At 41.5% G+C, this 144,179-nt stretch overlaps 1 protein-coding gene and 1 pseudogene across 5 annotated transcripts; one reads left to right on the top strand and one right to left on the bottom strand.

Moving 5' to 3' along the window:
* Positions 1 to 69,285: 69,285 nt before the first annotated feature.
* Positions 69,286 to 126,069, bottom strand: LOC147422904 (thioredoxin-like 3-1, chloroplastic). 5 transcript variants are annotated; one of them, XM_086501619.1, is made up of 5 exons: positions 125,582 to 126,066; positions 125,240 to 125,314; positions 125,102 to 125,168; positions 69,640 to 69,654; positions 69,286 to 69,553 (listed from the first exon to the last, which is right to left on the bottom strand). In XM_086501619.1, exons 1-5 carry the CDS (start codon positions 125,875 to 125,877, stop codon positions 69,443 to 69,445), a joined length of 564 nt encoding a protein of 187 aa, XP_086357745.1. In that variant the 5' UTR covers positions 125,878 to 126,066; the 3' UTR covers positions 69,286 to 69,442. The 5 variants fall into 5 exon arrangements, with proteins under 5 accessions (XP_086357745.1, XP_086357744.1, XP_086357743.1 ...); XM_086501618.1 differs by having other exon boundaries at positions 69,640 to 69,657; positions 125,582 to 126,061; XM_086501617.1 differs by having other exon boundaries at positions 69,286 to 69,654; positions 125,582 to 126,068.
* A 16,348-nt stretch (positions 126,070 to 142,417) lies between these two features.
* On the top strand, positions 142,418 to 143,432 carry LOC147422903 (uncharacterized; annotated as a pseudogene).
* Positions 143,433 to 144,179: the final 747 nt, after the last annotated feature.

Raw genomic sequence — 144,179 nt, 5'->3', positions numbered from 1 at the left:
ATGAAACATCATTGATCACAATAGAGATTTTGAATGGGCCGTAAAAAAAAGGAGCAAGTTTAAGAAGAACATTAGTACAACACTTTTGATCCTTCATTTTTCATTTGCGAAGCATAACATAATCTCCTCCTTTGAATTGGTGTGCCTTGCAGTGCTTGTTAGCTTGTTTAGTAATGTTCTTGTATTTAATGGTAGAATGCACACTTGTATAAATATCATAAAAATTAGCAGTAAAATCGTCAGCGGAACATGCACAATATTGAAAAGACGTGAAGCAAGAGTAGGTAGAGAATGACCATACACAATTTCAAATGGAGATTCACTTGTGGCAGTGTGAGTGGTGTTGTTATATGCAAACTGTAGAATATGCAGGTAATCATCCCATTTCTTGGGTTGAGAAGAAACATAAGCTTTTAATAAGTCAATGATAGTCACAATTGGTGACTTCGGTTTGACCATTAGACTCATGTTGGAATGAAGAAGTAAAAAAGTGTGGTTCCAAGATTTTCAAAAACAGTAGTCCTTTGAAGCACTACAAAATTTGGAATCTCGATCAGATATTATAACTTTAGGCAAACCAGGATGTGGGAAGACAACTTTAAGAAATAGAATTGCAACTTGATGTGCTGTGAGTTTTTCTTACAAGGAATGAAGTATGTTTGTTTAGAAAAATGGTCAATGACAATCCAAATCATATCATGCTTGTGAATAGTGAGTGGAAATACAGTAACAAAATCCATTGAAATATGTTCCCAAGCTTTTTCAGGAATAGCAAGAGGGTGTAAAAGTCCCAATTTCTTACATGTTGCTGCTTTGACCTTTTGACAAATCAAACAAGTTGAAAATTACAGTTTAACATCAATTTTCATAGTAGGCCAATAGAAATCACGACATAAGTTTTGAAAAGCAACAATAAATCCTCTATGTCCAGCATAGGGTGGTTTTGTGCAATTTTTCAATGATCAATGTACAAAAAGATTTAGCTACGCACAATTTTTGTTTGAAATAAAGAAAGTTTTCTTGAATAGTGTACTCCCAAAATGTGTACACAGAGTTCTCAATCATATGCAACCATGTGGTTTTGAAATTGTCATCATGTGCATAAGTATCACGCATTGAATTAAATGAAGCACCTGTAATGGTTGATAGGCTATTAAGAGAGGGTCTTCGACTCAAAGCATCAGCTACAACATTCTCCTTACCAGGTTGGTATTGAATATTGGATTGAAAACTTTGAATGAAGGCAGCCCACTTAATATGTCTATCGTCTACTAAGGGTTGAGACATCAAATACTTGATATCTTGTTGATCAGTTTTGATGATTAAATTAGGACCCGTTAAATAGTGTTTTCAAATTTTCAAACCATGTACAACAGCAGTCAACTCTTCGTCATAAATACTAAATTTTGCTTCAGACAATTTAAACTTACGACTTTCAAATGCAAGTGGATGGTTATCTTACATAAGGATTGCACCAATACCTTTTCCACTAGCATCAGTGACTACGACAAAGAATGGTCTATCAAAGTCAGGCAATTGCAGTAGTGGTGCATTTATCAAAGCAATCTTGAGTACATTAAAGGAACTTTCTTACAAATCAAACCATTCATAAGGATAATTTTTCTTTAACAGGAGAGTGAGGTAATGAGATTTGTAAGCAAAGTTAAATACAAACTTCTCGTAGTAACTGCATAGACCAATAAAAGAACGAAGTTCGTGCAAATTTTTGGGTCTAGGCCATGACTGAATGGCTCAACTTTCTTGGGGTCTACATGTATTCCCTTACCCGATACAATGTGTCCCAAATATTCATTTTCGAATTGGAAAAATGAACTCTTTTCAGGATTCAGATACAAGTGGTTGTATGCAAGTATTTCAAATACGTGTATTAAGTGCTCTTTATGTTCTTGTTCTGATTTACTGAATACAAGAATGTCATCAGAGAATACAATCACAAAATCTTGATGGTCAATGAAAATTCTATTCATCATGCGTGCGAATGTGGTTGGTACATTTGTTAGACCAAATGGCATGACAAGAAATTCATAATGTTCCGTTTGTGTTCTGAAAGCAGTTTTGTAGACATCTTGATCAAACATTTTGACTTGGTGATACCCTAATTTGAGGTCAATTTTGCTAAAGATGTTTGCCCCTTTCAATTTGCCTAATAAATCATCACTCTAGAAATAGGGAACCTATTTTGATGGTGATCTTGTTTAAAGCCCTGTAGTCAATACATATACAAAAAGTTCTATTTTTCTTCTTAACAAGAAGTACTGAAGCTTCGTATGGTGAACTACTAGGTCTTATAAGTCATTGCTCAAGCAAGTCAGTGATTTGAGTTTGTCTTTCTATGTCTGCAGTTGGATTTACACGATATGGTGCTCAACAAGGGGTTTCACTACCCGATATAATATCTATTATGTGATCTTTTGAGCGTGAGGGTGGAATTCCAGGTGGTAGATCATGCATGAAACAATTCTAAAATTGTGAAAGTGAAGAGTTATGTGAGGTTTCAGTTTCAACAAAAAATTGATTTACCAGCATCAGATATGTTTTCCCTTGTTTTTGAATTGCTCTTTTGGCTTGAGTGTGTGAGAGAAGTGGAAATTTTTGATGTGCTAGTGTTGCTTGGATAGAGAAATTTTGATTATTATGAGTGAGAGACATGGTATGTGTTTTATAATTAATCAACGGATCAAATTCATGACAAAATGGCATTCTCAAAATCATATCAAAACCATGCAATGGTGCCACCAGAAATGTCCGTGCTTGTGAAAATTCACCAATGCAAACTGCAACTGTGACTTGGGTTTTGCAAATAAAACATTGATTATTAAAAAAAAATTAACTTGTGAGGTGAAGAAATTTCAGAGAGAGAGAGTTGTTGTGCCAACCCTACAGAAATGAAATCATGGCTATCGCCATCATCTAAAAGAATGGTTGTGCCTTGCACTTTAAACAAAGCGTGAGGAGATATAGGAGTACATGAACATGGGTTGTCATCGTGATCATACTCAAGATCATATGCCTCATTGTAATTAGCTTCCACGTCATTGTCGTCGGGAGTTAGCATCTTCAATGAGGTTAATAGTAGCACCGTTGGGGCGGTTGTTGTTGAAGGGTCTTTGGTTTGGATTTTGGGTGACTCTATTAGATTGGCCATTCGGTTGGCCATTGCTCTTAGCAGAACCTTTTGGGCACTTATCTGCATAGTGACCATATTGAAAACATTTGAAACACTTTACCTTTTTATTACCATTAGAATTTTGATTAGTACGTTGGTTGGAAGAATTTTGGTTGCCTCGTTGCTGCGTGTTGTTGTTATAAGGTTGAGAAGTTGTCGCAGAATTGTCAAATCGGCATCTCTTAAAAAAGGTACGGCTTTGATGTTGTTCCTATCAAAATTACAAGAGAAAGAAGCTCTCTTGTTACGGTTAATGTTAGCAGTTTGTTCGGTGTGAGAGGGTTGTCCAGCTTTCTTCTTCTCCGCATTAAGGGCCAAATTAATAGCCTTTGATAGTGAATTTGGTTCAAACATATCTACCTCAACACCAATTTGTAGTGCTAAGCCAGATATATATTTACATTTTAATTTCTTGCGACGACTGACATGTTCAATAGCTTGAAAATTGAATTAAAAATTCCAAAAATGATCAGTATAACCCTGTACTTCTTCATTTCGACCCTTTCGGATTAAATCCCACTGGCATTGTGCTTTAGCTTTATAGTGTGTGGGCAAGAATTGAGGTAAAAACAACTTTTTGAATGCATGCCAGGTACGTGGTCTTTTACCATGCTGTTTGGTGGCGTTCCACCAAAATGCAGCGCTACCAATGAGATGATTTGATGCTGCACACTTTACCATTTCACGTTTGAGAAATTCCTCATCATGAAAATAATCATCTAATTGACTAACCCATGCTAGGATCGGGCTAGCATCTTTAGTGCCATCAAAATCCTTGAAAGTGAAGGCTTTTTGATAAAAAAAATTTCTTGGGTGGCAGTGCAGATTCTATGTGTGCAGAATGCAATAATTTATCTTCAAGCTCTTGTCTTTGCATATGTTCATACGTAAGAGATTGTTGTTGCAGATTGGCAAGCTGCTCAACCACTGTGGGTGCCTGTGGAAGGTGTGCCATGATTGCGTGTTCTTTTTATTTCTTTTTTAAATTTAAAATAAATAAGTAAAAAGGCTATGAGTGTATATGTATATGATGATATGTAGAGTAACGCTTAAGAATTAAACATAACAAAATAAGCAAAAATAAATGGGTACTTAGCTCGTAGATACCGTCCACTCCAAGTTGTGGAGTACAATGGCAAGTTCAAAAGTGGTGATCGGTTGATAATTCACATGCAAGTTGATTGGAATTTTTTTTTCCAGCATACGATCTCCCTCATCTCAAGTTAATCAGCCAGTTGGACATTGGTTGGAATTTGGTGTGGCTTGAGGATTCTCGGATAAAGCAAGGTTAAGAGAGCTTCAATCAAAGTGATATGTATACATATATATATAAATTTGTATATAATATATATATATATATATATATATCACCAAGTAATAGCCTTGTCTGTGAATCTATATGGAGATCGCGAGTGATAGGCGACCGGATTTTCTCTTGGAACAACAATTTCTTTTTTGACGTTGGGCGGCCAAAGGGGTTCGGGATTAGCTGCTGCCCTACTTGTGTCATCAGCCCTCCAAAATCTTAAATAGGGTGAGTACCCTCTTAAGAGAAGATTTTTTTTTGGGGGTAAATCTATGGGTGGCCGGCCTTGCTTTTAGTGTAAACACTCACGTTTTGTAGTTGAAAAGGTGTGAAAAGCTAAGGTGAGTAGCGTGCTGTAGTCGGTCGACATTGCTAGAGGGAGAAGGACGACGAGGGCGATCGCCAACGCCATTTTTAGCTCGCGAGGAAGAATACAAAATTGACCAGTGAATTAGGGTGCTCCTTTTGATGCAAAGCCTCGACAATTTGGTGGTCATCAGACGGCTTGGTTTGGTGTGTGTAGGTGGGCCTTCTCATGGCAAGGTAATGGATTGGTTTGGTGTGTGTAGACGGGCCTTCTTGCGGCAGGTTTGAGCCAAAAAAACTCAATTTGGTTGGCTTTTGGTTGATTTCCTTTGCATGGGAAACCTCTACCATCTTGAGTCGGCTTTGATTGCTTCTTGTTGGCTTCCTTCTAGTCTTCGGGGTTCAATTCCGCCTCTAATCAATATCTGATTTCATAACAAGTCTTTGAGTTCAACTCTCCTCGTCGCATAGATATTTAATCCTCTTCTTCTTCTACGTCCCCTCTTCTCTTCTTTCTTTAACTTTAATGATGTCAAATACATCCCTTCTAAACCTTCTTCAAAACTTTCCGATGTCAAATCGAATTCACCAAATCTCTCAAAGCTCTTCAATAAAACTTCGTTCTCGGTTGCTCACCCGCATGTCTTCACAAATCCGACAGCTTTAGCAATTTAGTATGAATTAAGTTCTACACATACCCAATTATGTTGTCGATCAGTAAAATTTGTGGAAGAATTCGCCGATTAATCTGGCAATTTGAGGATTCTCTCAAAATTGAAAATTTCGTGTCGATAACTCTAACCAAAGCTCTGATACCACTGTTGGAAGGGGAGACGGGGAGAACGGTTGCTTCAAATTCTCAAGTTTGCTTGCACACTTCTCTGTCAACCTTTCACCATCCCTTTCAATTACCAAGTACTCACACACACCTAGACTATCTCTCTCTCTCTCTCTCTCTCTCTCTCACACACACACACACACACACAAGAGAACAAATTGACAAGGGAAGAGTGTAAGAGGGGTGTAAGAGATGTAGACATAATCATGGAGTACACAATGTAACACATCATAGCATAAGAGAGAGGAAAAGGAAAATTTAGAGAATCTACACAAGAAAGGCCTAAAGATTGTAGCCCCAAACTCCATGGCACCTCTTGTGGAGTTTGGTATTTGATATTATTGTTGGTGCCAAAAATTGGAGGCTCCTCTTTTACACTTTAGTCCCACTTTAGTTATGAGTGGAACACCTTACTTATTGCATGAGCCTCTTAGGGTGAGTTCTCACACTGTCCTATTTTCAAAGCAGCCATAGTGTCTTATTGATAAAAGATCTACAATACTGTGTTAGAATAAAATAATCGAGAGGATTAGTATTTTTCGGCGCCTCCTCGTCAACTCCTAGAATTCCAATCTACAAATCATCATGTACTCACTGTTAGTAAAATCAAATAGAGAGCACATAATTAACCATTAAGCCAACTATCCCAATTGCAGCTAACCACATGCAACAGGAGGGTGCCCAGTCTCGTAAACAGTCTTGGACAAACAGGCCATTCACCTGAGAGGGAAGCAAGAGCGTGGAAAGAGGCAAGTGATTGATTGGGACAAGATGACTGAAGGAGCATGCATGGCCTCAAAGCCAAGTATTGTAGAGCTAGAGCCACCCGGCCATTGAATATAATAAATTTTTGTACTTGAGTGCACCCATATTTGACCCTTGGAATTCTTGTATCCCCATTTGGGCAGCTGTGAAATTGAATTAAGAGTGTCTTGAAAGATTGCTTCTAATTGTTAGAATTTTTTGAATTTAGTTAAATTGGGAGAGAGAGAGAGAGAGAGAGAGAGAGAGAGAGAGAGAGAGAGAGAGAGAGAAGTAGATTGATTTAGCAATGCACCATGGATTGTTTAAGTTGTGAAAGAAATAGAGATAGATGTACAGGAGCATAGTGCTAGAGAGAGAGTGACAAAAATTGAAGATAATAATATGAGAGAGAGAGAGAGAGAGAGAGAGAGAGAGAGAGAGATTAGTGTATTATTTTGGCAATGCACTATGCAAGAAATATAGATTGATGTACAAGAGCATAGAGCTAGAGAGAGAGTGTGTGAAAGAAATTGGAGATAAAAATATGGAAGAGAACATAGTAAGCTTGTTCATAGAGCTACTTTGAGCGAGCTTTTTTTGAGATACCATTGAGATAGCTTTTTTCCAATTGTTGTCAGGCGAGGGTGTTTATGAAAAAAGCTTCCTCTCAAGCTCACTCCAAACCTCAACTCGTCTAGCATGTTCACCAATGTGGTGTAGCATCTATACGCATGCATAAAAAGATACATTCTTTTAAAATTGGATCCTAATGTCATAGACAAGCTTCACAAGTTCCAACAAGCATTCATAGTTTTGATGATATCCTTTGGATTAACATCAAAGACCCTAACTTCTTCATCAAAGACACCCTATTTATCCCTCATGCTTACTTATTGATGATAGTCCTACCACTTACGGTGACAACATTGGCCAAGAGACCACATTCCTCTCAAGAACCTCTTCGTTAATAATGGAACCTTAATTCAGGCAATGTCCTCCAAGGATCACACACTCCCAATACCTACCATTAAATACATCCACAACAGGAAAATAAACCATTGAGATAGTCACATAAGACCATTCTCTCACATCAATGCAATTCTCTTTTGTAACTAATCCTTTTATAGCAATTAAAGATATCAAGCATCTTGTAAACAACTTCTGCTAGATTGAATACGAAAAAATTGAGCTTTGGAGGATCGTCAAGAAATACCTCCACAAATGTAACTGTACCCCCAAGTTTGTACCTTGGAACTATTGTAAACCTCTTGTCTAATGGGCATTAAGGAACTCTTTGAGGACATCGTGCCTCTAGTTAGTCTTAATTGGGACATCACTAGTTGTAGGTAAGGAAGGAGGTCCACACTCATATCATGAGAGAACTACTTTGAAACAACTTAAAACCCAATGGAAAAACTAGCTATTAAGTTACATTATTTCCAACTCAACACCCTAAAAAATCTATCACTTACCAAAAAGTGACATAGGTCAACACACTGCATGGCCTAAGGAGGATGATAAGGGATGAGTAGGGGGTGCTCCTACATGCAAAGCCTGCATTTCCACCTCACCTAATCAAAAGACCTCATGGGTGCAAAAACTACCCAAAGGCCAACACCTCCACCTATGCACCACCTTTGTTAAGAGCAAAATCAGCCATATCCATTGCAACTCCTCTTCTATATGATATAAGGGTTGTGAGGTTGCAAGAATAGACTAGAGAGGCTTGTGAAGACTTGTTGGAAAACTATATTCTACAACTTCCTGGGGAAAAGATCTAATGGAAAATCAGGTTTAACTTAGTGATTAAGGACGTTCCGAATTGATGTAAAGTGCATTTTCTATTGGCACTTGCATTCCACAAATTAGATACACTAACATTGGTCATTTTTTGTGTGTTATGGTTGGAGTAGGAAAAGGATGCTTGCAAAAATTTTCTCTCTAGCCACCCAAAAGCTCCAAAAGCCACAAATGTTAAGCCTTTTTTTAAAGTTGATCCATAAACTACACAAGGAAAAGAAATTTAGTAAGGCCCTATTCTCACCAATTTTTTCTTGGTGCTTTCAAAGTTCCACCAAAAACCCACAAAGCTCCTCGACAAAGTATCCGATGCCAAAAGAAAATCAACAATCGTTGAAAATTTTAGAATTCTAAAATATTTTGCAGCAATTACCTATATCATCGTTGCCGATTCTCTACCCCTGTAAATTTTCATCGTTCGAAATTGAAAGAGGAAAAAGTTACGGATGTCATAGGCTCAAAAGCAATTCAACATTGAAATTGATAAAGAACTCTTATTTGTTTGGTGTCAATGTGCTCTAATGCACCTACGGGCATCAATTTCTCAGCAGGTAAGTGACTTTTTTCTATTTTGTTCTTTAGATTTGTACTATACCTATTATTATTTGCATTATGGTGCACTTACCACTACTACCTACTATTTCTGAGCAAATATTGCATCTGCAATTCTTTTTGGGACATATGAGTGCATTAAACACATCGATTTTCTTCCATGGCACTAAAGAAGGTGGCACAATACCTGCATGGATTAGCCAATCAAACGACTATTTTCAAGATGAGCACTTTTTTGAGTGTGACATGGTTAAGTGTGCTACTATTCATCTTATAATAGTGCTACTTTATGGTGGAATACCATGAAACAATATCACACATGTCCTCACACATGGCATGCATTTCGAATGCTATTTAAATGCCAATTTCTACCTACACAATGCAAATATAAAGCGTGCAGACAATGGGTTCTTATTAAAATCAAATCAAAATGAAAATGTGCAAATTGGTTTTGGAGTTGTCTAATTTACTGGAAATAATTCAATATGTTAGCACATGAGCAACCAAAACTCGACAATTCACTGCCCATACAAGCCATAAGCCCAAACCCAATGGCAATGCTTTCAAGAATGTTAACTTTTATAAATGTCACCCCTTTGATCATTTTGCATATTATTATCCAAATTCAAAGGACAATAACAACAACCAGAAGCTTAACAACAACAATAACCATCGGGCTCATAATTAACAATCTACTACAATCAAACATGATAGAGCAAGGACCACCTTATGAAGATACTATGGACGTAGAAGCTTGCTTCAAAAAAGCATATGATCCAAATTACTATCGTTATCAAAGCAGATCCATGTATTCCTATTCTCCTCATGCATTATTAAGGTCAAGGGTAACAAGGCACATAGATCACTATTTTGCTTGATCATGGGAGTAGTCATGATTTTATTTCTTCACATCTAGCAAATTAACTCTCTCTCTCAAATGAAATCTAAGCATAAAGTGAAAAGTGTGTTAGATAATTAAAAGTTCAATTTTATCATCAATTGGAGAATTTAATGATTATCATGAAAATTTTTGATCAATAAAGAACATTTCTTGTTGCACCTATACACATGATCCTTGGTATGCCATTTCATCACGAGTTGTTTGATCACCCTACATGTTCTCTTTCATTTACACACAATGTTGAATCAAGTCATTTAAAAGAAATAATTGAAACACCAAAAATTGTACTTTAATCTCACACCTAAACCAAGAGAGTAATCTGCAAACAAGAAAAACCACACTTAGTGATTGTGACCAAAGTAACTACCAATGAAACAACCATATGTGTTGAGTTGCACAAGACATTTCTCACACAGTTGCAAGATTGTTTTATGAATGAATTACCACCATCTAGACCATCAAACCATAAAAATGACATCATTCCTGAAAGCGAACTACCATATCATGCACCTTATCATATAAATCCACTTACCCCCCCCCCCCCCCCCCCCCCCCCCAAAGTTCAAGACATGTTCTTCTTGTCAGGAAGAAGAATGGTACCTTCCTTTTGTGCATAGACTATTGAGATTTGATAAGATCACAATTAAAAACAAATTCCCTATTCCTCTAATAGATGGCTTGTTAGACAAATCGAAACCATCTTTAGTAAACTTGACCTGAAATTGGGATATCACCAAGTCAAAATGGTATAAGAAGACATTTACAACAGCACTTAGAACTCCAACAGGACACTATGAGTTTCTTGTTATGCCATTCAGGTTTGCTAATGCACGTCATATTTTCATACATATGATCAATGGCATTTTCAGTGACCACTAAGATTTTTTCTTTGATGACATCTTGGTTTTTAATAAGTCCGTCCATGAACACAAAGAGCATCTTACACATATTTTTGATTTGCTACAAAAAAATTTCATGTATTTAAATCCTAAAAAGAGATCTTTCTTTCAATTTAACATTGAGTATTTGTGACATGTAATGGAAATGGCCTATGAACTTTGAGAGTAGCGGAATTAGGAAATTAGGTGAAGCGCTATTGAGAGATTACTTTGTGAGCTTAGCGGGTGAACTTAATTGATGGTAGCAACATAAACATGGTACTTAGTTAACTTGGCATGAACAATACTTTTGCAAGAGAGAGAGTTTAGAGAACATGACAACAGTCGAGGACCGGATTCATATGGAGCCGGTCCCCCCTCCAATAGGCATTTGTATTATAGTTTCTCCCATCAAGAGACTTGGTACAATACAATCTTTGTGTTCCTTGTGACCTATGTGATGCAATGAAGATGGAAAGCTTCATGCATCACAAGCATAACATAAACTTGTAGAAAGAATTAACTATCCCAAGCCTCAGTCCCAAGGCCTCAAACACCTTCAAAGGTGGAGAGAGCTAGCGGGGAATGAGGGTAGGAAAGAGGAAGAAGAAACATTCCATGGGAGAAAGAAATAGTTCCTCACTTATCATTACTCTTCTTGCTAGCATACATAATAACATAGTAATGGAGATGGATAAGATGGCAAGCTTAAGCATTGAAGCATGGCTCTTGGTTGGATTTGCATTCCATAGCCAAGAGTGTTGATGTAGGCTCTCACTCCTCACAAGCTTGGAGAAGAAGGTGGTGTTCCTCAACTTTTACCAAGTGAGAATGCCCTTCGAAATGAGTGAGTGTGTGGAGTATATCCCCCTAGCACCCCCCTTCCTTGCTTTGGGCAAAATTTTTACATGCTGCAAGCTCATTGGACCCCTCTCCCCTTAGCCAATCCATGCAACATGCAGTCAAGTACATGGGTAGTCTTTTGACAAGTGTCCTCCTTACCCCTTAGAGAGAGAGCTTGAAAATATCTAGATATTTGTTGGGACCCCTCTTTAGCCCAACCGATAGCATTCAAGCACACCATGGGTTAAACTTAGTGAGATTCTGACATGTGTCCCATGTGTTCTTTTAAAAAAGGGGTGCCCCTTGGGTGAGTGGAAGGTTAGGTTAAATATTCCCCTAACTTTGGGACTTTTATGCATAGGAAGCTTCTCAAGCAACTTCCTCATTAAGTGTGTAGGGTCTCTTTTTGACTTAAGCATCTTACCCCCCATGCATAGGAAGCTTCTCAAGAAACTTCCTCATTAAGTGTGTAGGGTCTCTTTTTGACTCAAGCATCTTACCCCCCATGCATAGGAAGCTTCTCAAGAAACTTTCTCATTAAGTATGACAAGTACCTCAAGTACCTTAGTCATCAAGCATGACAAGCACCTTAGGTGGAGTTCCCACCTCAAGCTCAGCCCTAGCTTGCCTAAGGTCAAAGGCAAGTTTAGGTCGGGTTCCCACCTCAAGCTCAGTCCTAGCTTGCTTAAGGTCAAAGGACTTTTAACACTAACCATTGGAGGTCTTTAATGAAGCTAACCCTAAGGTATTTTAAGCTCCATTAGTTAACCTTTCTCTTTGACAGACCATCTCTCATTTGGGCCCCTTTACCATTGGCCCCGTGTTGAGATAGATCCGTAAGCACATGTCTATATTCTAACCCTTGTTCCCGTTTATTATCCCACATTAAATGATCAGTTTAATATGAGAAAATCATTTGGGTTGGTTAGATATTAAATATTTAATGACATTACCTCTCTCTTGAAATCATAGTCGTCCTCGACTATGAGGTCAAAGAGATAAAGTCATAGTCATTAGTCAATTTGTCTTAGTGGGTAGAGGATCCCTTTTTACCCTACGACGTCATTCCAAGATGGGTGACTAATCCATTTGGTGCTTGGGAGACATAGCTACCGCAAGCATGTCTGCTCTTTAGTCCATATCATACTTCCAAAGTAGAGTGACAAGTTCTACTTGGTGTTTGGGAGACGTTGTCACCACAAACATGATTTTAAGCATGTATACTTCTTAAACTTGTGCACAATAAAAAGAGAACTAGTCTTATAAGACAAAACATTTTTCATTTAAAATGCATTTTCATATGCTTACTCTAGTGCAACATTGTAAGCATTGACAATGTTCATATTATCTTTAAGCTAGGTTCTTTGCATCCATCTAGCATCTTTAAAAGAATAATTCTTAAACTTAATAAGATATCGTCAGATAATCTTATCATTTTTTAATACCTTGTCTTCATGTCATAGGATGGACTCAGGTTGAAGTACTTCTCCTTGATCTTCGATTTTTGGAGGGTCTGCAACAATTATTGCTTCTTTTGATGGCGCTCCTTTGTAAAGCTTACGTAGGCTCTCATGGAAAACATGGTGCACGAGCCAATGGTTGGGAAACTTTTATTGATAAGCCATCTCATTGATTAGCTTAAGAATTTAAAAAGGACTATAATATCTTTTTGCTAGTTTAGCATCATATTCTTGGTGGTCCATAGGACTCTTGCCTGTAGTATGCCTTAGATGAGCCTTGAGGAACTTTAGGCAAGACCCAATCATTTTCCTTAAAGGCTAAGGCTCTTTTGTGCTTATTAGCAGCAACCCTTTTTGCCTTTCCTATGAGATGGATATAACCCCTTTAATATTTGGAAAAGATTCTTGTAGGTCTCGGCTATATTCATCAGCAGCGAAGATCTTCCCATGTACTTTAAGTAGTAAGGGACTTTTGGATCTTCCTTCTTTAGCCTATATCATTGTACGCATACTCCATAAGAGGTAGGTACTTCTCTCATTGAGAACGTTGATTCAATTCCATGACATAGGCTTTTAGTAGAATCAAGAATCGGTAGATTAGTTATTTCACTTTGGTAATCCGTTTGTGGATGATAGACCAAAAGAGAAATTTAATCTACTTCCTAGATTCTCAAAGAGACCCTTAATGAAAGTACTGCTCATTCTAGGATCTTTGTCCGACACTATGGATGTTGGAAAGCCATGATACTTGAAAATTTGAGATCTAAAGAGGGTTTCTGTTCGATGTGACGTCTTTTTGACAGGCATAGAGTGTGTTTTCTTGCTAATCTTGTCGACTGAAACAATCCAAGTTGCTTCCCTCGATCAAATTTCAACTTTTGGTATACCACGCATTTGGAACATACTCTTGTATGTTTACTTTTCATGGTAGACCAACAAAAATACATTTCTACTCCTTGAAGAGTAGATCATGGATTCCCTCTTTGCCCGACATAAGGAGAAGTATGGGATTCATACATGACTTTCTTATTGTATGGATGAGTAACACATAGCCTATTGCCGTTTGGAAGATAACCATCCTTCAAGGTGAATGGCTCTTTTTTCTTCCCTAATGCAAAAGTTTTAATTACATACTTAAAGTCTCAATCAATAGCATACTCATCTATCATAAAAAGATAGATCATTGTGAGTTGCTATAAACACCATATTTACCCGGTCGTTGTGAAAGTGCATCGACCACTTGATTGTGCTTGCCAACAATGTGAGCAATATGAAATTTAAATTGTAAAAGAAAATTTTTCCACCTCATTTTTTTGTTGGAGAGATTGGTTTGCATCATGAAGTTATTGAGGCTTTGTGATCCATTCGTAGGATGAATGGAGTCCCCAAGAGATAGTGTTTCCATGTGTTCAGGGCATATAGAATAGCTAGTAGCTCTTTTTCGTATTTTCCCAATACTCACTTATCGAAGTTGAGTCTTTGAATCTCATATGCTATGGCAAGCCCTTCTTGAAGCAAAATAGATCCAAGGCAATTACCACAAGCATCACATTGGACCTCAAATGGCTTTGAGAGATTTAGTAGTGTGAGCACACATTGAGAGATAAGATTCTCCTTAAGCTTCTTCAAAAGCTTCTTGCACTTCTTCAGTCCATGAATACTTAAACGTTATTTTTATGTTAAGTCATGTAATAGACCTGCTATTAGCGAGATTTTTTAATTTATGAAGCATCTATAGTATGCACGCATACCTATAAAGCTTTGTACCTCCTGTATATTCCTTGGATTAGGCCATCCTCTTATTATCTCTAACTTTGTTGGATCCATATGGATGCCATCCTTAGAGATAACATGACCTAACTATTGAATCTCTTGTAGGAAAAATACACTTTTCTTTTGATTAATTAAAAGCTTATTCTCTCTCACAGCTTGAAAGATTACCTGGAGGTGTCGCTCGTACTCCTCAAGAGAATTTGAGTGGCCTGAAGATTTTTGTCCATCATGAGTTTGAATGTGTCTGGAGCATTTTTCAGGCTAGAACTTTGTAAATTATCAAATAGATCTTCTATGCACGGCACGAAAAATTTATTTTTCATAGTAATCTTATTTAGTGCTCTATAGTCGACAGACAAGTGATATGTGTCGTCTTTCTTTTGCACTAAAAGATATGGTGAAAAAAATGGAGAGGAGCTAGACCTCACCATCCCTTTTTCCACCAATTCATGCACTTGCCTCATGATCTCGTCTTGTTGAGCTTGTGAAACTCGATAAGGAGGCTTGTTAGGCAGTGAGCTCCCTGGTGGGAGCTCAATTGCATGGTCATCATCCTCATTTTAGAGGTAGCTCACTAGGGATGTCATCAAGGAAAACATCTTGGGATCCATTAAGGAAATTAGACAACTCTAATTCCTCTTCATTCCCTTTATTGCAGGGATATGGTGTTTCTCAACTCATAAACATCTATGTGCATGCTCTTTTCCCTGTAGAGGTGAACTAGATTCTCCTTTCAAGGAGCTTCATGTTGGAAGCCATGCGGTTAAATCATGGTGCCCCAATGATAAAATTCTCATGTTTGAGAGGGGAGATGAAGAAATCCTCTTTGTCCAAATAGCTTTGGACATGAAGCCTTAATTTTCCAATGAAATAAGTAACCGAGACATCTTGTCCCTTGATAGCTCCATTTGCTTTCAATGCATCTCCCATCTTGTGTGCTTGTATGCCTAGCTTAGTGGTCAACTCCGTGGATATGAAGTTGTGAGTTGAACTAGGGTCAAACAAAATAAAGGCATCATGCTCTTGCATCTTTCCCCAAGCATAGGAAAGGAGAAATCCTTGGCAATGAGCATCCTCTTTTGGAGCTTCAAACATAGATACTCTAGGAGTCTCATTGCGGGCAATTCTCTTGGAGCAAGGACGATAACCATGGCCTTGCTCCCCACACTTAAAACATTTGTGGTCCTTACAAAAAAAAAAAAACTTCTAGCTCTTTAGGAGGGAGTTTATATTTACCTTTGTAAACTCCCTTCTCCTTGGACCGATTATTGTTGTTGTTGGAATAGCCTTGGTAAGAATTTGGGCATTGGTTTTCCTCTCGGCATCACTTTTGTCTTTATTTTCCATGGGCTTGATATTCTGTCTAGTACCTTGTTGGAAATTGATGCGTGAAGAAACCATGGTTCGGTGGATGTTTTCGGTGATAGAACCAGGCCATTGAGAGTTGACATACTTGGCCATCTCTTTGGGTAATCCCACACAAAATTGTTGCTTTTTCTCGGCGGAGTCTATCTTTTGAAAGACAATAGCCTTGAGATATAAATCCCAAAAATTGTCCACATATTTGTGGATAGACTCATGAGAGAGAAGCTTTAAACTTCACCATTTGGTAAGCACATTCTTCTTTGCATCACTTGCAAGGGATTGCTTCATGATGGAAACTCGTAGAGTTTTCCATGTCTTTGGGGTGTCGCCGTTGCCACGAAGGCTTGCCCACTATCGACGAGCCGATTTTTGGAAGTGCTTAGCTACATGGTGTAGCTTGGAGGACTCCGTGAAGTCCTCGTCTTCAAAGGCCGTATCAAATTGTTGGATGAAGGTCAATACTTTGTCGGTAGCACCAAAGGTGCCATCATAGGTGGGAAAAGAGATACTCTTTCCTCTATCTTTGAACTTCTTTAGCTTTTGTGACCTTCGCCATGCAGGGTAAGATTTGCGATGTCCTCCCCTCTTGTATTCTCTAGGAGAATAGCCAGAGCTTTCATCGGAAGAGGAGGAAGGTGAAGAAGAAGGAGAAGAGGGTGACCTCTTTCTTGCCCTTTTCTTCCTTGGTTTCCTCTCTTCCCTTTTGGAGTGACGAGGAGAAGGACAATGGGTTAACCGTTTCCTCTTGGAAAGAGTTGGCGATCTTTTAGTCTGCCATCTTCGTGGAGCTACATCTTTGGAGGAACTTAGGGATTCATTACTTTCTTGTTCTTTGGATTCCTCCTCTTGTATGGGAGAGAGTATTCTTTTGGGGGTCTCATCAAGAGGCCTCCTAAGCTCTTTCTCCTCTTGGAGAGGAAAGGAAGTACCATAAGCACGAAGTTGTTGAGTAACTTCGGCTTGCAAAGCGCGGTTGCCCATAGCTTGTTGCAACCTAGTGACAAGATAATCAACAAACATGGGGGCATCATCATTAACACCTTCATGTGCAAAATCAAAGTTATCAATGTTCATTCTACTCTCTTGGTTATTGTCAGCCATGTTAATTAAACCTAGGTGTTTACTTAGTTTATGCTTTGGAAATTCAAAACCTTAGTTGCTACTTCTCTTAGACTTTGAAAATAAGCACTTAATTATCTACACCCACGGCTCAAATTGGTTAATTATAGAGAGTAGTGGAGTGAGTCTAACATAGCGAAGTTGCCGAGGGATACCTCCTTTCGGACTTCTTATGGCTCAATAATGGTAAAGCCGTAGGCAAATCTAAAAAGACTCCATTATTAAGACCAAAGCTCCCGAGGTGTGCACCATATCCCACATAGTGGGCTCAACAAAGCCAATAATAGATCCCAGTCCCACTTACCCTAATATAATTAACAAAATCAACCATTAATAGGCTACTTAAGGACCTCTCTTCTTAAGCAAGAAAAGAGAAACTAAATTCTCTGATACCAATGTAATGGAAATGGCCTATGAACTTTGAGAGTAGCGGAATTAGGAAATTAGGTGAAGCACTTTTGAGAGATTACTTTGTGAGCTTAGCGGGTGAACTTAATTGATGGTAGCAACATAAACATGGTACTTAGTTAACTTGGCATGAACAATACTTTTGCAAGAGAGAGAGTTTAGAGAACATGACAATAGTTGAGGACCGGATTCATATGGAGCTGGTTCCCCCTCCAATAGGCATTTGTATTATAGTTTCTCCCATCAATAGAGACTTGGTACAATACAATCTTTGTGTTCTTTGTGACCTACGTGATGCAGTACAAATGGAAAGCTTCATGCATCACAAGCATAACATAAACTTGTAGAAAGCATTAACTATCCCAAGCCTCAGTCCCAAGGCCTCAAATACCTTCAAAGGTGGAGAGAGCTAGCGGGGAATGAGGGTAGGGAAGAGGAAGAAGAAACATTCCATAGGAGAAAGAAATAGTTCCTCACTTATCATTACTCTTCTTGCTAGCATACATAATAACATAGTAATGGAGATGGAGAAGATGGCAAGCTTAAGCATTGAAGCATGGCTCTTGGTTGGATTTGCATTCCATAGCCAAGAGTGTTGATGTAGGCTCTCACTTCTCACAAGCTTTGAGAAGGAGGTGGTGTTCCTCAACTTTTACCAAGTGAGAATGCCCTTCCAAATGAGTGAGTGTGTAGAGTATATTCCCCTAATGCAGCATGCAGTCAAGTACATGGGTAGTCTTTTGACAAGTGTTCTCCTTACCCCTTAGAGAGAGAGCTTGAAAATATCTAGATATATTGTTGGATGGAAGTAGAAGCTCATTGGACCCCTCTTTAGCCCAACCAATAGCATTCAAGCACACCATGTGGTTAAGCTTAGTGAGAGTCTGACATGTGTCCCATGTGCCCTTTTAGAAAAGGGGTTCCCCTTGGTGAGTGGAAGGTTAGCTCAAAGATTCCCCTAACTTTGGGACTTTTATGCATAGGAAGCTTCTCAAGCAACTTCCTCATTAAGTGTGTAGGGTCTCTTTTTGACTCAAGCATCTTACCCCCCATGCATAGGAAGCTTCTCAAGCAACTTCCTCATTAAGTGTGTAGGGTCTCTTTTTGACTCAAGCATCTTACCCCCCATGCGTAGCAAGCTTCTTACCCCCCCCTACCTTTGGGAATTTTATGCATAGGAAGCTTCTCAAGCAACTTCCTCATTAAGTATGACAAGTACCTCAAGTACCTTAATCATCAAGCATGACAAGCACCTTAGGTGGAGTTCAGACCTCAAGCTCAGCCCTAGCTTGCCTAAGGTCAAAGGCAAGTTTAGGTCGGGTTCCCACCTCAAGCACAACTCTAGCTTGCTTAAGGTCAAAGACAAGTTTAGGTCGGGTTCCCACCTCAAGCTCAGCCCTAGCTTGCTTAAGGTCAAAGGACTTTTACACTAACCATTGGAGGTCTTTAATGAAACTAACCCTAAGGTCTTTTAAGCTCCATTAGTTAACCTTGCTCTTTGATAGACCATCTCTCATTTGGGCCCCTTTACCATTGGCCCCGTGTTGAGATAGATCCGTAAGCACATGTCTATATTCTAACCCTTGTTCCCATTTATTATCCCACATTAAATGATCAGTTTAATATGAGAAAATTGTTTGGGTTGGTTAGATATTAGATATTCAATGACATGACAGATAGTCTTTAAAGATGGTATTCATGTAGATCCTAAGGAAGTTGAAGCTATCAAATCATGGACAATTCTTAGAAATTTGCATGAGTTGAGATTGTTTTCTTTGGCTTATGTAGTTATTATAGCTCAAGAATTTTATGTACAAGGTATCTTATCTCACGTTGGTTTTGAAAAAAACCACACCTTATGTTTGGATTCATTTGCATGATTGATCAATCATTTGCATGATTGATCTTTTTAAGCTTTGAAAGAGTCGTTGATCAATGTAACTATTTTAGCACTGCTTGATTTTTCTCATCCATTCTTTGTTGTTGTAATGGAAGCTAATGGAAGAGGTATATGTACCACACTTATTCAAGATACTGACCCAATTTCTTTTGAAAGACGAAAGTTTAAACCTTCTAAAACAAAGTACAACACATATGAAAAAGAACTCACAATTATCATACATGCACTTAAAATTTGGAAATGTTATTTAATGGATTCTGATTTTGTCATTAAATGGATCCAAATATCTGATCTCTCAGTTGTCAATTTTTTATAGATACATTATGTGGTTCTTTTTCATTCAATTTTTCATCCTACTATTTAGTATCAATGTGGGAAAGAAACATTGTGACTGATGCTTTGAGTAGAAGATCATCTCTTAATAATCTCAATATCATTGAAAGTATATTATTTGTATAAGATAATGATTTTAAGTCCACATGGTTGCACATGAATGAGCATGCTACACATTCATTTTTGGAGTACACAATTCAAAATCAATTCCGTATTTCTTGTGCTACACAACCATTTTGTCTCATGATCATTAAAGAATTGCATAATCTTCTAGATATTGGTCATCAAGGTTTTGCTGCTACTCATAAGAATTTGTGTTGTGGTTTCTTTTGTCCTACTATGCACATTGATAAGAAGAATGCTGAATTTTATTTGGATTGTCAAAAGATTAAGTTTGCCATAGGTAAGAGATTAGGTCTTTTGCATCATGCCCCATTCCTGAAATACCTTGGGAACATGTTTCAATAGATTTCATTACTAGTTTTCTTCTTACTACACATAAGCATGATATGATTTGAACAATGATTGATCATTTAAGTAAACAAGCATATTTCATTCCATGTAACAAAACTGTTACTACACATCAAGTTACACTCAAGAAAAATCTAGGGAATAGACCTTTACCATTGACAATGGCTTGGGACTATAGCCCTAGAAAGAAAACCTAGTCATGTCTTGCAAGCGGAAACGAGACAAAAACTTAAAAGTTGAAAAAACTTTTTCGACCCTAATACTTCTGCAAATGGGCTAAGATATCCTCAACCAACACTTTCCCCCCCTACATAAGTGAGGACACTACCGCTGATGGACTCCTCTTCCAATGAAGAAGTCTTCTAACATTTTTAGTACACAGGGAAGAGTGTTATCTGAATAATAAGGTCCACCCGTCCACCTTAGTCAATCCCCACTTACCACCTCACACTCACACATGCTCCTTTGTTGTTTAATTAGTACCATCTTCTTTCAATATTTAAAATAATAGTTCATTTTATCTTTCCAGCACAATGATTCATTAGAACGAATATTGAATCAAAAAACATTCTTTAACAAACAAGCATCTTTAAACTTAAGACATGGTATGATCGACCAAAACATTCAACGTAATAACCATGACCCGTACTCTTCTTGTCTCAAGTCTACCTAAGGGTGAAAAATGACACCCATTCCTTATTCATAATTCGGGATGAATATATCACCAAAAGATCGGGGCTCCCATACACCAAACAAGTTGCCCATACAATCGGGCAGCTCCCCTAGGATAAGAAAATGGTATCCTAGCTTATGTAGAAACATCAAGACATGACGGAGTAGAGACTCATCATTCATGGGGGTAACCAACTTATTAGTGGCCTTATAGCCATCATTATTCATCAAAATATACTAAAGAATCGGAGGTGTCTTGAGACAAGCTGTCTTAAGGATGATCAATCATATCTTTTCTAATTCAACTATATTAACCAAAAACATTTATTTTCTGGCTTAACAAGAATTGCATGATGGTTTCTTGAAAGATACCTTTTCGATTTTTGATCAATTTTATCTTTTCCTAACGTATGCAATGTTATTACTTAAAAGATTTGAATTACTTAAAACTTAACTTATAATGAAGACCCATATGAGACTGGTCAGGTATCAAGCTTTGGGACCCAAACGCTCTCGTCCGTCAGCCTACTACTACTGGGTCCGGCCTCGTGATCGTGGGAGGCACTGGCCCTCTTTGGAATACTATCATCTTCCTCAATCTGTTGGTTTGCCCGGGTCCTCTTGGGAGCCATGACTTCTTATCCTTATAAAATGACATCTACTTATTATGTAAAATATCAAACTTGATTTTTACCCTAGTGATTTACTTAATTTCTCTTTTCACCAAACGCTTTGGCTATTTGTAGCCACAACTCGTAATATTTTTGACATAGTAATTTTTTGATTGTTTATATATGTAAGATATTTTTATCCTAGCTTCTTTTAAGTATTTTTAAGCTCCACTCATTATCTCAAAAAAATTTGAATCTTTTTCTTGATTTTTGTCTTTTTAATAAGTCCAAAAATAGCTTACTTTTGACTTAATATTTATTAAAATAGTTATCTCCTAAAGGTATAATTATCTCAACTCCCTAATAGTATATTATATCTCCAATAATTTTTTCAAAAACTTCTAAATAGATTTTTTATTTATCCTAATTGCTTTTTAATAAAAAACAAAGTTCTTGAACTTAGATAAATACTTAATCTAATTAAATAATTATAAACTAATTATCAAGGGTTATTAGCACTTAAATCAAACTCTAATAAATATCTCATTAACATTTTGAATCATTTTTAATAATTATCTTCATTAAACAATAAAAAACAAGATTTATGGATTATGATAATTACTTAAAGTAATTAAGTAATTATAAGCTAATTATCTCGGATTGCTAACAACGTTTTCTAGCTCTGATAGTTATCATGTAATATTTAAGCTAATTAACTAATTTTCCCCTTCAATTTACAGCTAGAATCAAACAATCTTAGTTTAACTAATTAGCTAAACTAATTTTTTTGTGTCTATGAGCTGATTAATTTGGCTTGCCAATAATGTTTTCTATCTTTAATAATTACCATGTATTTATCTCAGCTAATTAACTAATTTTTCTCTTTAATTTACAACTAAAATCAGATAATTTTAATTTAAATAATTAGCTAAACTAACTTTTTTTGTCTATTAGTTAATTATTTAAGTTGGATAATTGTGTTTTTTATCTTTGATATTACCATGTAGTTATTTAAGCTAATTAATTAATTTTTCTCTTCAATTTATAAAGAAAATTAAGTTTTTTAGCTTAATTAATTAGCCAAATTATTTCTTTTATGAGCTAATCATCCTAGCTTGCTAATTTTTTATATCTCTATTTACCATGTAAATATCTAAGCTAATTATTTATTTTTTCTCTTTTATTTATATTTAAATCAAATTTTAAAAGCTTAATTAATTAGCTAAACTAGTTTTTTTTGGTCTATGATCTAATTATCCTAGCTTACTAATGTTATTTTTATCTATGATAATTACCATGTACTTATCAAAGCTAATTAACTAATTTTCTTCTTCAATTTGCAGCTAAAATCAAATATTTTTAGCTTAATTAATCAGCTAAACTAATTTTTGATTATTAAGTAATTATCCCTACTTGTTAATGGTCTTTTTTATCTCTAATAAATATTTCGTTACCTTTTAATCATGTTTACTAATTATCTTTATTGATATTCAGCCAACACCTAGATTTTTGGTTTAGGATAATTAGTAGAATTAATTAACTAACAAAAATGCTATTTTTCACTAATTATGCACAATTAGAACTATTATTGATAATTATCTTGTGATTTTTAAAGCTAATTTACTAAATTTACCATTAATTTTAAGACTAAAAATAGTTAATTTCTATTTAAATAATTACTTTAATTAATATAAAAATTAAAACATAAAATTTTCAACTTTTTAACATTATAAACAAGCTTTGAGAATTATGTAAACTTAAATAATATAATTTTGTGTAATTAAGGCCAAAATTGATTAAAAATTAATTAAATTATAAATTATAAATATAATTTGAATAATTAGTAGTGTATTAATATTAAGAATATAATATATAATAGAGAGAGATTTAATCTTCTTAATTAATTATATTAATTAAGAAAATTAGATATATATTAGTATATTTCTACTAATTAACAAGGTGTAGCATTAATTACGTTTGTTAATCAAGTAGACAATTAATTAAATTGATAATCATGATTATAATTTGAATAATCAATAGTGTATTGATATTAAAAATGTAATTTATAATGGAGAGAGGTTTAATCTTCTTAATTAATTAGATTAATTAGAAAATTAGATATACATTAGTATATTTCTACTAATCAACAAGGGTTATCATTAATTACCTTCATTAATCAACTAGATTTTTTGCTCTTTAATGATTTTTGGAGAGAGTCTCTCTATGCTAGAGAGATTTGGTGAGGTCTTTGAGTCTGAGTGAATTTGTAAAGCCTAGGGGGTCTATTTATAGTTGAAGGCTCAAATTAGCAACCTCGGGAAGCCCCTCATCTTTCGGAAGCACCTTTCATTGCTAAATATGTCTTTGGCAGGTCCATGATGGCCTCTCCTAGCACCTGTCCACTTTAATTTTCAACCCTGCTAATTTTCAAGCCCATTTTTTGCTTAATTGGTAAATATCTAGAAAATATATGGGAGGTTATAAAAAGTCTTGTGCTTCAATGATTACTAAATGTTTCAATTATTTTATCAAATTAAAGTAGCTATGAAAACTTTCAGAGGCCATAGAGGGGTCGATTTTCCCCTGAATTCAGTTTTGAAAATTCCTAGATACAGGTTTCTCGTGCTTAAGATTCCAAAAATATCAATTTTGGCTACCTCTGAGATAGTGGTTTACCAATTTGTTGGTCTGATGCTCTCAATTAAAGCTTTAGGGTTTATTTTTTCGCTTCTAGAAAGGTGGAAACCTTACAAAAAGTGGAATGGTTGCTTACACATTTTGCAATTTGTGTATAACAAGATCACACATTTTGCCACTTGAAAATCACCTTTTGAATTTGCGTAAAGATATTTAAGAGGAGTGTGAGTGTTGATGCGTGTGTGTGCTGAGGAAGAGGAGTACATAGTGTATGGTGGAGTTTGTATTGAGATAACACTCACTGATTCCATATTCATATATCATAAAATAGTTAGCCCCCCCTAGAGACTTGGTTGGCATAGGACCACATACGGTGGTATGTACAAGTTCTTGTGGCTCAAAGCACTTTCTACCCAATTGGAAGTGTACAAATCTAGTTTGTTTGCGATAAATGCAATGCTCACATACAAAAGAATCAATGCAACTCAACATAGGTAAGTAACCAAAGCTTGCTAGATTCTTCATTGTCTTTGGGATCATCTAGCCGGCTATGCCACAACTCAATAGACAATAGCTTGGCTATAGAGACAAAATCATCTTTTACATAAGACACTTGCATGGACTAAAGAGTAACATGCTTATGATCTTTGAGAACCACAAGACTACATAAGACACTTGCATGGAGTAAAGAGTAACATGCTTATGATCTTTGAGAACCACTTCTTGATAATCCAAGATCTGTTCTCAAAGACTATAGTATACCCCAAATCATCTAGCTGTCTATCCGATATCAAGCTCTTTGCTAGCTCGCTGACATTGTGTAGTATATACTCTATGCCATTATTCCACACTAACTTAATGTCTCCAACATCAATTATATCAAGCACATAAGAGTCTCCAAGCTTCACTATGCCTTGATTCTTCACATAAGTAGAGAACCAATCTCAATGTGGTGTAACGTGGAAGTTTGCACCAAAATCAATGACTCAGTTATGTGCAAAAGTGACATCCTATGTGACAAGAGCATCCATTCTAAAATCTATTGAAAAATATCAAAATATATGAAACATTGATCTCAACCACATTGATCTTCTCAAGTTTAAATTTTCTCTTTGTGTCATTGTCAAACTTCTTCCCATCGTGAGACTTCTTCTTGTCTCTTTGCCATGATCTACAATTCTTCTTTAGATGCTCTTTCTTATGGAAATAATAGCATTCTACATTGCATATGGAACCACGAGATTTGATTCGGGAATTCTTACAATCCTTAGACTTGGCATGATTGTAAGTGCAACCTCACTGCTTCTGTGAGCTAACAACATATGCATCACCACCTTTGCTAGGCTCAATGGATTTCTTGCAAATCTCTTCAATGAGTATACTACTGACTACATCATTTTAGACCAACTTTGCCTTCGATGTAGAGTTATTTATGGTTGTGAAAAAAGTGTCCCATGGGGAAGGTAGAGAGCATAACAAGAAGATAGACTGCACCTCTTTGTCAAAATCGAGTACCTTTGACGTCAACTGACTCAAGGCTAAGTTGAACTCATTTAAGTGTCCAAAAATTACACCATCTTCTTTCATACAAAGCTCAAATAGCTTCTTCATCAAGTAAACTTAATTACTTGCTCTCTCTCTCTCTCTCTCTACCTCTCTCTTTATATATACGTATCTCTCTCTTTCTATCACCCAAGTGTGGTAGATTGGTTATTTCCCATTTCCCTCTTGAATAATTGGTCTTGAGTTCAACTCTCCTCGTCGGATAGATCTTTAAGGTCTCTTGGGATAGTTTCCTATGACGTTAAAGTACTCTTCTTCTCCCTCTCTCTCTCTCTCTCTCACACACACACACACACACACACACACACACACACACACACACACACACACACACACACACACACACAGAGAGAGAGAGAGAGAGAGAGAGAGAGAGAGAGAGAGAGAGAGAGAGAGAGAGAGAGAGAGAGAGAGAGAGAGATGAGAGATGTTGGCTATTCAAGCCCGGGTTCAACGTGTCAAGCCCCTGGGAATTACCTCCTAGGGCATGCAATACAACTTCAGTTTAATAGAGTCTTTTTGCATGGCAGGTTTTCTATAATCACCATGTAAAGCTTTTCATAATTCAATACAATAGCATGTCTTCATACTGTGTCATTCTACTCTTGCTCTTTCATTACCTCCTCCTTGCCTTGCACACCTACACACCATGGCTGCTTCTCCTCAATGGCACGCTTCTTAGCCGTTGAAGCCCATAGCGAGAGAGAGAGAGAGAGAGAGAGAGAGAGAGAGAGGAGAGCAAGAAAGAGAGATTGAAGGAGTGGAAGATAGAGAGAAATAGAGATAGGGAGTCATAGCGGGAGAGGAGATAGAGGGAAAGGAGAGGGAGAGAGAAAGAGAGAGAGAGGAAGAGAAAAGAAAACGTTTGCTCCGAAAACTCTTTTTGGGGCGAGCTTTCAAAGCGAGCTTTTTTTTTAAAGATTTAGTCATTTGAGCAATATTTGGAAAAAGCTCACTCCAACCAAAGCTCAACTTGTTTTAATTATTCACCTTATCAACATCATTCTAATTATTCTTTTCCTAATATGATGTCATAATTGATTGATTGTGTGTGTGTAAGTTTATGTTTGGCATGTCTACATTTGACTTGAAAGCTTGAAAGTGATGCTTGATTGTGTGCAGAATTTCCATGGTTTTAGTCTAGCAACATTTCTCCCCGCCAATCACACAATACACAGACAAACAAACAAATATATTGTGGCATTATTTCTCAGGTTGTGCAGTTATTTGTTAAACAACGAGTTGATAATCATACTTCAATGAAGAAATCTATGAGCAATGAGCAAGGTCATTAGATACATAATGTAATCAAGTGTGAATAATTTGACCAAGATACATTGAAATAATAATGGTCTTCAATATCTTAATGTAATGATTAGGAGTGGGTAGTTCTATCTCGATCATGGTCTATCTTAGCATGTTGTTGGCTTAGCGGCTATCTTAGTCCATGTGCACACTCCCTCTTTACCCTCTTGCCCTACTCCTCATGCCTAATGACCTCCAACAAACCTTTCTCTTCATAAGCCTCTTGTATTACAAGAAATCACTTTTGTGCAACCTCTTGTTTTGTTTTTGGAAAGAAAACCATCAAAGGTTTTTTAGACTTGAATGTGCTCTTCATAAACTTGTGTGAAAAGAGTTGTGTATCTTTCAATGTTAGGGTATGCCCAAGCAAAATGTATGGTTGTTCATCTTTTCAAGGTTTCTAAATGGACCATAAAATATAGGGCCAACTTAACTTTAGGGTGCTTTCCTACACTTTTTAATCTTTGTTCCTCCATCTAAGCTAAACAAACTTATTATCCTTAAAAGGGGTGGGTCTTCTTTTCTTATTTGCCTATGTTATGTACCTTTGACCGTAGGCATAGCTGCCTACGATAGCAAACAAAGTCTTTTTGCAAGATATAAAAAATGTTGCTTGCTAAAACGCTCTACTATGGTCCAAATCATGTAACTTGAGAGGAAATGGTAGGTATCCTATGATAAAATCCATGGAAATTTTCTCCTAAGGACCATTAGGTATCATAAGAGGCATTAAAAGGCTATACAACTTACCATATTGTCTTCACTCTTTGACAAATCGAACATTTAGAAACATTTGATATATCATGGTTCATTTCAGGCCAAAAGAAATGATCTTTACATGCAAAGAGAGGGGATTGTATTCCTTGATGACTCTTGTATGGTGGAGCATGCATTTCATTAATTTCCCAACTCTCTAAATGGTTCTATAATGTAAAGTTTTCTCTTGAAAATAGAGGAAACCATTTGCAAAGTGTAATGTCCCAAGGGTAGACAATTGCTTTTATGAATATCAAATCATGCATACACAGATAGTGAGGATCTCTAGAATAGGTGTCAAGCATGGTAACAAATGATTGAACTTGAGCTATAGAAATATGATTCAAATAAACATCTTCAATTTTGTCAAAAGCACAAGAACGAGTCAGAGATATTTGATTCACATCGGTTTATGACTTAAAGCATCTACCATCACTTGGATTTACCAGGTTGATATTGAATCATACAATGAAAATTTTGAATGAAACCATCCCATTTAATAAAATGCTTTCAAATGCTAGATTGAGAACAATTATTTCATTGCTTGTTGATCTGTTTTAATGTACACTTCATGTCTGATAAGATAATGTTTCCAAATGTCTTTATCATATGTACTATATTGGTTCCAGTTTTCTACTCTCAAAGGTAAATAGGATGGTCATTTTTCATTAAAAAAACTTATGTATGAGCCACTAGTGTTGGTGAAAATCACAAAGAATCGTTATGAGGAATCAGATAGTTGAAGGATAGGGATAGGAGACAAGAGCTATTTAAGGGTGTCAAAAGGTTTTTGTTGGTCATTTCCACATCAAAAATTTACTTGCTAGAAAACTAGGATGAGAAATGTAGAATATTTTAAATAAAAATTAGGTCATTGGTAGAGCAATGCGGGATTTTTCAAATTAAACATACAATAAAATCCAACAAATCCTAGAAAAGACTGTATGTGATGCACATACTTGGGTGTGGGCTGCTTGAGATTGGTATCTACCTTCCTAGGATCATATATATACCCATTTCAAACTCTATGCGGCCTAAATACTACTTTTATCAATGTTTGTGTATACATAATTTCTACGTGGTAACTCAAATACAATCAAATACAATCTGCACGTGATACTCGTGTTTGTCTTCATTTTGACTAAAATCTAGAATGTTATCAACCCAAAAAAGATCACAGTCTTGATAATAAAGACAAATCTTAATCATCATGCATGCAAATGTAGTAGATGAATTAGTGAGACCAAATGGATAAAATGATGAACTCATAGTACCCACACTGTGTGCAAAAAGCAATCTTAAAGATGTCACTAGGATGCATGCAAATTTGCTATTAGCCAAATTTGAGTTCAATTTCACCCCTCAATTTATCAAGCAAGACATTAACACCACGTGATAAGGAGTAACAATTTTTGATGGTCACTTTGTTCAAAGCCTTATGATTAAAGGTCATACATTTGTTTTCTTTTGCACTAACAGAACAAGGGCACCAAACAAAAGGAGAGGAGATAGGACAAATTAGTACCTTTTGAATGATTTGTCTTTGTATTTCATGTTGGTGTAATGGAGTATGTCTATATGGGACTCTATGTGCGAATCGAGAACTTAATTTTTTTTTTCTATCCTATGGTTTACGTCACCAAAGAAGGTGGGAGATAGAGGGGATAACCATGAGCAAAGCAATTAAAATACTGTGAGATTAAAGATTGGTGCTCCTAAAGAAGATGCAACAATTGGACCATCTTCCCTTTTCATAACAAAGATTGAGCTAAGTTCTTCCCTATAGATGCTCAATTAAAGAACTTATTTTCCCAAATTCATGAACAAATTAGTTTGTGCCAGGTTGTTTTTGGGTATATTGAGGTTCTTGCTTGTGAAGGAGAGTAGGACTCTTTTCAAATTGAAGTTGATGAGGAGGAGGAGGACTTTTAATGTTGCGGAAAGTAACTCTAAGAGGCTTCATAGGAAATAATTTCCAAGACCTTGAAAGAAAAGGGGGGTGATTGTATTAGCATACCCTATAGTGTCTTGCCAAAAAATAGGCAGCTACCCTCTAATAGTAGTCAACAATAGTGGTAGCTATGCGGCAATTACCTATTGTTGTCTGACAACCACTTGATGATAGGATCTGATGTTGATTAACAAAGCTTGCCAACTCAATGAAGCATTGACCCTTTGCCGTGCAACATGGAGCCAATAGCAACGGCCATCCGATAGGTGTATTACCAATGTTGGCATCTGTGATGTTGCTTAATAAAGCAAACATGAGCATCACACTCAACTTGACTTAGACTATGCAATGCAAGTACTTCCCCCTCAAGATAGAGTCCTTGAGGCCTCACTCGCTTTATAAAACCTCACACTTACCCCTCCAAAAATAATAGAAATTGAGCCCCCCCTAAAAATAAAATAGTTTTTGGATGATCACCTTTTTTTGGACGAGAAAAAACAAAAGATTGGTCCTTTCTTATTAATGTGGGAGCCATAACAAGAAATATAAGTGGATTTGGCAAAACCTCTCTCTCGCTTGCGTGCTTACTCTCTTGTCGACTTTGCTTTTTTCTCTCTCTCACTCACAAACAAATCGCTCTTTCTTGCTCACTTGATCTCTTGCATTCAGGTGTAACCATTCTTGCTCTCCAATCTCTTTCACTGCCTTACTTTGGGGTGGATCCGCAAGCCTTTGCTACACACACTTTCCTTATCTACCACCCCCTTGGGGCACTAGCCACCCAATATACCTCCCAACATACCCCTCTTCCTTGAGGCGTGAGGCTCCCCACCATGGGCTGTCCGTGTACCCCTCTTCCTTAATATAACCCCCCAATATATCCAAATACACCTCCACCTTGGGGTGCTAGGCACCTAGTATACCTCACGAGTGTCAACAATTGTAGGATTTCAACAACAAATCATTTCACTATGCTAGGAAAAAGAATGAAATTAGCTTACTTTGTTACTAGAGATTTCTCTAGCTTTCTTTTACTAGGTTGGGAAGCTCTTCTCATGACCTTTTCCTTCAATCACACCTATAAGAATGACTCAGATTTTGAGTTGACCAAGGTAAAACATAAATGACTTGTGTCATAAACCCCCTAAAGTTTGATGTAGCTACCATCAATGTCAATTAAACGGAAAGCTAGTGCCCATCACATTAACCCCTGCATAAAGTACAAAAACAATAGTCCGCCCTCAGCACTAAATAACACCCAAATTTAAGAGGCGGAGGCAATGGGATCAAAGGCGGAGAAGCTCACGTGCGAAAATTGAGAAAATCACTATCGCAAAAATCAAATCAAAAACTAAACCTGGACAGCCTGGGTAATGCATTTAACTTATAATATAATGTTGTAAAAGCGGATGTGGGTACACAATGCATGCACGGGTGAGGTGGTTAGCTTATGTGACCCTAAACTCAGATGACCATGTTTAATACGCCTCACTTTTTTGGCAACACGTCTCATTTCTCTTGCTGGCCAAGTTTAGTGCGCCTTCTGATCCCGCCCCTCAGCCCCGACCGTTGATCCCATTACCCCTCCTTGCATTAAATATAGGTGTCACTTAGTGCCAAGGATAGCCCTCCTCCTACGTATGATAAAAGATGCTACTTTATAAAAGTTCTAGTAGTCATTTACTTGACCGTAATAAACTTTTGTGTCATTTGATTTGTGATTTGCTTTAGGGGGAACAGTTGATGGGACGACGCTCAAATGCACATGCAACTATGACACTTCTGCATCCTTTCATATATTTTTCTCTTTAGCAAAGAATAGACAATCTATTATGTTTATGGACTAGTGAGTTGGTCTATTATTGTTGGTAATAACCAACCATTTTTCTATAAATATAGCAACAATTGCACAGAATTATAAAGGTTATTCATCACATTAGTCTTATGGTTGATTCATGTGTATTGTTCTTAGTCGCCAATCTCTTGCATTGTCTTAACTTGGTGGAACCGCAAGCCTTTTCTACACACACTTGTATATCATTTCATTGCATGAACTCGGGCGGGCTTGTGCAAAATCCACAATCAACCCCTTTGTTGATTTGTTGACCTTTTCATCTCCAACAACCAAGCTACCATTCACATAAATACACGAAGAACAACACCTTAGCGCTTGAAGATTGAGAGATCTGCATTAAGTCGATGTGGGTAGATCTCCTTTTCTAGTCAGATAGATGATGTAGTGATATTTTTTGTGAAATTTATCCTCCACATTGCTTCTACCCCAAAACATGACTTGCATCACATAAATGCATATTTAAACTTCTTACCTTGCCACCTAGGTTATAACAGTGGAGGTGAGGTTAAATCCCTTGCAATTTGCATTGATGCCTACATTGAAAAACATGATTGTAAAATTTTCTTATTACAATTCACAAACATCATCTTGGGTATGATGTTTAGACTCCAATACAAACCACAAATTAATTACAATACACACACAATGAACCACATTTAAGGATCAAAATATCTCTCTTTTTGGAATGATGCATCTTTTGAAATGTGTTCTCTCATGAGCCTTTCATCCATATTCATTGAACCAATTGATACATCCTTGAAAGAAAAAAGTAATTTTGTAGGAGACATATATGAGCATGCAAGTCAAAAACTGGTGGGCCCAAAAATGTTACTGCCATTGTCATAGAGAATGCATCTAACTACAAAGGTGTAGGGCATGCAATTGAAAAAAAGTATCCTGAGCTTACCTAGGTTCTGTGTGCTATCCACATTTTGAATTTGTTTCTCAAAGACTTTGGGAAAGTGTCGTCAATGAGATAGACTTAAATAGATGCTAATCATGTCCTCAAGTTCATTAGAGAGAATGCTTTTACTTATTCTCTATTTAGAACCAACCAACAAGAATATGCAAAGCTTTTGTGAGACGTGGTTTGCAACTACATACTACATTCTTGAAATGTTGTAGCACGTGAAGCCAACCCTTTGTGAAACATTCATAGAACAAAGATGGGATAATTGGATTGACAAGTATCCCTGCTATGAGCCCACAACCACCAAGTACTTTCAACTTGTGAGCTTTTTAGTGTTCTTGAGAAATGTGTAAGAAATCATCAATGTTGTAGAGCCTTTCATGCATCTAGTGCGCTTGGGTCGATAAAGATATATTCATATTTGGACAAGTCTATTGGTACATGCATGAAGCTATTCGCAAGCTAAAGCAAAGTACGTCCTTTGCAACACACGAGAGCAAAACATGATGGTGTCCTTTGCTAAGAAACATTGGGATCAATTACACACCCCTTTACATGGAGCAAGATTTGTGTTGGATCCAAAGTTTCAAATGCACAATCAATCTGCTAATAATGAGGTCATCAATAATTTTTGAAAAGTGTGTGCACAATTATTAGGTGATGTAGATGGAAAGGTAGCTTACACATAGAAGACAACCTACACCAACAAAGTAGGAATGTTTGGGGATCCATGGCACATAGATGCGATCAAGACATTGAGTGCACCTGTGTGGTGGAAGGAATATGGAGGGGCGAAAGTGGAGCTACAATAGATGGATGTCAGGGTCTTGTTAGTGGCCACCTCTAATGGAACCTGTGAGTAAAATTGGTCATCTTTTGCTTTTGCGCACACTAAGAAAAGTAGCTGATTGACTCCTACATGGGCTACAGATTTAGTGTACATATTTTGCAATATGCAACTAATGCATAAGCCGGCAACGATAGCTACACGAGCTACATAACAAAGGTTCAAATGTTTTCAAACCCTTGTAATGATTGCAGAGCTATTTGTGGGTGAAAAAGACAATATACCTTTAATAAAGTAAATCCCTTGGGTGTCACACACCTCTCTCTCTCTCTCTCTCACACACACACACACACACACACACACACACACACACACACACACACATCGAGTTATTTCATTAATTTGGTTTATTACAAAAAGCAAGATTTTACAAAAAGAGTAATTACAAAAAGGTGGCCTTTGCATTAAAAATATCTAGCTTAGATCTTGGGTGTAATCTCCCATGATCTCTGTTAGGCAAAACTCGTCTATTTCCATTGACCCACTTGTCCTTGCTTCCAATATATACTCTTACAAGGGACCAGACTTTGCCTCGTATCTTACTAGTTTTTGTTTCAATCCAATATTCTTAGCTTCTAGCACCTTGCAATGAGCGTGCAATCTCTCCATGGTTGGCCAATTCTATGCCTTGAGTAGTCAGTTTTGTTGGAGATAGGTGAAGCCCTTCTTACACAGAGGATCTCCCACATTTGCCTCTTGAGTGTGAACTCGTTCTTTTGGGTGCCCCTTGCCAACCCCTCCCATGCTAGGCCAATAATTCTAATCTACTTTGCACCCCAAAACATAATAACAATAGCAGTGTTGCACAAAATAAATGGCTATCTGGTTGTTGTTTCGGTTTTGCTTGTACACTTGTAAGAATCTGTCGTGCATATGCTGCACACATATCATGTCTGTTAGTTACATATCTTTAAAGGAGGGGATCCTTTTGTGCTGCCAATGGCTCTGAAAAGTGTGTGCCACATAAAATGGTTTAGAAACAAGTTTTTTCATTCCTTATAGATCAATAGATCTCCATCGTGGTCTGACTCATCCTGTTGAGACCTTGCCAAACCTCTTAAATCACCTTTAGTAACACAAATCTCCTCCTCATTGTAGAGTTGTTGCGCTAGTTCATGGTTGAGATAGGGATCTTCATTAGCATTTTGATCGTGCTGAGGTGGTTTGTCATCATGCTCAAGTGGTATGTCGTTGTAGTCAAGTACGTTTTTCATATGTACATAGCAAGAAGCACATGTTAGCAACATAAAATATGCATGCCCATTAAATCTTTGAATTTTTCTTTGAAAATTAAAGTGATAAATCCCATGCCTTAGGCCTAATCAAGGGATTCCTCTCTTTTTCTTGGGTGATATGTTGCAGCACATTGCACAAAAAAGCTTGTTTCTCACGTTTAGAAGGCTATGGAATACACAAAATCAAGAATCTAAGAATCCAACACAGGCTATATACATTAGAGGCTTTAGTGAAAGGAGGGGGGTTTGTGCTAATGTTTTCAAGAGCTATCCATGGATAGTCTCTCTCTTGTAGTGCTCTTGCTTCTAGGGATAACTGTAATAGGAGAGGAAATGTCTGTTTGGTGCCAAAGTGTATCAATATGTTGAGAGCATGCAGATCATTGTGTAAATTTGTGGCTGTGCAAAAACTTAGCATCTATAAGAGGGAATTTGTAATTGGCAAGATGTTCTCAATAAACTGCTCCAAAGTTCCAGAGGTGTATTGGAACTCTCTTGGTTTGCTTCCATCATGGTGGCAAGCTTGTATCCACTACTCCAGGTGGTCACCATTCCACATTGTGAAGATAAGCATTGGGTTAACAATATGACGTACAAGGCCTTTGACAACAAGGATCATGCCACGATGCTGAATAGTCATGGCAATACCCTCTTCTAGTGCCATATGTATGGGGGATTTGTCGTGCGGCATGAGCTTGTAATTCTTGGCTACATACACTACATCCTTGAGATCTAGATGCATCATTCTAACTGCTTCACAATAGCAAAGCAGCCTTCACCAAGTTAACGAGCCTATAGGTGAAAAAATGAAATTTCACCAAGCAAGTGAAGGACTGGGGGGTTAGGCTTTCATCCAAAGCCATTGCCTTTGTGTTAGGGGGACATATAAAAGATGCTATTAATACTATTGAACAATTGCTTCTTGAACAATTGGTCCTTCCTCTTCAGTCCTTGGATGATGTTTGGAGGAGTCTTTTTGTTTTTTTTTGCACTTGAACTCTGAAGGTAGCTATGAAATAAGATGTATTCAGTTTAGAATCCTTGGAGTAGTCTTGATCTCAAGACATTGGATGCTCTTAAACATCCTAACAATCTACCGTAAGAGCTGCTTGATCACTATATGCATGACTCCATTTGTTAGCATGATTGGGTCAAATTGCATCAAAGAAAATGAAGCTTCTAGCTTGTTGAAACACTTTGTAATGAAGTCCTTAAACTTTGATGCAAGCAGATTAAAATGCTCGTCGTACATGATCCTCTATAACATGATGTAGGTAGAGTGCTTTTACGATAAGCACGTGATAGCTTTGTATCTACCATGGCTAGAATTTCAATAATAAAATTAGAGAAGCAAATCTAAACGTTAATTCATGAAAATGTCATATTAATTGTTAGTGAATACGAAAATTTAAGACATCAAACATAAACATAAAAGGATCTAAATTGATGCAAGTAATTCAAAACAAAAAACTTAAAGACATGACAACCCTCCCTACAATGTGACACAGAGGTCTACACAATCAAGGACAAGGTGTCTATTAAATCACGGTCCTCCTTGCAATGCAATGTGGTGCTCTACACAGTCAGGGAGAAGACGAACATATACAATTATTTGGACTCTGAAGTAATGTATGTGATCTTGTCCAAAACAATAGATTACGAACTTAGTCAGAAATAGAAGATGTGCACAATTGGCATATTTGTCAATTGTACACACTTATCATAATTGAAAATGCACACAAATCTAGTTAAAGTGATGCACAAATGGTTATGCAACCCTTTAAGCAAGCTTGTATGTGTATCTAAATATGATAGATGTGCACAACGCGTACACCTTTTATTTCTCACCGATTTGATAATGAATTGTTTTGGATGAGTAATCAGTTACTTCACTGCAAGTAAGTAGGTGTGTATCACTCTTGAAAACCTCTCTGTAGTGCGACATAGTGGTTTGCATAGTCAAAGACAGAGTGTTTGGTTGTCTTTAAGCCGTCTGTACAATGCGACACGGTAGTCCAAATAGTCAGGGACAAGGTGTTTTCTTATCTAAACTCTAGAGTACAACCACTTGTTCAAAATGAATGATCCCAAATTCAATGAGAAATAGAAAGCATGCACAATTGGCACATCTATCATATTTGAACATAGACACAAACATGCCTAAAAGGTTGCACAACTTATGCAACTTCTTCAATAGATGTGTTGTACGTAAACATGGTAGATGTGACGATAGTGAAGCTCTCCTATTTCTTATTGAATTTGTAATGAGCTGTATTGAACAAGTGATCAATTACTTCACTGCACATAAGTGTATCATTTTTTAAGCTCTCTCTCTACAATGCAACACAGTGGTCTGCACATCCAAAGACATAGAAATTATTCAAACCTAAACCCTCCTTGTTGTATGACACAATGGTCTGCATAGCTATAGATTAGGAATCTAACACTCCCTATACTCTCCTTGCAATGCAACACAATGGTCTCCATAGCCAGGGACAAACTGTGTAATTTTCTAAACCACCTGTAGTGTTACATGAAGGTCTACACAACCAGGAAAAGGTACCTAAGCTAAACCCTCCCTGCAGTGTGATGCTTTGGTCTACACAATAGTACAAGCCTGCAAACTAACCCCAAAGTGTGAGTCTATGCTCTACAAAAATAGGGCTAGCAAAAAATAATAAATAAAATAAATAATAAACAATTAAAAAAAGTTTAATGATCACCTCAAGCATGAGAAAAAGTTTAATGGTCCATGGAATCAACTTACTTGCTATGTCTATAACATGAGCACCATTGGATTGTGTCTCAATGTAGTATCCCTTTCAGATAGACGTTTTACTCATGGGAAGGGACAAAGATTTTATGGCATCAACTTACTTGCTATGTCTATAACATGAGCACCATTGGATTGTGTCTCAATGCAGTATCCCTTTCAGATAGAGGTTTTACTCATGGGAAGGGACAAAGATTTTATGTTGATAGTAGACCATACTCACAAGGAATCCACGATGACTGGCAAGACCAAACTTACAACAAGGGCTGTAATTGATGCTAAAAAGGCCTAAGCAGAGGCTCAAAAGAGGCCCAAGTTAAATCAAGAAGAGGCCCACTCAATTAAATCCATGACAAATTTGAGAAAGCAAGAAAGAGTAGAAACTCAAAGATGATGGATGTAGATATTCTGGAAGGATGAAGAAGAGGTCTTGAGGACCATTTTTTAACAAAGAGCTAAAAAGCACTAGCACAATAAGCTAAATTTGAAGCTAAAGTAAGGGCTTGGAAAGCTTTTGAAGAATTGGAAATAATGCAAACCAAGACAGACAATGAGGAAAGAAGAAAAGAGGAAGAGGAAGGCCATCAAGTAATTATCCCACCCCGACAACCATCTCCACTTCCCATTGAAGAAATCCCACCACTTTACTTTCTCAAAGAGAAGAGGAAAGGGAAGAATATGAGGAAACCAAGGTCATCAAGAGGGAGAATATATTCTTTGATAGAGAAAGAACATAAGATTATATCAATATATGTATGGCCTTGTGGATAACACAATTTACATTTATGCAGTCTATGGTTGATGGAAGTGATTGTGATTATGGTTGAAACCTATGCATGGTGGTTGTGATTGTGCAGTCTTTTGATAGTCAACGCAAGATTTGAGCTTTATAGCCTCAAGACAAAACACATGGGCAAAGCTTGGATTTTGACCATACATTGTGCCATCTCCACAATTGACTCGTTTTTCCTCTCTGCCATTTTGCTAAGGGGACTACATCTAAGAGGAAAAGGAAGAATAGGTCCTCTTAGATGTAGTCCCCTTAGCAAAATGTATGGTGTTGTGGTCAGATTTGGGGCTTTTGCATCACTGTTTTGAAAAGTGTGTGTACGTGGATGCGTGAGGATGCGGTGTGGTGTGTGCATGTGAGAAGGGGAAAGGGAGAGAGTAGACGTTGTGTGGGTGGAGTATGGATCTAAATGAGCTACTCCTTATTGTTGTACATTTGTATACACAATAAGGTGAGCACTGGCGGGCGCCCATAGCCTGGGTGATCGAGCAAGGCACATATGTCCCACTTAAAGGCGAATGTGCCTATAAGTGGGTCCTACTAGCTAAACTACTAGTATGTACAAGAAAACAGGTGAGAGACTCTCTCAACCTGTGTCCATTGTCTTGCTCAGTTGATCTACATTTAGCCGTACTCGCTCTAGTGATAGGCAAGCATGTGTATCCATGCTAGAGCCTGCATGTAACTTCCGCAGACAACTCAATATGGTTTACAAAACTACTATGCATCATGCTAGTGTTAGTCATTGTACGACTGACAATCCCTGTTGCAAATGCTCCACTGCAGCTGCTAGCTCAAGCATCGACACTAGTAGGTTGTACATGAGACGCTTGAATACTGACAAAATCTACGTAAATATGGATGTAACAACTCATCATCCTCTAACATGAGCATATCAAAGAACTCCATGTCTGTCATCTCTGTCTGTGTCTCTAGGGAGAAGACCCCCTCTACCTCTACTTGCACAGACTCTGACAACACCTGATGTGTCTCAATAGAGCAATGTTGCTCTACCTCTGTCTCTATAGAGTCTACTAGTACGTCCTGCATAGCTAAATGCTATGTTTTGTGAGCATGGTGGAGCTCACCCATGAAGGAGACACGTTTCATCTCTCGATCAAAGCATGCCAATAACAAAACCGAGGCCGTGCCGTCTCGAACCTCATACACATACATAGGATATACCAAGCCATTGTGGGCTCCTCTGGCAATCACTATTGAACTATAATGCATCTAAAAAGATTGATCTCTAAGTAATTTCTAACACCCAGAATCTGCTAACTGTCTCACTGAGATCAAACTCTATCTCAACTGAGGAACATAGTGTACATTTCGTAGCATAATGATGCACCAATGGGCAATGACAAGCAAACATCTCCTACACCCTCTATGTCAAACGCAGAAACATCAGCCAAGTGCACACAACCAAAGCTCTCAATAGAGAAGGTGCTAAACCAATCACAATGTGGTGTGACATGGAAAACTATATCCTCATCTAACAACCAATGGGGAGAAGTGTCACCTCTAAGAGACATGTAAGCAGGAGGAACTCTAAAGACGAACGTGAAATCACCGTCATTGGCATATGAAGCCACCGCTCTAGCATGTGTCAAAACCTCATCTACACCACACATAGATCTCCGTTGCTGTGTCATACATCTGAAACAGCGACGCCTAATGTGCCCAATGTGACCACAATGCCAACATCGCATGTATCGCCAACTACGAGACCTCCGTCTCTCACGAGTCATCATTGTAGATTCTAAACCGTCACACACGTCTGCTAACTGGATGCCAAGAAACCAAATCTATGGCAAGAAATCCTGGGTGCAATTTGATAGAGTCTCCCCTATAAACTGAGCAAAAAAACTCAAGAACAAGCTCTACCATAAACCATGCCAAATTGACGAAAGTGGGAGATAACTCGACCACTACACAATCATGCAAATCATGATCAATCGCATCAAAAGTGATGCTCACATATGCATAAAATCAGCTCCACAATTTTCTATATTTGCAAGCATACAATTTGGGGCAACCAACTCAATTGAACGTAAAGCACATAACCATATACGCAAGTAGTGAACAAACTAGCTCAAAATGCATCCCACAAGAGAAATTGCTTGCAAAAATATGCAAAAGACCTTTGAAACCTATGACTGTCTGTCTATAGCCAATGTCAATAGCCACACAAGCATATGCAATCCTCACTCTTGCGAGAGTGGGTACAAAAACACTAAATTGTGTCCAAGGTGACAAAACTTGTCAAAGTGAGAGTGAGCACTCGATCACTGTCAAAGTGGGAGTCAAACTTGAGCACTAAACCATCAGAGAGCATAACCGCAGATACACATGGAACATGGCAAGAATCTGGGAAAAAACCAACAAAGTTTTCCCTAAAAATTGAGTGAAAACTCAAAAAATCTCACCAATATCGCATAAGGCATACAGACACTCAGTGTCTCAGAAAGAAATCCACAAATGGTATACATAAAATGCCAAAATCCTGGCAAACAAGCTCACTCTTGAATGAGCGGCTCTACAGACCTGTACCTCTCCAAAAATGCTGTAAACTTATGAATCTAATACCTGCGAGCTATACCTAGCTCAAGTTGTATCCACAAAGGCATACATAGCATAAGCTGCACAAAACCGTGCTAAAAACTGCTCTTTGGAATGCCCCACACAGTCATACATAGTCAACACTGCAAGAAAGCACAAATTGTGAGCAAAATGTTAAAAATATGGCGCACTACCTTATCGATTAAAAAAACACGTCAATCAAAAACCAAGTGCAAAGCATAATCAACCAACTATGTGAGGTCGAAATTGCCGTCCGAGAGCGGCACTTGTGGGAAAAACTGCTTTGGAAAGGACCGTCGGAGTCACTATGTATCGGTTCTCTATGCGACGATATGTGCCGTCAAAGCTGGAAACTGGGAGTATCATCAAAGCCGCAATGCTAGATCGAGATTGGGATGTCGGGGGATGTTTGTCGGAGCAAATCCACTCCAAAATGGGGCGTAGGAGGAAATTCGTTGGTGAAGATACGCTCGAGGAGAGCCCAACTGCTCTCTCTCGCTCTTGCTATGTTGAAGCCAAGAAAAGAAGGTCGATGTCACTTTTTGTCGCCGAACGGAAGCGGTCACCAATGCCGTAGCCGCCGCAAATCGCCAAGAAGAACGTTGAATCGCCTAATCACTACCGAGGCGTAGAGGAGAATGCCAAAAAGTTGACGCCCAAAGCCGATGCCAAGTCGTAGAAAGCTGAAGAATCGATAGTCAATGCTGAGCCATCGATGCTCAAAGTCAAGAAGAAACCGTTGCCAAAAAACGCCGCCGGGGAGGATCTGATGCCGGAGAGCACCTGGATTTACTTGCCATGCATGCGGCAAGAGCACACGTGTGCCCGCTCTCCTTTCATGCAACCAAGAGAGCTCTCAAACTCGCTCTCTTTTCTTTCTTTCCGCCTTTGATGCTGGCTCTCTAATCTCTCTTCACACTCTCTCTCGGTTTCGAGAGTCGTGTGTGTGTGTGTGTGAAAACCCTTAGAGAGATTAAAGAATTTTTTATTTATTTTTTATTTGCTTTTAATTTACTACCTTCTCTGCCAAAATTGCAAAAATCTGCAACCCCTCTCTCCAACACTATCTATTGTGACTGCAGACGCTGCCGATTTTGACGAGCGATGTTTATTGCCAAGAAGTGTCTTACACACAAGCAAGTGACCATTGGTTGCCCGATTGTGAGCAATTCCAATTCGTAGCGCTGTTCAATTTCCTCCCCTTGTTGTACTTTCGAGCTCCCACTTGGATGCTCTGCTTTGCAATCGATTCCTGCCCTTTAATTCTACAGAACCTACACTCGCTGCTGCTAATGACTTTGCTTGCACTTCAATTTAGATATGCAATTTGACACAGCTGTATCTTCCCTTGCTATGCATTGTTGCCCAACTTCTTCAAGCTTTGCACACCCTGCACCCTACTTCATTCTCCTCAAATCTCACTGTTGAGTCACCAAGTTGCTCAATTGCACACAAAATTTCCCTCTTCTTGACTGCTCTACTCGATGTTCGGTTGGCTTCCCTTTGCTCATGAGCTTACAATGCTCTGCAATCTCTGTAATATGCCATTTGTGGAGAGATTCCCCTATTCTCTCACAAGATTCCCTCTCCTCGAGAGGGGTTGCACATGCGGTAGGAACACCAAGGTCCAAGATCCATCGATCTCCTTTGAGCCAATTTTGCCTTGCCGAATCTGCTACAATCAAGCTCAAACCGAGCTCCATCGCTACCATCTCTCACCAAAAAGCCGTTGCACGCACGTCGATCGCCATCGTGGCTTTGATACCAGTTGAAGAGTACGTGTGCACGGTGTGGATGCGATGCCGTGTGTACGGTGCGAGAAGGGTCTCGAGGGAGAGAGTAGACGTTGTGTGGGTGGAGTAGGGCTCTAAATGAGATACTCCTTAATGTTGTATATATGTACACACAATAAGGTGAGCAGTGGGCGACCAGACAAGGCACATATGCCTTTACCCCAACATGTTTGGGCATACAATCTAAGCCGGTTGATGATGAAGGTATTGCTTTGTGTTAAACAAGAAATATTGAGATACTATTTTGTAGACTTAGCGTTGAGGATTGCAAGCCTATTGCTACTCCTATGGAGATAGATTTGAAGCTTACTCTTCGTGATGTTACAGATTACTTTGATTTCACACTCTATCAGTAGCCTCATGGTTGCCTTATCTCTGTATGCATTACAAGTTAGATGTTTGGTATAATGTAGTCTCATAGGTGAGTAGATTATGCATAGCCCAAGGTCTATGCACTAGAAGGGAGTTAAGCGCATCTTTGGCTACTTGAGTGGAACTATATATCTTGGGTTGTTTTATCCCAAGGGAAGATCATTGCTGCTAGATTTACATTCTTTATTAGACTTGGATTGGGTTAGTTGTTATGACACATGAGTGTCTAGTAGTGGTTTTTGTTTCATGCTTGGTAGCTCATGCATATCCTGCCTGAGCAAGAAGCAGCCCACAATGGCCACTCCAATTGTGAGGTTGAGTACATGGTAGCTTTTGGAGCTATGGTTAAGTGCATGTGGCTTATATGCCTTTTGTCTGACTTGGGGGTTGGATAGCAGTGCCACCACCATCTTTATTGATAGTAAGAGTGCTTTGGCACTTGCAAGAGAGGTAAGCCTAGCTTATAGGCCTACGTAGGACAACCCTACTGATCTTTTCACAAAGGATTTTCTTAGTGAGAAGTTCAAAGCTTTCCACAAAGCTTTGAGCTTACTGACCTTTGTGGACTGATGAAATACGGTCTAGCACTTCCCTATACATGAGTGCCTTAGGCATTCATCAAGAAAACCTTGGCCTTCTAGCCAAGAAGGAATGTTAAAGAACAACACCCGAAGGACTCTTGTATGTGCAAAAAGGGTATAAGTTAGATCTAAGGATAACTTCAAACTTCAAAGAAAAATTAAAAGAATGGTCAATCTCCATGACTGCTGAGAGTTGACACTTGAAGCTTCATAAGTTCCTATGGATTACTACATAGTCACCAACCATAAAAATGCGACTCTTGGCACATGAGAAGCGGCTAGTGGATGAGCCATGCAATTCACCAAATCACATTGAAATGGGGCATCTATTGCAAAAGAGATGTCTTGCACTCCACAGAATCTATGAAAGGGCAATGGGCCTTGTGTTTAATAGCACTAGGAAGGAGTGTGGAGTAGAATTTGGCAATGCTCTTGGACACAATCAAGCCCTCTAGAGGTTGCACTCCTTCAACAAGGGACCAAGTTTGAAGATTGATAGCATGCCTAAGACTTTCATGGTGTCATGAAGATCAAAGCCATTTCAAGGCAAAAAATTGATTTAACCATGTACCTATGGGATTGAAGAAGAAGGCCATTGGAAACCAAAGTTGGAATTAGCCAATGTTGACAAGGCTATGCCCTTACATAATGTAAGCTACTTACCCACAACAAATGCCGTGTTATAGACAATGTGTTTAAGTACCATGGTATGCCACAGTCTATTGTCAGTGAATGTGATCCTCCTATGACGAGCCTGTTTTGGAGAGGCTTATTTGAAAACATGGACACCATGCTCAAGTTTTCCTCCTCATTTCATTCACAAACTGATGGACAATCAGAAGAGGCTATTCTATTGTCTTAGATTTGCTAAAATACATTGTGTCAGATTATAAGGACAAGTGGGAACAATATCTACCCATGCTTTCGAAGACTTTAGAGGCATCTAAGGTGAGCTCCGGGTTATTAATATCATATTTGGGAGCTTGGTTGGCTTTCCGTTGGTGAGATGCCCTCCATGCTAGCAAGCAGCTACAGATGGCGAGTTTTGGCATTGAGCGTTGGTTGTGAAGTCTTCGAATGCATAGTCCTCCATGGCGTGTTTAGCAAGCCGGGCAATTGAGACGCTATAGGCGAGTTACTTTAATAGTAGGGAGTCACGTATTAGCAAGGAGCCTGAGATGTTGATGGTGAGTAAACTGTGTGTGTATGCTTGTGTAATGTGGCAGGGGGAAGTAGCGGCGCCCTGGAGGTGCAGGTGCGAATATGGTAGAGAGCCAAGCAAGTGAGGGTTTACTTAGTAGGTTTTTGCATGCAAGGACAAAAGATGGGCTGCAGACCCGGGAGTGCATTTGCGAAGGTTGAGACTGCAGAAGCGCGCTCATGTGTGTGTGTGTGTGTGTGTGTGTGTGTGTGTGTGTGTGTGTCTGCGTCTGCATTGGTTGATGCAGCATCAGCGAGAGTGTGTGTATGTGTTGGCGTTGGATGCAGAAATGTGTGTGTTTTAGCGCTGGTTGAGGCTGGAGCATCGCGAGTGTGTGTGTCTCCATTGGCATTGGATGGAGCATTTGTGCAATGTCAAGGTTCTGTGGTTATGGAGGCAAGTGTGTTAGGTGTGCCTGTTGCGTGCATACAGCTAATGTGCAAGAGCTCTAGAGTTGCTATGTGTTATATATACTAAGCTTCACGGTGAGTGTTGGGTTGCGAGTGATGTAAGCTAAGTGTGGTACATGGGCGAAAGACTTGGTTGTGAGTGCATGTCGCAAGTGGAGTAGTTGTGTGGGTGTAGAGTTTAGTGGCTAAGGGAAGGAGGTTTGGTAGAGGGCTGGGGGATGAAGGTGGGAGTGTTTGGAAGGCGGGAAGAGAAGCCGCAAAGGAGTCATTGCCCAAATCGAGTGATGCAACGATCTAAAGCCTGCAAAGTAGGACAAGAATAAGTGCATAATAAATTCTTCAGAGTAAGGTTTTTGGATAAGCTTTTAAAATGATTTGAAGGGTTTGCTTGTACTCCAGAGGAGGATTGAGAAAGAGGCTTTATAGAGCTTTATTGGCCGCATTCTGTGTGGCGTCCGATTGATGCTAGTGGCCTTGGGCAAGGGTAGGATTAGAGGGCGTTAAGTTAAGGCTTGTAAATGATGTGTTAGGGAAGTACTTGAAAGGATTCAAGAGGTAAGTAAGTTTAGCGGAAGGATATCATAGGAAAGATATGAGGGGGTGGAGCAAATTGGAGGGGATATGTTAAAGGAGTGTGCAATGCTTATATTTTCATATCAAAGCTTTCAATAAATACAATAATAATGAACAAGTGTGCAAGGGACTCTAGTTTGATTGCAGGATAGGGGCAAGAGAGGTAAAAAAAAAACGGGGGGGGGGGGGGGGATGGAATATAGGACCGAACACGTTTCGCTCTTAGAGAGCTCATGTGTGGTATTCCTAGGGAGCTTGGAGAAGGAATTTTTTTTTTTGGGAGGGGAGTGTGTGGGGTGTTTAAGTAGGGGAGGTTGAGTGCAAGTTTTTTAGGAGGGAGATTATTTGAAAAACAGATTTTCAATTTTGAAATTGTGAAATTTTTTGAAAGTTTGAAAGGTTCTAGACTTTCTATGTGTGAAAGTAACATGAGCGAGTTAAGTTTGAAAGGTTGGGCATTATTAGCAAAGGTTTAAAGGGTAGAGAAGCAATCATATGTGAGTTTGTTTAAAGGGGCTTTCTCCAAAAATTTGCGAGAGGGAGCGACATCACACAATATATGCAAAAAATCATGGAATAATAAAGTTGGGTAGGTAACGCAGACTTTTGGTTTGATAAAATATAGGTACATGAGGCAAGTGGGGTGTGTGCCACTTGTTAGGGTATGGGGATAGAGCATTGGACAAAAAAATGTGGCTTACTTATAAGTAGGGTAAAAAAGGGGGACAAAGTAGTGACAAAAAAAAGGGGTTGTAGTGTCAAAATTGGGGTTAATCTTCGAGGGGGACATGTGGTGATGAATGAACCAAAGTAGTGCTATCCATTAACCTGTACAAAGTGCAAAGCAAAATAAATGAGGGTAAGTTTGGGTACGTTGACCTCACTATGCACTAGGATTGTGTTTGAGAAGTGTGTGCAAATTATATCCAGTGGTCCAACATGTGATGGGTTTTCCAAGTGGAGAGGTTAGGAGAGTTTTGGCAAGCTTGATGTATATGTTTCCCAATTTCTTTAGTTTTTTAGTTTTGGGGGTAAAAGGTATTTTGAAAATGAATGGGGGTGGTTTTTTTGATTGAAGAAGGTTCACTCAAAAGGTTATTCCTTTCCAAATACGCGATTGAGTTTAACACTTTAAGCAGCACTTCCCTAGGATTACCTCTTTTCCTAAGCCTGATGAAAAAGAGGTTCCTTGTGCTTAGGTAGTAGTCATAGGAGCTTTCCCTCACAAAGTATCTTCTAAGTTCTAATTTGATGAAGGCAATTTGCATTCCAATTCACATGTGCTAACTTTGTATTGACTCTTGTCTATAACTTGTCAAATAAGTCAATGTTGATGACTGCAAGCTCTCAATTGAGACTCTCAAAATTGTCAACAAAGAGCATGATATGACGGAGGAGCAAACTTTCTGTGAACTCTACTTGGAGCTAGAGGAGATTGACGGCCGGATTTCTCGCACATGGTCACGCATGAGGGTCATTGTGAGTGGAGTCCTTACGCCTTCGGCTACAAGAGGTAGAGGTGCAAGAGCTTCCCATGCTTGTGGCCGTGGCCGTGGTAGAGCATCAACAATACCTATAAAGGCAGAGACATAAACTGATATTGAGATGGAGGCTACTACTCCTACAATCTATGTGCAGCAAGGCTCGAGAAGTGGCTCCATTGCTGCGGCGGCCTCCGTTATGGAGGATGTGCCTATTCGTAGATCCAACACTATGGAGCCTAGAGAACCGGAGTATAACGACGAGGGAAATTTCCTTAGTGAGGGAGATTATGACACACCACAATCCGATTCATGTGAGGATGAAGATGACATCACTGGGCATAGTTCACACGAGGAAGATGATGATGATGAGAGCGGAGGAAGCTCTTAGATTTTAGTGTCTCCCATATCTTTTTTTCCCCTACTTCCACTTTTTGCACCATTGAAGCTTAGAAGGCCTACTTTTTGTATCATCTCGATTCTCAAATCTCAACTTAGCTTTTTGATTTATGACATATGTAATGCAAATCGCGGTTCATGCCCATTGTGTCTCATTATCTTGACTCTCGACTCTTGAGTGTCAGCACTTGGCACTTGCAAGTTGCCTTCTTGTTCAATGTGATAATCAATTGTTTAATTGTCTCAAGTGTAAATCCAGGCTTAAGAATTGTGTGTTTTTATTTTTGAACGTACGTAACGATGTCGTACGACATAAATTTTCTAGTTCGATGAATATTGTACATGGACAAAACGTACGTGACCGTAGGAGATCATCTTGCTTGGGACAATGCTTTCCTACTTGATACTTGGCTATCTTGATGAATATGAAAATAGTTGAGGCACTAGGCTCTCTTTATCGTACATTGCTGTGTCAATGCCATGATGGTACGGTCATATGCTTTCTTGCTTTGGTATTGATCCTATAAAGTATCTTTGTTCTACCCTATCTTTTTTGTGAGTCGTTGTGATAGGGTCATAAAATTATAGTACAACTATAAGACTCATTCATTTCTTGTCTAATGAGTGTTGATAACAACAAGACTAGCTATGGCTTCATGGTGGGATACAGGTGGATACTGGCCTCTTCATAGTTCCCTCCTCTATATAAGGCAAGGGATTTCTATCCGTCAATTAACCTTGGTTATTCTTAATTTTATGTTTGCCAAAGAAATAAAGAGAGAATGAGAATGAGAAGATGTAGTGAGTTGGTGTTTCCATTGAGAAATTTGCTTAGAATCGTGGATTATTCATTCCTGAGTTAAGACTGAGTTCTTCTTCATCACAAGTTACCTAAAAAATTTGACTTTTATCTCACTTGATTATGGCTTTCACTAGACTTTGTTATCGTTACTTTTGAAATTTGATTCTAAGTGGTTTGCTTTACTAAAATAATATTTTTTGATTGTATGTGTATCTTATTGCTTGGGATAATTTAAATCACTAAGATAGAGAAAATTTGAGGCTTCTAACAAGCTTTGAGAAGAGAAGCATGACCCTCCCATCTTCTTGTTCTATTAATAAAAGGAGCTTGCTTACAAGGTAATACTTGCTCCTATTATGATCTGACTCTATATTCTTGCATATGACAAATCCTTTTGGTTATTTTTATGGTAGCAAATAACATCTAAAAAAGAGTCTTTTATGACTGCCGACTCTTATCTGTTTTTTTTTAATACAAAGAATCATACTATAGGTTCTTTTACTTGGCTCTATTAATAAGCTTTTAAATTTTTGTTTGATATTGGCATTGGTTTACTGTTTAATGGTGTGCTTCACTTGGAGTGTCTTGGGTTTTTGCTTCTGACTTGGAACACTGTAACTCTATTTATGGTCTTTAGTGTTTCTACTGACTGGTTGGGTAATTTTGCCTTATTGGTCTAAATCATGCTGATCACTGAAGTAAATAATTGCTGATGGAAATACTCCCTGTCTAAGCCAGTGTGCTCTAAAAATGATGGGTTGCTTCACCTTGGCCTCACTCATTGTACTGAGTAATTTTGGAGGGACCATTATGGTAATAATGGTTGGATTTTATCTCTAATTGCCTTAAAAGGCTCTTATGAAACCGTCATTCACGGGGGATTCACTAGTAGTAATAGGGAGATGCCACCTACATGCAACAAAATTGCCTTTTTAACCCCTACATACGAGACACTCCTATGTAAAATCTATCCATTTGGCATTAAAAAACCCTCCTATTGTACACTCACGTGATACCATACGGTAACCCTTAGTGAATACCCCGTGCCATAATTTTGATGATTTTTTGAAATTTTGAAACTGCTTTGCTTGGTCGTAATCATGTATGACGGTTGCTGACTTGATTTACTTATGTCTAGGCTCTTGTAATTGAAACTTAGTATGCTTGTAGGGCTACCTTAGCATTGGTTTTGGAATTGGTTGCAAGCTTAGTAATCACCTAGTGTCTCTTGTTATGATGTTTTGTGATCTCTAGATGTCCTAACAAATTCTTGAAGGTGGTAAAAGATATCTATCTTGAGTAGATTTATCTTCATAAAAATGCTTTGGCTCTCACTTTTTCCTTGCTTCAAAGCTAGACTTTTTCCTTGCTTCAAAGCTAGACATGTAATAATATGGACAATCCTTAGTTGTTTTACAAGCTTGGTTTATTTTTTAAATACTCTACTTGATAGATTACATTAGCTGGTGCTAGTCTTGGAATTTTTGATGGCATAAGAAAAACTCTCTTATGAAGACTATTTGGACTCTTTAAACTTAACCTTAACTTGTGAAGCTCGGAGCATTACTAATAGGAAATATTTGATAACACTTGAACCGCTAGTGCTTTACATAAAAGGGTAAGCTAGTTGTTGGTTTGTACTACTAGGAATGTGTGTAATTTGGCTATACAACACTTGGAATCTATAATGAAGTGCATTAGTTAGTTCCAAGCTTCTAAGGATAGCCAATCCCTAGTTGTTCTTCACTAAAGTAACTTTTTTAAATAATTCAAACATGGAACCCAAGCTGGATTTTCATTGTAATCATGCTGGTGCAAAATGATTCAAAACAAAACAATACTTTTCAAGTAAAAAAACAATCTTTAAATAATCATTTAATTAATTTAAAAGAGGAAAAGCTCGTAAAAGCCTTTCATACACTTGGACTTAAACTTATTTTACACTTTTAGGACAATAGTTAGTCTAATAATTTCTAAGTAAAACATGGATAACAACTGATAGGTTCTTTGAGACTTGTCAACGTAACTAAGTCAAGCAAAATTTGTTGTTTTATCTATATGGATGCAGGTGAAAATTCTATCTTTGCTTAAAAAAGTTTCACTCTGCTGCAATCCCCAACCTTAAATATAAAGGCTTATTTTGTCCTCGAAAACTGATATGTCTTGATGTACATGATAACTAAAATGTTATTTCATTCTAATTATATTGTACAAAAGTGAGTAGAATTGAGAATGACTTTTGTACAAACCACCTTCTAATGCCAATTTTTGTTTAAACAAAATGTTATTTCGTGTATAAGTAGTATCTTAATACACCAACGCACACACACATGCATAAACATGGAATGCAAGAAACACACACATAATCATAGTTAGTATATTGAAAAGAGGTTAGTGGTGAAGAAGGAGAGAAACACAATGGCTGAACTAAGCTTACCCGTTCTTCAAATAGTGCGTTCACATTTTATAGTGATTAATACTAAAAAGCTACACAAGCATTGTTTGGACGCCTATAACTAATGAGCACTCTGATCACATAACTAATAATTTAGGATGGACTAATGTAGTTGCTCTTATGACTCAAAATTGTATATCGCTTCCATAATTCTATTCCAATCCAACCTTCAAGTTGAGTCCGGGGCTCCAAGAGAACATGTGCTCCAAGAGAACATCACCTATAGAACATGTGCTCCAAGAGATATTACAATTTTATTTCCATGCTTTCTTTTCTTTTCTACTCTTTTCTTTAGTCTTCTTTCCGTCTAGGATGGGTAAGGGTATTTTGAGGTCTGGCCTATAATCTTTTTGGTCGACAATGTTTGATATGTGTTGTGCTCCACTAGGTAGCGCAACTGTAGGACCTAAATGATCTTTTTGCTAAGTGGATTGTTTCTCTTGTTCCTCCTCCAAGTGCTACTGAGTTAGAATTTGGAAGAAGAAAAAATGACTTCTCTTGTTTGTGTGGGACGGGCTCTCTCCACCAAGTCCTTTGCAACTATAGGCTCATATCAAGAGGTTGTAAAAGACTTCAAGGAGTCATGTAAAATCCTCTCGTGTCGAGCCACTCTTTTTTACCAGTTCAATCATCCACCTTTCAGAGTCCAAATGTTGCATTAAATGGACAGGAACCAGTTTCCAAGCTATGCAATCGTTTTCCCACCACCCACGGTACATCCTAGATATCTCGAGGGTGGATTTGTGTTTCAGAGCATAGCTGGTTATGTGCTCAAAAACCATCAATATATGCCATGAATAGTCTTTGGGGGTATGCAAGGCATAATGCCAAACTCCATGTATGGTAATATTGGCATGCAAAAAGGGTTTCAGTGCAACTTGGACCAATTTGGGGTGCCACAAGGTAATTTTGGGCATCGCTGGTTTTTCCAACCAGTAGACACATATGGCACCAATTCTTATAGAATGCTTACATCTTTTTTTAGCAAAATGATGTTTTAAATTTTCTTGAAGTTTTATGGATAGAAACACGCTTCTAGCAATTAGATAAAAGCTTCACAATTTCGTTTTTATATCAAATATGACCCTAATGGAAAATGTTGGAAAGAGGAAAAATTTCTCTCACCAAGATGATGAAGTTATATTGCAAAATTTAAGGTCCAAATTTGATCTATGAAAAAAAAAACAATGTACTAAACATTTCTCAAAGTTTCAAACTTACAGGAACTTGTAAGACGAGCTCGTAAAAAAAAAGAAAACCAATCATTCTTATAGAAAACCCATGAAAATATGATTATATATTCCCCAACTAAATCTATATTAAATATTTATATACATACAATCAACATGAGCAAAAAATTCCAAAGTTCAAGTCAATTCTAAAGCTAATCTCATGAACTAAAAAAGGAGAATTCTTTTTTTTTAATAGCAAAACTCATAATTGTGAGTGAATTATATTGATCATCCCAAAAAATTACAAGAACTTGCCATGCTCGTTGCCGAGCCATGACATCATCCAGAGACCATAACTACATTGGCTATCTGGGGAGCCACCCCTAACGACTTGCCCCCTTGCCCTTGATACACAAGGTTAATTATCATGTTCTTCATAAATCTTCTGTTTCCAATGGCCAAGATTTCCCCCTTCCCTAAGCATTCCGCTGACAACAAGGCACATGTAATCCTAGACCAATCATCCTAGTTTTGCTTGCACCCGAGCATCCATATTTGCACTCTGCTTTCTTGTATAATTTTTGTGAAGCTTGCCACCTCAGGAACTCCTTCAAACACACGACGGTTCCTTGTCTGCCATACATTATGTAAAAAGAAGAACCTGATAATTTGAGTGCAGACGAGGAGGGCAGGACTGTCCAAATTCTTATCTCCAAGGAGTAAATCAGTCTTGAAAAAACCAATCTTCCATGTTCTTTGGACCCACTTGCATATTTTTCCTATGAGGCCTCTGATAGTTGGGCATTCCACAAATAGGTGGGCCAGATCTTCACTAGCCAACTTGCACCCCAGGCATCGATCTGTCCCAATCTCTCTCTCCTGAATCTTCACCCCTGTTGGAAGAGCACCCCTAATTACTTTCCATAGAAATACTTTCATGTGATGCAAAACCTTTGGTGCCCAAATGTTCTCCATTACTTGCTCCTACCTTTCCTCTTACCATTGTTTTTTTCATAACTTGTTAAGGGGGCTAGACCAATTCTTCTTTAGCATCATTGTATGGTAAACACCTTTAGAATAGGGTTTCCATAAGAGGCTACTTCCACGCCATTTCCAGGCATTCCAGTCAAACTCCAAGTCACAGATTGGCATCACTCCATTGTCAAGCTCTTTCATCACTTTGTTGACTAGCAAAACTAAGTTGGTATTGGGTTACTAGAAGTTCAGTGGTTTTCTAGCTCTTGCCGTCACTGTCAGAAGTGCCCAAGTTGATTCAGACCCTTATTATTTAGTTTCCTGGCTGTTTCTATCCAATAGGGATTTTGTGGCGGATCTACAACTTTGGAAAGCCAAGGGGACCAATGCAAAATGGAGTTCTTGAAGTATCTGGTTCTCTCCCCCCACTTTAGAACTCCCGCTGCTCTGTTGCATTTCCTTACCAATTCCCCTGAGCCGCCCCCGACTTAGGGTAGACCACGTCGGGGCTAATAGTTTGTCATGAACCTCTACCCCTCTCCACTTTCCTCCTTTTGAACCAAGTTTAGCTGCTTCTACCATATCTCTGATCATGATAGCCCAAGCTTGATCTGTTTAGCCAAGGAGACTACAAATTTTGTGCAACAAGCTTCTACATGGGCCACAAGGTTGAGAATTCCGAGGCCTCCTTGATTTACTGGCCGAGCGACTGACTCCCAACAGGCCCATTGCCATGGCTTGGAGGACTTTGTGTTATTTTTCCATAAAAACCTTTTTACCGGTTTTAAGAACCCTTTCCAGTGACACTTAGCCATCTTGAGAAGCGGACTAGTGAAGGCAATATAAGGAAGCATAAAGGAATTAGTCACTTTTATCCGGCTTGGGAATGGGAGAATAACATACTCCCACCTACTCATTTTTGTTTTGATTTTTTCTAGGACCCACTGACATCTTTGTTTGTGAGTTATGTCCACCCCCAATGGGGCCCCCAGATGTCTGAAGATATTCCCTTTTGTAAGAATCTCCCCCGACCAGTCAGAAGGGTTAAATGAGTCATTTTTCAACAGGGAGATCAACCTCGACTTCTTTATATTACACTGGGACCCCGAAGCTATAGGGAACATTTGTACAATCTCCAGAGCTTTCCTGACGACATGGGGACACGCCTTCAAGAAGAGGAGAGAATCGTCCGCAAATAGCTTTGCAAGTAGTTGGTTGTTTCCTGGTAGAGCCAGGCCTTGCAATTCCCCGCGCTCAGCAGTAGCTTCGAGCGTCATGATTAAAGGATGTGAACCTATGGCGAAAAGCAGGGGGGCCAGAGGGTATCCCTGCTTAATAGCTATACCTTTTGACCTCAAAAAGCCCACTATTCGATAGTTAAATAGGAGCTTTGACTGGCTACAGCCCCTAGTGCATGAATAAGACGACGTAGACAAGGCCCAAATCCCAGAGCTTCCATGACTGCTTCTATATATATCCATGTTAGTCTGTCGTAAGCCTTATCTAGGTCCTAGCTGCAGCAAAATGCACTCTTGCTTTGTGTAAGTTGCGTATGCGATGCCTACCATTCCTGCCAAGATGTTATCGTAAATGGACCTTCCTTTGATGAACCCATGTTGATGGGGAGAGACGATCTTGTTAAGTAAGGGGGCTAGTTTGAGGGCTACTGCCTTCGAAATAATTTTGTAGGCCACCAACATCATTGTTATAGGGCACCAATTGAGAACAACAAAACTGTTTGGGGATGGGTTTGATAAGACCTCTCTTTACACTTATCTCCAACGACCCTTCAACAATGGCTTTATTGGCCAAACTTGTGACTAGGGCCTTCAGATCATCCCAAAATTCTCTAAAGAATTCTATCATCATCCCATCCCAACCAGGGGACTTCTCTTTGCCAAGGGCTTGCAATGCTAGTGAACATTCGTCTTCGGAAAATGCCCCTCCAGGAAATTAGCTTCTGACTGGGGAATCTTCTTCTCGACACTCTGAAGTAAGGTCCTTCTGGCTTCATCTACTTCTTGGGACTTGATTTTTGGCCGTCCAATGATTTGCCTAAGATAGTTCAACATCAGACCGGCCATCTCATCTTGGTTATGAACTGCTATCCCTTTCTCATCATAGAGTGAGTGGACATGGCACCAACTCTCCTTGATTTCTAAAGCCCTAAAAGCCTGAGCTTGAGAGGCTTCGAGTTGTAGGAAAGTCTCCTTGGACTGAATCCTTGCCTTTCTGATATCTTCCAGTTGCTCCTTAGCCAGGCAAGATTTGGCTTCAAGCCACTGCTTGTGCTCATCCTCAGTAGCAAGCCCATTGGCTTTTATGGACGTAAGCCGTTGTACCTCACCTGTAAGATGTAAAAGGTGCACCTCCCTAGCTTTTTTGATCCAGGGGCCCGAGGTTTTGATTGCTTTCTGAATACTTCAAGCAAATAGGTCCCATGCATTGTGTTTGTTGAGATCAACATCTTTTTTGAGCTTACCCAGTGCTTTCTTGGTTAGATTCCTGAAAAGAGGGTCTTTGAATAGGTGTGCCCCTGTAACTAGCAGTTTTTTTCTACCTCCTGGGGTCTGGTCCTCCTCTTTATTCTGCACTTTTGAGGATTTGACACAATTTACCAAAGATAACTTACATAAAGATCAATTGGTAGATTGAATACATAAGTTGCATAAACAAATATAAAGCCACATGAAACCCACATTTTACTTCGCCATCAATTGCATCCAAAAAAGTTGCATATTGGAACCACAACTTCACATATTTGATTATAACCAAAAAAGAATTTTATTTTATGTGAAAGTTGCAAAAAATGTGAAGCACATACACAACTAGCTAACATGTATTATTGCGTAGTGCAATACATTCAATTTTTTGGAAGACTAAAATATATGTTTCAGAGAAACCTCAACTGTTGTTTTGTGCGGGTACTTTTCATGATTGTAGTTCTATATGAATTTGCATTCAAAAGTGAAAAATTTAAACTTTTTTAGATGCTTTTGCTAGCATTTGCAAGCTTACAAAAGGATGTTATGTGATGTTTTCTAGATATCACATAGCATATTATTTAAATTTGAGAAAAAAGGACAGTTTAAATTCGAGATTAGAAAATAATCTAAATCTACTTCATGATTAAACCCCACTGTATTTGAAGAGGACTGACAAATAGGAGAATGTAGGGCTAAGAAAACACCTTTGACATTACATATTTTGAGTTTGATAAGCTCCAAAACAAGCCAAGAAAATCATATATTGTCCAATGGAAGTGTGGGAAAACCAAGCCCAAAAAGCAATCCTCAAGAAAAGCACTAGATTGATGTTACAACCATTAAGGAAGTCTTGTGCATAATGTGGAAAAACATAGGGACTAGGTGGAAAAAATAGAAGCCTCCTTATCTTTCCGCAATCAAAAACATAGACGAGTCCTAACATTCTGCGCACATCATGTGAAAGTAACATGAATGAGTTAGGTTTGAAAGGGTGGGCATTATTTGCAAAGATTTAAAGGGTAGAGAAGCAATCATGTGTGAATTTGTTTAAAGGGGCGGGATTTATTTGTAAAGGTTTCTTAAAAAATTTGCAAGATGGAGACATCACATATTATATGCAAAAAAATCATGGAACAATTTCAAAGTTGGGCAGGTAGAGAAGACTTTTGATTTGATAAAATTTAGTTACACACGGAAAGTGGGGTGTGTACCACTTGTTAGGGTATGCGGATAGAGCATCCAGACAAAAAATCTGGTTTACCTATAAGTAGGGTCAAAAAGGGGGCAAAGTAGTGACAAAGAAAAAGGGGTTGTAGTGTCGAACTTGGGGTTAATGGTCGAAGGGGGCATGTGGTGATGAATGAACTGAAGTAAAGCTACCCATTAACATCTTCCCTAGAATATCCTCTTTTCCTAAGTCTGATGAAAAAGAGGTTCCTTGTGCTTAGGTAGTGTTCGAAGGAGCTTTCCCTCACAATGTATCTTCTAAGTTCTGATATTTTCTGGTGGGCTGGATGCCAAGAGATCCATGGTATATAATGGAAAGAATTTAGGGGTTTTTGGTAACATTTGGAGTCTAGGATTCCGTGAGCTAGGAATTTAAGTCCCTTGTAGAAGTGTATGCCTAGGATTGTGCCTTGATTGGTAGATATGTAGGGGGTGATTTTGATGTGCTCATGCAAGGGTCCAACATATGTGTTGAGGGTAAGCGTTAAGGATTCAATAGGGCCTCTCCATACTCCAAAGGCATCATCAATGAACTTTCAAAATATACCAAGTTGGGGTTCTTAATAAGTGGGGATTGGGATTCTTGGTGGCAAAGGAAGAGACAAGCGTATACTCGGCGAAATTGGATCCCATAGATGTACCCTTGATTTGCTTGAAAACTTTGTCTTTGAAAATGTAGTAGTGTTGTGTGAGGATGAGGGTAGAAAGAGAGATGATGAAGTTGGTTTTTGGGGGGTCAAAGTGTTTGCAAATGGTTGACTTTAGAGAAAGGAGTCCTTGGTCTACGAGGATGCTAGGGTATAGGGAGTTTACGTCAAAGGTAAAGAGGAGAGAGCTTGGTAGAAAGTGAGTATTATTTAGGGCTTTGATTAGGGAGAGGGAAGCTTTTAAATGTTGATTTTGGCCTAAGAGAATAGGGCATAACTCGATGTGGAGCCATTTAGATGCATTTTTAAAAATATAGCCCTTGTAAACACAAATGGGTCTTGCAACAACAAGGAAAGGTTTGTGCAATTTTGGGAGGAAAAAGATTTGGAAAGGTTTAGAGAGGGGTGCAAGGATGAAGGCACATTGTTCCATGAGGAGAAGGGTGTACTTGTGGATGATGGTAGAGAGGAGAGAGGCTAGGTAGTTATGTGAAGGTGGGGTGGTTGGTTGATAGGTGATGGGGTCATTGAGTTGTCTAAGGGCTTCATTTTCATACCATTATTTTTGAGAGAATAGTAAGACTAAGGTTTTTGTCGGTGGGTTTAATGACAATGGAGTTGTCTTGTGAGAGAGATTTGAGGGCTAGATGTACAAATTTTGGGGGTTTAGAGCAAGGAGTGTTGTAAGGTTCCAGTTTTTGTTTAAGGTGAAGAAGGTTTAGTTTGGTGATAGTTTCTAGAGTGGGATTCTCTTTGGGTGGTCTCCAATAGGGGTTGGGTGATTTATATGGAGACAAGGAGGGGGTTTCTTTGGTTTTGAAAAACTCTTTAATTTGTAGTTTCCTTTCTAAGGTCTTATGTGCCTCTATGAGGGTTTTGGGTGTATGATTGGGAGCAGGTGGGATATACTTGGGGCCCAAGCTCAAGCATTTCTTTTCATTAAAAGTGAGGGGGCATGAGGTGAGGTTGTGCACAAAGTTGAAAGAGACGGCATTATCAAAAGAGTAGACCGGTTGCTTACCAAATTTTTTGAGCTTGTACACATGCGGGTTGGTAAGAGGGAGCGGAGCCAAAATTTTCTCCTTCTCCTTGCTTTTATGCATGTAGAGGTAGGGTCATGTCGGTGGTTCACCAGGTTAGGCAAAGTCATAGTCGAGGGAGATGAAGGAGAGGTATTAGGCATCCAAAGTGTAGGGAGGAGGGGGGGATTATCAAATAGTAAATGTACCCATGAAGTTGGGTAAGTTAGCCTTAGTCCCTTCTCTCTTTTCCTTTTCTTGAATCCAAAGAGTTGCGATTGAGATGAAGCACATGGTTGTTGCGTGAAGTAGAATGGGGATTTGAAGTTGGTGGAGGCTTAGGAGAGAAGAGATTATGGATGTGGTTGAGAGGATATTTAGGTGGCATGGTAGGTTCTTTGGAGTAGTATGAGGGAGGGAATTTGCGCTTTTGGAAAGGGGAGAGCCTGGGGGATAGTTCGGGGGTGATTAGAATGTGCTTTATTGGATTTAATGGTCGCACTGAGTTTGGTTGGCTTATTGGGGAGAGAGGCTCTTGGTGGAAAAAAGGGAGCTTTGGAAGATGGATGAAGAGAAGATGAATTGGATAGGGTGGGATGAGAGTTAGAGATTGGAGGGTTATTTTGGAGGAGGAAATGTTTTTCATTTTCTTGATTACTTCACGCTCCACAAGTTCTTTAATAGACTCCTCTTTGGGGAGATGGGTTATTTCCTCAAGGGTAGAGGTGATGGTTCGCTTCCTAGCCTTCTTTGCCTCTTCTTCTTTGACGGTGGTTCGATGGGTGTTAAGTATATGTGTTTGCATGAGAGAGAGGAAGTGTTGTAGAGTCGAGTCCTTCCAATCTTTCAAGTGGCGTTGCCACTTGGAGGTAGAGATAAATGGAAGGGTGAGGAGGAGTTTGTTGGCTAAAAAAAGGGCTTGGGTGCAAACCAATTGATATTGGATAGTGAGAGCGGTAAATTTTGCATTAAGAAGAGCTTGAGCTTGTGTGTCTTCAATTTGTAGATGGGGTGGTTTCATGTTGAGGCTATAAGGAGCCAATTGTTGCTTATGTAGCTCCTCTAAATGAGTGATGAAGGTTGTAGCTTTGCACTTCTTTTTGTGTAGATTTTGAAATTCGGCGAGGGAGGATGATAGGATATCTTCAAACTCCTTAGGTTTTTTAAGGGATAGAGAGGGGGGTATCCCGGGTTGTTGTTGGGTGTGATCCAAATAGGGAGGGGGAGAAGCATGCCCATAGTTAGGAGAGGGTTCAAGTTTTAAGGTGGATGGCAAGGGCTTAGGGCTTGGCGGGTTTGGTTTGATCGTATTGAGGGAAATTCGGAGGTTAGATGCCGATCACTTGTATGGTTTGGTGGGTGCGGGTGGGGTGAAGTTTTCCTCCGGGCTAAGGTTGAGTCGGAGGGGAAAGTTTGCTTCGCCATCTTCTTCTTCTTTTTCATCATCTTGGAGCCTAACTTGTTCTGGGTTGAGAGAAAAACCATTCAAGGAGGTACTTGAGTTCGAGCGATGCAACGATCCAAAGCTTGCAAAGTAGGACAAGAATAAGTGCGTAATAAATCTTTCAAAGTAAGGTTTTTGGATAAGCTTTTAAAATGCTTTAAACGGTTTGCTTGTACTCTAGAGGAGGATTGAGAAAGAGGCTTCATAGAGCTTTATTGGCCGCATTTTGTGTGACGTCCGGTTGATGCTAGTGGCCTTGGGTGGGGGTAGGATTAGAGGGAGTTAAGTTAAGGCTTGTAAATTATGTGTTACGGAGGTACTTGAAAGGATTCAAGAGGTAAGTAAGTTTAGCAGAAGAATATCAGAGGAAAGATATGAGGGGGTGGAGCAAATTGGAGGGGATATGTTAAAGGAGTGTGCAACGCTTATCTTTTCATATCAAAGCTTTACATAAATACATTAATAATGACAAAGCGTGCAAGACACTCTAGTTTGATCGTAGGATAGGGGGAAGAGAGGTAAATAAACCGGGGGTGGGGGGGGGGGGGGGGGGGGGGGGGGGGGGGGGGTTTCGCTTTTAGAGAGCTCATCAATTGTATTCCTAGGGAACTTGGAGAGGGAAAAGAATTTTTGGAGGGGAGTATGGGGGCTGTTTAAGTAGGGGAGGTTGAGTGCAAGTTTTTAGGAGGGAGGTTATTAGGAAAAGGTGGGAAACAGATTTTCAATTTTGAAATTGTGAAATTTTTTGAAAGTTTGAAAGGTTATAGACTTAGGTTTGAAAGGGCGAGCATTATTAGCAAAGGTTTAAAGGGTAGAGAAGCAATCATATGTGATTTTGTTTAAAGGGGCTTTCTCCAAAAAATTACGGGAGGGAGCGATATCACACAATAAATGCAAAACATCATGGAACAATTTCAAAGTTGGGTAGGTAGAGAAGACTTTTGGTTTGATAAAATTTAGGTACACGAGGCAAGTGGGGTGTGTGCCACTTGTTAGGGTATGGAAATAAAGCATCGGGAAAAAATGTGGTTTACCCATAAGTAGGGTAAAAAAGGGGAGCAAAGTAGTGACAAAAAAGGGGTCGTAGTGTCAAAATTGGGGTTAATCTTCGAGGGGGACATTGGGTGATGAATGAACATAAACCTAGTGCTACCCATTAACCGGTACAAAGCGCAAAGCAAAACAAACAAGGGTAAGTTTGGGTATGTTGACCTCACTATGCACTAGGATTGTGTTTGAGAAGTGTGTGCAAATTAGGTCTAGTGGTCCAACATGTGATGGGTGTTTCCAAGTGGGAGAGGTTAGGCGAGTTTTGGCAAGCTTGATGTATAGGTTTCCCAATTTCTAAGGAGGGGTTTAGTTTTCTAGTTTTAGGACTATAAGGTATTTTGAAAATGATTGGGGGAGTTTTTTTGATTGAAGAAGGTTTACTCAAGAGTTTATTCCTTTCCAAATAGAAGATTGAGTTAAACACCTTAAGAAGCACTTCCCTAGGATAACCTCTTTTCCTAAGTCTGCTGAAAAAGAGGTTCCTTGTGCTTAGGAAGTGTTCGAAGCACAGGGTATTCACTAAGGGTTACCGTATGGTATCATGTGAGTGTACAATAGGGGGGTTCTCTAAGGCCAAATGGATAGATTTTCATAGGAGGGTCTCGTATGTAGAGGTTAGCACACAGGAGGCATCCCCCTATTACTCCTAGTGAATCCCCCGTGGTTCGAAGGAGCTTTCCCTCACAATGTATCTTCTAATTCTAATTTGATGAAGGCTATTTGCATTCCAATGCATATGTGCTAACTTTATCTTTTCTTTAACTTGTCAAATAGGTCAATGTTGATGATTGCAACTCTCAATTGAGACTCTCAAAAGTGTCAACAAAGAGCATGAAATGATGAAGGAGCAAATTTTCCGTGAGCTCTACTTGGAGCTAGAGGAGATTGATCATCGGGTTTCTCGTACACGATCACGTAAGCGGGTCATTGTGCGTGGAGTCTCTATGCCTTCGGCTACAAGGGGTAGAGGTGCAAGAGCTTCCCATGCTTGTGGCCGTGGCCGTGGGTGTGGTAGAGCATCAATAACACCTATAATGGAAGAGACACAAACTGAGATGAGATGGAGGCTACTACTCCTACAACCTATGTGCCATGAGGCTTGAGAAGCGACTCCATTGCGGCGGCCTCCGTTGGATGTGCCTATTCGTAGATCCAACACTATGGAGCCTAGAGAGCCGGAGTATGACGAGGAGGGAAATCTCCTTAGTGAGGGAGATTATGACACACCACAATCCGATTCATGTGAGGATGAAGATGACATCGACGGGCATAGCTCACAAGAGGAAGATGATGGTGATGAGAGCGGAGGAAGCTCTTAGATTTTAGTCTCCCATATCTTTTTTGCCCCTACTTCCACTTTTTGCACCATTGAGGCTTAGAAGGCCTACTTTTGTATCATCTCTATTCTCAAATCTCAACTTAGATTTTTGATTTATGACCTATGTAATGCGAATCGCGGTTCATGCCCATTGTGTCTCATTGTCTTGACTCTCGACTCTTGAGTGTAAGCACTTGGCACTTGCAAGTTGCCTTCTTGTCCAATGTGATAATTAATTGTCTAATTGTCTCAAGTGTAAATTTAGGCTTAAGAATTGTGTGTTTTTATTTTTGAGCGTACGTGATGATGTCGTACGACATAAAATTTTCTAGTCCGATGAGTACTATACGTCTGTACGTGGACAAAAGGTATGTGACCGTACGAGACCACCCTGCTTGGGACAATGCTTTCCTACTTGATACTTGAGTATCTTGATGAATTGGAAATAGTTGATGCACTAGGCTCTCTTTATCGACATTGCCATGTCAATACCATGATGGTACGGTCATATGCTTTCTTGCTTTGCTATTGATCTTATTGAGTATCTTTTTTCTACTCTCTCTTGTTTGTGAGTCTCTGTGATAGGGTCATAAAATTATAGTACAACTATAAGCCTCATTTAGTTCATTTGATAACAACAATACTAGCTATGGCTTCATGGTGGGATACGGGTGGATGTTGGCCTCTTCATACTTCCCTCCTCTATATAAGGTGAGGATTTCTATCCCTCAATTAGCCTTGGTTACTCTTAGTTTTGTGTTTGCAAAGAAAGAAAGAGAGAATGAGAATGAGAAGATGTAGTGAGTTGGTGTTTCCATTGAGAAATTTGCTTACGACCGTGGATTATTCATTCCTTTGCTTCTCCATTGAGTTAAGACTGATCCAGGTTAGCTAAAAAAAATTATGGGTTGATTATGGCTTTCACTAGACTTTGTTATCGTTACTTTTGAAATTTGATTCTAAGTGGTTTGCTTTACTGAAATGATATTTTTTGATTATACTAGTCCTACTGGGTCCATTCTCCCATTAACTGGAATCTACCCACATTCCCCCATCCCTCTCTCTCCTCTCTCTTCCATCTCTGCCCTCTGCCGTACCTGCGCACCCATCGCCAGACCCTGCTGCAGCTCCCTCACTGTCTCTCTCGTCCTGCCCTCTGCCCTACCTGCTCACCGCCAGACCCTGCTGCAGCTCCCTCGCTGCCCTCTGGCTCTGCGCTGTGTTTTTCCCTCCCAGGCCTTCGGTCCGCAGCTGCCATCTTGAAGCATGTGCTCTCATCTGACTGCCGGAATGGGTCTACACGCCTATTGATCGGATTCCACTACACGCCGAGACTGCTTTCCCATCACAAAGCTGCTCTTTCTCTCTCCTCAGCGGTCTCGCCATCACCCTAGGTGCACTTGATGGGCTTGCACAGAACACACCGCCTCTTGCTCCCTCACCAGGCGCCCTCTGTTCCGCCTCCAATTGCCTCTGTTAATTAGCTTCATACCCACACTCAGCTGCCCCTACGGTCCGTAGTTTGCCAGTCATGGCCATGCAAATACTCAACTGGCGTCTGCTCATCGTCGTCGCCTTGCAGCCCTATGTATGTCTTGCCGTGCCTTAACCATCCGCAACCCCATGCACGAGTTGAAACCACTTGGTCCTGGCTTGCACTCCGCGCCTCCCCTACACAGCAGCGAGACCACACACACACACACAGGGAAAAACACGCAGAAATTAAAAAAAGCCGCTTGACAAATGTGCAAAAAGGTCTCTCTCTCTCTCTCTCTCTCTCTCTCTCTCTCTCCATCCATCCTCCACGTGCCCTCTACCCCTTTTTTCTAGTAAAAGCTCTTAAAGCATCTCTAAAGATTCTGCATAATCAGACCAGCTTCGAAATTGGGCACGCCTACTACTGGTTGGGATAATTTGAATCACTAAGATAGAGAAAAGTTGAGGCTTCTAACAAGATTTGAGAAGAGAAGCATGACCCTCCCATCTTCTTGTCCTATTAATGATAGGAGCTTGCTTACAAGGTGAAACTTGCTCCTATAATGAGTTGACTCTATATTTTATCATATGACAGATCCTTTTGGTTATTTTTATGATAGCAAATAACATATGGAAGAGAGTCTTTTATGACGGTCGGCTCTTATCTGGTTCTTTTTTTAATGAGAATCATACTTTGGGTTTTTTTACTTGGCTCTATTAATAAGCTCTTAAATGTTTGTTTGATACTGACATCGGTTTACTCTGTTTAATGGTGTGCTTCACTTGGAGTGTTTTGGGTTTTTGCTTCTAACCCGGAGCACTGTAATTCTATTGATGGTCTCTAGTTTTTCTACTGACTAATTGGGTAATTTGTCTTACTGGCCTAAATCATGCCGACCTCTGAAGTGAATAATTGCTGATGAAAATACTCCCTGTCTAAGCCAGTGTGCTCTAAAAATGATGGGTTGCTTCACCTTGGCCTCACTCATCGTGCCGAGTAATTTTGGAGGGACCATTATGGTAATAATGGTTGGATTTTAATTCTAATTACCTTAAAAGGCTATTATGATATCGTAATTTTGATGCTTTTTTGAAATTTCGCAACTGCTTTGCTTGGCCGTAATTATGTCTGACTGTAGCTGACTTGATTTACTTATGTCAAGGCTCTTGTAACTGAAACTTAGTGTGCTTATAGGGCTGCCTTAGCATTGGTTTTGGAATTGATTGCAAGCTCACCAATCACCTAGTGTCTCTTGTTATGATGTTGGTCACTAGATGTACTAACAAATTCTTGAAGGTGGTAAAGACATCTATCTTGAGTTGATTTATCTTCATAAAAATGCTTGGCTCTCACTTTTTCCTTGCTTCAAAGCTAGACATGTAATAATATGGACAATTTTTAGTTGTTCTACAAGGTTGGTTTATTTTTTAAATACTCTGATTGATAGATTACATTAGCTGGTGCTATTCATGGAATTTTTGATGACATAAGAAAAACTCTCTTATCAAGACTATATGGACTCTTTAAACTTAACCTCAACTTGTGAAGCTCGGAGCAGTACTAATGGGAAATATTTGATAACCCTTGAACCGCTAATTCTTTATATAAAGGGGTAAGCTAGTTGTTGATTTGTACTACTAGGAATGTGTGTAATTTGGCTATACAACACTTGGAATCTACAATGAAGTGTAATAGTTAGTCCCAAGCTTCTTAGGATAGCTAGTCCCTAGTTGTTCTTCACTAAAGTAACTTTTAAATAATTCAGACATGGAACCCAAGTTGGATTTTCATTGTAATCATGCTGGTGGAAAAGGATTCAAAACAAAACAATACTTTTTAAGCAAAAAAAAAATTGATTATTTTAAAAGAGAAAAAACTTGTGAAAGCCTTTCATACACTTGGACTTAAATTAATTTTACACTTTTAGGACAATAGTTAGTCCAATACTTTTTAAGTAAGACATGGATAACAAATGATAGGTTCTTTGACACTTGTCATACGCAACTAAGTCAAGCAAAATTTGTTGTTTTCTATATACGTATGCACGTGAAAATTCTATCTTTGCTTGGAACAATTTAACTTTGCTGCGGTCCCCAACCTTAAAGATAAAAGGCTTATTTTGTCCTCGAAAACTGATTTAGTCTTGATGTACATGATAACTAAAATGTTATTTCATTCTAATTATATTGTACAAAAATGAGTAGAATCGACAATGACTTTTGTACAAACCACCTTCCTAATGTCTACAGCCAGTTTTCGTTTTTAAAAAAATGTTCTTTGTGTATAAGTAATATTGTAATACAACAACATACACACATGCATAAACATGGAATGCAAGCAACACACACACACACACACACACACACACACACACACACACAAAATCATAGTTAGTATGTTGAAACGAGGTTAGTGGTGAAGAAGAAGGAGAGAAACACAATAGCTGAACTAAGCTTACCTGTTCTTCAAATAGTGCGTTCACATTTTATAGAGTGATTAATACTAAAAAGTTACACAAGCATTGTTTGGATGCCTATAACTAATGAGCATACGTGATTTGCCAAAAGGTCACACTTGACAGGTAAAAAAGGCACCAGAGTTGTTACAACCACTACCTATTCTAGATAAGCCATGGGACAACATTGCTATGGATTTTATCTTTGATCTTCCAAGAATGCTGATAGGGAATGATGATATATGGATCATTATTTGCAGGTTCAAGCAAGCCCATTTTATTTTGGTCAAGAAGAAGATAAAATCTGACCAGGTGGCACGGTTGTTTATGTACAATGTGTCAAGTACGATGGTATGCCACAGTCTATTGTCAGTGATCGTGATCCTCCTATGACGAGCTTGTTTTGGAGAGGCTTATTTGAAAACATGGACACCACGCTCAAGTTTTCCTCCTCATTTCATCCACAAACTGTTGGACAATCAGAAGAGGCTAATTCTATTGTCTTACATTTGCTGAAATAATAAGGACAAGTAGGAACAATATCTTCCCATGTTTGAGTATGCATACAACAATATGATGCATTCGTCAACTGGCAAGACACCTTTTGAGATTGTCGAGGGTGGCAAAAAGGTTCCTGCCGTTTTTCACACAAAGGACAAATTTTTTGAGGCATATCGATATGTAGAGAACATGGATGAAATTTATAAGAAAATCAAACTTGCCTTGGAGAAGACTCAGGCAAAGTAGAAAAGGGCTGTTGATAGTCACCGACGTGAATTGTTGTTCTCACATGGTGATTGGGTACTCTTGCGTTTTGAAAAGCCACACACACTCTCCAAAAGCCTTATTCATGAGGGAACACCCATTTTTGAGTGGGGGCTAAATTCTGGAGTTCATAAGTGACTACACTGTGTGTGTGAGTAGTGGGTGCAAGTGATCACAACTTTAATGGAAAGCTTGCCTTCTCCCTTGTCTCATGTAGCACGACTACTTTCTCCTGCGCATCTCTCTCTCCCATATGGTAATGCCCCACTAGTTGGGCTTCTCAATTGACCATGTACATTTCTCGGGGTTTTATGCGCGTTTGCCAAAGCAAGAGCCTTCTGTGCAGGAACTGGATTAGGTAATTGCTAATCCCCCACAAGTACACACAGTTCCATCGCGAAGGATTGCAAAATTGGAGAGTTTTTTCACTTGAAAACTTGTCCAATTCAAAGGGGAACTATCCCATTGCGTGCGGGAGCACTCGAGACACGAATAGACGAGTTTGTTTCGCCCAAAACGACCCAAAACAGAAAATTACAGCCTGCTGTGTTTTTTTGCAGGTTTAGGGTTTCGCACCTAAACTACAAGACATCGCCAGGGGAGCCTCGGGAAAGCCTCGGGATGCTTAAACAGGGCTTTGAACACCTGATAGAGGGAATTATAGCATGCTGAAATTGACCTGCAGCTCACTGAAAAGCTTCCAAATTGCAAGGCAAAGTGTCCTTGACGTATACTTTTGACCTACAAGGGTTTTTTCGCCATTATGCTGGCGAAATTGGGTTAAAAACCTGCAATTACAGCCATGACAGGTTTGGACAGCTTGGTGAGAGTTGGGTGAAAGCGTTCGGATCGTCTATTTGCAATAAGAATAAAGAAATACCAAAAGGGGCGCTAGTCTTGGGGCCTACAAGGTGTCGTTGTCTGCCTGGGAACGCTCTAGCTACCAACCCGTGTTTTATTTTGAAGTCTTGAATTCCAGTCACAAGCTTATTCGTGAAGTTCCTTTGTGTCGTAAAGTTCAAGTAAAGTTTATCAAGTAAAGATTCCGGTGAAAGCTAAAGTCTACCGCCCTACGGGTCGGTTCCACGCTACCATTGTAGTGCGACAATAGATCATTACAATTCACAATCATCGCAAACCGATCTTCCTTCAAGTCCGTGTGTCTAAAGATATTTTGTATGAACTTGTTTTCGATACTCGATACAGGTCCAAGACCTATTACGAGGCCTTGTTTTGCACAATTTATGTGACAGGATTTTTTCATGGACTCCATCTATGGATTGCATGGCATTACTATGCAGTATAGCAATGAGGATGATCATCGGCATATGTATGCTAGCAATCTATACTCATATCTAGCAAGACCCGATAGAACACTGCAAATGAAGGCACTTTGATCAGAGCACTAAATTCATGCCACAGATCACTTGTCCGCACAAGCCAACGTGGCAGCATACGAAGCATGAAGACACGGTAAATTTTGACACTAGGGCTTCTATTTGCCAGTTATTGTAAATAGCATTGGTTTCATGTGCCTATAAATTTTATTTAAGGGTAGGGTCTCAGTTGTAGACTCAGATTGTGTGAGTGAGTTCACACAAAACAATTGTAAACACAACAGTTACCAACACTCTCCTAAGGGAAGCTCAGTCTCTTCCGTGTTGTCACCAAAATGAAGCATACAATGTTTTTAGTTCAGTTCCAATTGTGTTCTGTATTACTAATCTTCCCATTGGCACATGGTGCCGGTCGGTTACACAAGGGACCGTGTGGACCCTGCTAACTACAAAACTATCGTGATTGGCCATATGCTCGCCAAGATTGCGAGGGCAAAAACATTGGAGTCTGAGTTGAACATGTATGCAAAGCATGAAAGGCTTCATGATTATCCTCGTTCAAAGGAGGGCTGTGCTCCGCTCCATACCTATGTCCAGGTGTGTCTCATCCGGTATATCATAACCAACTGTGTGGCTCCCTGTCGTGAGCCCTGATTTGTGGATGCAACTATCTCTTGTTGACTATGCTAGCTCCAACCCACACTCACTCTCTGGTGCTTTATATAGTTTAGTCACACCCGGAATCAATCGGCACAAAAAAAACTTCCTCTATATACTAACCTCCATGAAGCTCCAAGCAACCTGCCATAAGCCTTCCCCCTTATCGAGAAGAATACTCAAGGGCTGCCCAAACTATTGCCCACTAATCGGCATTATAGGAAATGAAGACATTGTAAAGAATACAGCAATCTCTGTGACACATGAATCGAATCTAGTAGCAAGGGTCTGAGCCGAGCAATAATCATCAAGGCCAAAATCTTGTAGCCCCAAGAGAAGAGAGTGATAAGTTGCCTCTCCCACATCATGGTGAGATCATCACCCTTTAGTATCAAAAAAATCTGTCCTGTGAGAGCATAGCTACTATTCACTAGGACAAAAGGCCTCCCTCATAGACACTTCTTCTAGGCACAAACATATCAATAATAAAACATGCAAGACATTTGCCAGAAATTCAGACATCACAATATCACTTCACAATGAAAACAATGTGGCAATAAGTAAGAAGATATACATAATGAAAACCTGTGAAAATAGCTACATGACTATCTTTTTTGTAAATTAAATATATGAATAAATAATGGAAGGTGTTGTCAAACCATACACAAAACACTTCATTGAGATGATTTCATGTGTTTTTGAAGCATTTCCCGTACTTCTTCAATTACTAGCCAGGCCTTCTGCCCTCCAATAACTTCATCCCACTTCTCTCCATCTTTCCACAACTACATTGATAAAGCATAAAAGATAGGAATGGCACTATGACATGCCACGTGTCAAAAGAAGGCAAAGCACTAAGGTTAACATTTACCTGTATGGTGGGCATCTTCTGAAGTCCAAAAGCAAGACAGGCAGGACAGGAAAAATAAGTAATTTGTGAGTGCGATGAAACTAGATCGGCTCAGATTCTCATAACATGCTTGCAATTAGAAATATCATGTAAAAAAACTGTAAAAAGTGCTACTCTCAAGCACCCCCCCTTTTCTTTCGAGATGTTACAAGTAGGGAGTACCAGCTGATTTTTAAAGTTTAAACAATGAGAATCACGACAAGATGCCCGACAAGATTTAGAGGTAGAGGAGTGAGAAGAGGGAGGCAGACGACGTGAGGCCATGCTCCTCTCCTCCGAAATATGGATCTCTCTCTCTCTCTCTCTCTCTCTCTCAATGCATCCAACTGTCGCTGCATCCCTCTGGTGAGTCAGAGATCAAGACAATATCATCAGCATATAACAACAATGGGATCCACGTCCCTGCCAGCTGGGCACCTCTATCACCCTCTCTGTCAATGTAATCAGACACCTCATCAACATACATACCAAATAGAGTAGGAGACAATGGGCAACCCTGTTTCACCCCGATAGTGGAATGAACTAAGTCAGATATCCCCTCTGGGGTGCGTACATGTCCCATCACTGATCTGTATAAAGCCATAATTCCCCAAATCAACACTGTGGGCACCCCCATCTCCTGCAGTCTGCGCATCAGTCGAGCTCTCGGTACCATGTCAAATGCTTTGCGGAAATCCACAAAGCTACAATAAATCCGTCTCCCATGTGACCTGCCCTCCTCAATGATAGCTCTGAGTGTCAGAATATGGTCAAGAGTGGAGAAACCCCTCCTGAAACCTGCCTGTCCCTTTGCCCGTACACCCTCACCCTCTGCCCAGTTACTCAACTGCTGCTCAATAATGGATGCATACAATCGTGCCAGTGTGTGTCCAACCATAATAGTGCGGTAATTTCCAGGCTCTGTAGGATCACCTGCCTTGAATATAGGCACAATAGTAGACAACCTCCAAGTCTCAGGTAATCCCTCACACATGGCACGATTGAACAACACTGCAAGAACCTCCATCAGCATATCCCTAGCATGTATAAAGTGCTCCGCTACTAGACCGTCATGATCGTAAGCCCTCCTGGTCCTCATCCTGTCAATGGCTCTCTTTACCATCTCAGTGGTAAATAAGGTGCTCGTAGATGGACATGGCTCTGTAGGATCTGGAAGGGGATCCTGCCCAGGAACCGTATATAACGATGTCGCATACTGGCCCCACACATCAGGAGAAGTAATCACTGGGGGAGGGGAGTGCTCATGGAAGAGTCGCCATGCCTCGCCTGAGTCTCTACTCAAGAACAACTGATACAAGTCTCGCTCCATCTGGGCCAGGTAAGCTCGTTTCTTCTTTCGCACAAGGCGTAGGAAAGCAATCCGCGACTGTCTGTAGGTGATGACTCCTAAATGAAGATCCCTCTGAAGCTGGGCTCTCATCTCTCTGCACTCCTCATCATACCAACTATTCTGGGGCATGCTCCCAGAATGTCGCCTCCGATCCGGTTGAGAGAGAGAGAGAGAGAGAGAGAGAGAGAGAGAGAGAGAGAGAGAGAGAGAGAGAGAGAGAGAGAGAGAGAGAGAGAGAGGATTGTCTGTAAACCTTGGTAAAACCAAGGTCATGGTGTTTAACACCACACCGCAGTGGATCAGGAGATCGGTACCGACCTTCACGTATGGTCAAGAGATTGTGGAGTATACAGATGCATACACTTACCTTGGGATAGTCTTCACTGGGCCGAGGTTTTCTTTGGGGAGAGCAGCAGAGACTAGACTGACCAGAGCTTATGCGGCCTTGGGAGGCTTGGAGAGGATGTGTTTGCAGGTTCAGTTCCAGGAACCTCGGACAAAGTTATGGCTCTTTGATACTTTAGTAGCCTCAGCTATGATGTATGGGGTACAGGTATGGGGACCTTCTGTAGGCCAGGATGGTTGGAGACGTATGGAGAGGCCCTTGGTATCTATGATCTCCCGATTGATTAGAGCCAAGGCCTCCGTACCTCACGCGATCATTCGAGCAGAGCTAGCTGCCTCCCCCATGGAGATTGAGGTGCTTACCAGATCAGTGTCCTTTGTGCACAGCCTATGGGATACTACTAGAGACAGATATGCTAGACTGGCCCTTGAGTCTTCCAGACAGTTAGCTCTACAGGGGGACACTTCATGCTGGTATGCACAGATGACTTCATGGTTTCAGACGCATGGCTTCACCATGGACAGGTTGCCCCCTTTCCAGTATTCTCTTCAGGCACCCTCGCTGTCTCTTACACGGGTGGAGATCACTAGACTCATTCGTCAGGACCTGATCCAGCTCGACACCAGGAGGACATGGATAGAGCCGCCTCAGGAGTTGAGCACGAAGATGGCTTTCTATAGAGAGCATCTTCTCCACCTCACAGGAGATGGGTTTGTGATTCGACCCAGCTACATGGACACACATATGTCTCATGGTTTGCGTTGTGCCATTGGTCAGATACGCACATCCTCACATCAGCTCGAGATTGAGACTGGTAGATTCAGAGGGATACCAGCAGACAGCAGGATATGCCGATTATGCCAGAGAGAGCCAGAGACAGAGTTGCACTACATATGTCATTGCACAGTGTTCTATGAGATACGGGGGCGTTTCCACTGCTTATTCAGAGAGGGTTTTGGTCCTCTATCTAGGGTCATGAGTTATGAGGATCAGAGATGTCTTGGACTATATCTACTTGAGTTACACAGGTGTAGAGACACTTTACCGGGGAGAGCTAGAGAGAGGCAGTCCCAGAGACACATTACAGATTTCTTTTCACTAGATATGGGACAGCCAGAGGAGCAGCCACCACTGCAGAGCTCGTCCCACACTCATTCGACCACTACTGGCACTCTCATCGACCGAGCATTGGAGCTACAGAGATACAGACGACCGCGACTGAGGAGAGGAGCTACACAGCATCGACGGAGACTACAACAGAAGATTCGAGCCATACTCTCTCGACATCCAGAGTGCAGATGAGGATGGATCCTCACCATTTCTTCCATCTTTGTTTCACACACTGTTACATCCAGTTTACCGGGTACCTATTGTATCAGCTGCTACACCCACGTAGTTTTAGATTGTAGTAGTAGTAGTAGTATTTTGTTCCACTTCTAGTTCTTTTCTAGTTCTTTTGTACCCAGACATGGTATTAGATTCACTATTTTGTAACTGATTGGTCTCATAGGTCATTTTGGCCTTTTGAAGACGTTAATATAACATTTCATTTCATTTCATTTCTCTCTCTCTCTCTCTCTCTCTCCACGCCCGAGGATGCGAGGATCTCCATAGTGTAGATGAGGTCTACATCAGAGGTTACAGAGCATCATTAAGCCCCCTGTAACAAACTTGGGCACCCCAAGTCTAGATTGTGTCACGACACGAGAGAGAATCACTTAAAATACTTCACAGCTTTAAAATCACAGTTCAATTTGGTCGACAAGGCCCAGCGTAGTTCCGTGCCTAGAGAGATTGGCCCCAAAGACTGGCGCCCCTTTCGGTATTTCTTTTATATTAACCTTTGAGTAAAGTACAACTCCCGCAGGGTCCTCTGCTCTCAGATTCTGCGTCCACATTCTGCGTCCACATGCTCTGAGAAGTGAGGCCCTTAGGGCTCTTTTATTCTTACAAGGGATGCCAAAAGCAGAGCCCCAAAAGCTATTAAACTCAAAAGCAAATAGTCCCTAAAGCAATTTGTTCCAAAAGCAACTGATCCCAAAAATCTGCCCAAAAAAAAGCATCAGCGCAATTTGCAGAAATCCGTACAACAGCCACGTCAGCATGTCAATGCGATATACGAAGATTCGTACTGCTGTCCGTGCAGTTTCTGCCACGTCAGCACATGTCCGTACTGTTTTTGCCTGCAGGCAGTCGTGCCACGTCACCATTTTGTGACATACCCTCCTCTTGAAAGAATAGTAATCGCCCTCGATTATGCCTGCAAAACAGAAAGAGGCCATAAACTGTCTTAATAGACACTGACTGTTAGTACCGACGCACTAGACACAACAAATCTAGCACATGTATAAAGACAACAGTCACATCACTGCACGCGACATCACAAGACATCACATGACAATCAATCATAGAAAGATTCAATCCAAATCTCAGACAATGACTGCCAGCAACGTATTTAGTAACCACATCTAGATCCCTTCTGGACCTCATTGATGTCGGGTTGACTAATCCCATATTGCGATCACGTCTATAGAGATTTTTCGACTCAAGCACTGTCGTGTGCAAGAATTGTTCGCCTCAAGCATTGTCGTGTGCGAGAATCATATCCGGGGATCCCAATTTATCACTAAGTTCATTCTGAACAGAGTGGTCCAGTAATTCATTCCATTAAATTAGTCGTAATTCATGATTCGTTATCCCGTTCATTCAGCTGTCACTGCTACATCTCATTCTTAATTCTCCTCATATTCTTTCATAAAACATCATCTTCCAAAAAAGTCTTGTTTCATAAATTCATAAAGCAAAATAATGCTAATTCAAAAATCTGTTCTGGAACGAGTATCGCCTCGCCTACTGTTCTTTCAATCTACCAGTCATCCTGATTTTTGTGCCCTTTTGGGGCACCCTGTAGCGATATGTCCTTGTTCTCCACATTCAAAACATTTTCTTGCTTTGAAATATTCATCTCTTTGGTCTTCTGTGAGAGAAGGTCGTCTATCTCTTCGTCAATTGTTTTTGCTATGACTTGTTGAAGGTTCATCTGATGGGTAAGTCAATTTACCCGAATGTATAGCAAATCCCTGCTTCGCGTGTCCCATCAACTGTTGTATAGACTCAGACTTCCTTTCGAGACAATAGTCTCGAATTTCTTTGGGAAGCCCACAACAAAACCGTTCAATTTGCTCCTTAAATTTGATCTTCTTAAAGGATGAAATAGGTAGAAAATTTCCCAAAATCTTTCACAGTAAGAATCCAAAGTTCTGTCTTGACCATCAGAACATGGTTCCAATCAGTAATCACGTCTCGTTCGTATTCTTGTGTGAGCCATGAAGAAATAAAGAGTTTCTTACATTTCAACCACTTTGTTGACGTTTGTTTCCTTAACAACAGAGTGGACCACCATGTCCGTGCATTGCCTTTCAGAAAGGATGCTGCCCGTCTGATCTTGGAGTGCTCTGTATAGCGGCCTCTAGAAAATGCTATGTCAAACTGTTGGACAAAGGCTAAAGCCTTGGGAGCATCTCGAAACCCTTAAAAATGCTCAAACTTTATTGCCTGTCCTCCCTCTTTGAATTCTTTGGGCTTTTTGCCCTTGTCGTTGAGGAAATCATATTGATTGGCTCTGTAAAAATGCTTTCGTTTTGCATAAAACATGTGATCTTTCCGTTGTTTCTTGCCCTTCCTGTCCTCATCACTTGAGTCAGAAGAAGATGAGGTGTCCGAGCTGTCAGAAGATGAGGACGAACTGGGCAATCCTTCGAAGCGTACACGCTTCTTCTGCTTTTTGGCGTTTTCAAAAGTGGATTGTTGACCCAAGTAACCAGGGAAATTAGTTCCCTTGTTACGTTGCTTCAATTGCTTTTCCGATGGCTTCTTCGTGTCCAGAAGTTGATTGATTTGGGCCTGGACCGCATCATGGAGTTCTTCTTCAGTAAACATTCTCGGAGTAGGAGGCTTCTTGATCGCCGGTTTGATTGGTGGCTTGGTGGTTTTTTGCCACTAAGTATGCACTTCAGCCATAGACTGCTGGGTCAAAAATTTTGCAAATTGGGGATCCTTAGCAAATTTAATCATCTGCTTCGTTGCCTCGTCAACGAGTTGTCGACGTTCCATCTCTTCAATCTCGAACTAAGTAGGCCGAGGTGGACCGTACTCTTCCTCTGTTTGCTCATGAGAATCTTCTTCGTGATCTCCTCCTGCATTAGCAGAGATAGAAGAAGTCGACTGATCTTTGTTGGAATCCATAAGTAATGTGGGATTCTTTATGGCTTTATGCCCTGTAAGACAGAGCGATGAAGACGGGAGTGTGTCCAATGCGCGATGTATGCAAGGTGGGAGTGGCTAATAAGTCCGGGGTCGGGACGCGAAGATACCTCAAATAACAATTTCCAAGAGTACCTTGTCTGCAATTTAATAGGACCGGTATGCTTTGAGAAAAGCACACGCCTGATGCTCTGATACCACTCTAACAAACTTTGGTCGACACGGCCCGGCGTAGTTCCGTGCCCAGAGAGATTGGCCCCAAAGACTGGCGCCCCTTTTGGTATTTCTTTTATATTAATCTTTGAGCAAAGTACAACTCCCACAGAGTCCTCTGCTGTCAGACTCTACGTCCAGATGCTCTGAGAAGTGAGGCCCTTAGGGCTCTTTTATTCTTACAAGGGATGCCAAAAGCAGAGCCCCAAAACCTATTAAACTCAAAAGCAAATAGTCCCTTAAGCATTTTGTTCCAAAAGCAACTGATCCCAAAAATCTGCCTCAAAAAAAGCATCAACACAATTTGCAGAAATCAGTAAACAGCCACGTCAGCATGTCGGTGCGATATGCGGAGATCCGTATTGCTGTCCGTACAGTTTCTACCATGTCAGCACCTGTCCGTACTATTTCTGCCCGTAGGTGGTCATGCCACGTCACCATTTTGTGACACCCCCACCCCCCCAAAAGAGCTGACCATGGAGGACATTGAGGCCATACTGCAAAGACCCATGAGAGAGCTCATGGGATGATCGCCATTATCCACTTTCCCTATTGTGCATCTCATTAGCCCTCATGTGATTGTACCCCTCCCCATATGTTTTGAGCTGATGTATTATGTGATGAGGATGCTGATGATGATTAGGATGTAGGTTGGGCTTACATACCTATCCACTCTAGGTACCCTCATTTATTTTTATCTTTATGTTCCCTTGACACTGTACTAGAGTCACCCATGGATGTAACCTTTTGGTATCATATGTCTTTTTGGCCCTTTGAAGACGTAATATAACATTCTCTCTCTCTCTCTCTCTCTCTCTCTCTCTCTCTCTCTCTCTCAAAGCAAAGGTAGGGATCCTTCATAAGGCAGAGGCGAATCTCTCTCTCTCTCTCTCTCTCTCTCTCTCTCTCTCTCTCTCTCTCTCTCTCAAAGCAAAGGTAGGGATGCTTCATAAAGCACGGACGAATAGAATCTCTCCCCCCCCCCCCGTCTCTTGAGATAGTTTCCCACGACGTTAAAAATTCTCTTCTTCTTCTTCTCACATGGGTCTCTCAATATTTTAAGGACGAAATTTTTGTCACTTCTTCTTTGCTATTTTTAGGGTTTCGAAATTGCTTTTTGGCTGTGTGTTAGGATTTCGTCACTCTTTTTTTGCTGTTTTTAGGGATTAATAACTTTTTTTTGCTTTTTTTTAAGGGTTTCGTCACCGTTTCTTTCTATTTTATAGAGTTTCGCCACATTGGTGTTTTGCTATTTTTTTGGGGTTTCAAATCTGTGTTTTGCTATTTCTTAAGGTTTCACAAGCGTTTCTTGATGAGCAGACGCATATGAGGGCTTGGAGAGTGGGCAATAAGAAAAGTGGGAGCAAGGGGAAACCTCGAAGGAAAGGGCACTCATCCTCTGTTTCCCCTCCATGGAAGCAAAGGACTTCTTGAAGAAGAGACCGACTCTAAAGAAGACATGCATCTTTCTTGGAGATGACCTTGCCCTCTCGCAGATTGCTCATATGCAAGAGGTAATGCTGGAAATTAGAGCGGCAAGGAAAAAGGGAAGATTGCTTTTTACCGGGATCATGGGATGGAAGGGTGGTGATATTGGGGCGACAATCCGCATTACCGAGCGAGACCTATGGGACCACACTAAAGATGGCAGCCTGGAATTGTAATGGGTCACTCCGTCTTGATGTAGGTGCCTTTGAGGATAGTTTCACAGGGACTCGGGAGAGAGATCATTTTCTATTCTAAGCCACATCAAGCCCCTGGGCAATCCATGCCACAGGTGAGCAGATATAGATGGGAGACAGCTTGCAGACAAGAGACCAGATCGGAGCATCGAGGACGGGGTTTAGAGGGAGTGGCAGTTTTATTCAGGGAGGAGTTGCAACCATTGATATACATAGCGCGCAGGGATGAGCAGGCTAGGCCATGTCGGTGAGGCTAAGGGCAGAGACATGCAAATACCTCTACATTGCTATTTGTGACTTTCCTCCTAATACGTCAGTATATGCATCACCTAGAGGACAGTCCCCCTTTGCTATTTTGGATAATGACATATGGGAGTTTTCCAAGATGGTGACAATATCATACTAGGGGACTTCAATGCTAGGACTGCCCATCACCAGACGGTATTCTATGATATTTCCGAGGAGATGCTTAGGGAGCTGGACGTTACAGAGATGGGCCTATCCAGACTATCACAGGATAAGGAGTACACTGAGTATGGCAGATACTTGATAGGTATAAGAACTGCACATAGATTGGCCATTTTGAATGTCCTACAAAGATTTTCTACAGCTGGAGGATTTGCATGCTTTCCACACTAACATGGTGCTAGTACAGTGGATTATGTTAAGGCCCAGCCAGGTCTCATTCCATTGTTTCAGGATTTCATGGTGGACACTAGGCCAATTGTAGTAGTTGATCGAGCTATCTTGTCTTTCACTCTTACATTTCAGCTCAGCATAGCTCCATTAGGAGAGGTCCCCACACACACTCCGTATACCTTCGTGAGGGAGACGGATTCTGTGTATATGGCTGACATACACAGGCAGCTAGCTTTGCACTCAGGAGCCGGGAACTAGAGACATGCCCTGAGACATGTACTTTCTTTATTTCCGAGAGGGTAAGGAAAGCCATTGACAGGGAGAGCACATGATCATGATGGTCTGGTAGCAGAGCACTTCATGTTGGGTTTTCAAGCCCTCTACCCGTGGGAAAGATCTTTTGTAGCATGCAGTTGCATGGTAGTTAGCATGTTTCAGTTTGCATGGCAAGGAGTTCCTATATATAAGGTTGTCAATTAAACAATTGCATAGCGTTATTTTTACTATTGCCCTCGCTCTCTCTCTCTCGTATACTCTCTGCTCGTCTTCTTCTACATCCTTTTTTCATGGCTTGCTCTCGGCTCCACCCTCCATAGCTGCTGCTCGCTCCAACAACTGGTATCAGAGCCTATTGGGCCTCGGCGCTCGACAAGCACAGTGCGGGTACAACCGCTTGCAGAGGAGGCAATTCGAAGTTCGACCTGCATCAAACTGTTCAGTTTTGGGCTCATCAAGAGCGCAATTGCCTTGTAAGGATTTTTCGTTTCTGCTCCTACCCACAAAACTGCTTTCAGAGCTCGCCATGAACGCATGAAGCTTGGCGCAGAAATTTCCACGCTGTTTGTAGAGTTTTTTGAGTTCTTTTTCATACTATTTTAAGTGGCCAACCCTATTTTTTTGACCTTTGGCCTTCAAGCAAATGGACATTCACACCCTTGGCAAATCATCAAGTCTTTTGTGCGCATTTTGGTGATCGGCTTCAACTTCGAAAGCTGTCAATTTCAGTTTTGCATTAGTTCGATAGCTGCCAATTTCAGTTTCAGCCTTTTCGATAACAAATCAAATTCAATTGTCTGTCAAATATGGCATCAAAAGTCGACAAATTTGATGGATCTGGTTTCCATACTTGGCAAATTAAAGTCAAAGGTTATCTGATGCGGAAAAATCTTTGGAATGTGGTCAAGCCTCTCGCAGCCGACGAATCCGGCACATCCGCTGCAGTTACAAGGGCACTATCTGCGGAGCTACAGAGGAAAGACGAACAAGCTTTTGGTATTATCCTAACCTCCTTAGAAGATGATTTTATTCATTATTTGGACGATGTCGATTCTTCAAGTGCTACCTGGATAGAGTTAGAGAAGCTTTTCGGTGCCAAAGCTAAGCATTCAAAAATGAGTTTAAAAATGGAATTATATTCCATCCGCATGCGTGAAGATGAAAATATTGTAGCTTTAGCCAATAGACTGAAGAGTATTAGAACTCAACTTGTTTATGTCGAAGCCTCAGTACCAGAAGAAGATCTCATAGCCATTTTGGTAAAAAGTTTGACTGACAAATTTCATCAGATTGTTACTGTTTTAAAAGAGAAAGATCCGTTGCCCTCCTTGGATGGTGTCATCAATTCATTGCCGGAAGAAGAACGCAGGGTACCTAGTACCAATTCTACTATTATTCCCAGGGCATATACAGTCTCGAATGCCGTGTCACTCACCAGTTCTTCTGATACTTCCAATGCATATGCAGTCACTAAATGTGCTGCTACAGTAGCTTCATCTCGACCGTTCAATGGAACCAGAACTTGTGCCATTTGTGGGTGCAACAATCATCAGACGAAAGACTGTTTCAAGAAGAATCCTTGTGTTCACTGTGGTAAAACAAATCATCCGTCAAATAAGTGCTTTCAAAAGGGTAAAACTCAAATTCATGTGGTTGAGGGAGACACTGAATCTCCAATATATCCTGTTGATGAGGAAATTTATTAGATCAACTCTTTTCATGTTGTTTAGTCAAAATAAATTGTACGGGCTATAGACACTGCCACCCATGAGTGGTAAGACCTCCCAATTTATCATTTTTGTTCTCAAGTACCATTTTGTCCGCTTCTCATGAGATTACTGGGTACACCTTAAACCCAAGGTTTGGCAGTGAACCAAAAACTCCACTTTTGGTAGCTAATTTTTGACCTACACCCTATCTGTTCAAGGGGGGGTTACTGTTCTAGCACCAGGTTATGGATAAACCAAAAATCCTTGGTTGTGAGAAAACCTAAAACTCACGGTTGACGAGTATACCAAAAACTCGAGGTATCATGAGTTGCTTGTCCAGTTCGGGCTCGAGGGGGGGATTGTTGGGTTTTCAAGCCCTCTACCCGTGGGAAAGATCTTTTGTAGCATGTAGTTGCATGGTAGTTAGCATGTTTCAGTTTGCATGGCAAGAAGTTTCTATATGTAAGGTTGTCAATTAAACAATTGCATAGCGTTATTTTTACTATTGCCCTCGCTCTCTCTCGTATACTCTCTGCTCGTCTTCTTCTACATCCTTTTTTCATGGCTTTCTCTCGGCTCCACCCTCCATAGCTGCTGCTCGCTCCAACACTTCATCCATGCCAGGGATATGCTTGCAGAGCTTCTTGCTATGATGTTTAATCCAGCCATGTATGACGCCTTTCCTGAGACTTGGAGTATGTCCATGATTGTGCCTATTTTCAAGTCAGGAGATCCCATGATTCCCGGGAATTATCGCACCATCATGGTTGGTCACATATTAGCTAGGTTGTATGCATCTGTTCTTGAGCAGGAGCTGAGTAGATGGGCAGAGCCAGAGGGCATACGAGCACCTGGCTACGTAGGATTCAGGAGAGGTTTCTCCACTCTTGACCAGATTCTGACACTCAGAGCTATTATTCAGGAAGGTAGACACCATGGCAAGAGGATCTATTGTAGCTTTGTGGATTTCCGCAAAGCTTTTGATACATTGCTGAGAGCCAGACTTAAACGCAGGCTACACGACATGGGTGTGCCTATAGAGCTGATATGGGATATTTTGGCTTTATACAGGACAATGATGGGGCGGGTACGCACTACCGAGGGAATGTCTGACATGATCCACTCCACTATTGGAGTGAAGCAAGAGATGCCCCCTATCTCCGACTCTTTTTGGGATGTAAGTGATGAGTTTTTAGACTATGTAGAGCGCCAAGGAGTCATAGGGGCTTAGCTAGCAGAGACATGGATTCCATTGTTACTATATGCTGATGATATTGTGTTGATTTCTGACTCTCCAGAGGAGATGCAGCGTCATTTAGATGCTTTGCACACATTTGCTCGAGAAAGTTGATTGTTTGTCAACCTTTGGGAAAACCTAGGTTATGGTGTTCAACACATCATCACAGTAGGTCAAGAGGTCAGCACCCACAACTACGTATTGTTAGGGTTAAGAAGGATAGCTTAGTGTGCCATTCATGCTAATGGCATGCTTGAAGAGGTTAGTGTAGAGCTTGAGAGAGAAACTAATGCACAATACAATATAGAGTATACTTGCAAATGATAGACTTACATTTTATTCAACATAATATGCCTCTATATAGGTATATACAAATAGATAGCCTTTTGACACATGAGCACAAGATGTGGCTACCTATGCACAAATACAAGTGGTTGTTCTTTACACAAAGGTTGTAAGAGGTTCTTCACATGGCTTGACACATGAGGTGGAAGGGTTTGTTGAAACCGGCCGTGGGGCGGTAGGCTTTGGCTTTCACCGAAATTCTTTACTTTAGACACACACACAGAGAACGTTGCAAAGGCAACCTGCACTTAAGTACACACACGGCTCGAAAGCTAGAATGCTCCGAGCAGACGCTGACAACCTGTAGGCCCCAAAATTGGCGCCCCTTTCGGTATTTCTTTATACTTTAAGAGGGTAAATTACAAAGTAGAGTCCTGCGAATGCTTTACCTGTATCCAGCTAGATACCACCTGTTTTGGCCAAATTTCGGCAACAAAACAACCCCAAAACTTGTGCGAAACCAATTCCCCTGCTGGAACCCACTTCCACTGGCATAAACCCTCTGATTCCTGCCCAAAAACAGTAAATTCAGCACGCTGTATTTACCGGTTTTTGCCCTGTTTTCAGCCCTAAACAGTCCCCGAACTGTCCTCTGTCTCAGTGGGGCACTGTTCCTAATGGATCTGGCATCCGTATGCCTGAAAAACAGTCAAATTCAGCGTATACACGGCGCTGAAAACGCGCCTGTACAGTGAGGTTATGACCCTCACCGGTGCCTGCTTTTGGAGTAGCAGTTAGCTACCCCTGTTCTTGCTCAAGGAGGCTCTTGCCTCAACACAAAAGCATGAAACCACACAGTTGTACATCAGTCAAATGAAGAGCCCTCTTGTGGGGCATCACATAACTCCACGTAGGGGAGAGAGAGTAGTGTGTAGTGTGCAAGGCATCACTCCTAGCACCACATTGTACATAGAGAGGAAAGCATGCACTCCATAGCTCTTAACCTGTGACAAGAAGTTGCAAATGAGCCTTCTCTCTCTAAATTCAGCGCCACTTCTTCATGCATGAGGAAAAAGCACAAAAATGTGCCACTTGGCGCATTTACAGGCATTTTCCCGTTTCGGGGTTGCCGCCTAAAAATCTCCCGATTGCTTGCCCAGTTGACTTTGCGGCAAAGTTGTAAAATGTTCCCCTTGTCATTCCGGAGGTAAGGACGCGAACACGTTTCACGGCCCAGAATAGCAATTCCCTAATTTTTAGGAGATGCTTCCGTTGGGCTCCCACTGGTCATCTGACCATCTGTCCTCATTGGAACAACATCCAAAAGTGCAATGTGGCCTAACTGTCGGATACTTTCTGTTGGTGATCCCACCTTGACTTTATGCCTCTATTGAGTTCACTTCCTAGTATCCACTAGCTTGCTAATTGCGACAGGGGGACCTACATGATCTTGCACTGAGCCTAGACATCCTCTTACTATACGAATTCCAGTGCCGACCAACTTCCCGTCTGCGGATGTAACTACCGTTCACATTGGCCATACAATGTCCGACCATTTGTAACTTCAAAAAGAGGGTCTCAAAAATAAAACAAAAATCATTGGAAAGAAACCAACAACTAATGTTAGCAATTACCACGTCCTCCTGACATAGTATACAGTTGCCACGTCCTCGTGACATACCCTCCTCTTGAAATCGCAAACGTCCTCGATTGCATACCGTAAATACACGCCACTGATGATCTTGTGTTGTTAGCACTCTTTTATCATCGCATGTATCCGCAAGAAAGGTCTTAACACATAGATACAAATGACTTAATGAGACCTTCATACTTTTGTCATTTCCATCTATTACACTGAATTCATATGTACATTTGATGTGCTAGCTCTATCATTACCTCTCCTTTGCACACGTTGGGTTGGGGCATAAGTAGGTTGTAACCCAAAGGCTTCAAGGTGAAGCTGCAATACATTTGGTGACTTTGACAGTTCATACTCTTCCATCCACTTTGCATCCATAGGCGGATAGTTCTTGAACTTCACCAAATAGCGTCTTGCAACCTGTCCTTTAACTTTTCTATCCTTATGTGCCAAGGTACCAGGATCTCATCAAGTTCCTTAACTTCTGGCTGATCCTCAACTCGCATATCTTTTGGCACATCACCCACGAAGGGTCTTAAAAGACTCACGTGAAACGCATTATGAATCTTCCACGCATCAGGCAATTTCAGCTTGTAAGCCACATCGCTCATCTTGTCAAGCACTTGAAAAGGCCCATAGTAACGCATGCTGAGCTTACGAAAAAGCCGTTCCTTGCCCTTCATTTTCTTTAACCTTGCCTTTTCGAACCTTAACAAAACCGAATCACCAGGTGATAACAACAATTCACGACGGTGACGATCGGTAGCCTTTTTCTGCTTTGCCTGAGTCTTCTCCAAGGCAACTTTAATTTTCTTATACATTTCATCCATGTTCTCAACATATCGATCTGCCTCAAAGATATTGTCCTTTGTATGCAAAATGGGAGGAACTTTTTTGCCGCCTTCAACAATCTCGAAAGGTGCTTTGCCAGTTGACGATTGCACCGTATTATTGTACGCATACTAAAGCATAGGCAAATATTGTTCCCACTTGCTCTTATTATCTGACACATAGCATTTCAACAGATCTAAGATAGTAGAAATAGCCTCTTCTGACTGTCCATCAGTTTCTAGATGAAACGAAGACGAGAACTTGAGCGTAGTGCCCATGTTCTCAAACAATCCTCTCCAGAACAAACTTGTCATGCAAGGATCACGATCACTGATAATCGATTGTGGCATACCATGGCACTTAAACACACTGTACATGAATAAGCGTGCCATCTCATTAGATTTTATCTTCTTCTTGACAGGAATAAAATGGGCCTGCTTACTGAATTTGCAGATAATGGTCCATATACCATCATTCTCTGTCGGTGTTCTTGGAAGATCAAAGATAAAGTCCATAGCAATGCTTTCCCATGGCTTATTCGGAATCGGCAGTGGTTGTAACAACCCTGGTGTCTTTTGCCTATCAAACTTGACCTTTTGACAAATCAGGCATGCTCGCACAAAGGCATCCACATCTCTCCTCAAGGTAGGCCAATAGAAGAATGTCTCTACCGCTTTAATGTCGCATCAATGCCACGATGCCCTACATACGGTGGGACACGACTCTCTTCCATGACCTTATGTCACAATGGCCTAGTGACACAAAGTCTGCTATGCATCATCATAAAATCATCTCCGAGGAGGTAGTGCTCATGATGTTGCCCCTCTTGTAACTGTTCAAAGATCCTTGCAAAATCTTCATCAACAGCATACTGTTCCTTCATGTCATCCAACTCGTGATGATAAGAAATTGACACAGCTGAAATCTGTGGCTTCCTTGATAACGCATCAGCCACAACATTCTTGAAGTTGAAGCATTGAAGGAGCCACAGATGACTTTGTGTCGCTAGCGTTGCAGACCTTCATGAAGTTCAAGTATCACACGACCCACGCATCAGAGTAGGCCGGGCAAAGAGTCCTTTCTAGGATTCCAGACGCTGTTGGCGATCTCCCTCGACGCCATACAGTTCGGTACGAGTACCTCACTTTGAAAAGGAGGGGATGTCACGTGCACATCTAACCCTATGTGTACGTGGACAAGCTACTTCATGACAAGGATTCAGTTCAATTCAGTCAATCTAGAATAGGAAGTTATCTGGCACTTTTGTGAGTCAATTCGTAGACCGTGCATGTCCAGACACTTGGATTAGATGCATATCCTCTGGTTGCACACAGCATGATCATCAGATTACAGTCAGAACCCATCACGAGCATTTTACAGTGCAGAAAACCTATTTTCCCTATTTTTGACATTTTTCACTTATTATTTTTAAGCGACTTTTGTTGGAAATTGGGTAGGGCAAATTCACTTGGCAAGTACATAAAGAAACCTAGCACTAGCACTTTTTGGCAGAAGAGGCAGCAGGAACTTCACGTTCAACAGGCATCTTCTCAACAAGACCCCCCACTGGCGGTAAACCTAGAGTTTTCAGCCTTGCAGACCTTCCAGTGTTTTGCATTGCAGATACCACCTGGCGACAACAAGACAACAGACTCCCTAGCGTTTTGACATAAGACAGCAGATTAGCCCTAGCGTTAGCAGATTTCCACCGCAAGACAGTTTTCAGTCCTAGCGTTTTTGCATCAGCATAGCGTTTTGCAGATTCACCGCGACGGAACACCAAGAAGCACCGACGTTTTCAGTTTTCAGCAGTCAGACACCGCAGTAGAAATCCAAACCTCGCACATCTCACCTTCCCGCAGCAGATCCTCGCCGCACGATCAGATCCAGCCTAGTTTGCAGATTCAGCCCGGAAAAGGCAGATTTCAGCATCTATGTTTTCAGCGCGTCGTTGTGGCATCGTCGCCATCGACATCGTCATCGACATAGAGTCAGAATTCAGCAGATAAAGATTTGCAGATTTCAGCCATTAGCATTTTCAGATTTCAGCCGGTCTCGTCGTTGTCCTCATCGTCGTCGACATCGTTGGCAAGTCCAAAGCATCGTTCAATCAATAGTAGACCGCTCTCACCATAGAGAGTGGGGCCTTCGGAGGAGGGTTTGACAACATTTTGGTGTCATATTCTTTTCTCTCTATCTCTCAGTCTCAGCACCTTCACAATGTGTTCATCCACTTTGTTTGTGTCCATTGCACTCTCTCACTAAAGGAACGGAAGGCTATCCCTCTTGTAAGTAAAAGGAACCCTTGAGCAAAGTTCAACATGTCGACATCGTTGGCAAGTCCAAAGTATAGTAGAGATTTGTGCAATCAATAGTAGACCGCTCTCACCATAGAGAGTGGGGCCTTCGGAGGAGGGTTTGACAACATTCTGGTGTCGTATTCTTTTCTCTCAGTCTCAGCACCTTCACAATGTGTTCATCCACTTTGTTTGTGTCCATTGCACTCTCTCACTAAAGGAACGGAAGGCTATCCCTCTTGTAAGTAAAAGGAATCCTTGAGCAAAGTTCAACATTCACTTCCGTTGCACCTTACACTCTCGCATGGACAGACATCACCAAACTCATACGCCAGGATCTGATTTAGCTAGATACCAAGAGCACATGGATACACCCAACACAAGAGTTGGGCTCGAAGATGGCCTTCTATAGAGAGCATCTTCTCCAGCTCATGGAGGACGGTTTTGTGACTAGGCCTATATACATGGATATGCACTTATCTCATGGGATACGATGTGCTATTGGGCAGATACGCACATCCTCACATCAACTCCAGATTGAGACTAGCCGATTTCGAGGGGTACCAGCATGGGCCAAGATATGTCACCTATGTCGCTTAGAGCCAGAGACAAAGCTACACTACACGTCATTGCCCGGCATACTATGAGATACGAGGCCGCTTCCATTGTCTGTTCAGAGAGGGTTTTGGACCATTTTCTAGAGTCATGAGATACGAGGATCAGAGATGTCTCAGATTGTTCCTACTAGAGCTGCGCAGACTTAGGGAGAGCTTGCCGAGGACTTCAGGGGAGAGAGTCTCAGAGACAAATCACAGATTTCTTTACACCAGCCAGGGGAGAGACAGAGGAGCAGTCATCAAAACAGATCTCAGAGCCCACCCACACTAGAGGTACGTTGATTGATCGAGCCATTGAGCTAGGCAGATCCAAACGCCCATGACCTCGAGGGGTCTCCCACCACCGACGAAGGCTGCAACAGAAGATCCAGATCACTCTAGCTCGACATGCAAGACGCCCAACCAGAGTACTGACCATGGAGGATGTTGATGAGATTCGACAGCAACAGATGAGAGATTTCATTTGAACTCACCACCCCCCCTCCCTCTATCTCGTTTAAGTTCCGGATCAGCGTCAGATTCATTTCCTTAGTGTGTTTTGTTTTTTGTTTTTTGTTCTTTGTATATTCCGTACTCAGAGATGGTATTAGATTCACCAATTGTAACTTTTTGGTCTCATAGGTCATTTTGGCCCTTCGAAGACGTTAATATAACATTTCATTTCATTTCTCTCTCTCTCTCTCTCTCTCTCTCTCTCTCTCTCTCTCTCTCTCTCTCATGGGAAGCATCGGAGAAGTGCCAACGGCTTCCCCCACGTGTAAGAAGACGCATCCATCGCCGACCGCCCACAAAGCCTCTTTCATGCGAACAGGGAAGAGGATGTCGGCAATAGAGAAGGAAATGAGAGGATGGAGAAACGGAGTGGAAGAGTGGAGGAAGGAGAGGAGCACTGTTCTTCAAAGATGGACCGAAGAAAGAGATGGCATACATAGGAGGATCGCTTCGCTCGAGGAGAAAATAGTCATCCAAGAATCCATCATCCGAAATCTACCAGCAAAAAGTGGACAGCTCGAAGAAGGCGAAATTCAGCCATTCATGATGGAAGAATTGAATACCATGAGAGAAGAAATGCGGGTTATCAAGGAAGATGAGGAGAAGAAGTCATGGGCCACGCTCATCTACTCTTATTAACATGACCCTTGAAGAGGAACAAAGGAAGAGGATGCTGGCTCTACATGTGAGGGTAACCGGCCTCAAGAAAATAAACAATGTGGAAAAAGAGGTCACATGTCACGAGATTGTGGCAACTTTTGTTGTTGGTTTTCTTTTTGGGGGATTTTATTTCATTTGTTTATATCCCTCTGGAAATCTAAACGCCCGAGAGTTGCATGGCCAGTGTGGAACGGACGGGAATGTCCAGTAAAAGTCTAGGTCGGACAGGCAGTTACCCTGTTTGACCAGTTGACACTGAAGATGGACAAGTAGACAAAAGACTAGCAAATGCGGGGTCACTGATGGAAAATCATCTGTAGATGAGCCACATTGCAGATTTGGGTCTTGTAGCAGACTTCAAAGATGGTCAAGAGACCAGTAGGAATGCAAATGACGCATCTCCTAAATTTTAGGGAGCTGCTATTTTTGGACCATGAAAGGTCTTCACGTCATTAGCTCCGGAATGTCGAGGGGAACATTTCATTGCTTTGCTGCTAAGTCAATTGACGCGCCATTTGAGATCTTTTTAGACCTGAAGGCTGGAATGGGAAATTACACACATGAGTGCCAAGTGGCACATTCTGGCACACTTTCCAAGAGAGAAAGAGAACTAGCGCTCGTTTTTACAAAAAGGCTGATTTCTGCTTATTACTTTAAGCGGATTGTTGTAGGAACAAAGCTATGGAATGCTTGCTTTCCCTTCTATGCACAGTATGGTGCCGGAAGTGATGACCCGCACGCTACATACTACTCTCTCTCTCCCCTACGTACAGTTATGTTATACCCCTCAAGTGTGCTCTTCATTTGACTAATGTACAGCTATGGGGAATTATGCTTTCGTGCCGAGGCAAGAGCCTCTTCGCACAGGAACAGGTGTAGCTAGCTGTTGCACCAAAGCAGACACCCAAGAGGGTAATAACCTCTTGATTACGCAGTAATTTCAGCACTGTTTGCTTGCTGTTTTTACTCTGTTTTGGGGCTGTTTTGTGCTCGGAATGCTACCAATATCAAGGGGCACTTGGCCCAAGGTGAAGGGAACAGTATATGGACCACAGTGAGTCCAAACCAGGTCAAAAACAGAGCTGAACCAGAAATTACAGCGACCTGATATTTACTGTTTTGTGCTCTAGACTGAGGGATTATGCCGGTGGAACAGAGTGCCAACGTTGGAAACTCTTTCGGATCAATTTCGGTGCCGTTATGCTGCTGAAATTTTACCGAAACTGGAACTAGTTGGATACAGGTGTTGCTTTCCAGGGACTCTATTTGTAATTCCCTCTCTCTAAATTAAAGAAATACCGCAAGGGGTGCCTGTTAAGGGGCCTATCTGGTGTCTTGAGTCAGCACAGGGTTCTCTTTCTTCTCTTTCTTTGTGTGTGAAGTACACGTAAAGTGGGAGACTAATTAATTGGGTGAAAGCATTAAATAGAAAGTAGATCACTGCCCTTTTCTTATGAACAGGCCAGTTTCATGGTTCCGTTGCCGGGACTTGAATCACTTTTTCCTTAAAGAGCGAGCCAGGGTCTGTTTGGGTGTAGACACACAGAGATTATCAGTTATGGCTGACAGATAGGAAGGTATTAGAGAGGAAGCGTCGTCGTCGTCGCAGGACAGACAGGAGGTTCCTGTTTTCTATGAGGTGGGTGAGTTGTCTAGACCGCCACCTGCTATGGCAGAACCACAGGTTCCTTCGGCTTCCTTGATGGATCAGGATGCGTTTAGGACTCAGCTTGTTGCTGCAGTGTCCATGTTTACACAGGTTATGCAGAATCCCTTGTTCCAGGCACTTCTGCAACCTCCTGTTCCTTCGAAGCAAGTTGGGACACAGGTTGGGGATCAGTTACAGGCCACATGCTGTTGATGCAATGGTATCCCCTAGGCAACGTTTGGAGCCAGTTGAGGCTCCTACACCACTTCCTGTTGTTCAAGAACAGGTGGCTGAAATGCCAGTTCCACAGGCTATGCCAGTTCAGCCCACCACTTTCTAGCAACCTAAGAATTTGCCAGAGTTTATGATCAAATTGTCAATGGGCAGCATAATGAACATTACCTTCTCAAGGATGGATTTATGCTTATGCATGGCAGGTTATGTGTGACTAGGCCATTGAAACAAATGGTTATGACTGAGAGTCATTGTCCACCGTATGCGGGCATCGAGGTATTGATGCATCAATAAAAGCGGTTGAGACATTCTTCTATTGACCTACTTTGAGAAGAGATGTCGAAACTTTTGTGTGGCAAAGTTTAGTTTGCCAGAAGGTCAAATTTGACAGGCAGAAAGCACCAGGACTTTTACAGCCATTGCCTATTCCAGATAAACCATGGGAAAGTATAGCTATGGATTTTGTCTTTGATCTTCCTAGGACACAGACAGGGAATGATGAAATCTGGACAATACAAGCTCATTTCATTCCTATTAGGAAGAAGATAAAACCCGATCAGATGGCACGCTTGTTTATGTACAACATATTCAAGTACCATGGTATGCCGCAATCGATCATCAATGACCATGATCCATGGATGAGCAGTTTATTCTGAAGAGGCATATTTGAAAATATGGGTAGTACACTTAAGTTTTCATCGTCATTTCATCCACAGACACATGGACAGTCTGAAGAGACTAATTCTATTGTCTTAGATCTGCAGAAATGCTATGTGTCAAAGCAAAAGTCAAAGTGGGAGCAGTATTTGCCATTGGTTGAAATATGCACACAATATACAGTGCATTCGGCAACTCGCAAAGCCCATTTTGAGATAGTTGAAGGTGGCAGGAAAGTTCCTCCCATCTTGTGTTGCTAAATTGGCTTTATCTGACATAAAAATAATTCTAAATGAATTATTGGATTTATAAGTGAGAGGGTTTTCTCGCTTGCAACACCAGGAAAAATAATTCTAAAATGAATTATTGGAATTTTAAGTGAGAGGGTTTTTCTCACTGGAGACATCCGAGTACAGAGGATTCCTAGTGCGTCATTCAAAGTAATGTCGAGAGCACTGAGAACGGGAATATCTGTAAGGCCACCAGGAACGGGTACTTCTGATGCGTCACATCGGATGGGTGACAAGGAGCATCGGGAAGAAGTATCCGACCATCTGGGAACGGACATCTCTGATGCGCCATAGGATGGGTGACATAGAGCATCGTGAAGGAGATTGTACCGTAAGTTCGGTAGGAAAGGACTAGGTGATGGGTATTCCTGATGCGTCACAAGGTGGGTGACGGGTGCATCGGCAAGGGGATATTCATAGTCAAGAGGAAATTCCGAACTGTGTTGGAATTGTGCACAAGGAAAACCAAGCACTTGAATGAAGATGGGTTCAGAGGAAACTTTGAGGAAAAACGGATGCTTTCTGAGAAAGCGGGATTGCTTTTCGGGAAAGTAGATGCTTTCCCGCGAGGAAGTCTATGTCTGCATTGCAACTGTGCATGTGATTGCATCCAAGGACGCCTGAGAACTGCTGTGAAAGCATTGTTTTTAACTTATAAGGTTGTATTGAGTTTTTGGGCAGATTCAAACTATTTTTAAAATAAGCCGGCTGCCCATTTAATAAGTGGGCAGCCATCTGATAAATAAGGCAACAGATCAGCCAACGTTTTATCTATCTCTTTTTCTCGCAGAACATCGGGGGGAAAAAAAAACGGCCGCGATCTTTACGCGAGCAGCTATCTTTGCCATGGCCAAGGAGCTATAAAGGCATCACACGCCCTCTCCCAGAGGGAAGACCAATCTTTGCAAGATGGAGATGCTGCTGCAGATTTCAACCGTAAAGAAGACGTTGCCGGTGATGCCCATGGCTGCCCCAAGTGTACCAGATGTCGCCAAGACCCAGTGCGCGAGTTCCCTCGCGACGAAGTGCCTACGAAGCGTGTTTCCATCGCGACAAGTTGCTGTTTTTCTCTGTTTTCAGCCCATAAACGTCGTAGACGGGGCTGATTTACGAGAAGGAACCCGAGAACACACCTCTTTTGTGTGTAGGATTGGAAGAGAGGATTTTCTATGTAGAGAATCTCTTCCGGGGAATTTCTTTTTGAGAACCGAGATGCGTTTCGAGCGTCGAGACTTTGAAGGTAACGATTTTCATGTTATGATCTCTAAGTATTTGTTTGCAGGAGTACTACCTCTTAGTGAGGGAGTAGGAGCAAAGGAAGGCATGAGCCTCTGCAAGAGAGAGCGCTCTGAGGAATTAGAGCTAGATCAGCCCAAGGGAAGTAGATCCACGGATCGGAGAGAGGTAGTCTCTCAAGTTGTGATCCGGAAGTTGGGATTCCCAAGTAAGGACTTCGCGTCCAGGAAAGCAGAGTTGTTCTGCGGGAAGAGGACTCTGGAAACAGAGTTGGAAAAGAGAGTTGCAGGGATGTCATACCCTGAGTCTGGAAGGTGAGATCCAGAGGCGAGAACCTTGGTTCTCAAGGATTTGGAATAAGGAACGGAAGTTCCTTGGAAGAGGGTTTTGCCCTAGGAATCGGAAGCTGAGGCTTCCGGGAACCATCAAGTCTTATTCTAGAACGAACGTGGTAATACGTTCGGTTCAAGTGCTTGTATAGACTTCTCCTCAATAATAAAGATACTATTACGGGGGGGGACCAACCCATCTTCTGGTCCCCAGTACTGTGTCGATCTTCTCCCTCTCTATCTCTCTCCCTTTGTCTATTTCTCCCTATATACTCTGGCTTCAATATCAAGTGATAAATTCTATTTATCCGAATGTAATTTTACATTGTTATGCGCTCCCGTTTGTGACAGTGGTATCAGAGCATGGTCTCCTCTCTTTCTTTGTAAAGGAGGACGACTCTGGAAAGATACGGGAAGAAGCCATGACAAGCCAAGAGAGAAGTAAGCAGGCGGAAACCTAAGTCCTGCAGGAAAAGCTCGCAGAGTTGGAAATTGTTTTTCTCTCTGCAAGAATTCGACAGAAGACTTGGGATTCTTTGAGAAGGCGACAAGAGCATGATGCTCAAGAACCTAGAGAATCCAAGGAGCGGAATCCTCAAGATCGCTCAGAACCCAGAAGATATCTATGAACATCAATCTAGAACCATAGCCAAGAAATCTCGTCATCTCGGGAAGGGTATAAAGGTCTCTAGACCTAGGAACACTCCGGTCAAGTTTGATACTTTTGACGAAACGGAAGATGCCCGGAGAGCTACGGCTTTCATTCGGCAGTTTGAAGTTTCCTTCGCAAACGGCAATTTCTGAGAAGCATCAAAGGTGAGGCATGTGACCAAATGTTGGGTCTAAACGCCCTCCTTGGCCTCCTTGTATACATTATTTTTTACTCACTTATAGTGGGGGTGGGAACCACCCCTTGTGCCATTTAAATGGCCCAACTTTATAATGTACCCTAACATATAATAACAATGATCGAAGATAGCGTGCTGGCTGGGTTTTTGCCGTACGCATAGACCTCTCTCTCTCTCTCTCTCTCTCTCTCTCTCTCTCTCTCTCTCTCTCTCTCTCACAGCAAGAAGCCTTATCCTTGCCTTCAAACTGGTATCAGAGCAAGGCTACGTGCCTTGGGCGATTCCCTCTCGCGTAGGTAGCATTTTCTCTCTCCTGTGCAGATTTTATCTCTCTAGAAACAGCAACGCAAGAGCTTTCTCTCTCTTCTCCAAGTATGGTATGGTGTCTACCATTGCTCACACGCTGAAAACAGAGAATTACAGGTCCAAAACAGGCGTTTTTGGGCTGTTTTTGGCTAAAAACGGATCATTTTCTGTATATTCAGGTGTATAATCAGCAAAAACAGGTTTGCAGGTTAACACCGGGCACTCTGGGGAACTCAATTTCACGTTTGGAATTGGGGTTTTTTGCTTCTTTGCTGAAAATTGTCAAATTTCAGCAATTTTTCGCGACAAAACTTGGGGCTTTTGCTAATTTTAGCAAAAACTATCAAGTTCACTCCTTACAGGTGCAGGTGAGGAAGTTACACTAGAGAATTGAGCAGTGAAAATTTAGGGCTTTTGCTGTTTTTTTGAAAATTCAGCAAAATTTCACTTATGTACTTACATTTGTGGTCAATTTGAGCAGAGAGATTGAGGCTTGTGGAGCCTAGAAGTGTATATTCAATCATATGAGCAACTTTCACCTCTTATGTGTATTGCCAAATGTACTTTATGCAGTGAAATTGTGACATGTACAACATTGGGGGTCATTGCAAATGCATTTGGTGATGTATACTTGATGTGAGGTTGCTCTATGCGTTAAGTTTGACATGCTTAATATGTCTTCTTGCTGAAAATTTTACTTTTAAAGTAAATTACAGCATTACAGTTGTTCTTGCAGACACTTTTACAGTGTTTACTTGCATTTGCTCTTGCGGTACAGTGCTTGTACTTCTTGGCTGAAAATTATCGACTTTTGTTTTGTCTCATCATGGCTGACACTTCATCATCCTCGGACTCTAAGAGCCTCTTTGAGATCCGCAGGTTTGATGGTACAGGTTTTGAATTATGGAAGGATCGCATATAGGGCATTCTTTTCTTGAAAGAGTGCGATGATGCATTGGCTGAAAATAAGCCAGAGGGTATGTCAGATGCAGATTGGACTAAGCTTAACAGGAAAGCCATTACTTACATTAAGATGGCTGTGACTGATGATATTCTTGTTGATATCAAGGGGCTTGACACAGCTGTGGCTGTGTGGGATAAGCTTAAAGCTACTTATGAGAATACGACTCCTGTAAATCAGGTTCATCTCATGAGGAAGCTTGTAAGCTTAGTGCTTGATGAGTCCAAATCTATCTCTAATCATTTGAATGCCTTTGCTGGAATTTGCAATGGAATTTTGAGTCAGTTGAGTGACTCACGTTTGCAGGCTTTTGAGGATGATAAGCTCAAGGCTATCTTTCTACTTATGACACTGCCAGAGTCTTGGGAAGCATTGGTTGTTTCTTTGATGAACAACTCCAACTGGATCTATGATGGTGTGCGTGGTTCTATTCTCAATGAGGAGATCAGACGCAAGTCAAGTGGGAGTGGCAGTGAATCAACCTATAATGTCCGTGGACGCAATGATAAAAGGCAAAATGTTGCAAATAAGCAAAGAAATCGCAGCAAAAGCAAGGAAAAACAGCAAGACATCACTTGCTATCAATGCGGAAGAAAGGGCATAAAAAGCCCGATTGCAGGTTTTTTTAAGAAAGAGCAGGAGCAAGAAGCAAATGAATGCAAAAGGCAAGAAAAATGATAAAGAGGGAAGCTCTACCCCTAAAGACAGTGAGCTTGAAAAGGCAAATGTGATCTCTACTGTTGTCATTAAAGAGATTAATGAAAATGAAGACACTAGTGATTTTTGGGTTGCATCTTCAGATCCACATGTCATGACTGTTGAGGATATGCATATCACTAAGCATGATGTGATAGATGCTTTGCTTTCTACTCATGATGGCCTGTCACAATCCTGGATTGTTGACAGTGGTGCCTCTTTTCATGTAACCCTCTCTTTGGAGTGTTTTGCCTCATACACTGCAGGAAACCTTGGAAAAGTGTATTTGGGCAATAACTATGCTTGTGAAATTGAGGGAGTTGACACCATACACCTGGCACTTGATAATGGCTAGGAACTCACTCTTCATGATGTTAGGTATATGCCTGAAGAGTTTGCTTTCAGTTGGGCAGTTGGATAGCAGAGGCTTCTTCACTACATTTGGTGGTGGCATGTGGAAGATTCAAAAGGGATCTATGCTTATTACTAGAGGTAGTAAGAAGGGTACTTTATACTATCTGCATTGCAAGGCATTACCTGGCCGTTTTGTCGCAATTGCAGAAGTGCAATCACACATGGAGCTTTGGCATAAGCGTCTTGGACATATGAGCCATAAGGGATTGCAGACTCTTTCCTCCCTTGGTAGGATTGATGTAAAAGGCTCTAAACTTGATTTTTGTGATGATTGTGTACTTGGGAAGCACGTAAAAGCTTCTTACTCTCATGGAGCCTCTAAAAAGGCTAGTATTTTGGATCTCGTACATTCTGATGTATGCACAATGCCAATAAAAACTCATGGTGGTTCTCGTTACTTTGTGTTTTTCATTGATGATTGTTCACGTAAACTATGGGTTTATTTGCTTAAGGATAAGAGTGAGGTTTTAAATGCATTTAAAAAGTTCTATGCCTTTGTTTGTACTCAAAAGGGTTTGAAACTTGAATGCATACGTACAGATAATGGGGGGGAGTATGTTTCTAAGGACTTTAATGTTTTTTGTGGTGAGAATGGGATTAAAAGGGAGCTCACTGCCCCTTATAATTCATCTTCAAATGGTGTGGCTGAGCGTATGAATCGCACGCTATGTGAGAAGATTCGGTGCATGCTGTCTACATCTAATCCCTCACAATTGTTTTGGGAGAGGCACTTAAAACCGCGGTGCATATATGCAACCGATCTCCACATCGTGCACTTGATGGTGGCATCCCTGAAGAGGTTTGGTCTGGCAAACCGGCTTCATATGACCACTTGAAAGTCTTTGGTTGTGAATGCTATGTACATGTGCCTGTTGACTTGAGAACCAAACTCGATATGAAATCCTTGAAAGGCATCTTCTTGGGATGCTGTATGAAGGTGAAATCGGATATAGAGTTTGGATTCCGGGGTCACATAAGGTAATTCGCAGCCGGGATGTGGTATTTAATGAACCTAAGCTGCTGAAAAATGCCACGTCCAGTGACTTGGATAAGAAAAAGGTGAAATTTCAGCATGATCAGTCACTTCCACAGTCATTTTCTACTCAAAATTCAGCTCCTTTTGATGCTGGTCATGAAGGCCAGCGTGTTATCATTGAGCCAGATGATAATGGACAACAGGGGGATACTCAAATTCAGCCTGAGGGTCAAAATCAGCATGCTGAAAATCAGTTACAGCAGCCTGAAAATCAATTACAGCAGGGTATAAATGCTGAAAATCAGCCTCTAATTGATGGGGTTAATGTTCCGCATGATGTAGACCCATTACTGGTAAACATAGATCATTGGGTGAGGAGGTCTACGCGTCAGAGACGTCAACCAGAGAGGTTTCAACAATCTTTGGATTGTATTTTGTTGACTGATGAGGGAGAGCCTCTTACATACAAAGAGGCCCAGTCCTGTGAAGATAAAGAGTAAGTGGGAGCTTACTATGAAATTTGAGATGCAATCACTGTATGCAAATAATACATGGGAGCTTGTGCCTTTGCCCAAAGGAAGGAAGGCTATTCCTAACAAGTGGGTTTATAAGGTCAAATGTGTTGATGACAAACCCAAGTACAAAGCACGTCTAGTTGCTAAGGGTTATGCACAAAAGGAAGGCATTGATTTCCAGGAGATTTTTTCACCTGTGGTGAAGATATCTACTCTCCGTGTGCTGTTTGCTTTATGTGCTATCTTGGATTTGGAGCTGGATCAAATGGATGTGATCACTGCTTTCTTACATGGTGACTTGGATGAGGAGCTGTAGATGCAGCAGCCTGAGGGCTTTGTCATTCCAGGGAAAGAGCATTTGGTATGCAAATTGAAACGTAGCTTGTATGGGCTGAAAAAATCCACTAGACAGTGGTACAAGAAGTTTGATACTTTTATGCTCAACCATGGGTTCAAACGCAGCCATGCAGATCACTGTCTTTACACTAAAAAGGCTCCAGATGGTAGTCTTATTGTGCTAGTCCTATATGTGGATGACATGTTGATTGCTGGCAAGCATAAGGAGACTTTGAATGCTTTGAAAAGGGAGCTGAATTCAGCTTTTTCAATGAAAGATTTGGGTGCAGCTGAACATATTTTGGGTATGCATATTACGAGGGATAGAAAGAAGCGTCTTCTATCCCTTTCTCAAGACAAGTACATCAAGAAAGTACTTGAGAGATTTAATATGTCTGATGCTAAGCCTCTTGGTGTGCCTTTATCTCCGCACACAAAGCTTACAAGCTTGATTGCCCAAAAGATGATGTAGCTGCCCATGCTATGAAAGGCATTCCTTATGCTTCAGCTTGTGGTTCATTGATGTATGCCATGGTTGCTACACGACCAGACATTGCTTATGCAGTGGGAGTTGTTAGCAAGTTTATGTCTAATCCTAGCAAACCACATTGGGAGGCATTGAAAGGCATTTTCAGGTACCTAAAAGGTACACAGGACACATGTATATGTTATGGAAAGGGTACACTATCACTGCGGGGTTTCTGTGATTCGGACATGGCAAGTGATCTTGACACTAGAAAGTCTACTAGTGGATATGTATTCACACTTGCTGGAGGTGCTATCTCATGGTGTTCAAGGTTACAAAAGATTGTGGCATTGAGCACTACAGAGGCTGAATATATTTCAGCCACAGAGGCTTCTAAAGAAGCTATTTGGCTTGGCAGGTTGGTCAGAGATTTTGGTCTTCCTGCATATGCTCCAGTACTTGGTTGTGATAGTCAGAGTGCTTTATGCCTGGCTAAAAATGCCATGTTTCATGCTCGTACCAAACACATTGATGTGCGGTACCATTTTTTATGACAGGTCTTGGATGATGGCCTTGTCACACTGACAAAGGTCAAGACACAGGATAACCCTGTAGATGTTCTCACTGAGTGTCTTGCTAAGACACAACATCAGCATTGCTTACACTTGGTGGAAGTTACTTGAAGGTACCACATCGGGCCTTTAAGTGGAAGGTTGTTGGGTCTAAAGGCCCTCCTTGGCCTCCTTGTATACGTTATTTTTTACTCACTTATAGTGGGGGTGGGAACCACCCTTTGGGCCATTTAAATGGCCCAACTTTACAATGTACCCTAACATATAATAACAATGATTGAAGATAGCGTGCTGGCTGGGTTTTTGCCGTACGCATAGACCTGTGTCGCTCTCTCTCTCTCTCTCTCTCTCTCTCTCTCTCTCACAGCAAGAAGCCTCATCCTTGCCTTCACCAAACACCTCAAGGGGATTGCAAGTACTTGGTGGTATACCAAAGCTCTCCAAGGAACTTACAACAAGACTTGGATTCAATTCAAGGCTGAATTTTTCGACACATTTTTTTCCTCTACGCAAGGCATTCAAGAAGATTGGGATCGTTTTGCCCAATAGGAACACGAGCGAGTCAAAGCAAGCAGTGGTTCTAGCTCCATTCTGATCCTCTCTAAGGAACGAAAAATGAACAAATTTAACGGGACTTTTGCTCGAATTTTGTAAACCCATCTGCAAGATACTTTGAAGTAGATGGGGGAGTCAACAATAAAAGCTGAAAATGTACACCTTAGTGTACATAGAATCTAATCCCGTAGTGGGACGAGAACCATTCAACACAGAAACAACGAATTTTGTTATATCTCCTCGAAGGATACGTTGCTATCCTGAGAAAGTTTGGAGTAAGGGAATTCAATCTAACTCCTGAGTTTTTGAATAGAAGACCCTCAAACTTCAAGTGAGAGGGTAGGTCTAATCAAAGTTACATCTTTGAGGAAGATACAAGGCACGTTTTCTTTTTCGCACGAGGAATGCATAAGTCTCACCAGGACTGATCATTCTTGAGTGCTTATGAGAGTAGGGTTGAGTCAGAACATTGTTTTACACGATGAACTACTTTGCTTAACCATCCGGAAGGTCCATAATTGATCTGGTATCCGGTAATTCTCGAACAGATTACCTGTTACTGCGGGTAGGAAATTATGAAGGAACCATTCTGAGCTTATAAGCAAAGAAAAGCTTTCATTAAGCTTGAGTTCTCTTTAAGCCTACACCCCTTACCCGGTAAGGGAAGATATAGTAGTGCTTTTCGCACAAATGAAGGAATACTCTCTTTACGAGATAAGGAACAAAGCCACGACTACAGCCTATGATCAAGGAATCCAAGGAATAAAATCCTAGTTTATTTGATGAGCGGGTTTTGCTCTGAGATTGAGCCAAGGGATCGTCAGGTTGAGCGTCTTCGCTCTAAGAATCTTACGAAGGGAAGGTAATTTCACAGGCTCACTGAAACTTAGGTACACCTTTGGGTACATGGATAACACACGAAGATGCAGACCTATGCTAAGGTGGGTCATCTACCAATCAATAATTTTCTACTGAACAGAATGAGATGAACCAACTTCCTTTTCAGGAACGGGACGCGAGTTTGTTATACTCTCTTGAGCGCCTTTTCGCGCGCAAGGATATTCCGACATAAGAATCTCTATTTGAGATGTGTTTGGTAGAAGGACTTTGAGTCTCTACGGAGAAGAGGTTTTCTGATGATGGTTGATCATTGAGTACGCTATGTGCTTTTACCATTACAGAAGCAACTTTTGGTTGCGGTATATGTTTCTCCATGAGCAGGTCAAGTAGCATTTACACGCTGTTGGAATAAATTCGAACTATTATGTTCGTAAGAATATAGTTCGCCAGCCGTTTCAAAATGGTAAGAATTACATATGGGAGAACATCCCAGAGAAACAGAGGGTTCGCTCTATTATGAACCGGGTTTGAACGTACATTCAGAAAATGCTATGGCTAGAATCCTATCTGCCTGAGATTTTGCAAGGTGTCATGATGCTCGCAAGGTGAATCATTTTTTTTATGATTCTGTAAGGAAGAGACTCCAATGGGCGTCTAGAAAACACTGATGGTGGTAATAACTCGCAGGAGGAAAAGATTGGAAGGAAGTGCTGCAGTGCACAAGGAATCTTCGGATTGGAACCGTCCGCCTACGTTGAGCGATGGCCCGGAATAAGAACCTTCTTTAAGGTGATCGCAAATTGTGAAAGAGAGACATCGAGCTTAATGCTCTATGACTTGGGCATTCCCTATGTGGGAGGACACAAAAGGTTTAATACCCTCTGGGCTAACAACGCAGGATTATGCACAAGGACAGATACCTAGATTGATTTCTAGGAAGATTATTCTTCTCGAATTTGAAAAGACGGAATCAAATTAACAGAGTCTTGGATAAGGAAACTTTGGATCACAACAATTGGCCTACCCAAAGCAAAGGCCCGGAATAAGAACTTACTTTGGTAAGATGACACACTTTGTCTGCCACAATACATTTACATGAGCTTAATGCTCTCGACCTGCCCTATGCGGGAGGACAGAAGAGGTTTAATACCCTATGGGCTAACAACGCAGGATTATGCGCAAGGACAGATACCTAGATTGATTTCTAGGAAGATTATTCTTCTCGAATTTGAAAAGACGGAATCAAATTAATAGAGTCTTGGATAAGGAAACTTTGGATCACAACAATTGGCATACCCAAAGCAAAGGCCCAGAATAAAAACTTACTTTGGTAAGATGACACACTTTGTCTGCCACAATAGATTTACATGAGCTTAATGCTCTCGACCTGCCCTATGCGGGAGGATAGAAGAGGTTTAATATCCTGAGGAATAATAACGCAAGGTTATGCGCAAGGACATAGACCTAAATGGATTTTTAGGAGGATTATTCTTCTCGGGATTGAGAAGGTGGAATTGAGTTCACAGATTCTCGGTAAGACGCGAATGACGAGTTCTTACATGGCTCGTAAGTTTGATGAATGGTGAAGGATATCCTCGAGGTACTAGAGGAAGGACCAGCTCAACTCACCATTGGGCAAGATTTGGAATTTTTTTTCCCGGTTTCTCCCCGGCAGTTCAGTTGGACCTCTACAGTTGCGGACAACTGTTTATAAGTGAGAGGGATGTTGATAAATTGGCTTTATCTGATATAAAAATAATTCTAAATGAATTATTGGATTTATAAGTGAGAGGGTTTTCTCGCTTGGAACACCAGGAAAAATAATTCTAAATGAATTATTGGAATTTTAAGTGAGGGTTTTTCTCACTGGAGACATCCCAGTACAGAGTATTCCTAGTGCGTCATTCAAAGTAATGTCGGGAGCACTGAGAACGGGAATATCTGTAAGGCCACCAGGAACGAGTACTTCTGATGTGTCACATCGGAAAGAAGTATCCGACCATCCAGGAACGGACATCTCTAATGCGCCATAGGATGGGTGACATAGAGCATCGTGAAGGAGATTGTACCGTAAGTTCGGTAGGAAAGGACTAGGTGATGGGTATTCCTGATGCGTCACAAGGTGGGTGACGGGTGCATCGGAAAGGGGATATTCATAGTCAAGAGGAAATTCCGAACTGTGTTGGAATTGTGCACAAGGAAAAGCAACCACTTGAATGAAGATGGGTTCGGAGAAAACTTTGAGAAAAAACAGATGCTTTCTGAGAAAGCGGGATTGCTTTTTGGGAAAGAAGATGCTTTCCCGCGAGGAAGTCTATGTCTGCATTGCAACTATGCATGTGATTGCATCCAAGGACGCCTGAGAACAGCTGTGAAAGCATTGTTTTTAACTTATAAGGTTGTATTGAGTTTTTGGGCAGATTCAAACTATTTTTAAAATAAGCCGGCCGCCCATTTAATAAGTGGGCAGCCATCTGATAAATAAGGCAACAGATCAGCCAACGTTTTATCTATCTCTTTTTCTCGGAGAAAATCGGGGGGGGAAAAAAAACGGCCGCGATCTTTACGCGAGCAGCTATCTTTGCCATGGCCAAGGAGCTATAAAGGCATCACACGCCCTCTCCCAAAGGGAAGACCAATCTTTGCAAGGAGGAGATGCTGCTGCAGATTTCAACCGTAAAGAAGACGTTGCCGGTGATGCCCATGGCTGCCCCAAGTGTACCAGATGTCGCCAAGACCCAGTGCGCGAGTTCCCTCGCGACGAAGTGCCTACGAAGCGTGTTTCCATCGCGACAAGTTGCTGTTTTTCTCTGTTTTCAGCCCATAAACGTCGTAGACGGGGCTGATTTACGAGAAGGAACCCGGGAACGCACCTCTTTTGTGTGTAGGATTGGAAGAGAGGATTTTCTATGTAGAGAATCTCTTTCAGGGAATTGCTTTTCGAGAACCGAGTTGCGTTTCGAGCGTCGAGACTTTGAAGGTAACGATTTTCATGTTATGATGTCTAAGTATTTGTTTGCAGGAGTACTACCTCTTAGTGAGGGAGTAGGAGCAGAGGAAGGCATGAGCCTCTGCAAGAGAAAGCGCTCTGAGGAATTAGAGCCAGATCAGCCCAAGGGTTTCGTACCCGAGTTTGGGAAGTAGATCCATGGATCGGAGAGAGGTAGTCTCTCAAGTTGTGATCCGAAAGTTGGGATTCCCAAGTAAGGACTTCGCGTCCAGGAAAGCAGAGTTGTTCTGCGGGAAGAGGACTCTGGAAACAGAGTTGGAAAAGAGAGTTGCAGGGATGTCATACCCTGAGTCTGGAAGGTGAGATCCAGAGGCGAGAACCTTGGTTCTCAAGGATTTGGAATAAGGAACGGAAGTTCCTTGGAAGAGGGTTTTGCCCTAGGAATCGGAAGCTGAGGCTTCCGGGAACCATCAAGTCTTATTCTAGAACGAACGTGGTAATACGTTCGGTTCAAGTGCTTGTATAGACTTCTCCTCAATAATAAAGATACTATTACGGGGGGGGGGACCAGCCCATCTTCTGGTCCCCAGTATTGTGTCGATCTTCTCCCTCTCTATCTCTCTCCCTTTATCTATTTCTCCCTATATACTCTGGCTTCAGTATTAAGTTATAAATTCTATTTATCCGAATGTAATTTTACATTGTTATGCGCTCCCGTTTGTGACAGTGGTATCAGAGCATGGTCTCCTCTCTTTCTTTGTAAAGGAGGACGACCCTGGGAAGATACGGGAAGAAGCCATGACAAGCCAAGAGAGAAGTAAGAAGGCGGAAACCTAGGTCCTGTAGGAAAAGCTCGCAGAGTTGGAAATTGTTTTTCTCTCTGCAAGAATTCGACACAAGACTTGGGATTCTTTGAGAAGGCGACGAGAGCATGATGCTCAAGAACCTAGAGAATCCAAGGAGCGGAATTCTCAAGATCGTTCAGAACCCAGAAGATATCCATGAAATCAATCTAGAACCATAGCCAAGAAATCTCGTCATCTCGGGAAGGGTATGAAGAAGGTCTCTACACCTAGGAACACTCCCGTCAAGTTTGATACTTTTGACGAAACGAAAGATGCCCTGAAAGCTACCGCTTTCATTCGACAGTTTGAAGTTGCCTTCGCAAACGGTAATTTCTGAGAAGCATCGAAGGTGAGGCATGTGACCAAACACTTCAAGGGGATTGCAAGTACTTGGTGGTATACCAAAGCTCTACAAGGAACTTACAACAAGACTTGGATTCAATTCAAGGCTGAATTTCTCGACACATTTTTTTCCTCTACGCTTTGAGGAAGGCATCCAAGAAGATTGGGATCGGTTTGCCCAACAGGAACACGAGCGAGTCAAAGCAAGCAGTGGTTCACTCTTGCCAAGGTAGCTCCATTCTTGATCCGCTCTAAGGAAGGAAAATGAACAAATTTAACGGGACTTTTGCCCGAATTTTGTAAACCCATCTGCAAGATACTTTGCAGCAGATGGTGGAGTCAACAATAAAAGCTGAAAATGTACACCTTAATGTACATAGAATCTAATCCCCGCAGTGGGACGAGAACCATTCAACACAAAAACAATGAATTTTTGTTATATCTCCTCGAAGGATACGTTGCTATCCGGAGAAAGTTTGGAGTAAGGGAATTCAATCTAACACCTGAGTTTTTGAATAGAAGACCCTCAAACTTCAAGTGAGAGGGTAGGTCTGATCAAAGTTACATATTTGAGGAAGATACAAAGCGCGTTTTCTTTTTCGCATGACGAATGCATAAGTCTAACCAAGACTGATCATTCTTGAGTGCTTATGAGAGTAGGGTTGAGTCAAAACATTGTTTTATACGATGAACTACTTTGCTTAACCATCCAGAAGGTCCATAATTGATTTGGTATCCGGTAATTCTCGAACGTATTACCTATTATTGCGGGTAGGAAATTATGAAGGAACCATTCTCAGCTTACAAGCAAAGAAAAGCTTTCATTAAGCTTGAGTTCTCTTTAAGCCTACACCCCTTACCCGGTAAGGCTTGATATAGTAGTGCTTTTCGCACAAATGAAGGAATACTCTCTTTACGAGGGAAGGAACAAACGACGACTACGGCCTATGATCAAGGAATCCAAGGAATAAAATCCTAGTTTATTTGATGAGCGGGTTTTGCTCTGAGATTGAGCCAAGGGATCGTCAGGTTGAGCGTCTTCGCTCTAAGGATCTTACAAAGGAAGGGTAATTTCCCAAGCTCACTGAAACTTCGGTACACCTTTGGGTACATGGATAACACACGAAGATGCAGACCTATGCTAAGGTGGGTCATCTACCAATCAAATTTTTCGTGCTGAACGGAATGAGATGAACCAACTTCCTTTTCAGGAACGGGACGCGAGTTTGTTATACTCTCTTGAGCGCCTTTTCGCGCGCAAGGATATTCCGACACAAGAATCTCTATTTGTGTGTTCGGTAGGACTTTGAGTCTCTACGGAGAAGAGGTTTTCTGATGATGGTTGATCATTGAGTACGCTATGTGCTTTTACCATTACAGAAGCAACTTTTGGTTGCGGTATATGTTTCTCCATGAGCAGGTCAAGTAGCATTTACACGCTGTTGGAATAAATTTGAACTATTATGTTCGTAAGAATATAGTTCACCAGCCGTTTCAAAATGGTAAGAATTACATATGGGAGAACATCCCTGAGAAACAAAGAGGGTATGCTCTATTATGAACCGGGTTTGAACGTACATTCAGAAAATGCTATGGCTAGAATCCTATCTGCCTGAGATTTTGCAAGGCGTCATTGATGCTCGCAAGGTGAATCATTTTTTATATGATTTTGTAAGGAAGAGACTCCAATGGGCGTCTAGAAAACACTGATGGTGGTAATAACTCGCAGGAGGAAAAGATTGGAAGGAAGTGCCGCCGTGTACAAGGAATCTTTGGATTGGAACCGTCCGCCTACGTTGAGCGACGGCCCGGAATAAGAACCTTCTTTAAGTTGATCGCAAATTGTGAAAGAAAGACATCGAGCCTAATGCTCTATGACTTGGGCATTCCCTATGTGGGAGGACACAAGAGGTTTAATACCCTCTGGGCTAACAGCGCAGGATTATGCACGAGGAGAGATACCTAGATTGATTTCTCGGAAGATTATTCTTCTCGAATTTGAAAAGACGGAATCAAATTAACAGAGTCTCGGATAAGGAAACTTTGGATCAAAACAATTGGCCTACCCAAAGCAAAGGCCCGGAATAAGAACTTACTTTGGTAAAATGACACACTTTGTCTGCCAACGATAGGAAGATTCACACGAGCTTAATGCTCTCGACCTGCCCTATGCGGGAGGACATAAGATGTTTAATATCCTCAGGAATAATAACGCAAGGTTATGCGCAAGGACATAGACCTGAATTGATTTTTTAAGGGGATTATTCTTCTTGGGAGTAAAGGTGGAATTGAGTTAACAGATTCTCGGAAAGACGTGAATGACGAGTTCTTACATGGCTCGTAAGTTTGATGAATGGTGAAGGATATCCTCGAGGTACTAGAGGAAGGACATGAAATAGTAAGGTAAGTATTGAATTATGGATTTTTTTTGTTTAATTTACTTTTTAAATTCTCTACAAAGAAAGGACCAGCTCAACTCACCATTGGGCAAGATTTGGAATTTTGTTTCCCGGTTTCTCCCCTGCAATTCAGTTGGACCTCTACAGTTGAGGACAACTGTTTATAAGTGAGAGGGATGTTGCTAAATTGGCTTTATCTGACATAAAAATAATTCTAAATGAATTATTGGATTTATAAGTGAGAGGGTTTTCTCGCTTGGAACACAAGGAAAAATAATTCTAAATGAATTATTGGAATTTTAAGTGAGAGGGTTTTTCTCACTGGAGACATCCCAATACAGAGTATTCCTAGTGCGTCATTCAAAGTAATGTCGGGAGCACTGAGAACGGGAATATCTGTAAGGCCACCAGGAACGGGTACTTCTGATGCGTCACATCCGATGGGTGACGGGGAGCATCGGAAAGAAGTATTCGACCATCCGGGAACAGACATCTCTGATGCGCCATAGGATGGGTGACATAGAGCATCGTGAAGGAGATTGTACATTAAGTTCGGTAGGAAAGGACTAGGTGATGGGTATTCCTGATGCGTCACAAGGTGGGTGACGGGTGCATCGGAAAGGGGATATTCATAGTCAAGAGGAAATTCCGAACTGTGTTGGAATTGTGCATAAGGAAAAGCAAGCACTTGAATGAAGATGGGTTCAGAGGAATCTTTGAGGAAAAACAGATGCTTTCTGAGAAAGCGGGATTGCTTTTCGGGAAAGCAGATGCTTTCCCGCGAGGAAGTCTATGTCTGCATTGCAACTATGCATGTGATTGCATCCAGAGACGCCTGGAAGTGCTGTGAAAGCATTGTTTTTAACTTGTAAGGTTTTATTGAGTTTTTGGGCATATTCAAACTATTTTTAAAATAAGCCGGCCGCCCATTTAATAAATGGGCAGCCATCTGATAAATAAGGCAACAGATCAGCCAGTGTTTTATCTTCCTCTTTTTCTGGCAGAACATCGGGGTGAAAAAAAAAACGGCCGCGATCTCTACGCGAGCAGCTATCTTTGCCATGGCCAAGGAGCTATAAAGGCATCACACGCCCTCTCCCAGAGGGAAGACCAATCTTTGCAAGGAGGAGATGCCGCTGCAGATTTCAGCCGTAAAGAAGACGTTGCCGTTGATGCCCATGGCTGCCCCAAGTTACCAGATGTCGCCAAGACCCAGTGCGCGAGTTCCCTCACGAAGAAGTGCCTACGAAGCGTGTTTCCATCGCGACAAGTTGCTGTTTTTCTTTGTTTTCAGCCCATAAACGTCGTAGACGGGGCTGATTTACGAGAAGGAACCCAGGAACGCACCTCTTTTGTGTGTAGGATTGGAAGAGAGGATTTTCTATGTAGAGAATCTCTTTCGGGGAATTTCTTTTCGAGAACCGAGTTGCGTTTCGAGCGTCGAGACTTTGAAGGTAACGATTTGCATGTTATGATCTCTAAGTATTTGTTTGCAGGAGTACTTCCTCTTAGTGAGGGAGTAGGAGCAGAGGAAGGCATGAGCCTCTGCAAGAGAAAGCGCTCTGAGAAATTAGAGCCAGATCAGCCCAAGGGTTTCGTACCCGAGTTTGGGAAGTAGATCCATGGATCGGAGAGAGGTAGTCTCTCAAGTTGTGATCCGGAAGTTGGGATTCCCAAGTAAGGACTTCACGTCTAGGAAAGCAGAGTTGTTTTGCGGGAAGAGGACTCTGGAAACAGAGTTGGAAAAGAGAGTTGCAGGGATGTTATGCCCTGAGTTTGAAAGGTGAGATCCAGAGGCGAGAACCTTGGTTCTCAAGGATTTGGAATAAGGAACGGAATTTCCTTGGTATAGGGTTTTGCCCTAGGAATCGGAAGCTGAGGCTTTCAGGAACCATCAAGTCTTATTCTAGAACGAACATGGTAATACGTTCGGTTCAAGTGCTTGTATAGACTTCTCCTCAGTAGTAAAGATACTATTACGGGGGGGGACCAACCCCTCTTTTGGTCCCCAGTACTGTGTCGATCTTCTCCCTTTCTATCTCTCTCCCTTTATCTATTTCTCCCTATATACTCTGGCTTCAGTATTAAATGATAAATTCTATTTATCCGAATGTAATTTTATATTGTTATGCGCTCCCGTTTGTGACATCTTGCATACTAAGGAAAAGATTTTCCAAGCAGATCAGTATGTGCAGAATACGAATGAAGCTCATCAGAAGATAAAGCGTGCCCTTGATAAGACTCAGGCAAAGCAAAAGAAAGTTGTTGATCTTCACCGTCGTGAATTATTGTTTTCACTTGGCGATTGGGTCTTGTTACGGTTTTAAAAGGCACGCTTAAAGAAACGCAAAGGCGAAGAAAGCCTGTTTACAACGCTTAACTGCGCTAGTATGGGCCTTTTCAGGTAACAAAGAAGATCAATGATGTCAGGTATAGGCTGAAATTGCCTCAAAATTGAAAGATTCACAATGCAATCCATGTGAGTCTTCTGAGACCCTATGTGGGTGATGTGCCAGTGGATATGCCAGCTAAGGAACAACCGGAAGTTGAGGAACTTGATGAAATCTTAGTTCCAGAACAGATATTGGCACACAAGTGAAAGGCAAGGTTGCAAGGCGCTATTTGGTGAAGTTTAGGAATTATCCACCTATGGATGCTAAGTGGATGGAAGAAGGTGAACTTGCACAGTCACCAAATGTATTGAAACTTTACCTTGAAGCCTTTGAATTGCAGCCTACCTTGACCCCTTGAATCTCTGAGCTGTAATATATTGTTATGTGACAATTGCTCATGAAAGAGAATGTACAGGCTATTACCTTGTGTCCATATAGTATTTCAGTGCAATTGAAGTAAGTATGGCTTGCTGGTTGTCAAGAATACAGTAATTACTTCTTTGAAATGAATACATGTTGTAACAACATTTCAAACTGTTGGTTTATAATGCCGTATGTTACTCGATCGGACATGTATTTTGGAAATAGACTCTGTGAAAAAGTTTCACAAAGAACATACATGCGTTAACAATGTGTTGAGTACACGAAGTTGACCGAAAACATGTGTGTGTTGTACATGTGTTGACAAAGTGCTGACAAAGTGTTGGGTGCACTGAGTTAGCCGTAAGCATGTATGACAATCATGCAAACCAGGACATTTGTGATTTCAAGAGAGAGGTATGTCACGAGACTGTGGCAACTTTTGTTGTTGGTTTCCTTTTTGGGGGATTTTATTTCCTTTGTTTATATCCCTCTGGAAATCTAAACGCCCGGGAGTTGCATGGCCCACATTGCAGATTTGGGTCTTGTAGCAGACTTCAAAGATGGTCAGGAGACCAGTAGGAATGCAAATGACGCATCTCCTAAATTTTAGGGAGCTGCTATTTTTGGACCATGAAAGGTCTTCGCGTCATTAGCTCCGAAATGTCGAGGGGAACATTTCGTTGCTCTGCCGGTAAGTCAACTGACGCGCCGTTTAGACCAAAAGGCTGGAATGGGAAATTGCACACATGAGTGCAAAGTGGCACATTCTGGCACACTTTCCAAGAGAAAGAGAACTAGCACTCGTTTTTACAAAAGGGCTGATTTTTGCTTATTCCTTTAAGCGGATTGTTGCAGGAACAAAGCTATGGAATGCTTGCTTTCCCTTCTATGCACAGTAGGGTGCCGGAAGTGATGACCCGCACGCTACATACTGCTCTCTCTCTCCCCTACGTACAATTATGTTATGCCATTCAAGTGGGCTCTTCATTTGACTGATGTACAGCTATGAGGAATTATGCTTTCGTGCCGAGGCAAGAGCCTCTTTGCACAAGAACAGGTGTAGCTAGCTGTTGCACCAAAGTAGGCACCCAAGAGGGTAATAACCTCTTGATTACGCAGTAATTTCAGCACTGTTTGCTTGCTGTTTTTACTCTGTTTTGGGGCTGTTTTGTGCCCGGAATGCTACCAAAATCAAGGGCGCTTGGCCCAAGGGGCAGGGAACAATATAGGGACCACAGTGAGTCCAAAACAGAGCTGAACCAGAAATTACAGCAACCTAATATTTACTGTTTTGTGCTCTAGACTGAGGGACTATGCCAGTGGAATAGAGTGCCAGCCTTGGAAATTGTTTCGGATCAATTTTGGTGCCGTTATGCTACCGAAATTTTGCCGAAACTAGAATGTACTAGATAGATACAGGTGTTGCTTTCCAGGGACTCTATTTGTAATTCCCTCTCTCCAAATTAAAGAAATACCGCAAGGGGCGCCTGTTTAGGGGCCTATCTAGAGTCTTGAGTCAGCACAGGAGCAATCTAGCTTCTACGAGTTCTTCTCTTTCTCTGTGTGTGAAGTACAAGTAAAGTGGGCGACTACTTAATTGGGTGAAAGCATTGAACAGAAAGTAGATCACTGCCCTTTTCTTTTGAACAGGCCGGTTTCACCACAAGCCTCACATCCATGATGGGGGTGAACAAGCCTTCACACACAAAGGCATGGAGAGTGGGCAAGAAGAGTGATGGCCCAGGAGAATCTTCAAAAGGGAGAGCTCTCATACTACACTTCCCCTCCTTGGAAGAGAAGAAGGAATTCTTGAGAAAGAGGCCTACTCTCAAGAAGAAAGGTATTTTTCTCGGTGATGATCTCTCTCTCTCACAGCTTGCACATATGAGAGAGGTAATGCCAGAGATTACGGCGGCAAGGGAGAAAGGAAAGATGGTGTCACGAGGACGTGGCAACTGCTAACCTTAGTTGTTGGTTTCTTTCCGATGACTTTCGTTTAATTTTTGAGACCTCTTTCTGAAGTTGCATTGCATGGCCAGTGTGAAACAATAGTTTCACCCACAAACAGGAAGTTGGTCGGCACTGGAATTCGAGTAGTAAAAGGGTGTCTAGGCTTTAGTCTAGGTCCCCTCGCCGCACTTGATAAGTTGGTGGATACTAGGAAACTAACTCGGTGGAGGCACAATGCCAAGGTGGGGTCACCCACAAGAAATCACCTGAGAACTGGGCTACATTGCATTTTTGGACGTGGTCCCAGTGGTGAAAGATGGTCAGATGACCAGTGAGAGTCCAATGGAGGCATCTCCTATAATTTAGGAAACTGCTATTTTGGGCCATGAAATCTGTTTGCGTCATTAGCTCCGGAATGACAAGAGGAACATTTTTTACTCTGCTACAAAGTCAATTGTTTACCAGTTGAGAGATTTATAAGTTGGAAGCCCAATGCGGGGAAAATGCATGCATGAGTGCCAAGTGGCAAAATTCCACTTTTGTGAAGGGAAGCCAAGTAAAATTCAGTAAGGGGGCGCATTTTTTAGTCTCTGTCACAGGTTAAGAGCTATTGTGTGCAAGCTTTCCCTCTCATGTACAATGTAGTGCAAGAAGTGATGTCCTGCACACTCTACACTGCTCTCTCTCTCTCCCCTACGTGCAGTAACGTGATGCCCCACAAGAGATCTCTTCATTTGACCTATTTACAGTTGTGTGGTCTTATGCTTCTGTGCCGAGGCAAGAGCCTCTTTGAGCAAGAACAGGAGTAGCTAATTGCTACTCCAAAAGCAGGCACCAGTGAGGGTGATAACCTAACCTTGTGATAACCTAACCTTACAAGTGCATTTTCAGTGCTGGTTATGCGCTGTTTTTGGACTGTTTTGCAGCTGTATGGATGCCAGAAGCATTGGGAACAGTGCCCCATTGATAGAGGACAGTTGTCGGACTGTTTAGGGTTGAAAACATGGGCAAAACCAGTAAATACAGCGAGCTGTAATTGTTGTTTTTGGGCTGAAAACAGAGGGTTTATGTCTTTGGCAGCGAGTTCCAGCAGGGGATTTGTTCAGGGCGAGTTTTGGGGCCATTATGCTGTCGCACTTTTACCAGAACAGGTGTGATCTAGTTGGATACACGTGAAGTTCCCCAGGACTCTAGTTTTGTAACTTTACCCTGTAGAGGAATAAAGAAATACCGAAAGGGGCACCAGTTCTTGGGGCCTACAGGTTGTCGACGTCTTTGAAGTGTTAATTCCCGTTATAGGTTTTTATTTGCAAAGTTTCTGTGTCCCCTAAAGTCTAAAGTAAAGTTTCGGGTGAAAGCCTACGTCTACCGCCCTACGGGCCGGTTTCAGGTGGCCTTTTACAGAAATGGTTGGCTGGTGATTGTAGAGCGGCGCTCTACATGACAGTGTGAGACCTATGAGACCACATTGAAGATGGTTACTTGGAATTGTAATGGATCTATGAGGTTGGACGTTGGTGCCTTTGAGGACAATTTCAGAGACAGGGACATTGTTTCTTCTCAGAGACTCATCACGCCCCTAAACAGCTTATGCCACATGTGGTAAGAAACAGATGGGAGACAGCCCACAGGACAGTCGCGAGATCTGAGCACAGGAATAGAGGTTCACGAGGAGTAGCAGTGCTATTTAGGGAGGAGCTACAGCCACTAATACATATTGTATGGAGAGATGATCATGCTAGATACATGTGGGTGAGGCTTAGAGCTGACACATGCCGATTTCTAAACATTGCCATATGTTACTTCCCCCCCCCCCCCCCCCCCCCCAGTACGTCAGTATATGCTGCATCCAAAGAACAGTCGCCTTTTTCTATACTAGATGATGAGATATGGGAGTTTTCTAGGGATGGTGATATCATCCTCCTAGGGACTTCAATGCCCGAACGGGCAACACCTCAGACAGTCTTCTACAGTATAGGCGAACAAAAAGGGGATGAACTGGGCTGAATCAGCCCCTTCTCTAAAAGCTCGTTGACCTCACTCATAATCTCTTTCTGTTGGGCTGCACTAACCCTATATGGTGGTCTATTCGGTGGACTAGAACCTGGCATAAGAGCTATGGTATGATCCTCAAGTCTCTCAGGAGGTAACTCCCCCGGCAAAGAGTCCGAAAAACAATCATTGAAACCACTAAAAAAAGTTGACCTGTCTTTATCTAAGGTAGACAAATTAGATACAACTTCAGGTACTTCTTTTGCAAAGATCAAGTACGCAGAAAGATGATTCTTTATTACAGATGAAATAGCAGAAGCAGAAACAACTGGAATAGACTCGCCTTTAAGCTTTACATCAAGGACATGAGTCTTTCCTTTATGTACAAGGGTAATCTTTTTGTTGTAAGTATCCACCATAGCATGCAACCTGTAACACCATGGGATACCAAGTAACACATCACAGCCCTCAAGTGGCATAATATGAAATTCTTCTACATCCACATAACTCTGAATGTGCAGACGAAGCTTCCCCAAAATGGAAGTAACATGCTCTGAATGACATGGGCATGCCAAACCTGCTTCCCCTGTCATACCCATCTCCTCTGAATGAATGCGCAACTTTGATGCCAATTCTGGTGATATGAAATTTGCACGGGCTCTTGGATCAAAGAAAACCATCACTGTCTGGTCTCTAACTTTGCCCCAAGCTCTGCACACTGCACAGTTCCGTGGCATCTATGTTTGGCTGGTCTCCAACCAAATCTGGGACAAGTCCTGCACTCGGCTTTGGCTTCTTGCCTTCATGGTCTGACTTGTCATCCTTATCCTGTGACTTCTTCTGTGGGCATTCATTTGCAAAATGTCCTTCCTGTTCACAAATGTAGCATTTCTTGGCCTCCCTAAGAGCTTTCCTTTCTTCAAAGGTTTTGCCAGAAAAATGCCTTTTTTGTCCTTGTCCTCGTCCCGAAGAAGATTTAGACTGCTTCTTGGACGTATCAACTTCTTCAGTGGAGGGCTTCTTTGTGGGAGTCTCAGAAGGCTTTGCTGCAACATTGCCCTTGGCTAAAGACTGTTTACCCTGGGACCCTTTCTTGTGGCTATTAAATCCATCGGAATCTCCCTTCGACAGATTGTTGGCCACTCTTGCATTCTCTATCAATTGAAACATATTCATGACAGTAGTCTTTGTGCAGTAGTCCCTGATTTTCTTGGGCAATCCACAACAGTACTTCTCAATCTGTTCTGACAATGGCACAAACCTGTAAGAGGTGACTAACAACTGTGCAACCCAAAACTGTTTATTGTACTCTTCCAAATTTGCACACTGTTTAGCATTCAACTCATGCCATTCTGTCATCACATCCACTTCAAAAGTGTTTGTCAACCATGCAGGCGCAGAAAGCTGTTTGAATTGGACCCACGTTGTTGGGGCTTGACCCTGGTTCAACAATGCGGTCCACCATTGAAGCGCATTCCCTTTCAAGAAAGTGACAGCCTTGCGTATCTTTGAAGATTCCGTGAAGTTTCCTCCAGCATAAGCTGCATCGACGGCTGTATGAAGGTCAAAGCCTTCAATTGGTCCTCAATTTCTCTAAAAGTTTCAAACTTCACTCCCTACCCACCTTCCTTGTAATCCTTAGGCTGACTCAAAGGAGCCACAGGTGCCTGTAATAGTGGTGCTCCCATGATTGTTCATTCCAGCACTCGCATCAACTGTTTTACTTGTCGTATTTGCATTTTGTACGTATGTACTATGGCTGCGAAAAACCAACCTTACCAAATTGTGTTCTAGGCACTCGAAACTGGCCATAAGCACCCTTAAAACCTGGTTGGACACCCATGTTCGCGTGCGTAGGGTTACCCATGCCTGTTTGCATCGTCCCGAACACATTCCCTGGCATATAACCTGTGAAGGTCCAGCCATAGCTTGAAACACTAAACCACCTTCAAAATAACCCGGATAAGTATTAGGTAATGGAAGGGTCTGACCCATAGCTTGTTCATTACTCCCTTGACCATTCACAAACGGTTCCTGTCCAACTAAAGCAAGTTGATTTGGATCATTGGACACCGCTAATTGCTCAATCACATGGGCTTTCCCTCGAGCATCATGAGTCCTCTGCGCATTGGAAATCTCCTTTTCTTGCAACGGCTCAGTCATACCTTGTGTAGGAGGTTGAAAACCCTGTGTCGGAGCCTGTAAGAACTCATGCATCTTTGGATTGTTAGCCAATTGGTGAAACATGTCCATGCAGCAACGCAGTTGAGTTCTAAACAACCTGTCCTCTTCTTGAAGAGTTGAAGGGATTTTCTCCTGTGCCATATGAGGAAGATCCCTCTTCAGGTACTTGGTCTCTCTTCTCTGCCATAACGACAAGCTCTGTGTTGCTTTCACCCATAACAATCCACGCTGCACTTTTTGAAGAAAAGGTGACTATCCCGTCGATGGAACCATATAACCGGCCTGTACAACGTAGAAGGCGGTACTATTTCAATTACCTGTTAACTTTACACAGAGCACTGAGAAGGAAAGAGAACACAGTTGCGTCCAACGCCTAGAATGTCACTGTGCACACGAGACCGACACCCTGTAGGCCCCAAAGACTGGCGCCCCTTTCGGTATTTCTTTATTCAATTTAAGGTAGACGATCCAACCACTTAGTACAAGCTTTCACTAAGCTGTCCAAACCTGGCGACGGCTGAAAACCCAGGTTTTCGACCTGATTTCGGCAACATAATGGTGCAAAAACCCCTGTAGGTCAAAATTACTTGTCTAGGGCGGATTCCCTCGCTATTTGAAAGCTTTCTGGTGAGCTGTCACAGAAATTCAGCGAGCTGTAATTCTCTGTTTTTCACTGCCGGGTGCCCAAAAGCTTGTACACGCATCCCAAGGCTCCCCTGGTGTTCCCTTGTAGTTTAGGTGCGAAACCCTAAACCTGCAAAAAAACACAGCGGGTTGTAATTCCCTGTTTCGGATCGTTTTTAACAGAGCGAACACGCCTACGCATGTCCCAAGGGCTCCCGCACGCAATGGGACAGTTCCCCTGTGAATTGGACGAGTTTTCACGCGAGAAAAACTCTCCGAACTCGCAATCTTTCGCGATGGAACTATGCGTACCTGTGGGGGATTAGCAATTAGCTAATTCGGTTCCTGTTCAGAAGGCTCTTGCCTTGGCAAACGTGCATAAACCCCCAGAACTGTACATATTCATCTGAGTAGCCCAACTAGTGGGGCATTACCATATGTGCCAAAGGGGAGAGAGAGATGCACGAGAGCAAGTCATCGCACTACATGAGACAAAGGGGAAGGCAAGGTTTTAATTAAAGCTATAGACCTGCACCCACTACTCACACACACATTGTAAGTCACTAATGAGTGAAAAATCAGCCCCCTCTCTCTCTTGGGCACCTCCTCTTGCTGAGGTGTCCTGCAGGCAGCTCTTCTCCTGCCAAGTGTCCAGTTTGCCCCTTTTGAGTTAATTCTCTAGTTCCCACTGACTTATAAAGTTATAAGTGACTTTCTGAGTGGCCCAGACTTCATTTGGCGCACACAGGCTTCCATACTCATCAGAATTCAGTGCTAACTGGCCCAACCAGTCCCAGACTGACCGACCTAGATTCCTGATGCGAGAAACCTGTTCGGCCGCAGCCGTTTCACACTTGCCATGCAATGTCCACTTGCACCTTTTCAAGGGTTTCGGGGAAAAGAAGTAAAAATAAAAATTTACAGAAGGCAACAGGAAAAATACACCTCCTGGTGACAATGTTTAACACCACACCACAATGGATCAGGAGATCAACACCGACTTTCACATATGGTGAGGAGATTGTAGAGTATACAAATGCATACACTTACCTTGGGGTTGTCTTCGCTGGGCCGAGGTTTTCTTAGGGGAGAGCAGTAGAGACTAGACTGACTAGAGCTTTTGCGGCCTTGGGAGGCTTGGAGAGGATGTGTTTGCAGGTTCAGTTCCAGGAAGCTCGAACAAAGTTATGGCTCTTTGATACTTTAGTAGCCTTAGCTATGTAGTATGGGGTGCATATATTGGGACCGTTTGTAGGCCAGGATGGTTGGAGACTAAGGAGAGGCCCTTGGTATCTATAATCTCTCGACTGATCAGAGCCAAGGCCTCCGTACCCCACGCTATCATTCAAGCAGAGCTAGCTACCCCTCCTATGGAGATTGAGGTGCTTGCCAGGTCAGTCTCCTTTGTGCACAGCTTGTGGGATACCACTAGAGAGAGATGCTAGATTGGCCCTTGAGTCTTCCAGACAATTAGCTCTTGAGGGGGACACTTCATGCCGGTATGCAAAGATGACATCATGGTTTCAGACGCATGGCTTCACCATGAACAGGCTGCCCCCTTTCTAGTACTCTCTCAGGCACCCTCGAGGTCTCTTACATGGGTGGAGATTACTAGACTCATTCGTAAGGACCTGATTCAAATGGATACCAAGAGGACATGGATAGAGCCGCCACAGGATTTGGGCATGAAGATGGATTTCTATAGAGAGCATCTTCTCCACCTCACAATTGATGGCTTTGTGATTCGACCCAGCTACATGGACACGCATATGTCTCATGGTTTGCGGTGTGCCATTGGTCAGATACGCACATCCTCACATCAGCTGGAGATTGAGACTAGTAGATTTAGAGAGATACCAGCAGACAGCAGGATATGCCGCTTACGCCACCTAGAGGCAGAGACAGAGCTACATTACATATGTCATTGCACAATGTATTATGAGATACGGGGCCGTTTCCACTGCTTATTCAGAAGGGTTTCGGTCCTTTCTCTAGGGTCATGAATTATGAGGATCAGAGATGTCTTGGGCTATATCTACTTGAGTTACACAGATATAGAGACACCTTACTGGGGAGAGAAAGAGAGAGAGGGAGAGTCCCAGAGGCAGATTACAGATTTCTTTTCACTAGATATGGGACAGCCAGAGGAGCAGCCATCACTACAGAGCTCAGCCCACACTCATTCGACCACTATCGGCATTCTCATCGACCAAGCACTAGAGCTACGGAGATCCAGACAGCTACGATTGAGGAGAGGGGCTACACAGCATCAATGGAGACTACAACAGAGGATTCAAGCCATACTCTCTCGACATCCATAGTGCAGATGAGGATGGATTCTAGTAGTAGTATCTTTGTTCTAGTTCTTTTGTACCCAGACATGGTATTAGATTCACTATTTTGTAACAGATTAGTCTCATATGTCATTTTGGCCTTTTGAAGACGTTAATATAACATTTCATTTCATTTCATCTCTCTCTCTCTCTCTCTCTCTCTCTCTCTCTCTCTCTCTCTCTCTCTCTCTCTCTCTCTCTCTCTCTCTCTCTCTCTCTCTCTCTCTCTCTCTCTCTCTCGCCTCGACACAGGCATAGTGGAGATGACATGGGGGTGGGGGGGGGGGGGGGGGGGGGGGCTGCTCGGTAGGTGCAGCTCCATGAGTAGTAGGGGAAGCTTAGACGCAGGCTTGTAGGGAAGGCAGATTTTGCAGGCTTTCAGGGACATGTTGAGAGGTAGAGAAGGGCAGCACGTAGGCGAGAGAAGGTTTTAGCGATGCAAATAGGAGGTGAGGGCTAGGTGATGAGGGCAGAGGGAATCTTGAAGGCATCTTCCAGTTGATGTATATGATTTTAGGGATGCCAATACGACAAGTGTCGAACTTTTCAACAACAACTTTCGTATTGGCACAATTACATCATTGTTGATGGCACCCCTCAAGCCAAAGCTTCACTCTTATGTACATAATAATTCTTCGGTACCACAACTAAGTGATTGTGGCCCGTATTTCAAGATGACGCACGTGCATACACGCACACAAGAGGGGGGGGGCGAGAGAGAGAGGCCCGTAGGGCGGTAGACTTTAGCTTTCACTCGATCTTTACTCTGTTTAACTTTAAGACACAAAGGAACTTCACAAAGAAACCTATGATAGGAATTCAACACTTCAAAGTTCAAACAAACCACGGCTTGGCAGTTCCAGCGCTCCCAAGCAGACAGCGACACCCTGTTGGCCCCAAACACTACTGCCCTTTTCGGTATTTCTTTATTCTTATTGCACTTGAGAAAAACTTGTAAACTCCTACAAGCTATCCCACTTTTATCGGACTGAAATTCCTCTACTCTAACCGAAATAATTCTGCAACATAACCACACTAGAAGTCTCCATGGACAAAATCCCAAGTAAACAGTGACTTTCCACGCACTTTGGAGCACTTTACAAAACCTGGCGAGAAATTACAGCACACTGAAATCTCTGTTTTTGGCCACCAATTTGCACCAAAACACCTGTTCGGTGATTTCCTAGCTTCCCCAAAGCTCTTGGGCATAAAAACTGGCCAAAACCCTTGACCTGCAAAAAATTACAGGAAGCTGTAATTCTCTGTTTTGCGCTCCGATTCGAGCGTCGATCACTCCTGTGGATAGCCCTCGAGCTCCCACACGTGTAGGGTCACTTGCGTTTTGAATTAAACGAGATTCCACGCCAGGAAATCTCTATAAATTGTCTTGTACAAGCATCCAAGGCTTTCTCAAGGTTCCCCTGGCATTACCTTGCAGTTTAGGTGCAAAACCCTAAATATGCAAAAAAAACATAACAGGCTGCAATTCCTTGTTTCGCATCATTTTGAGCGGACCAAACACGTCTACGCGTGTCTCAGAAGCTCCCGCACGCCATGGGACAGTTCCCCTGTAAATCAGACAAGTTTTCACGCGAGAAAACCCTCCATTTTTGCATTCCTTCGCGATGGAACTGTGCGTACATGAAGGGGATTAGCTAATTGATTCCTATACAGAAGGCTCTTGCCTTGGCAAACGCGCATAAAACCCCCAGGATTGTACATGGTCATCTGAGAAGCCCAACTAGAGGGGCAGTACCATATGTGCGAAGGGGAGAGAAAGATGTGCAAGAGCAAATCATCGCGCTGCATGAGACAAGGGAGAAGGCAAGCTTTCCATTAAAGTTGTGATCACCTGCACCCACTACTCACACACACACACACTGTGTTTACTTCCTTATCTAAAATCAGCTCCTCTCTCATTTTTGGGCACCCCCAGCTAGGATAAGACTTATGGAACTTGAGTTGGCTTGCAGGTTGCTCTCCTACTGCCATGTGTCCAGTTTGCTCCTTTTGGTTTAATTCCTAGTACCCACCAACTTATAATAAAGTCCTGCCGAGGGGCCTAAATGACTTTAAGTGAGCCTAGCCACTTCTTTACTAGTTGGATTCCACTGTCGATCGGCCCGACCATCTCGTGGCTTCCTGGCCTTGACTCTGTGGGTGAAATTCTTGGCCAACGACTGTTTCACACTCGCCATGCGATGTCCGAGCATTTGTGATTTCAACAAGAGGGTCCCAAAAATATTTTTGAAAAAATAAAAAAAAAGAAACCAACAAATATATATAGTGGTTGTCATTGTCTGTGACATACCCCCCTCTTGCAATCGCAAACGTCCTCGATTGCATGCATCTTATACATGCCACAAACGATTTAGTGTGGTTAGCATATGTATCCGCAAGAAAGATTGTCAAACATGTGTACAAATGACTTATGAGGCCTTCATACTTTTGTCAAACAATGTACACTTCTATTGCATTGAATCCTTATATACATGTGAAGTGCTAGCTCTATCATCACCCCTCTTTTCAGCACGTATCAAACCCTTTAACCTTTGCTCTACTGAAGTGATCTGAGTTGGAGAATACGTGAGTTGTAAACCAAAGGATTCAAGGTAAAACTAAAATACATTTGGTGACTCTATTAGTTCACTTTCTTCCATCCACTTTGCATCCATAGGTGGATAGTTTCTGAACTTCACCGAATGACGTCTTGCAACCTTCCCTTAACTTTTCTTTCTTTTGGCCTGTCCTCCAGAAGACTCGGCTGAGTCTTTAGCCTTCTTTACATTTCCTGACCCCTGGGAAGCTTTAGGAGTCGATTTTGCAAAGGACCTCTTTGCTGAATTTTTCTTTGACCGACCCCCTTTCACGTTGCCTTGGAATCTGCTGTCTTCTCCCTTCAACAAGGCATGACCAGCGTTGGCAACTTCCATAAGCTGAGTAAGGGTGGCCACTTTATTCTTTATACAATAATTCCTGAGCCCTTTAGACAGCCCACAACAATACTATATCTGCTCTGTCAATGGCACAAACTTGTAGGAAGTTACTGAAAGCAATGCTTTACAAAATTTCTGGTTGTACTCCTCTAAGCTTTTGCAAGTAGCTACATTGAGTTGGTGCCAATCGGTCATGACATCAGCTTCAACTTCATTTGACAACCATGCAGATGCAAACATTCGCTTGAAGTAAACCCATGTGGGTCATGTGGCGGGTGCCTATCCTTGCATCAACAAAGCTGTCCACCATGATTGCACATTTCCTTTCAAGAAAGTGGCAGCTTCCTGACCTTGGAGGCCTCTGTAAAATTCCCCCCTGCATGAGCGTATCAAACTGTTGGAGGAAAGTAAGAGCCTTCGTCTTGTCCTCAAATCAGCCAAAACAGATTGTCTGTCCTATGAAGAGGAACCCCCTTCCCTGGCATCGTTTGTCCTGTCATCCATAGTGTAATTCCAAGTTCTTGTAATGTGTGTTTGTCTTTATTGCATCTTCTGCTACCTATCATAATCTCTCTCTCAGTTGTTCTTCCATCCAGAGATTGAGCAGAGAAGAGACCAGCCAGAGAGGAGGGATACAGGGCACATCATTAGCAAAGGTATACTAAGTGATCGAGCGACATACCTAGGGAGACCTAGGAGGCCAAATATGAGGGGATGCTCCCATCCACGGAGGAGGTTACAGCAGAGGATCGGATCTATCTCGGGGAGACATGGGAGATGCCCTATGCAAACTCTCACCATGGAGGACATCGGGACTATCATGCAGCGACCGATGCGAGCCATCTCCGGATTCCGATACACATATCCACCATTTTGTATCTATTTTCTAAAATACACATCCACTTTTTGTATATGTACCTCTTAGGCTCTTGATACCCACCTTTTCCAACTCTAGCAGTGTTTCTGTTTAGTTAGTTTCTTTCTTTTTATCCAAATCTTGTATCAGATTTCACCATGATGTAACTCTTTGGTCTCATAAATCATTTTAGTCTTTGGAAGACGTTAATATAACAATTTATTTCATTTCATTTTAATTTATCTCTCTCTCTCTCTCTCTCTCTCTCTCTCTCTCTCTCTCTCTCTCTCTCTCTCTCTCTCTCTCTCTCTCTCTCTCTCTCTATGTGTGTGCGCGCGGAGGCTGGCTGGAGGCTGCTTGACCCAGTATCTGGCTGGTATAAAGGGGACCCCTTGGCGCATGAGAAAGGTAGAAGAAGAAGGAGAGCACAGTGCATCCAAAGCAGCGTTTTCAGAAAGGAAGTTCACCGTTTTTGGAGTTTCAGGCCAGCGTTTTCAGCCTTGGCCATCTCGCCAACAGATCAACCTTAGCTGTATGGTGCCACACCGTCCCGCACCCCTTTCTTCGCAGAATTCTACAAGCGCCAACAGTTCGGCCAGCGTTTTTAGAATTCAGCTTTTGATTCCATATTTCAGCCCATCAGTTTTCAGCATAGCCTCACCGTCGCCATCGTCATCGCCAACAATTGCACATTTCAGCGCTGCACAACGCTCAGATTTCAGCCAGCTTCAGCCCTAGCGTTTTTTCCATTTTCAGCCTCAACCTTCGTCGTCAAGTACCACAGTATCTAGAAACATTGTACCAGACCTTGTGCAATCTAAAGCAAATACATCTCTAACAATAGAGAGGGGGGCCCTTGGAGGGGGGTTTGGGACCCCATCTGGTGTCGTCTCTGTTCTCTCTCTCTCTCTAGCACTCTCTTGCACTGACTCGGTTTGCATTCCACTCTTGTTTTGGTCATTGCACATTCTTTCACTAAAGCATGGAAGGCTCTCCCTTCCGCTAAGTAAAAGGAACCTTGAGCACCACTGAGCACTCATCTTGAGCCATACACCATCATTCACTTCCGTTGCACTTTGGGTAGAGACTGGTAGATACAACGGAGTCCAGCAGAGGCCGGGACATGTCCCCTATGTCACATGGAGCGTGAGACAGAGTTGCACTACACATATGCCATTGCCCAGTTTACTATGAGATATGAGGCCGCTCTCATCGCCTATTCAGAGAGGGCCTTGGACCACTCTCTAGAGTCATGGGGTATGAGAACCAGAGATGCCTAGGACTGTTTTTGCTTGAGCTGCGCAGACACAGAGAGAGCCTGATGCGAGGAGAGGCTAGCCAGCCCCAAAGACAAATCACAGACTTTTTTAGAGCGGACAGTAGGCAGCCGGAGAAGCGGTTACCATAGCAGAGCTCACATTCTCGTCACACCATAGGCACGCTGATCGATCGAGCTAGGGAGATCGAGATGCCCACAGATGCGGAGGACTACACAGCATCGGTGGAGGCTGCATCAGAGGATTCGGATCACTTTAGCCCGACATGCACGACGCTCGGCCAGACTACTACCATGGAGGAGTTTGATGAGATCTGCAAGCGACCGATGATGGAAAAAATGTGTTTTAGCTCCACATTGAGTTGCAGTAGCCCTCATTCACTACTTTCACCACCCTACTCGTATCCTACACATTCCCAGCTAGCTGTTAGCTCACATATGGCAGTTTAGGATTCTATAGTACCCCTTTTTTCAGTGCCTTTTTTATTTTTGGTACTCAATCATTGTATCAGATTCATCGCGTTGTAACTGATTGGTCTCATAGGTCATTTTGGCCTTTTGAAGACTTTAATATAACATTTCATTCTCTCTCTCTCTCTCTCTCTCTCTCTCTCTCTCTCTCTCTCTCTCTCTCTCACACACACACACACACAACAAAGAAAACTGACTTCTATTACTTGAAAAGTCCCTCAGAACGCCCAAATGGTGCCGATTTTTTATGCAAGTAAATCACTGACTACAAAGTAGGCCCGAAGGCAATAATCTGGAAACTATAAACACTGGAAATAACTAGCCACGTGGAAACTATAAAACCTAAAAGCCAGATTTAAAACCGCTCCTAAAGAGAGTAAAAAGTGCCTTTGGAAAGCTAAGTGGGAGAGGATGACAGCACCCTCTGAAATATAGGCAATTCTACCAAGAGCAAACTCCTCTAATGAAAATTGAAAACTAGAACCGTCAAAAACCACCATCAATGAAAAGGACAAGGAACATATGCAATGGCAAGAGCTCGAACTTTGGGCATCCACCAACTGATAGAACCTGATAGCAACAAGCAATGGATAGAAAGAAGGAAGAGAGTTGTCAGTGACAAAGATGAGGGAGAAGAGGCAATTGACATCACCAAAAAGTTGTAAGAGGACGCCACAAGATGCATAGCAAAGCACTGCATTGGAGCTGACAAGGACCTATCAGCCAGGGTAGAAACCAGTCCACTTGCTGAAGGTGGCTCCTGCAGATCAGGGCTAAGGAGGGAACTCCAAGAAGATGGTGAAGCAGGCTCGGGGGACAAAAGCTTTTGGAAACCTGAGGTAGAAACGTGGTAGAGCTAGTTGAGAGCAGAGTGGCAAGCCAACAAACGAAACCAATGCGAAGAACACAAGGAATCAAATAAGGCAAAAACGTAGGGGAAGATACCAACAAATAAGAAACTGAGGAAATCAAACGAAAAAAACATACTCTAAACAAACTTCACTCACACCTATGCACCTACCCACAACTAGAACAATCCTTTGATAAAGCTGAATAATCTTCATCATACTACTTCCAAAAATGTGTTGTTGAGATTAAGGCTGAAAGGAAGTACCGTAACATCAGCTCGCTTCACCAATGTTTGAGGTACAGCATTAACGTCCACGCAATAGAATTTCACACTAAACTCAAAAACCAACCTATTCAGAAAACGACAAAATTAACCAGAGTTTAGATGAAAGGGTTTACTTACTCAGGTTGAAATTCTGATGCCAGTTTCTCAAGCTTCGGCTTCAAATATATGCACTTTCTGCACCAAGCTGCCATCCTGCCCAACCAGAAAAAGGCAGAATAAGGAGAGGACTAAATGTTGTTACATCAATCAGAGCCAAACATCAAAGTTGTTTAAAGAACATAATCCCTTACAGCGCACTCCCATATGTTTGCCAAGTGAAGAAAACATGTCTAGTACGAGGTGCATAAAGCACAGAAGATACAAAGTAGCTCTTCAAAGTAGCCAATGCAGGGAAGCATTCTCCCATCGAGGGCTACCACGGTTGCATAAGTGAATATGAAAGCAGTAGCAAAAGGGTACCAGTCGATGATGATGGGCTGAGAGTGCTCCTGGGCCAGGGTCATGGCCGCATCGAATTGCTCCTGGCTGGTGATGGCCTCCAGCTCCACAGATAAGCTCCCCTCCTGCTGGAATGGGGACGACAATGATGAGACCCCAGAGGCAGCACAAACGCATGCAGAGAGTTGTCTTCCGGGTAAAATGAAAGTCCCCTGCGCTTCCTGCCGCCACTGGCAAGTGCGCTTTTGGATGATGGTTGGCAGCAATGAGTTGTGTGCAGATGGCAGGGCACGGGCACACCCAGTCAACGTTGCCATTCCCAAACCAGATAAAATGATTCTCTGAGTCTTCAGTAATGAAAGAAGGTATTCCGACACAAAAAGAAAAGATTCATGACTGTCCAGCACACACTAGTCGCGATGATAACTGCTCGACCAGGTTGGCGCAGTCCGCAGATCTCAATCTGCCACATCATCTCGATTCTCCCAAACCTCGTTCGTCCACATTTCAGCTCAAAAAGGCAAAGGGCCCCGTGAGAGAACTCCTGGCACAAAAGCAGAGACGCGGGTTGCCGTCGGATCCAAGAAAAGTAAACACGGACTGTGGACGTCCATCCTCCACACTATCTCGCACGGGCATGCTCAACTGGGATCGACGACTGAGGTGATCTGGACCGTCAGATGCGCATTTGGTAAATTCAAGGAGAAAAGTAAATTGGGGCAGACTTGTAAATTCGGGTCGATCGGTACCCCACATTTTGAACCCCGACCTCCCCACCACGAGCCATGTGCACTAACCACTACGCCCTCATGCGTACGTTGAGATTCGAGTATGTCATGTTGTAAATGTGGGCTGATTAGTAAATTCGGGGCAAATTTGAAAATTCGGGCAAATTGGTAAATTCGGGCAACTTCAGATGTGACGGTCCATGATTGACGCGCCTTGCCTTTTCCTCTCCACCATTGATCCCATTTGCCCATGCCCGTGTGATATAGCGATGAGGGACATCCAGAGAGTAAAACCAGGCAAGCATAAGTAAAAGTAAACTCACATGCATTTCAATGAAATGCACGCGTCCCCTGGTTAGGGTTCGAATTTTGGGAAGACTTGTCACACAAAATTTTTGGATGCTGTCGGGTCTCCTCTAGATCTACACGCTCACTTCTCCTTCGTCGATCCCATGATGGGGTCATCATTAGAGACCCCGTGCCACTTAGTGTAGAGGACGTCACACCTTTTATTTGACGCATAACCACCCCCCCCACAAAAATAAAAATAAAAAAATCCCCATGATTAATTGACACCCCACATATCATGTGGAATCAATGGTCCCAAACAGGTGTCGCGAGCGGGATCGGATATGCACTATTCAATTCGCAATCAAATCGTAAGCGAACAAAAAGTGATCGGACTTAAAAGTTAACGGCAAGTAAACTTCATGTGATCCTAAAGTGAACATTAAGTGAGCCCGTAAATCTTAAGCGAATGTGTGAACACGTTGTGAGCCCATGTCTTTCCATGTGAACATCAAGTGAACCCTACATATAATCCATGCCTTTCCATGTGAACATCAAGTGAACCCTGCATGTAATCCAAATGTAATCACAAAGTGAACTCCCCCAATCGGTTTTTCTCATATCAATCTTAGTTCACACCACGATTCATTGGTGCACAATAGCTTAATAGTAAGATACTTGGCCCATGAGTGAGATGGTGTGGGTTTATCCCTCGGGTTGGGCCCGCACCATCTCACGCTTCTTATTTAATTCCCTTAAAAGATAATAGTGCACATTGATGGAGAACATATACCATCAATCACACGCGGTGTCATTAGTCCCGTGGATACCCTCGCACCCCCCCCCCCCCCCCCCCCCCCCCCCCCCCCCAACCCAATATCTCAGCTCAAAGCATATGGTGAGGGGTACAATCACTTCAGGGCTAATGATTTGCACAATGGAGAAAGTAGACAATGGTGATCATCCCATGTAATCTCCTCCATGGCCAGCTCTCCGGGGGGGGGGGGACCTCGATGTTGAAGCCTCTAATGTAGACTATTTCTTTGATGTGAAGGCCCTCACATCCTTATGCATCGAGAGGGATCAAGCTGGATGGCTCGATCAAGAAGGATGCCCCAATGAGGGTGTGGCTGGGTAGCCTACGGTGGGCCATTCCGAGTATTGGATCCCCTATGTGTAGGTCCTCCACTCTAAGTGTAGTTTATAAGTCTACAGACCTCTAGCAAGAAGAGACCTAGGCATCTCTGATCATATTAATCCATGATGCGGGATAACCTGCCAAATCCCTCTCTAAAGAATCAATGATGCCTATGTATCTCATCGTATGTTGTGCATTGGCAGACATAGTGCTCCTCTGTCTCTGGCTCTCTCTGGCAAACTTGGCATAATCTCTCCTCTAGGGATATACCTTTGTATCAGCCAGTCTCTATCTCCAACTAGTGCGATGAGGTGAGTGACTAGCCAATAACACATCTAATGCCATGAGATAGGTGGGTGTCCATATAGCTATGACAGTCTTTATCTCCAACTCGTTCAATGAGGTGAGTAGCTAACCACTAACCTATCTAATGCCATGAGATAGGTGGGTCTCCATATACCTCGAGCATGAGATAAACCCATCATTTTTCATGCTTAGAAGATGGTCTCGATAAAAGCCATCTTTGTCTCCGACTCATGTGACAGAGACAGTCAAGTCCTCCTAGTATCTGGTTGAATGAGATCATGCATGATAATCCTCCCAATCTTTAAATGTTTGAGGGCGAGGGATGGTGCATCTAGAGATACCGAAAAGGGGGCAACCAAGTCCGCCTAGTATCCAGCTAAATGAGATCATGTTTGATAATCCTTCCAATCTCTAAATGTGTGAGGGTGAGGGATGGTGCATCCAGAGAATACCGAAAAGGGGTCAACCTATCCATACTAATCCATGTAGCTCAAAACAAGATGATGTCTGTGTAAACTAACATGAAGTATCACCATCATTGGCCAGTTGTCAGGATGACTCAAGTGCTAGTCATGCATATATGTCGTGTGGTAGCTCCCATGTGCTATGCATGAAAGACACTGACCTGGCAAGAGCCTCCATTACAATCAGTGGTGCATTGATCTCATCTCTCATAACCTCATGTGGCATTCATGCTTTCACTCAGATTGGCCTGGAGATCAAGGGTACAATTGGTCTCTCCATGGATCTCCATCCATCACATGTGTGCCTTGATCTATTATGATGATCCAAACTAGGCCCCCGTATGTGCACTCCATAAAGCATGGTAGAAGTGACCAAAGTGTCAAATAGCCACAGCTTAGTGCATAGCTCCTAAAACTATCCCTATGAACATATATTCTCTAGCCCTCCTTATGTTGCATATCCCCTCGTCAATCTTGCCTTTGCAGCACCTCTCATACAGAAATTATGTCCACTAAATACAACACCAAGATGTGCAAAAGGGTTTACATACTCCACTCTCCCCTCTATCCCTTGCAATCTCATATAGTGAAAAATCTCATCAATATACATTCCAAACAAAGTCGAAGAAAGTCGTCATCCCTAGTTCATTCCATTAGTAGAGTGAACAGGCTTTGACTGACTCTCTACTATTTGTATCACTATAATTGTCTCAAATAGTTCCATGATACCCCATACACGCTCTTCTGGGACTCCCAAGTCATGTAGTCTCTCTATCAACTTGGCTCTCAAGATTGTGTCAAAGGCTTGTCAAAAATCTACAAAGCTACAATAATCCTCCTCCCATGTGCTTTGCCCTCCTCAATGGTCACTTTAAGCGTGAAGATATGATCAAGTGTCGAGAATCTCCTCCTGCATCCAACCTACCTTGAAGCTTGTACAGTCTCTTTCTTTGTCCATCTGCTCAAGTGTAGATGCAAATAGCTTGGCTAATCGCGATAGTGTGATAGTTAGTTGGCAGAGTTGAGTCTCCAGACTTGACTAGTGATACAATCGTAAACATACAAGTCTTAGGAAACCCCCTTCACACGTGGCCCTATTAAACATGAAGTTCAACAAACCATCAACATGATCTCTAGCATGTATGAAATGCTTTGTTGATATACCATCATGATCATGTGCCCGCCCTATGTGTGATAGATAGTTGGCAGAGTTGAGTTTCCAGACTTGAGTAGTCATACAATTGTAAACATACAAGTCTTAGGAAACCCCTCACATGTGGCCCTATTAAACATGAAGGTCAACAAATCATCAACATGATCTCTAGCATGTACGAAATGCTTTGTCAATATACCATCATGATCATGTGCCCTCCCTATATGTGAAATCTGTCAATGACTCGCCTCACAATCTCTGCTGTGAAGAAAGTAGAAGTGAGGAGAGGACTTTGGTGGGTGTGGCAATGATATGTGCTCTGCGACTGTGTATAAAGAGGATCCATATTGTGTCCATGTCTCTATTGACGTAATGACCGTAGAGGGTGAGTGCTCTCTAAACAGTCGCAATCCTCCCTATAGTTTTGGGTCGAGAGTATTTGATAAATATCACTCAAGTTGGGCTAAGAAAGTTCTCTTCTTTCACCTTATAAAGCATCAAGAGATTATATGTGATTGCCCATGTGTGATGTCTCCCAACGCCGCATGTCTCTGTAGTTGGCCTCTCGTCTCTCGACAGCCATCATCATACCAACTATTTTGAGGTGTGCTCCCACACTGTGGTCTCCTAATAAGCTAAGAAAGTGGGTAAAAGTTGTGGCTATTTTTGTATGACATCTCTGTCAATACCTGGGTGAGCTCTAACTATGGGAGGCCTCCCCTTATAGAAGACTATACAACTCTACTATACACTCCATCTGTCCCTATGCAAAAGTGGAGGTCCATGAATGCCATGGTATAAGTGATGTGGGAGCCAAAAAATAATCCACAATGCTAGCACCATGTTTATGAGGCAAGCAAGTGAAGCTGCATGAACAGGGATATCTATCAGGGCCATTCAAAATGGCCAATCCTTGTGTGGTGCCCATCTCAATCAAATCTCCCATACTCTGTAAACTAGCTCTCTCAACATCTCCTCGGAAGTGTCAAAGAAGGATGCTTGATGACATGATTTCCTAGAATGAAAACTATGAGTAGAATGACATCCCTATCCCTTGAGAACTACCAAATATCCTCATCTAGTATCATGTATGATGACAGCCCCTTAAGCAAAGCATCATGAGATGTGTCGGGAGGGAAGTACCATATGGAAATGTAGCGAGCTCTGCCCTTCTTTACTCCAACCTTGACCCATATATAGTGGGCACTCTCATCTTTGCAAACCACTTGGATGATAGGGTGTAACTACTCCATCTATTGAGAGTGTGCTTGTTGGGCTCTGATGTGGCTATGAATAGGAAATGATGTCCCTTTGAAGGTATCCTCAACGGCTCTAACACCTAATTGTAACAACCCATTGCAATTCCATACCATAAGCTTTAGGTTGGTCCCATAGGTCGTGCACCGTTGGTGTAGCCATGGTATGTGCGAGAAAGTGCTCTATGCCAAGCAGTGGGTGCTAGCAAGTGCAAGACAAAGTGTAAAAGCCAATATGGAAGGCCTGGGGACTGGGAGGAGGAGGTGAGTCCCATGGGATGAGAGAGAGAGAGAGAGAGAGAGAGAGAGAGAGAGAGAGAGAGCGAGAGCAACAATGTTGTGTGGCTCGAAACAAGCAGTGAAATGCGTGGATAGCTGAGTGTGTGTGTGCTTACGTGTTGGTGTGTGTGCGGGCGGTGGCTTGCCAGCACGTGTCAAGAGTTTCGAAGGTGAACTCTAGTGATTGGGGTACTGTGTGTGCCCTGGGCTATAGAGAGGCAGTCTTTTTGTGTGTCGGATGTGTTCCCCCATTCCCCCTCTCCATCTTCCGGTGCCCCCACGAAGAAGCGGTTTGATGCTCCTAGTTAATGTCGAAGCGGTGATTTTGGTGATGCCAAAGGTGCGGCCTTTGAAGAGCAGGTGCTGCTAGAGATGGCGTGGTCCAGTTTTTCCATTTTCAATGGGGTCAAAAATGCAGAAACCTGGCTCCAAGATTACGGTTTGTTCATGTTGGAGAGTGGTCTATTGAGAGAAGAAGGTGCGATACAAGTGTTCCCACTCCTGGTTCGTGGTAAAGCGAGTCTATGGTTTGATGGCCTGTGTGATGAAGAAAAGGCAGATTTTGAAGCCCTAGAGTCGGCTTTTCAAAGAAAATATGCAGCAGATACGCAGCTGAGCGAGGTAAAGAGAAAGCTTGACGGTTTGAAGCAAAGCTTGGAAGGCAATTTTCAAGCGTTCAAGTGGGAGTTTGGGGGAAATTGATCAAGGTAACTGCTGCAAAAAATGTCGGTTTTTAAAATTGGAGAAAATTCATGAGTTATCTGCATGAAAAAGTGCATGACAAGGTTGAGATAGATGGACCGGTATCATACGAAGAAGCGGTAGCTCTAGCAAAAGGGCGGACCAAAAAGATTTTGAACAAGCACAAACCAAGACGGGGTTTGCCAAGCGTGGTGATGATAAGGCAGTGTGAAGCGGTGGCAGTCGAGCCACAGGTGGTGCAAAGAGAAGTGCATGTGCAAGAAGAGCCAAGGTTCTTTGGCTATAGAGAGACAGGGTGGTTCCTATGCCAAGAATGCTGGCTAGAGCGGCTCCAATTGTGGACAAAGTGCAGGTGGTTCTAGAGTGGACAAAGGATGTGCTGCCAATCTCAAGTGCTATTGTAGAAGCTCCATTGAAGTGTGGTAAAGACCAAAGAGTGCGGTTTGCAGACGAGGTCAAAGGAGTGCAGCTAGAGGAGATTCCAGAGCTTGAGATTGAGGAAGAGATTGAGTCAAGTGACAGCTGCTCTATGGATACAGACACGAGTTGGGAGATTGAGTCGTCTCAATCCAGGTATGATTAGTATGACCTCTTGCATGTGAGTGGTGAAGCAGTGAATGTGTGCGAGGTGCATCATAAAGTGCGAGTCGAGATGCTTGATAAAAACCGAGTGGAGCAGTCGACGCCTACAGGTGATGCGAAGCAGGTAAAACTGATGTGTGGTGCCATGCTAATGGCCATGTTGGTGAAAGTGGTGGTGTAAAGTGCTTTGGTGGTGCAACAGGTGCAAAGTTTTGCCAAAAAAGATAGGGAAGCCTTGCCTATGGTGGTAGAGCATGATGAAGCGGAAGAGGTGGTGATGATAAACCTTGAAGGGCCGGTTGACGATGAAGAGCTCGATAATGTTGGAATTGAGTGCATGGCAGATGAGAAGGGTAGTATGGAGCCAAAGGTATAATATTTTCCTATACAACAAGTGCACTCTATGACAGGTGACGCGGATTCCGAGGAGGTGCCCAAGCTTTCTAAGGAGCTTTATGAGTGGTGGGTGAAAGGGATGTTGATAAAAGTAGTTGTGCAGTGGGCTGTTGAGCAAGTACAGGATTTGTTGAGAGAGGATCTCACTTTACATGGATGGAAGGGAGGGTCATACATGTTAGGAGTGTTGATTGAGCAGGATGGTGCTCTATTTGGTGTGTTTAGAGATGTAATGTCGCAAGTGGCCGATGAGTGCTTGGAGTGGTAGAGATATGCTGCTGGCAGTTTTTGTGTGTGGTTGGTTATGTGCCTTGGTGTGGCACTATACAAAGCTACTGCAGTTGGATGGAAGTGATCAATGACAGGTGTTTGACCCAGGCGGAAGATGACAGGTACAGCAGGGGGTTGGGCAACCCAAATGAGCAAATGTGGTGGGAAGAAAGAGGCAGTTTTTGTACATATGCTAGGTGGTTTGTGGTGTACAGAGATCTTGTTTGGAGTGTGCAGTTTTTATGTTCAATAAGCATGTGTGTGGTTGAACATAAATGTCCACTAGGGGGTGGGCAATGATGGTGCGGCAAAAGTTGGTCTATGCGAGAAAGTGCTCTATGCCAAGCAGTGGGTGCTAGCAGGTGCAAGACAAAGTGTAAAGGCCAATATGGAAGGCTTGGGGCTGGGAGGTGGAGGTGAGTCCCATGGGATGAGAGAGAGAGAGAGAGAGAGAGAGAGAGAGAGAGAGAGAGAGAGAGAGAGAGAGAGAGAGAGAGAGAGAGAGAGAGAGAGAGTTCAAAAGCAAGAGAGGTGGCCAGGCAAAGCCGTCAAAAGTTGAAGGCCGGGCAAAGGGAGCAGAAGGACCAAAAGGGAATGATAGAGAGAAAGGGTGAGTCCAAGGGCAGCCAAGAAAGCAAAGGGCCAGACAAAAAAGGGTCAAAAGAGGTGGTCAAAAGAGCAAAGGTGGAAATGAATAAAAAATTCCAAGGGACACTAGGGACATCGCTAGTGCACCCCCTCCCAAGTGCAAAAGAAGAGAGCAAGTGAGCAGATGGAGCAAAGGCGGTTACCCCCTCCAAAGTAGCTAAATGTGGTTGCAAGGTGGACCAATCAAAGCCCAAATGCCCAAATTGAAAGGAGCACCCCTATAAAAGTCAAAATTGAGCCATTTTTCATGCTTTTTTGCATTGTAGGCTTCTTGCCAAGGCTTGGAGCCGGTGAGCCTACAGAGAGCCAAGATAGAGTGTGGGTGTGAGTTCTTGGGTTGGCTTTATTTGTGCACAGGTGTGTGCCTGCAAAGCCCCAAGTGTGCGTTTTCTTGTCCGATGACCATGTGGGTGCACCGTTTGATGTAAATGAGTTGTAAAGAGTGTTTGAGTAGTGGTGAAGCTTCTATGGTGTTTCTCTTGCGTCGTTTCCCCTACCCCCCCTTCTCTACTTCTTTTGCTTGTGTGTGCAGTGGGGGTGCGGATAAGTGTGCCCCTTGGGCCCCTTTTTGGTGCGGAATGGAAGAGAGAGAGTGTTTCGTGTGCGGCAGTGGTGTGTGGCTTGAAATGAGCAGTGAAATGCGTGGATAGCTGAGTGTGTGCGTGTTTACGCGTCGATGTGTGTGCAGGCTTGGCCTGCCAGTGTGTCGAGAGTTTCGAAGGTGAACTCTAGTGGATTGGGGCGTTGTGTACGCTATGGGCTATAGAGAGACAATCTTTTTGTGTTGAGTGTGTTACCCATTACCCCTCTCCACCGTCATGCCATGTGTTTGTCAAGTACTATCACTACGGAAGGCGAGTTTTCCCTTGTCTTTGACAGCTAAGATCTCTAGCATTCATTCTTTCATGTGTGATAGTTGAGACAATGTAAGATCATTTCCCAAAAAATCACTCTTTGCTTTACTATAGGTCTCTTTTTTAGGAAGTCCTTCCTCTCCTCTATTTTAGAGAAACGAATGATTAGAGCTCGTTCCTTGAAGGTTCCCTCATCATCTCCTCCTTTCTTGCCATAGTCTGATGGGTTTTGGCTCCATAACTCCAATACATGCATAGAGGCGTTTCACTTCCTTGTCCACATTGTTGGTGTCCTTGACACTCGTGACTCACTATGGCTCGGATAGGAAAGTGTAGAGGCCTGCATCATGGCTGAAAATGTGAGGAAAGCAAGTTCAAATGTGAGCAAAAGTTGAGCACTTTAGTATCATGTGGTACTTAGAGTCTCGAACTTGCAGTGAGCATAGTGTGCATAATTTATGTGACTCTTCTCCATTGCCCCAATGCCTTGTCTCGCATTGAAGGAAGTGGGAGCGAAGCCGAATGGTTGCCATAGTGCATAATGTGAGCAAAGGAATCCACTCAAGGGTGAGTACGGTTTTTTATTTTGGCAAAGAACATGGTTTTTTTATTTGGGGCAATATGGGTATACATTGACGTTGTAGAAAAGCTTGCGACTCTAATGAGGCATCAAACAATGTAATACAACCAATCCTCCAAACCACTTCTTTGCTCAAGATCTTACTTTTAAACATCTTTTAAACTTCTCTACTTGTTTTCTACGCAATTATAGGAAGTTGTATGTGAGGGGTTTACTCCACAACCCTTTCCATGGCCATAACCTCAATTGGGGGGTCACCATTATACGAGCAAAATCTATGAGCGATACGAAAAAGTCAAAAGAGATATACGAAGTGATTAAAAGAATTCCAAAAGATATTTCTCTTGGAAACTACACGCTGGAGATAAGAGTTGTACATTTAAGGATTTAACACTGCTCAATATGTAAGGGTTTGAAATAAAATGCAAGAAGTGTTGAAATCTTCCATAACTCTTGTCCTAATAACCAACAATGTAAAAGAAATGTGCCATGTGAAGATATTCTTAGGTTTTCTATAGCTGCTTACTACAATACTCAAAAAATAATCAAATAATTAACCATTAAACATCAAAATAATTAGAAGAGAGGCATCAAAAAACAGTGAGCTAGATGATCACTACTTTAGATTTTGATCCACAAAAAATTATAATTTGATTGTATGACTATATTAAAAAAGAAAAAGACAACTTGATACAAACATGTACTTATAAAAGCCGTCAATTGTATACAGTTTGATTTCATCATTTCCACCATATTTGCAAGAGAGAATAAGATTTTCTTCAATGGAAAATGAAACTACAACTTGATGGCAAAATATACTTAGACCAAAAAGTGTATAGAATTTCATAATTGTCACTATATGTGCGAGAGGAAAAAAACTTTTCTCTAAACAAAAACAAGCTGCGATCCATACAAAAATATACTAAGGAGATCCATATCACTGGCATTTCTCTACTCACCTTGATGAAGCTCTCTCTTTGTTAATGCAGCTTGGTGGGCAAACTTTTGCTGATTCATATCAAGTTTTATATATTTGACAAAAACAAAATAGAGTTGTAGGCCATGTATCTTTTGCCCCCACGTATCCGCATTTGAAAGTCCTCACATGTGCAAGAGGGAAATGTAGAAATCACCACATTATACGATTCTTCATTCTTTTTGCTCCAACCATCTCAATTGCTCTTCGGATCTGTGTCTCCATATCCTTAGTAATGGATCTATAGATAATCACTTTCTTTCCATCATGTTGTAGGGAGCGAATATCTGCATCATTAAATTGAGTGCTTGTCCCCTCCATTTGCACATGTGGGATACTTGTTGTCTCCACAGACGCATCACTACTACAATTTTGCAAATCAAAGCGTGCATTCCATAGTGCAACCTTTTCCCCAAGATCCAAGCATGTACCAGCTGCAGCCAGACAACAGGTCGACTTGTAGGTCTTTCAGTCACAATATTTTTTGGAGTTGTGGTGTGGTCAATATTATCTCCACAAAACCACACAAGCTGTTTCTTCTCAACTTGTGATGTTATTTGTACCACCCCTTGAAAGCATGGAGCAGGTACAACCACTAATCCTCATCTTCCCTTTTGGTCAATTAGGTTATTACATTTTTTTCTCTTATCATGGAGTAGCCTTGACATCTTACTTGCAGGATTGGTCCTACGTATTGCCCACCTACTAGGATGAATGTTAGGTTCAACTATTTCATGAACCTGTTTATGCTCTTCTTGTTTTTGCCTAGTTTGTCGCACGTGTTGTGTGACATACTCATGTTCTAGATGGTGGGAGTCACCTTCCTTAATATGTGTTTCAAGTGTGCCTCGATGATTTCTTCCTATTGTCCGCGCATCACCATCAATAGATACTCTCCTCTAGGGTATATTTAGCTCCACGTTAGCCTCATTGGTTAGATCGATAACATTTCTCATTGCTAGTGGCACCAAAGACATTGAATCTCTCCTATTTTTCATTTTTTGCAGTCTTGGACCACACTTTTTGTGTCCACCTTTCAAAAATGAGTCATACCTTGATTGTTGCAAGAGAATAGTGGTCATATCTCCTTGACAAGCAGTATACAAGGAGACATATTTAACGCCATCATTTGAAGTTAGCCAGCTACCATGGACCGACTCTGCCAAGTTTTCCCTGGAACCATATGCCTATCATCACTCTCCATGGCCTTTTGCACACAATGAAATTAACTAGTGAAAGAACTTATACAGCAAACAAGAAAAAATATAAAAAATATACCTACATCATGTATTCTCCCCAATGGGCCACTCTTGCATGCCACCACATGAACCATGTTTCAAGCATAGAGATCATTGTCTTGCCTGCATGCCCGTTTCTTAGCCATGATTGTAGTTTCACAAGCTCTATCTTAGCTGCTTCTTTAGATGGAGCTTCCCTCCATTGTCTACACCTATGCTTAAACTCCTCTTGGCTATGAGGGGGTATACAACTTTTTGTATGTTGTTGCAAAACTCTCCCAATGAAACAAACAAGACCTTTATTTGCTTGCCATAACTTTGTCCGAGCCTCCATTGTATACAATCCTTATTGCACGCCAATTTGCTTGAGCTTTATCAGCCATGAACCCTTTGAATTCAGGTTTGTTGTATCCTTCATTTTTCATCACCTTATTTAGAAGGCTCCAATATAGTGTTTGTGCTTGTGTATCCTCTACTTTGAAATTCCCAATCTTGATAGTTTGCATTTCTTGGACATAAGGATTGCATTTCTTGTTACGTTGAAATGCAACTCAAACAATATGTTCCCATCATATCTTTTTGGGAGTTCTGTAACTTGTTGTATCTTTGTCACCAATGAGACACTTATTTTAAGAGAATTTTGTTTAGGGAGGTTTTGAGCATGTTTATCACACTAAAACTTGAAGTATGACTACTTAATGCACTTGTCTGCACAAAAGACTCTTCTTTTAAGGTGATTCTGCTTGTCAGACTACCATGCACCACAAAAGTTCTTCCAAATTGGCTATCAAGTTGAAACATCTTGATGTCTCCTCGTTTAGTCATTGGCATTTCAAACGACAAGCCATCTGCTTCGACTCCAAAGATCTGTTGAAGCCGAATACTATCTTCTCTAAACCCAAATACTACTAACAACTCTTGCTTAGAGACCTCAACGACCCCATTTTGTGTAGTAAACTCTACTTGTTTTGTCTTCCTTTAATTTCTAATCACAACACTATTCATTTTTTTGCAAGAAACTCCCACTCTACTCAATTGTGCTCAACAGATTGTCACTCAACTATGCTCAATAGAGTTTTGCATGAAACTCCCATTCTATTGAATTGGAATCAAATGATAAACATCTCGGTTCATCATTTAAGAGTTGGGCTTTAAATGAGTGCACTTGATTCTCTCCCTACACTCATGACACGCGTTATAATATTGTTTCATGTCACTAGGGATTGTTCCAATGAAATTAGCAATCTCTTAAGACTCTTCTCTCTCTCTCTCTCTCTCTCTCTCTCTCTCTCTCTCTCTCAAACAAACACATACAAGCACTGCTTTGCCTTGCCCAATGGGTTTTGCTGGCGAAACCCTTTTGAGGGCTTTGCAAAAGAGGAGCAGAAGATAAAACAGGAGGCCTTCAAATGGATTTCGTTGGCAAAACCCTTCTGAAGGCCAAGAAATTTTTATTTCCAGTTCGAGATTCCAGCCGTGCTGTGTGCAATTCCATTTTTGCCTTGCCATGTCGTGTGGGTTTTGCCACCAGCGAAACCCTATTGAGGGATCTCCAAATGCAAGCAAAATGTGCAAGGTGCAAAATGCGTAGAATGGCTGTAGGGTGAAAAATGTCGAGAATGATTGAATGGCTGAATGCGTAGAATGGTTGCAGGGTGCAAAATGTGCAAAAAATGCAGGTCTAATCTTTTGAGCAGTTGACTCTGCAGCCCTTGCAGTCAGCCTTTCCCTTGCAATCAGTGGCAAATTCAGTAAAGTAGTTAGCTTGACATCAACTTAGCACCTCAAAGCATGAAGAGTTAGACATGTTGGTTAAGATGTAAGTGCTATGACCCCATGGTTAGCTAACAATACTAATACACAACTAATAGACAATACAATATGGCGAGCTTTGATTTACCACTTGGGGAACGTGGCATATCTTCTCATGCACATATCACTTTTGAAGTTCAAACCAGGACATAGACCACATGGATGGGTGCCAAAAAGAAAACCAGCTCGTCAAACATCTTGAGGCAGCAATAGAAAGATGGGTTCTTAGTTTTCATGTGTGTTTGAGTGGAACACTCTTATTGGTTGAAACTTGAGGGCATGAGCAAGCCAGAGCTCTACGATACGGTTGTGTTTAGGCTTTTTTTTGGCCTCTCTGTTGCAAGTCCCAATGTGACGACTGGAGGGATGAATTTGTCAAGAGGAGCTCTAGTTGGCATGAACATTTGTGAGTCAATAGAATTGAGGTAACTGCTCATGTTTGATGTGGGGATTGTGGGACGGCTTATGCTGCACGGAGGGTTGGCTTTTCCATTTTGGAAACCTTATCAAGTCTCTGTAGGATCAGTTTTGATCCAATCTAGGAGCAGTGTGGCTCCTTTTAAGGTATCAGAGATGAGATATAAGGGATTATATGACCGCCATAGTGATGTTTTATGTGAGATGGGGGAGCGAAGATTGGCATCATAGGTCTCCTGAGTGGCAAACACAATGAGAAAGACATCTCAATCAGTATCACAGTCGTCCCCTCTGCAAGCTCTCTCTTAGCTCTCATCTAAATTCCCCTAGCTAAAGTATGGTTGATCTTCGCCTAACCTACATATTTATAGGTCCTTGCCTATAAATATCCCTCAATTGCCACCTCCCTTTGTGTTGCCTCCCACAGGCCCCTTGTGCTAACGCACATTGTTGATGTACACGTCTTTTTAGGGAAGCTGTGAAGGAATATGTGGACTATCAACATCAGATAGGGATCTGGAAATATTTGAAGACTCAGTTGAGCTCCTTTGATACATCCTGAGCGGTGCAAGTTTATTACGATGCATTTTCACTTGAACTCTCTCTCTCAGTCGGGATTTCCTGAGCTCTTTCTAGGAATGACTCGGTCCTGACCTGGTCTATTTACCAGCTCTACACTTGAACTCGGGATTAGTGACTATGGACCTGTAGGCTGTACTGGGAGTGTAGACAATATAATATGGCGACATTGTATTGTGAGCTTGGGGTTGCCAATCATGAAGCTGGATGGGTCAACAAAATAAGAGACAATATGGGCCAAGAAAGGAGATGCTTGAGTACTTGAAGGAGTGTTGGCAAGAGATTCAGTCAAGAGTATCACTACATTAATTTGTAGAAGCATCATGTTGAGTAATGACTGCATTGTTGAATTGAGTATTGAATGTGTTGTTGAACGCCTGACACGTCAAGGCACGTTCCATTTCTCAAGGGTGACTCCGACTCCAGACGATTGACTCCGGCTTTGACTCTGACTTCGACAACCCAATTTAGATATGATGACCCCCCTAGTGGGTTTCGCCAACAAAACCCATAATTCAACACCAATTTTTCTCAATGGAACTTTTGCTCAAGTCTTTGGTTGTTTTGATGAATTTTAATGTTTTAATGTTGTGGGAATGGTAGTGCTTTGGCAAAAAATGATCATTTCCTTGAGGGTTTTGTTGGTAAAATTCTCTTGAAAATCGGGGTCATCATAAAATGCATTTCAAAGAACATGCAGAACTATTAATATTTGGTTTAATTTTTTTCTTGTTTGCAGTCAAGTCCATTAGGAAAAAGAAAGAGCGCAAGTAGAACCTCAAACAAACAAAGGAGCAACAAAAACCAAAAACAAAGATGTTGATGTCGACATTGAGCAGGAAGTGGAGATCATAGAGCCCGATAGTCAAGTCAAAGATGGATGAAGATCCCACAGTGACAAAGGATGCGGTTTCTGAGAGCAATGAGAAAGAAGAAGATTCAGAGGATGCTATTTCCATGTGCTTAAATAAACCGCAAGGTTTAAAGTTTTTAGAGAGTATAACAATGAATCATGACATGATGTTACTTGTTCCTTTGTGTTGTTGTATTGTCAATGAGAGGGTGAGGGAGCTGAGACAAGACCTCTCTTTGCTTAAACGAGTTCTTGAAGATGATGGGTACTTTGTTATGAAGGGTAGTTGCGTTTTATCTATTAATATGTCCGATGGAACATCAAAAGATGTGGATGATAATATTGTTGAAACATGGGATAAAAATTGGAGCTTGGTTAACAAAAAGTTTAAAGAGGAGCTCAAGAAGGATGAAAAGTGGTCACATCTCATCAACAAAATGTTCTTCGTTTGGAAAGGCAACCATAGAACAATGGCTTGGATGCAATGCATAAATGAGATATATCCAAACAACAAAAGAATGCATATACGAGTTCAAGCTCAATTCATAGTACCTTCTCCAAATGATGAACTCTGGCTACTCTACAAAGATTGAACATGTGAGTTATCCTTCTCTTTCCCTTCTTGGTTTTCAAATTGATTGCTATGAGTATGATGTTGTACTTTATTTTCAGAATGAATGAAGAAGCCATAGTTAAGACCAATTTGAAAAAATATTTATTCCATACCAGTACACACTATGTGCTTGATAAAAAGCAATTTTCACAAGATTTTGATGAAGCTGAGAAAAAGTCTATTATTAGGACAAGAGCACAAGAGGCTATAAGTGGAAAGAGAGTTTGGTATCATCTTACTCAAGCAATTCTCGGTCGTTTGGTTTATGGGGTAAAAATTAATGTGCTTTATTGGTTTTGCATTGAATTATTGTCCGTGTATCTTTATAGTGAGTTAAATTTAATGCCTTTTATTTAATTGTAGGGAAAGTGGAAAAAGATTATGAGTTGGTTTGTAACAAGATACCTCCAAATTTACTGAAGGATGAGCATTTGAGAGCAACTATTGCAGCACCAAAAAGTGTGATAAAGACTTACAATAGAAAAATGATACGGGTGACTTTTGAAGTTTTAAACTTGATAAGAATGTGTTTCTCAATTTACTGGAATATTTGCTTGTTTTTATTGTAGAATCTCTCAGTGGTTAATCCTGCTAATGGAAAAGAATGGTTTAAAACATTGTGGAAGCTACCTTTTGAAGATGAGAAATTCAAAATTTCTATTGAAAAGTTGTACTCCATTTTGTCCGCCTCATGTCCAATTGAGCTGAAATTGAGGATGCTAAAAATGCTGGGCCAGGATGAAAATTTTCGTCAAAGTTATGGTATGCCACTTGGGGACCATCAATAAATTTCTTGGTTGACCAAAGAAGTATGGATGAATCAACTTTTAGAAGACGCCACTAGACTTTTGCAACAAGTCTTGGATTGTATTACGGGCACTAATAAAGTAGAGCTTCCTATGGGTGTGATCTTGCAAGCATACTTTAGTGACATTGTGAGTAGATACCGAGGTGTGCTCTTTTATGACTTCCAAAAAGAGATGAATGTAGGAACCACCCCAAGTAAGCATGTGGATTTGAAGAACTCTTCACGTCAATTGGTCCATAGGTATGTTTTACTTTGTCTAAGCTTTATATCAAAGCTTCTTTTAGTGATGCTTGTTGAGATCTTGATTGGTAGGTGTCAATTGTAGGTTTTTGATGCACCTTTTCGTTACAAAAAAGATACAATACTTGCCAGACATTTGCAAAGCTTGGAAAATCATCTCTCCGCGCACGTATTGTATGTTTACATCGACCATATTTAGGGAGAACAGATCACTTGATGGAGCCATCTTGGTGGATGCTTGGGAGCGTAAGCACTCTCCTTGGGGCTTGTCATGAAAAAAGGAGAGTTTTTGGAAGATGAGAAAGAGGCATATCTTAAACATATGAAAGGAGAATGTAAATCAGATTCCGAGTCTATGGAAAAAATGACTCTACATCAAAGGAAAAAGGTAGATGAGGAATTTGAAGCACTCAAGGACAAAAATCATCAAGATGCTCAAAGTATTGGAAAGAAGGGTGGCCGTCCACCATCCACAAGCAAAGTAGGAAGTTCTTTGAATGGTGAGTTCCCAACTATTCTAGAAAGATGATGATTAAGTTCTATTGTATCTATCTATGCTTTGAGTATGCATATGTTACATATTGTGTTTTCTGATTTTTAGTTATTTACAATGTATGTTCAAATGTGTAATTTCTTTTTTGGGTAGACATGAAATCTTTGGTTGGTGGAAGCATTTCCACAAAAACGACTAGCAAGGGCTCACCAATCTACATCCCACTTGCTAATTTTCATTCATTTGATAAGAGAACTTCGTTGAAAGAAGTAAAAATATGGAACCATGATTTTCTTGTGCTAGGAAAAGAGTTCATTGAAGGGAACTTCAAGGAGGGTTTTGCAGTGATGCGTGAGTTTTATATGAGCTTGGGAAGGGATGGAAAAATGAAAAAATCTAAACCATTTGCTTGGAGTGTGGATTAAAGTGTGATAGACCTTCATAGAGGTTTCTTTCAAACCTCCACTCAATGTTATTGTTTCTACTTTTATGTATGCCTATAAAAATTATGATAACTTTCAGGTGACATCATTATTGGATCTGATGGCTTACCTGCTTGGAATGTATTGTCTAAGGATCATGTCAAGTGCTCTATTTTGGTGGCAAGCACAATGATGGATACACCACATGGGGTGGATATTAGTGATTTGCCCATTTTCATCCATTTCTTTGGTGGAGCGAATGAGTTCACGTGCAGGCTTAGTGGTGGGATTGAGATGGATCTTAGATTGCTCGGAGCCATACATGACATCTACAAAGTATACTCATCCATTCAAGGTATACTATTTTCTCCTTTTATTATACACAAGAGCATTACATATGTAAGGTAGATGTTGAGAATTTCAAATGATTTTCATTGTCTTGTTTAGGTGACCACATTTCTTGTATTGGCATTACATAAAATTGCAATGCAACCCTCTTTCAATATGGAAAGAGGAAATAAGGT

Source organism: Adiantum capillus-veneris, chromosome 26, assembly GCF_014529385.1.
Source record: "Adiantum capillus-veneris isolate H3 chromosome 26, ASM1452938v2, whole genome shotgun sequence".
NCBI classification, from domain to species: Eukaryota; Viridiplantae; Streptophyta; class Polypodiopsida; order Polypodiales; family Pteridaceae; genus Adiantum; species Adiantum capillus-veneris.
This window is presented reverse-complemented; position numbering and strand designations above follow the sequence as displayed.

Coding starts and splice junctions, on each gene's coding strand:
- LOC147422904 (XM_086501615.1), bottom strand. CDS start 125,877: ATGGCAACGTTGACTGGGTGTGCCCGTGCCCTGCCATCTGCACACAAC. Junction 125,315..125,581: donor CAGCCCATCATCATCGACTG/GTACCCTTTTGC, acceptor CTGGTTGGGCAG/GATGGCAGCTTGGTGCAGAA. Junction 124,822..125,101: donor TGAAGCGAGCTGATGTTACG/GTACTTCCTTTC, acceptor TTTCTACCTCAG/GTTTCCAAAAGCTTTTGTCC.